Here is a 144179-nt window from a genome sequence, read left to right as displayed (position 1 = left end):
TGTAAGATTGTCCTTGCCAACTTCCTGGTGAGAGGAGCATGTTTGTTAGATCCAGAGCTAAGGGAAAGGGGAGTATTTGTAAAAAAAAGAGTATGAAATCCTGGGAAGAAAACATTTCATTCTAAATAGGAATGCCCTTCTCCCCATTCCTGCCGGAAAGTCCATTTCAGGTCTGGCCAAGTTTTATAGAAGTTTTGAGTCATTTTGACTATCTCTGTCTCACCTAAAATCTACCCTGCACCGAAAGAGATGGTTGGGAAGTGTTGATTTAAAAACTCTAACTTTTCACCCAAATTTGATTTTCTACCTAGTCTTCCCCATGTCAGGTAATGACACCCCATCCGCTCAGTTGCCCAAGCTCCCAAATCTAGGACTTTGCTTTATTTTTCCTCCTCCTTTAAACCAGTATCCATGCCATTAGCAAGTTTTGTTGTCTTCTACTTTTCAAGAGTGCCTCAAATCTGTTCACTCTTCTCCATCTCCAATGTGTCTTATTAGTCCCAAGAGACTCTTCTCACCTGGGAAAAAGCAGTGAAATTGAAAAAAATTTCAATCGTTTTTCTCCTCCACACAACAGTTGGGATGCTTTAAAAAAAAATGTAAATTTTATTGTTTATGCTAGTGTGAAGACCCAGGGCCCAGTCTCCCCCTCCAATATGGAGAGCAAAGTGCTGCATATAGCTGCCTACATGACTGGGACAGAAATTTAAATCAACAAACCTCCTCAGGAAGGAAAGAATATACAGATGTTATCATAAGCTACTTATCTTGTAAAGCATTAACACTCCTCTCCCCTTACGTATATGTTGATAGCACATCTCCAGACCCCTGTGTCATAAGACTCTGTTGAAACTCCATTCTCATACCCTATGGAATGTTTTTGTCATAAACCCTTATAAGCTGCCCCTTGCCCTCCCACCTTTGCAGGGTACTACTTCCAGATGGCTGTCACCAGAGACTCTCTCCTGTTTGTAAGTCCTAATAAAGCTCATATCTGACTCTGTGCCTGGCATGTTCTTTGGTCTTGCAGCTGCCTCAACTCGTGCCCTCCAAGAACTGGGCTTGGTTTGGAATAGCTGGTTTTATGGGTTATTGATACATATACAAATAGAGCACATATCATAGTGCACAGCTCAGAGATTTTTCACAAAGTGAATACATTTGTATGACCAACACCCAAATCAAAATATAGAACTTACAGTGTCAGAGAAGACCTCTCATGCCCCTTTCCACTGACCCTCCACTCCTGACTTCTAATACTGTAGACTAGCTTTGCTCTTTTTAAAAATTTTATATAAATAGAATCATATAGTATATACTCTTTTGTATATGGTTCCCTTCACTCAACATTTTGTTGATGAAATTCATCTATGTTGTTGTTTATGGCTGTAGATTGTTTATTCTCATTTCTGGGAAGTATTCCAGTGTATGAACTCACCACCATTTATTTATCCATTCTACTGTTGATGGATGCTTGAGTAGTTTCCAATTTTTATCTGTCATGAATAGTACTGCTATGAACATCCACATGCCTATCTTTTGGTGAACATAAGTATGCATTTCTGTTGAGAATATACCTAGGAATGGAGTTTCTGGGTCAAGGGATATGGATAACTTTAACAGAAATTGCCAAATTTCCAAGCTGTTGTACCAATTTATGCTTTCATCAGAAATGTATACGCAGTCCATTTGCTCTATATCTTTGTCAACATGTGGTATTTGTCTTTTTAATTTTAGCCATTCTTATGGGTAGAATGCTGGGCTAGTTTGAAACCATTATGCATCCCAGAAAAGCCACGCTCTTTGAATCCAATCTTGTGGGTACAGACTTATTGTGGTGGGATCTTTTGGTTAAGTTGCTTCCATGGAGATAAGACCCACCTAACTGTGGTGGCATATTTTGATTAGATTATGCCCACGGAGATGTGGCCCACCCATTCAAGGTGGGTCTTAATTAGTCTACTGGAGTCCTTAAAAGAGACAACACACAGAACAGACACCTAGACACAGACATTTGGAGATGATTGGAGAGATGATGTAGAAAGCCACTGAAATCAAGAGCTGATGCAACCTGGGTACCAAGGACCAGGAGAAGCCGGTCACATGCCTTCCCAGCTGACAGGGAAATCCAGACATGATCGGCTTTTCTTGAGTGAGGGTATCCTCTTGATGCCTTAATTTGGACATTTTCATGGCCTTATGCCTGTAAACTTGTAACTTAATAAAACCCCCCTTTAAAAGCCAATTCATTTCTAGTATATTGTACACTGGCAGTTTTTGCAAGCTGAAACAAATGCTCTTTCAAAAATCCGATGAATGTCACTTTCCTACTTAATGGCTTCCCATTGAATTTTTTTTTGCACAAGCAGTCTCCGGGAATCGAATCCGGGTCTCTGGCATGGCAGGCGAGAATTCTGCCCCTGAGACACTGTTGCACGGCCCTTACTATTGAATTTTAACAAAAGCCAGACTCTAACTTTGACCCAAGAGACTAAGGGTCCTATGAAACCTGCCTACCCCTTCTAGGTCCTCCCAAATTACTCTCATTCTGCAATGGTCTTTTCCTTCTTAAAATCTTATCAAACTCTCTCACTTCTGGAGCTACACAGTGCTGTTTCTTCTACCTGGAAACTTCTACTGCCTCTCATCTTTCCCCACCCACTTCACAACCCTTGTTTCTTTCTCTTCTCCTCTTAGACTCAAAGTCTGTATCTTTTTTTGTAGGCTGTGTGGTGGGGGTCACATTTCTTTCTTGCCCATGTGAATATTCCATTATCATAGCACCATTTGTCGTTTTGTTGTTGTTGTTGCTTTTGAATGCGTGGGCTGGGACTTGAATCCCCGGCTCCTGCATGACAAGAAAGGATTCTACTACTGAGCTGCCCATGCACCCCTTTCAAAGTCTGTCTTTTTTTTTCTCTAAGTATCTATATTTTTAATATGTTTCCAACTGATTCTAATATGTAGCCAAGTTTGACAGCCAATGAACTCAATACCCGTCTCTTGTTAATTCAAATCATTCTTGTTTTTTCAAATAGGGAAAAAATTCCTTAATCGTTAGAAAACATAACACTATTCCCAAGTATTTTTATGAGATAGATAATTTATTTACATTCTTGAGTTGTGCTAAAATCTTTTTTTTTAACTTTTTTATTGTAAGATATATACAAAGAAAAGAAAAAAGTAATGATTTTCAAAGAACACTTCAGTTAGTAGATACAGAACAGATTTCAGGGTTTGCTATGGGTTACCGTTCCACTATTTCAGATTTTTCCTTCTAGCTGCTCCAAAACACTGGAGACTAGAAGGAATTTTTTTTTTCTTTTTTGTGAAAAATAACATGTACACTAAAAAGCAATAAATTTCAAAGCACATCACTACAATTAGTTGTAGAACAGATTTCAGAGTTTGATATGGGTTACAATTCCAACTATTTAGATTTTCACTTCTAGCTGCTCTAAGGTACTGCAGACTAAAAGAACCATCAATATAATGATTCAGCAATCATACTCATTTGTTAAGCCCTACTTTTTCTGTATAACTCCACCATCACCTCTGATCTTTCTCCCACTCTTTAGAGGTATTTGGACTATGCCCATTCTAGCTTTTTCATGTTGGAATGGGCTATTGATAATATGGAATAGGGGATGGAACTAGTTGATATTCTGGAGAGGCTGGCCCCTTTAGGTTTCAGGACTAACCTGGTCCAGACACCTATCTGGAAGTTGTAGGTTTCTGAAAAGTTACCTTAGTGCCTGGAAACTTTGTAGAATCTTATATAATGCCCTAGGTATCCTTTAGGATTGGCAGGATTGGTTTTGGTAAGGATTTGGCAAGTTATGATAAGTAAAAGTGGAGCTTGCATAAAAGTAACCTCCAGAGTAGCCGTTCAACTCTATTTGCACTCTTTTAGCCACTGATACCTTTTTTGTTACACTTCTTTTCCCCCTTTTGGTCAGAATGGCATTGTTGATCCCACAGTGCCAGGGCCAGAATCATCCCTGGGATTCATCTCCTATGCTTCCAGGGTGACTTTCACCCCTGGCTGTATAGGGAAGAGGACAATGATTTCACTTGCAGAGTTGGGCTTAGAGAAAGAGAGGCCACATCTGAGCAACAGAAGAGGTCCTCTGAAAGTAACTCTTACGCATAGCTATAGGTAGGCTAAGCTTCTCTGCTACATACATAAGCTTCGTAAGAGCAAGCCTCAAGATCAAGGGCTTGGCCGATACCTTCTGATTATCTGGTAAGTATACTCTGGGATGTATTCAAGCATTATATTAAGCTATACAGGATTAAAGGCCCTCATTCTTATTCTGGGATTCCTGTGTTTCAATTGTTTAAACAAATGATCTATCCAGACAAGTTGTGTTTGATTACATGCTATAGAAAATTCAGATTCTGAGCAAAATAAATATTTCTTCCTTTGCTGTCAAAGAGTAGATGAAGTTCTAAAATATGGACAATGTCTTCTTACCCCTGTATTCTGAATTACCTTAATCCCAACCTGATCAGTTTCATTTTTAACTCTGAATACCAGGTTGTACATATATAAAACAGTCTCTCAAAATCCAGAAATAATAATTACCACTTCAGGCTAAATGCAATGGCTATAAGAGCTCACAATCAAAGTCTGTCTTTTTAATACACACTGAAGGAAGGAATCTTTGCCAGAATGCATGGAAAAAGCCAACATGACCCAAGGGGCTGGACAAGGGTTGAGACAAAATGTAGTCAAGCAACCCAAAGTGTGTAATAAGAACTGTGGGCCAAGAGGCCTCCAGGGAAAAAACAAACAGAATTGGAGCGAATCCAAAACTGTTTCCTAAATAGAGGGAACAAGATTTATTCCCCAGATTAATCTAATTAATTAGATTGGGTATTCCAGGAAATTTTTTTTTAACCAAATAGCCCTCATTATTCCCAGGAACCACATTCAGGTCTTCTGAGTGGGAACGTCCTTTGTTAGGGGCTTAAATTATTCTTTGGGTGTGGTTTTAGGAATCAGCTAATTTAAATCTTGAAGTTGGAATTTCAGCTTTGAGAGAGTACGCTACAGATATTCTAGCATTTAAATAATAATAATGGGGACAAAAATTGATAACATGAAAAATGATGTTCCCAGGAAGGAGGAAATTTTGAGACTTCATTAATGATTATAAACTGATAGTGTTGTGCATTTCTCAAATATGTGCAGTCCTTCTTGTGTTAAATTAATTTCCTTCTGTTGTCTATTCCGTCAAACAGCAGCCATCTGACAACCACTGCTATGTATTCCTACAAGCTAGAGAAGATAAGCATCCTCTGTGTGCGCCTAGAGTAGGAAAGTACAAGTATTCAGATGAGAACAAGAGCAGGATTTATTGTCATTTTCATTTAAAATGCCATGTTTACTTTTCAGAAAATTTGGAAGGCATTCCCCCTCCATGGTGTATGTATTTAAAAGGTTTATTTTGGCTCCAATAATCCTACTGATTTAGCCACAAAAGTATGTTTCAAATAATGAGCTGCATATTCAACATATCTCAGCACTATATAAATGTGGATTTCCACAGGGCATATGGCATCTTAGATTTACATGTAGTTATTTGACTATGTAAAATATCTCATTTCAGGAAAAAATAAACAGTAGAAGGTCATGGAATGACCCCTTGAGGCTCTCCTAGGTGCTCAGAATACATATCTAGAGCTTATAGGTGATAGGGAAAAGAGACCAATAAGAAGGTGATTGCAGTGAAGTGTTCCAAGTGCTGCAGCAGAAGTAACTATAGTTGACATAGGAGCGAAGAGGTGTTTGCCCCAGCGTTGGGGGGAACAGCGAACGGGGGTGAGAATCAAGGTCTCCAGGAAGTTGTTCTCTCTGGCTTGACCCTCCTTTCCCCAGCCCTTCTGAACTCAGCTCAAATGCTGTTCCTCAGAGAAGCCTTTCCAACCCCTTGACCGGAATGTTCCCACAGCATCTCTATTACAATAGCTCAGCAGAGTACCCACTATCCACGTACCGTTAGGAAGCAGTGCAATGTCATGGTCAGGAGTGCGGAGTCTGGGTCCAGACCACCTGGGTGGGAATCCCATCTGCTGCTTATTAGCTTTGACTACTTACTCCCATTGGTGATGCCTCAGTTTCCTCGGCTTCATGAAGATTAGGTGAGCTAGTGTGAGTAAAACACTTAGTACCTGGCACATAGTGAGAGCTCGGTGAGATTTCTATTATTTTTCCATGATTTTCTTGTCTTTTCACTTGATTGTAGATTCCTTTGGAGCAAGTATTACTTTATTCATCTTTGTGTCCTACCCATGTGCTTACAACCACTCCCCCCTTCCAATGTCTGCTAAAGTTTGCTGTTATTGATAAGAATCTACAAGATACCACGTGATCCAAACGTGAGTTCCTTGAGGAGGTGCACAAAGAAAATCCTTTGCATCACATGCTTATTAGGTATTGTCATGTGTCTCATTAAATTTACCAAAATTCTTTGAGATTGCTGCACAAATAAATGATGATACTTAATATTTATTGGGCACTTACTATGTACCTGACACTTGACTAAGCAAGGTACATGAATTCTGTTACTTAAATTTCACTTAAATCAATAAGGTACTTTCACACTCTTATAGGAATCCTTAAAAATTGCCATATACCCATTTTTTCCTGGCACCAAAAATAAAATATTGCCAATAAAATTAAAGCTTTTAATTCTCTAAATATAATACACTTAGATTATAGATTAATTCAAAAATATTTCTTTTGGCAAACGATATAATTAGGGCAGTATTGTATTTTTCCATGTTATAATTCTAAAATTACCATGTGCATAGAGGAGAGATTCCTTTGTACCTCCATAATTGGCAATTCCTCCACCACTCTCAAGAGTGCACACACACAAATGCACAGTCAGCTATGTTGTCAGAATATATTGTACAGGTCAAACCATAATTAAAATAATTATTATTTATCTAGCACCATAAATGTATCTGCCACTCGCGTCATAATCACAGTAGTTAGAGAAAGAAAACAGCAATTATATAATCTAGTCAACCCTAGCAAATGTATGTCAGCCAAGATCCCAGCAGAGAAGATCTGAGAATCAATTTCAAGTGAAAATAACTGGCATGTGGAATCATGCTCCATTCGCAGATTTCCACATTCATTGTACTCCAGTGAGGATTTCATCCATTCATTCATTCAACAGACATGGTTTCTGCATCATCCACCATGTGCCAGGCCCTTTGCTAGGAACTGGGACTGATGTCTAGAGGAATAAGAAATTGTTGGTACACTCAAGGAACTCTCAGGCCATAAAGAAAAACAAGGATGAGCATAGGCAGAGCCAGTTCTCAAGGGATTTATCATCCAGTGAGAGTGACTTGTAAATAGCACTAATACAAGTATCATGTGAAATAATAATAATAACCAACATTTATGGAACTCTTGCTCTGTGCTGGATACCATGCTAGGTAGTTTACACATCTCATTGCTTTTCCTTCCCCTCTCTAGCAGCTTATTAGGTAGAAATTATTATCATTCCATTTTACAGATAATGAAAACGAGGTCCTGCGACATTAACTAAACTGGTCTTAAATAGCCTCCATCTTCCCTCAGCCCCCTGCCCCTTAGCATTAAATGCCTTTAGGACTTAAAGGACCTGGGGAGCATCTGGGGTATCTAGAAGGAACTGACTAAAGGGTCAAAAATGGGTGGCACCCCAATCTGCATCTTTTCCTTCCCAGCAGCCCCACCTCCCATATCTCACTTTGAGTCCACATAGTCAAACAATAAAATTGCCTCCAACGAACTGTCTTCTAGGGACCCACACATTCAAAACACAGCAGGTTTTTTATCCCTCCCTTGGGTGAGGAATATCCTTCACATTTCATAGAGGAACACCCTCCCAAAAGCTGCAAAGTGATTTCCTGAAGACTTTTTCCTTAGACTGGGGTCACACACACACACACACACACAAGCTTAATTTCCATCTGGAATTCTGCTCTGAAATATTTCATGAGAATAAACATATTTCAATATTGGAATGGTTTCTGTTTAAGAGCCTACCTTCTCCCATGAGCTTTGGTACTATGTCTCCTTCCTGAGAGGGCAACAGGGAGAGTGATTACTCAAGGTGCCCTCAGAGCTGACAGTTCTGGACAATTTACTTGCTGATGGTATGTGAGGTGGCAAGGGACTCTTGCAATCTGTCCTTGCTTCAGACACAACCACACCTTCTAATTTAGCCTAGATCTAGCTCCCAAAGCCTTCGTTTGTACCAAGGATGCAGATTTCTGGTTCTAAAGGTAAGAGCAGTTAGGATGTTACCATGCTTGTGCCTTTAAAATTCTGTAAGATATGCTCTGAGCCTTCTTGGAAAAACTTTGTTCAGATTACCTGGCAATTACTTCTGCAAATTACCAAAAACTGCAAAGCACTCTGGTGGCTGTAACAAATAGGAAATGGAATGTGGATGACTCAGCAACACTTACTTGCTGTTGGTCTTTATTGGCCACTGACCCACTGGTAGGAGAGCTGCAGAATGAGGGTTCAGTTCTTCCTTAAACATTTTCCCCTGATGGGTGCCAGACTATTAAAATCACTGCCATCTGGAGCAAGCATGCACTTGGTTTTCACTACAGTGGCACAATTCCATGGCAGTAGTGATTGTGAATGCCTCAATCTCATGACAGGGAATTTTATTGAGAGAAAAGATGGCATTCACGTGAGGTCCTACAGCAACTTCACCAGGACCACGAAATTCTCTTCTTGATGTTCTTATGGATCCGAAAATAATAAACAAGTATATTTTTATACTGTCCTATTTCAAACAATAAGCCTTTTGATGCAAATGCGCAAAATATTACCTCCTATTCTTTTGCACTATCTTCTCTTTCAAGTTATGTGACATCCTGATCTTTCACCTACAAAAATTTCAGTTGTTACAAAAACCCCATGAGGTAGGTAGGGCAAGTAGAATTATCTTCACCTAATGGGCAGGACAGCTAAGGCTCAGAGAAGTTAAATGACCTTTGAAAAGCCACATGTTAGAGACAGAATCAGATTTTCAGTTCCCCATGAACTTTGGTTTCTAATGGTGAGTCCCTCTCTGCCTGTATATTAAAGGTTTATGCAAGTACTTTGCCTTCAAGTGAGCCATCAAAGATATAGCTTATGCCAAACACTACAATTATCAAGGTTAATAGAATGTAAATGGGGAGAAAATTTGCCTCCTGAAAACACACAACTTACAACTTTTGAGCTCTATTTTTATTGAAATTTGGACTTAAATTTGTCCTCTCATTGAGCATTCTTTCAGTAATGAATCAATTCAAAAATGTTAACTGCTTACTGTATGGCTAGAGGGTAGAAAGTATAAGAAGGTATGCTCGACCTCAAGGAGCTTTGGTCTAAGTGGGGGGAGATAATGCAAACGGAGAATTAGTATGTAATGTCCATGGCTCCTAAATGTTGACTGTGATTATGTCTAACAGGAAAACGGGACCCAGGACCTATATGAACACACCATCAGTCCACTTAGAGCTGGGATGGAATGAATCTCCAAAAGGGAAGTTCTGCCCTTTCTTCTTCTTTTTTTTTTTTTTCATTTCTAAACAGTTTAATTCACACGTCATGCAATCCAACCTAACTACAAAATAAATGGTTCCCAGTATAATCACATAGCCTTGCCTTCACCACCACAGTCCACATGAGGACATTTCCATTTCTTCGCAAAGAATCCCATATCCCTCCCCGACTACCCTGCTTATTGACTCTGCCCTTTATTCTTGTTTATAATCTTCATGACTAGCTGTCCTAATAGACTGAAATCTCCTTAAGGCAAGAGGCTATTTGCTAATCCATCTCTTCATTCCCATCGCTCCTTCTTCTGGCTTGGAATCCTGGTTCTACCACTTGCTGGATCTGTAACCTTGGGCAAGTAACTGAAGCTCTCTAAGATGGAGTTTCCTCTCCTGTAAAATAAGTACCTATTTCATAGGGCTCATACGAGGAGTAAATGAATTGCTAAGTGCCAGGGGTCTAGAACAATGACGTGCATTGAGTGTCCCACACGTTTATTATTACTGTGGTTTGCATTGATCAAGGTTTAATAAACGGCTAGAACTTAAAGACAGAAGAACAGGGATCTAATGGATAAACCTTTGTGAGCTTGTACATTCAGCATTCTTTGAGCACCTACCAGGTGCATTCACCTGGGAATGCAAAGGTGAACGAGCCAGACAAGGGCCTCCAAGCAGCCAACACAGAAATGAGAAGTAGTGGGAGACAGTTTTCCTTTATAATGGAAACTGACCATTTTGAGAAGTATTGTTTTGAATGCAAGAGTCCTTGATCCCCTGGAGTTTTTATTCCATTCTGCTGTTGCTTCAGTACTAGTGCTAACTCCTTGCATGAAATAGATGTGGAGGAAAGAAAGAGGTGAAAATTGGGAAGAAAAATCTTAAAAAACCTGGGACACCTTCAAAGTGCTCACTCACAGACTGCAAATGCACAAGGATAACCCCAAACATTTTTTTATTGTAATTAGAAATTAGAATAAATAGGCTCAAAGACATCAGAAAAACTAAATTCAGATTGGGCTTTCATCAGGAAAAATCTTGTCCTGAATAAATGTTTGGAAATAAAGGCTAAGAATAGATTACCACCCCACCTGCTCCTTAGTTTTACACTCACTAAATTTCTTTGCTTCAAAACAAGTCTCTGTACTTAATAAGATCCAATGAAAGCATGTCCGTAAAAGGTTATAAATGTTATTTTTAATCACACGTACAGAAGCCCAGCCAAGGCAACCCCCTTGCCCCAAGTCTGATGAACTTTACAGGGACAGCCATCCTCATCGATAACTTTATTACCTGTACCCAGCCAGTCAGCCTGGGTGAAATGTAGCAAACGGTCTGCATTGGAAATAACTCTACTCGACATCTTAGGAAGGGAGGAAACAGGGAAAACTCTTGGGAGGACCTAGGCACAGACATGGACCAGCTGAAAGTTTCCAGGAACATTTGAAACTCTTTTTCACACTTGTGAGAAGTGACAGGGGTTCTCTTACTGAGCGCAAGCAGCCAAAACCCCAGTTCATACATTGGAAGGAAAACAATCTCCGAGAGCAAGCAGCACGGCTCTGAGGAATGAGTTGAGATGTGATTCCAGACTCCAGAATGCTAAGGACTGGCTTCCAAACACCTTGTTCTCAGTCTACCTGGGAGGGAGAGTCCAGGCCTCCCCAGGCCTCGGAGAATTCTCAGGACCACCTGACATGGTAGCTTATCAGCCACAGAGAATAATGTCATTAATGTGAAAGAAAAATGTAATCTAAAGCTTTATGGCATAAGAACTGTAAAGAATATTTTCCCCATGGCTGCACTAAATAGCTCATTAAAAAAAAAAAACAGTTGCAACTACTATGGAGAATTCCAAGTTAAATGTATTTGAAAACTATAAAAGCCTGGTAAATATTTTGCTGGGAAATTGTCATTTAAAATAATAGCCTTTGAGGCTTTGGGGAAGAGGGTGTTGACCTGACACATTTTGAACATATATCTTTAAAATAAGCATGGAAGATAATCCATTCCCACTACACACTAATACAGCCCTATGCCAAGGAGAAGTCAAATTCCGTAGAAACTTAATTTGATCCCTCCAGTTTCGGCCAGTGGAGAAAGCTATGTAGCACCATGTTTTCTGTTTTGCTCTGTTTTCTTTTTCGGGTAGTGATGATCATATCAGTTCTTTATCTCTCTTCCTCCACTGCGATTTTGTTTACAAGGGTCACAGAAACAATAGAAGCTGTAGACTCTCCATTCAGATGGCAAAAGACAAGGCCCAGGTTTACAGGCACTGTGTCTGCAAAGCACGGGAGCCAAAGGCGGGGTCTTCAGAGTAGCTGCCGACACCTGTCCAAGTTAAACTCATGGCTAGGAATGAGACTGGAAAGGAGAAGCTTTATCTGGGGAAGATAGAGAAACATAAATGGGATTTTTCTAATGTAACTCCCCCACATCTACGAGTGCTTGTCCAACCCCTTCTGTCAGAAGTTCTTGCATTTTGTTTGGGGTGTTCTAATCAATACAATATGCCTCAGATTCTGTCCCTTTCATTCTCTCCGGCTCTCAACCATTTTTGTCTCTTGATTCTAAGAAGTCAGTGTTAGAGAGTCTTACCAGTACTCAAATACTGTTATTTGGGCAAGATGCTTTGAAAATGGAAAAAATGCCTGCAGAAAGCAACCTGGGAGCTTCACCCAGGCACCCTCAATTCAAGAACACATCACCACTTTTCAAGGAGAAGTTGGGCCCTCTGTTTTGTTATTTTTTTCCTGATCTTAATTTTATTTTTTAATGTCATATTTTTAATGTCATATTTCAAGTCTGCACACTTTCAGCGAGAGCTCCCCATCTTAGTTTTCTGGGATTGAAAACGCTTATGTAATATATATTATTCATATGTGTTGTCATATTTGGCTTTTGCTATCTCTTTAAACTTAATTGTTAAATTTTTTACTACTAAGGAGTATCTACGTGGTTTCTTTGGTGTATCTTGAAGCCTATTTTTGAAAAACAAAACTGATAGAGAGTTGGGCTTGATAATGTCAAGGGCAGCTTGTTTAAGTATGCAACTTATTTTTACACCAAAGGCTTGTCAGCAACTGCTTGCTTTTCTCTTTGAACTTGTTGGTTTTCCTAAAAGGTTTTTAAGAGCTTGAGTTAATGTTGAATTTAACCAACTTTTCTGATTAATTTTTTTTTTTAATTAGCAAAACGTCTGCACCCCAGTGCTACTCAAACCGTGAGACATCGCCTGCTTCTGGTCCACCAAACCATTGCTTTGGGTCAATGGTGAGACAAGTAAAGACACCCAAGTCTAGAAACTTTTGTAGTAATTTCACCTTGTAACTGTAGAACCTGATAATAAAAATTGCCATTTATATTACATGTCTTTGGGTTTGTTTGTTTGTTGTTTTTTATTTGGGGAAATAAACAGCCTTTATTGAGTTCAGATCAGAAGTTCGAGGGTCTTGAGGACTACTGTGTTTTCATCAATTTTCTTTTCCACGTTTCTGCTGCAATGGGAGCTACTCCTTCTTTCTGTAGTGGATCTCGGCTTTCTCCTTCCGTTTCCCCTCTAGAGTGGCTGTCATGGCCTGAAACTTTCAGTCAGACTTGTGAGCCTGGTACCCCAGGTAGACAAACTTACTTGTGGGCTTCAGACGTACAGCCTTGAGGGCAGCAGGAACCACCATCAGCTTTTACCTGTTGGGGGGAGGGTGTGTCCCATTAAACACCTTAGGTGGCCCAAGGTGGCCTGGCCATGCTCAGTCTTGTAGGGCAGCATGCCTCGTGTGGTCCACCAAAAGAGGCAGGTGACCACCTGCAGCCGCATTGGCCTCCAAGCTCTGGCATCTGCCCCACCACCATCTTCAGCAGCCACTTGTGAAAGCTGTCTTTGTTTTTTTATATCATCTTTCTAGTAATTCATTTTTTTTCAAACTTCTTTATTAATTAAAAAAATTAACAAACAAAACATTTAGATACCATTCCATTCTACATATACAATCAGTAATTCTTAATATCATCACATAATTGCATATTCATCATTTCTTAGTACATTTGCATCGATTTAGAAAAAGAAAAAAAAAGACAACAGAAAAAGAAATAAAATGATAATAGAGAAAAAAAAGACTGTACATACCATACCTCTTACCCCTCGCTTTCATTTACCACTATTTCAAACTGAATTTATTTTAACATTTGTTCCCCCTATTATTTATTTTTATTCCATATGTTCTACTCTTCTGTTGATATAGTAGCTAAAAGGAGCATCAGACACAAGGTTTTCACATTCACAGAGTCTCATTGTGAAAGCTATATTATTGTTCAATCATCATCAAGAAACATGGCTACTGGAATACAGCACTACATTTTCAGGCAGTTCCCTCCAGCCTCTCCACTACATCTTGAACAACAAGGTGATATCTACTTAATGCGTAAGAATAACCTCCAGGATAACCTCTCGACTCTGTTTGGAATCTCTCAGCCATTGACATTTTGTCTCATTTTACTCTTCCCCCTTTTGGTCGAGAAGTTTCTCTCAATCCCTTGATGTTAATTCTCAGCTCATTCTAGGATTTTTCTTAGTCCCTTGATGCTGAGTCTCAGCTCATTCCAGGATCTCTGTCCCACGTTGCCAGGAAGGTCCACACCCCTGGGAGTCATGTCCCACGCAGAGAGGGTCTAGTAATTCATTTTTATCATATTTGCAAAGGTCTGTGATGATCTAGAAATTAAAACAAAACAGAAAACACTGATCCCTCACCATATGTAGTTTGAGAAGCAAATTACAGAGGATACTATGAAAAACACCTACACTTTTACTCAAATTTCATCAAATCTTAACTTTTCACTATAGTTGCTGTTGACTTGAACTTGTTCTTCCTTTTTTTCTTCCCTTCCTTCTCCTTTCCTTCCCCCTCCTTTTTCTCTCCCTCCCTCTCCCTCTGTCTCTCCCTCTTCCCTGGTCTCTCCCTTTCCCCCCCCCCCCCCTCTCTCTCTGCTGAGCTAAGGCATGGTAGGAGAAGTGAAGGAGCCACAGGGGCCCAGCAGAAGGAATCATAATCTAAGCAAGATACACGAGGCTTCCATATGAAGGGGTAAGTAGTATCGGAGGGCAGGAGGGATGCAGAGGTTTCCACTCTTAGGGATCACAACCTAATATGGGATATTAGAGCTGAAGCAGGGCGAGGAAAGTGTCCACACAGAGGGGTAGCCTGGCACATAAAGTTAGAGAGTAAACAGGAAATGTAGGCTTCTACACAAAGGAAAACGTGATGGGAGAACTGGGAGATTAGCTATATTCAAGGGAATTATTGGATAAATATAAGGATAATGGGAGCCAGCTCTCTATGGAAAGGGAGAAAACTAGAATAAATCCTGTGGTGCTGCCCTGGAATTAGATGTGTTGGTGCAAACCTCTGATTTTCCATATATCTAGATCAACATAAAAGTCAGTATAGAGGTAAATGTATGTATGTATGTGTATATACATATATTCCCTAGCTCTGCCCTCTGAGAGGGTCTGGGAGCAGTGACACCCCAAAAACCATGAACATACCTAGTGCTCAGATCTTGATTTCTAAATACCACTCTTCCTTAAAAGGAACAAGGGCTGCTAGGCTGAATCTGGCTGATTCCAGAGCTAGGACCAAGACAGTATAAGACAAACTTGGAACAACTTGTGCCAGTAACAAGAAAGAGCTCAAACAAAGACAGACCATGTCAAAGTACATAGAAGTGAGTTTGAATAGGCTCCCACTGGCCAATTCTGGCATAATTTGTCCACTAAAATGAACAATAGAGTTAACAATTTAGAATCCATTTAATAAAATAGTAATCACAAGCCCATACAAAAGTAAATGAATAAATTGAGAATTTGAAGAGGATTGGGATAGTCACATAACTATCAATTACAAAGGAGAAACACATACCTTCTCAGTGGCACAGACTGTATAATTTGATCACAATTATTTAATCAAAATGAACATCATCAGTAATGCAACAATTGAAACCGTGTACCACCTTACAGCAAACAATGAGGACACAGCACCAATTCTGTCATATTGCTGCCAAAAATGTATAACCTGAATAGCATCATGAGGAAGCATCAGAAAAACCCAAATTGATGGACCTTCTGCAAAACAACTGACCTGTAATCCTCAAAAGTGTCAGGCTCATAAAAGTCAATAAAAGACTAAGGAGATACTGGAGCACAATAAAGACACGACAACTAAACGCAATGCTGGTTTCTGAATTGAGTCCTTTGTGAAATAAATGGTAAAACCTGAATGCACTCTGAGGATTAGATAGTAGCAATGTCAATTTTAATATCATCATTTTGATGATTATATTCTGATTGTATAGGAAAATGTTCTTGTTTATAGAAAATACACAACTGAAGTGTTTGACGGTGATAGGGTCTCAGGTCATCAACCAGTTACTCTTAAATGATTCAAGGAAAAAAGTGCTTGTATTATAACTCCTGCTTTTATATAACTTTGTGATTGTCTCAAAACAAAAATAATTAAATACTGATCCCTCCCCTATGGTTCCCCTACATCCCTCCCAGAGATACTATCTTAAATGAGGTATTTTTTATTCACACATATGTTTTTATCTTTGTTAGAGAAGACCAGTCTGTAGACTGGTCTACAGAACAGTCACGCATGCTACAGAATGTTATGGACTTCATAAAAAGCACAATTTTACTGACACTTTGATTTTGAACTTCTAGTCTCAAAACTAATGAGAAAATAAATTCCCGTTGTGTAAGCTAACCACTCTGTTATAATAGCGTGTAAGCTAACCACTCTGTGATATCAGCCCTGGCAAGCTAAGACATTTCCATTAGATTATGAATTCTCCAGGAGCATGGATTGTGTCTTTTTATCATCTCCTTATTCCAGTCTAGATCAGCACCTGACATATATTAGATATTTTATCGATATTTATTAAATGGATGAATAAAGTAATTAGTGAAGGAATAATTTGTCCTTTTTTGTGTCTTAACAAATCCTTCCCAATCCTAGAGTTTTGCCTTTACTTTAATTTACTTGGAACTGATATTTGAATATGGTGTGACATAGGAATCTATCTTTTCTCCCCATTTGGATAACCAATTATCCCAGCATTACTTATTGAAAAATTCTTTACCCTATTTTTTTCCAACACGTATGTTTTATGTATCAGATACAGAAAGGAGAAATAAGTTTTCTTCTATTTTGGATTCCATTGCTCTCCCTCTGCTCCCAATGCTGGAACTTCAAAGGAAATGGAACAAGTCTGATTACTCTGGTTACACAGCACAAAATGCCACATTTTCACAAAGTCAATGATGTATTATTGAGTCAAATGACCCTCTACTCCACTACCACGTCTTAAATACCAAAACAACAGTGGCTGCTATCGAGTAGACACACACTATATGATAATTGTTTCTCAATTCCTGATATTTGTAGAAGCTTGTAGGTTGAGAGGCTTTAAGGCTACTTACAAATATTGCAGTTCTTCTAAGTACAAAACAAGATTGCACTTTCTTGCATATTTGAAGTCAGGAGTGGCTTACTTTGGCCAATGAATTGTGAAAACAAGTGACATATTACATTTCAAACAGATGAACTGAGGAACCACAGCCCCTTCCCTGCCTCTGAGGTTTTGGAACCATGTGTCAAGATGCGGCCTCTATCAGTTGAGGGTCCTGAGAGTTTGTGATGAGCAGAGTCTTCAGCTGACCCACATCAGACATTCTGCTTCAGTGAGAACTGGATTGTACTCGATTATGTTAAGCATTGGGGCTGTTACCATAGCATAATCTAGCCTACTATGACTCATTCTAAAACAAACTACCTCGAATTTACCAAAATCAAGTAATGCCTTATTGTCAAAAAAAAGAACAGGATTTTGAGACTGAAAGCAAATGGTTAAATATAAATTTTTCTTCCATTTGAGAGGTTATTTTTTTTAACTTTTTATTGTATAGATAATATATATACAAAGCAAAGAAAGAAAAAAGCAATAGTTTTCAAAGCATTCTTCAACAAGTAGTTACAGGACAGATCCCAGTTTGTCATGGGTTACCATACAATCCTCAGATTTTTCCTTCTAGCTGCTTCAGAATATAGAAGGCTAGAAGGTTTAAATACTTTTTTATCATCACGATCGACTTTTTTCCCCCTTTTTTTGTGAAAAACAACATATATACAAAAAAGCAATAAATTTCAAAGCGCAGCACCACAATTAGTTGTAAACATATTTCTGAGTTTGATATGGGTTACACCATGATTTTAAGATTTTACTTCTAGCTACTCTAAGGTAATGGAGACTAAAAGAGATATCAATTTAAAGATTCATATTCATTTAGTAAATCCTATCTTCTCTGTATAACTCCACCATCACCTTTGATCTTTCCATCCCTCCTTCTCTTTAAGAGTACTTGAGTTATGGCCATTCTAACTTTTTCATGTTGGAAGGGTCTGCCAATAATATGGGGTAGGGAGAAGGAACTACTTGATGTTCTAGAGAGGCTGGGGCCTCTAGGTTTCAGGACTTATCTGGTCCAGGGACCCTTAGGAAGTTGTAGGTTTCCAAAAAGTTACTCTAGTGCATGGAGCCCTTGTGGAATCTCATATATTGCTCTAGGTGTCTTTTAGGATTGGCTGGAATGTCCTGGCTGCAGTTTCGTAGGTTATGACAGGTAGCAAGGTCTAACTGAAGCTTGCATAAGAGCAACCTCCAGAGTAGCCTCTCGACTCTATTTGAGCTTTCTCTGTCACTGATACTTTATTTGCTACACTTAATCATTATTAAGTAGCTTTCCCCCTTTTAGTCAAGATGGAATTGTTGATTCCTCGGTGCCAGGGCCATATTCATCCCTGGGAGTTATCTCCCACGTCCCCAGGGAGACTTTCACCCCTGGATGTAATGTCCCATGTATGGGGAAGGGCAGTGATGTCACTTGCAGAGTTGGGCTTAGAGAAACTGAGGCCACATCTGAGCAACAAAAGAGGTCATCCACAAGTAACTCTTAGGCATGGCTATAGGTAGTCTAAGCTTCTCCGCTACCTACATAAGCTTCACAAGAGTAAGCCTCATGATCAAGGGCATAACCTATTGATTTGGATGTCCCTAAAGTTTGACACAGTGTCAGGAGATTCCTTGATGGTAAGATTTAATAGTTCCATATCCTTTTTCCCATCCCTCAAGGGGATGCCAATACTCTTTGCCAATACTCTTTGATTATCTGCTTAATATGCTCAAGGATGTATCCAGATATTATATTAATCTGTATAGGATTAAAGGACCTCTTTCTCATTCTGGGCTCCCTGTGTTTCAATTGTTCAAGTGAGCTATACAGATAGGTTAAGTTAGATTATGTGCTACAGACCAAATAAACCTTTCTTCCATTGGTCTCAAAGAGTATGTGTGGTTCTAAAATACAGACACTGTCTTCCTTACCCCTGTCTTCTGAATTACTTTAACCCCAACCTGATCAGCTTCGTTTTTATCTCTAAATATCAGATATATATATTTCTTGAAATCCAGAAATAATAACTACCACTCTGGACTTAATGTGCCTGTTACAAAAGCTAAAAAACTAGGCCCCTGTTTTCTTATAAGCATTTTCTAAAGGAGACCATATCATTGATGTCGTTATGTTTCTGGTTTACTTTTCCTCACCAAATGTCCCACATGTTCATTCACGTCGTTGCATGTCTCATGAATTTGTTCTTCTTTGTATCAGCACAACTTTTGTTCATAAATACATACCATCATTCACCAATCTACTTCTCAGTCAGTGTATCCTTCAGCCACCTGCATTCATCAGGCATCATGTATAGTGCCCAAAGTCCACAGTTCATCAACATTCTCAATTTTAGATCATTTCATTGTTCCCAAGAGAAAGAAATCTGATAAACATACCCTCACCAAACAGGAAATCTAAACATATTATTAACTTTTGTCCCTCCCCCATTCACCTCTGCTGTTGCTGTGGTAGTGCTGATGTTTTCCTTTTGAACATAGTCCATAGCATGCAATAACAATTTTCCCAATTTGCCCTGGACTTAAACACTATTTGTACATGAATCATATCTTTGAAGTAATTCTTGTCAGAATTAATTCATATTTCCAGTGTTAATCAGTGGAACACTAAGTCTATACAATTGCTTTCAATTTTGTTCATCTTCAATATGGTAATATTACTTATAGACCCACTAGTAAACCACCTTCACTTCTATCTATTTCCTTACATTGAGATTCAACCTCATTAGTTAACCTTTCACCCATCTCCAGCTTCTTTGTATCTCTATGTCCCCTATATTCTGTTTTATAAGTCTCTGATTATACATTTATGATGGTCATAAAAGTGGAACATACATCATCTATCCTTTTGTGTCTGACTTACTTCACTCAGCATCATGCCAAGGCTCATCCATCTTGTTGTGTGCTTCAGGACATCATTTTGTCTTACTGCTGCATAATATTCCATCATATGTGTATACCACATTTTTTTTATCCTCTCATCTGTTGATTTGGCTTGTTTTCATCTTTTGGCAATTTTCAAAATAATGCTGCTATGAACAACAGCGTGCAAATGTCTGTTTGTGTTGTTGCTTTCAGCTCTTCTGGGCATATACCAGGTAGCGCTATTGCTGGGTCATAGAGCAACTCAATATTTAGTTTCCTAAGGAACCACCAGTCTTTCTTAGTGGCTGCACCACTATACGTTCCTACCAGCAGTGCATAAAAGTCCCAATTTCTCCACATTGTTTCCAATATTTATAATTTCCTCTTTGTTTAATAGCAGCCATTCTTATAGGTGTGAGGTGGTATCTCATTGTAGTCTTGATCTGCATTTCCCTTCTAGTCAATGAAAATGAACATCACTTCATGTGCTTTTAAGCCATCTGTATTTGCTCTTCAGAAAAAGCCTATTCATATCTTCAGCCCATTTTATAATTGGGTTATTTGTTCTTTTGTTGTTGAGTTGTATGATTTATTTGTGTATACAGGATATCAAACCTCTGTCCGATATGTGATTTCCAAATACGTTCTCTCATTTAGTTGGCTGCTTCTTCACCTTTTTGACAATCTTTTGAGGTAAAGAAGCATTTGATTTTGAGGAGTTCCCATTTATCTGTTTTTCTTTTGTTGCTTGTGCTTTGGGTGTAGAGTTTTGGAAGCTACCTTCTATTACTAAGTCTTGGAAATGTTTCTCTACACTTTTTTCCAGAAGCTTTATGGTACTAGTTTTCACATCTAGGTGTTTGATCCACTTTGAGATAATTTTCGTGGAGGGTGTGAGATAGGGGTCCTCTTTCATTCTTTTGGATATTGATATCCAGTTCTCCCATGCCCAATTATTGAAAAGACTTTTTTGTCCCAGTTCAGAAGTTTTGGGGGCTTCTTTAAAAATCATAGATTTGGTGGTCTATTTCTGCACTCTCGATTCAATTCCATTGGTCATGCTTCTATCTTTGTACCAGTACCATGCTGTTTTGACCACTGTGGCTTTATAATAGGTTTTAAAGGCAGGAAGTGTTAGTCCTCTCACTTTGTTCTTCTTTTTTTAGGGTGCTTTTAGCTATTCAGGGTCTCTTCCCCTTCCAGATGAATTTGCTAATTAGCTTTTCCAAGTTTTCAAAGTAGATTGATGGAATTTTGATTAGTACTGTGTTGAATCTGTAGATTAATCTGGGTGAAATTGACATCTTAACTATATTTAGCCTTCCTATCCATGAGCAGGGAATATCTTTCCATCTATTTAGGTCTCCTTTGATTTCTTTCAGCAATGTTATGTAATCTTCTGTGTACAAGTCCTTTACATCCCTAGTTAAGTTCATTTCTAAGTACTTGATTCTTTTAGTTGCTATTTTGAGTGGATTTTTTTCCTTAACTGACTTCTTAGGTCATTTCTTGTGTGTAGAAACGTTACTGATTTTTGCACATTAATTTTACATCCCACCACCTTGCTGAATTTGTTTATTAGCTCAAGTAACTTTGTGATAGATTTCTCAGGATATTCCAAGTATAATATCATGTCATCTGCAAATAATGAAAGTTTTACTTCTTCCTTTACAATTTGGATGCCTTTTACTCCTTTGCCCTGCCTGATAGCTCTAGCTAGAACTTTTAGCACAATGTTGAATAATAGTGGTGACAGTGGGCATCCTATCTTATTCCTGATCTTAGGGGGAAAGTTTTCAGTCCCTCTCCATTTAGGATAATGCTGGCTATCGGTTTTTCATTATTCCCTTAATAATATTGAGGTAATTACTTTTGATGCCTATATTTTGGAGTGTTTTTATCAGAAGAAGAAGTTGAATTTTGTCGAATGCTTTTTCAGTGTCAATTTAGAAGATCATGTGATTTTTCCTTTCGATTTGTTAATGTCCTGTATTACATTAATTGATTTTCTTGTTTTGAATCATACTTGCATTCCTGGTATAAATCCCCACTTGGTCATGGTGTATAATTCTTTTAATGTGTTGTTGGATTTGATTTGCTAATATTTTGTTGAGAGTTTTTGCATCTATATTCATTAGGGAGATTGGCCTGTAGTTTTCCTTTCTTATAGCATCTTTACCATGGTTTGGTATTACAATGATATTAGCTTCATAAACTGAGTTCAGTAGGGTTCCTTTTCCCTCAATTTTTTGAAAAGTTTGAACAGGATTGGTTTTAGTTCTATTTGGAATATTTGATAAAATTCCCTCTGAAGCCATATGCCCCTGGGCTTTTCTTTGTAGGAAGACTTTTGATGACTGACTGAATCTCTTTTCCTGTGTTTGGTTTGTTGAGATCTTCTATTTCTTCCTGAGTCAGTATGGCTTGTTTGTGTGTTTCCAGAAATTTGTCCATTTCATCTAAGTTATCCAGTTTGTTGGCATCTAGTTATTCATAGTATCCTCTTATGATTTCTTTCTTCAGGGTCTGTGATAATGTAGCCCTTCTCATTTCTGATTTTGTTTATTTGCATCCCCTCTTTCTCTCTTCTTCTTCTTTTTTTTTTCTTTCAGTCAGTCTTGTTACTGGCCCATCAATTTTATTTATTTTCTCAAAGAACCAACTTTTGGTTTTATTGATTCCTTCGATTGTTCTTTTGTTCTCCCATTCATTTATCTCTGCTTTAACCTTATTATTTCTCTTCTTCTTGATTTAGGGTTAGTTTGCTGTTCTTTCTCAAGTTCCTCCAGGTGAGCTGTTAAGTCCTCAATTTTTGCTCTTTCTTGTTTTTTAATATAGGCATTTAGGGCAATGAATTTTCCTCTCAGCTCAGCCTTTGACACATCCCATACGTTCTGATAAGTTGTATTCTCATTTTCATTCATCTCCAGATAGCTACTGATTGCTCTACAATTTCATCTTTGACCCACTGGTTGTTTAAGAGTGTGTTATTTAATCTACACATATTTGTGAATGTTCTCATTCTTTGGTGGTTATTGAGATCCAGCTGCATTCCATTGTGATTAGAGAAAGTGCTTTGAATAATGCCAATGTTTTTAAATTTATAAAGAGCTGTTTTGTGCCCCAGCATATGATATATCCTGGAGAATGTTCCATGAGCACTAGAGAAGACTATACCCTTGTGTTTTGGGTGCAATGACCTATATATGTCTGTTAGTTCTAATTCATTTATCAAGTTATTTAGCTTCTCTATTTCCTTGTTGATCTTTGTCTGGTTGTTCTATCTATAGAGGAGAGTGGTGTACTTAAGTCTCCTAGTATTATTGTTGAAACACCTATCGCTCCCTTCAGTTTTGTCAATGTCTGACTCATGTACTTTAGAGTTCCTTGACTGGGAGCATAAACATTTATGATCATTATATCTTCTTGGTGAATTGACCCTTTAATTAGTGTATAGTGTCCTTCTTTGTATCTTATGATGTCTTTACATTTAAAGTCTATTTTGTCCAATATTAGTAAAGTTCTAAGATGGGAGGCAGGAACCTAGCAGTTACAGTTAAAATCATGAGGAGAGGAGGGACATTTGGGAAATGTGCCTGAGATGGAATCAATCAAATTTGGAACTGATTGGATGTGGCCAAAGAAAGAGAAGAATGAGTCAAACACAGATGGAGTATTTAAATCTGGATGCCCGAAAATCTTGGTAATAGGGACAGATATTATATCGTAGAATTGGTTTGAGGGGAAAATGATGACTTTGGTCCTAAATATTTCGTGTTGGTAGAGTTGGAAAACAACCTGGTGAAGGGAGTATTTGGAAACGTGTCATGTAACTAGAAAAAGTACTACAGGATACAGCTTAGAGAGTTACTCTGAAACAAAAGTTGAAGCTATGAGAAATGAAGCAACAACATTAATTTCCTTTTTTGGGGAGCTCACTCTACATTATAAATACTTCTTTCCTAATCATTACAAGATACTGTAAGTGTATTACAGTATCTTGTAATATTAATACAACAATATTATAGACAAGAAGGCTATGATTCAGCGTGATTAAATAACCTGCCATGTTCACAGAGTTGACAAATAAAGGACCAGTACTTGAACCCATATCTGCCTGGCCTCATTTTGTCTGATGCCAAAATTTAGTTTAATATAAGGACTCAATGGAAGAAACAAAGAAGGAGCGTGAGAAAGAGAATCATAAAGTTGTAGGATACTGAAGGGAAAGAAAAAAGAAAAGGAATTTCAAGAAGGGGAAATCATCAACCAAAAATAACAGAACTAAAAAAAGATGACTGGGTTTGGTTGTTAGTAGCCATTTCAGGGTGTATAAAAGGCAGATTCCTAAGGTTAATCTGAACAGAAGCCTGAAGTGAAGAAAGCATAAGCGTGGTGCTGGGGTAACCAGCTATCCCAGTTTGTCCAGCACTGTCCCCAATTTAAACACTGAAAAGTCCCAACTCCTGGGAAAGTTGTGTCCTGAGCAAATTGAGACAGTTGGTCATCCTAGTGCTGGCAGCTGGTGCAGACTACATTTTGAGGGGGTGGGGGAAGTGCATGGCCCGAGAATTGAACCTCCCACATGAAAGGCAGGCATTCTAACCACTGAACCACCCATGCACCCTTTGGTGAGACCACTTTTAAAAGAGGTTGGGTAATGTAGAGCAACAAGAAAAGGAGATTGTTTGAAAGTGTAGCAAGGTCAAGGAAAGATTTTTTTTATTGTTTTTTCAAGATAAGGAAAACTTAAGCATATTAATAAACAAGCCAGAGAAGAATGGAAAAGTCTCAGAGGAAGTGAGCATTTTCTCTTGAAAGGCAGAGGGCAATGTCCTATGCTTGGCATGGCCCTCGCTGTGCTGGCTTTGTGTTCCCTCACCCTGGAACTTTCATAGGAAGTAGATTCCTGAATTCCAGCCTTGTGCATGCCTTCGCCTGACAATACCATATCAGAAAGAGTATCAGCATTACTATTGGACATGTTAGGGTTTAAATCTCAGTTCTGCACGACTTACATGACATTGGATGTCCTAATGTCTCTGAGTCTCAGTTTCCACTGTAAAATGTGATGATATTGTCTTGCCAGGGCTGCTTGTTTTAAAGATAGAGCACTTACAGGTTGTACCTGCACTACTTTGAATATTTTTCCTATCTGTTAATGAGGACTTTCTCCCTTTCCATTTTTAAATTCCTTTTCCCTCATTCCTACCATCCGCTTCTGCCCTGATGCCTAATCCTGTAACGGCAACATGGTGGGTGGGGACGTGGGTAGGGCAACCCTCTCAGACAAATCTCTTTGGCGACCCCCTACCAAGAGGTGGGCTTGGGGACTGTCCTGTCTGCTTCCCTATCTACTGCCTAAAACTGTGTCTTTTGGTGCAGGTGGGAGAAGAGTGAGATTTGCATGTGTTTCAGTAGAGCCAGCACAGGAGACGCAGGAGCAGGGGTGCGTCAACACAGAAACCCAGGTAAAAGTACCTAGTGGAGCAGTATCTAACACAAAGAAAGGCACTCAATAACTGCTGCAATGAGTTGGACTCTAGGTTTCCCAATTCTATGCTTGAACTGCTTTTTTTTTTTTTTTATTTCCCCATACTTGAAGGGTCTGTCTAGTTCATCTTCCCCAGAGCAGATTCCCACTGTGCTCTGCAGGGAAAGGGACCTGTGCACCCTCAGAATGATATTCTGCCTTTCAGATATCAGATTCTACGTTATGACTGACAGGGAGAGGTATAGGGCTTATCTATATAACTAGAGTTTAGATTATTTTAAAAGAGAAGTATTTAGAAATCAAACTGAGATAATACATGTAGGGCACTTAGCATAGTGGGATGAACAATATTGAGGCAGGCTGGAAAAGGGAACCGAGAAGAGAGAGAAAATAACATTAAGAAGCCCTTGAGCAAGGACCATTAATCAAGTTCAGGAGGGCCAGGCCTGCACAGATTATCTGCCTCGGGCTACCCACCTATGCAAAACACCTGACCAGCAGCCAATCCACCCAAACACTATCTACCATAAGGTGCCACTCTGGAGAGAGGAGAGGGTAGGAGAAAGTGCCCTCACTTTTTTGTGAGAGCTCCTGCAAGGTCCTCTTTGCATGCTGTATTAGTTAGGGTTCTCTAGAGAAACAGAATCAACAGGGAACATTTGCAAATATAAAATTTATAAAAGTGTCTCACGTGACCACGAGAACGCAGAGTCCAAAATCCGCAGGGCAGGCTGTGAAGTCGATGATTCCGATGGAGGGTCTGGACAAACTCCACAGAAGAGGCTCACCATCCGAGACAGGAGTAGCCTGTTTCTTCTGAATCCTCCTTAAAAGGCTTCCGGTGATCAGATTAAGCATTACTCACTGCAGAAGACACTCCCCCTTGGCTGATTACAAATGGAATCAGCTGTGGATGTAGCTGACATGATCATGATTTAATTCTATGAAATGTCCTCATCGCAACAGACAGGCCAGCACTTGCCCAACCACACAAACAGGTACCACCACTTGGCCAAGTTGACACATGAACCTAACCATGACACATGCCTATTTAATAAACTTTATATCTGCTTACTTGATCTGTGCTGCACCCTCGAATTCTTTCTCGTGGCAAGGCCAAGAACCTGTGAACCCAATCTGGCCACAGTATCAGTTATTAAGATCTCACAATACCTAAAATTACATTTAATGTATTTGAGGCCTTAAATATACCTAATATGTTTTCATTTTTCAAACTCTGATCATCTGTATTGACATCAACCCTAAATCCCAGATAACTGAGATTGTCTGTCCACATGATACCTATTCCTTGGTGTGGAAATGATCATTTACAGAGTGAAAAAAGGGCTTGAAATCAGTCAAGATAATATTCTGGGCCCTCCCTTCTTCTATATCAGCACAGCTTTGAAAATGTAGCTTATTGAACAACACTGGTGTGGCTACAAAGAGTTAATAAAGGTTTCTAAGAATGTGAGTTTGCCACCTTAGAGAAGCTTAGATGTTTATAAGCATAATTCAGCCCCAAAGACAAAGGCTAAATTAACAATCAGCCCACATTTTCTCTTGATAAATGGCACAAATTTTATTTTTAAGTGCATTAAACTAAAATTTAGGCTATATTTAAAAGGATTTTATCAAAGGAAACCACATGTAATGAAAATTTTCAATGTTTATGATTCAAATTTTTAACTTGTAACATTGTGTCAGCAATTGACTCTGTCTACATCACCTAACATTTTTGTCAGCAATTCTCTCCACTGTAACAAATAGGAATATGTTTAAGGGTTTTTACTTTTTTGCATTTCCAGATTTGCTGACTTGTAAGAGACCTATTTAAACATTGGGTTTTAAATATTCTTTTAAAAGGGGCATCTATATACACTTCTTTATTTCACCAAGCTAGGAATATATCTTAAGGAATTTATATTATGTAAAATATTTACTTTTCTTTTTTGTTTATTTGCAATTATTTACGTTTATATAAACATGAAATTTTGAAAAAGAGAAATGATTTGTGATTGTTTTCAGTTAAGCACCAAAAAGATATGTTTGGGTTTTCCTTTTCTTTCTCCAAGTTTTGTTTTTTTTTTCTCTGTTAATAGGAAAATAAATTTTAGAGGCAAGGGTTACAAGACAGACATAGTTCCTACCCTCATGGAGCTTAAGAGTAGACAGACAATGGGCAAGCCGTCACACTTGTGATGACTATTTCAGAAAAGGGAAGGTACAGTGTGACTTGGGGTCACACTGTAAGGGGAGGTTTGCTGACAGTACGGGGTATTGGGGAAAGGTCCTTGAGCTGGGGCCATTGAGTGTCACTGGCACAGGGAACAGCATGGCGCAGCCTAAGAATGAGGAAAGGCATGGTGTGCAGAGAGAGGGAAAATAGCCTCAAGATGAGCCTGACACCAGGCAGGGGCTAGATCATCCAGACACCGTGGACCACGGTAGTTTTGGACTTGAGTAGGATCTCCCTGAGAGCTTTTATGCAAAGGAGAGATAGGGTCAGTTCAGCATTTTTAAAAGATAATACTCAGGTGAAGAGAGGAAAGAAAGGAGGGCAAAGGGGAAACAAGGAGAACAGTTAGTACACTGTTGGGGTGTCCCAGGGACAGGTGGCTTGGGCTTGCACTAGAGGGTTGGCAGTAGGAGATAAAGGGAAGTGACAAAGGCCAGTGTTGTGCAGCAGAAGGAATCGACAAGATTTGGTGTTTGATTAGATTGAACGGATTAAGAAAATGGAAGAGCCGAGAATAAATTCCGAATGTCTGACTTGAGCACCTAGATAGACGGAGATGCTATTTACAGGGGTAAGGAATCTTGAAGGAAGGGAAGGTTTGAGAATAAAATGACAAGCCTAAGATGAAGATGTTCAGTGGGGAAGAGAATGTTGGGATCTGAAAGTCAGAAGAGAATTCTTAGTTGGAGGCTTAGATTTAGGAGTCCTTGGGCATTTTTAAGGAATTTTAAGTCATGGGAGTAGATGAGACAGCCAGCAAATGTGTGTGAACTGGCAAGAATAACAACTCTAGAATATAACCCTAAGAAAACACCAAAGATTGGCTAGCAGACAATCTGGCCAAAAAAAAAAAAGTGTGTTTCATTACAGAAACTAGAGAGGGGAGAATGTCCTAGGAGAGGGCAGTCAAACATCGTTAAACACTGAGCTGTCAAATAAGAAAAAGACTGAGAAGTATCTTCTGCACGTACTAACACAGAGGTCACTGGAAGGCTTAAGGAGAGCAGCTGGGACACACGAGGTGTGCTTCGAATGTCAAAATGAGCTGTTTGTTTTTAACCCTATAGACACTGAAGAACCACTAAAGGTTTAGTGATTATAGCCATGCTTAGGAGATATAAACAGTAACAAAGTATAGGTTCGAACAGAATGGACTGGGAATTAGAGAGTTTGGTCAAGAGGCTACTGTAATAGTCCAGGCAAGAGGAAGGAGAGCCTGACCTAGAGTGTTTAAAGTCAAGTCAGAATATAAGAGGTAGATGTTGCACTGGTGAGCGATTTTTCAAAAGCACATGAAGAAAACAACTTAACTTCATTTAAATAATAACAGAACAAGAGGAAGAAAAACCTGAACTAGAGTGCTTGATATAAAGTCAAAAACTAAGAGATACATCTTGCATTGGTTAGTGATCTTTCAAATGTGAGGGAAAAAAAAAAACAACTCAATTTCACTTAATAACAGGGATATACTGGTCACATAAGTGCAAATTTCAGAAGCAATGTTAACTTCAGACAAAGTTGGATCCATCAGCTCAAACAATGTTTCCAAGGGCCTGTTTTGTTTGTTTTTTTTTAATTTTTCTTTTCTGCTTTCTATATGATGTGGCTTCACCCTTAGACACCATGCTGAGTTCCAGGATCGCCTCTCCCTGTAGAAAATGATTGCCATAATTACAGACTTCACACCATGCAGGAAAACAGTGAAACTTCCTCATATCAGAAGCATCAAATCCAGCTCCCTGCATCTAATTGGCTCTGATTGTATTGTGCATCACTCCAGAACCAATACACGTGACCAAGGGAGCATTAATCAATGAGAGCCCACCCTGCAAATTGGAGTAGGGTTAATCCCACTCCAATCTCATGATTAGGAATAGGGGAAGGAAATTTTGGTGGAAAGAGAGGGAAAGATGGAAGATGGGTACTAGGGAGGTAATCAACAAAATGATCACTGCAAATATGAAAAATGTTCTTTATTATTTTACTTTTCTGAATCTATTTTCTATCGCTATCAGTTCTATCTGCCAATGGAGCTCATAAAACCCAATTAATTCAGTAAAACTATTCTAATTAAGATGAATAAGACTGCTGAGCCCCATTCGTCTGCCACCACCTACTCCAGACACAGAGCATACAGTCACAGTGTAAAAATGAGCTGGTGGAGAAGACCAAACTGGCCGAGCAGGCTGGACGATATCATGACGTGGCAGCCTGCATGAAGTCTGTAACTGAACAAGGAGTTGAATTATCCAATAAGGAGAGGAATCTTCTCTCAATTGCTTATAAAAATGTTATAGAAGTTCATAGCTTGTCTTGGAGAGTCTTCCTAAATATTGAGCAAAAGACGGAAGGTACTGAGGAAAAACAGCAGATGGCTGGAGAATACAGAGACAATTGAGGTCGAGCTAAGAGATGTCTGTAATGATGTACTGTCTCTTTTGGAAAAGTTCTTGATTCCCCAATTCCTCACAAGCTAAGAGCAGTCTTCTATTTGAATATGAAAGGACACTGCCATCCTTACTTGACTGAGATTGCTGCTGGTGATGACAAGAAGGGATAGTGGATCAGTCACAACAAGCATACCAAGAAGCATTTGAAATCAGCAAAAAGGAAAGGCTACCAATGCAGCCTATCAGGTTGGGTCTAGCCCTTCACTTGGCTATGTTCTAGTATGAGATTCTGAACTCCCTGGAGAAAGCCTGCTCCCTTGTAAAGACAGCTTTCGATGAAGCCATTGCTGAACTTGATACATGAAGTGAAGAGTCAGCACACTAATAATACAATTACTGAGAGACAACTTGCCTTTGTGGACATTGGATACCCCATGAGATGAAGCTGAAGCAGGAAAAGGAGGGGAAAATTAACCAGCCTTCCAACTTCTTTCTACCTCATTTTAAAATTTACACAGTAGATGATTTGTCATCCATGCTATCCCACAAATAGTTTTTTTTTTTTTTTTTGGTTTGTTTAGATTTATAACAAGTTTGTTATTCTAGTTGAAATTCTGCATTTCTCATGTTGTTTTATGTTTAATATTAGAAGAGTAGAGCCGGTTAACATTTAAAGACTTATCTGTTTTCATCTTTAGGTGGCCATTATGGGGATCTGGAATTTTTATACAAGTTACAAATGTTTGGCATAATATTTTTGGTACTTTGTGCCTTCCCAAGGGCCAGTGTTAAAACTGCTTCTATGTTGAAGCAAAGAAAGCTGCCTACTACATATTGGTTTTTCCTGGTGGAGGATAAAAGGGATAATTGGTTCCAGTCATAAGTATAATTATTGTAGATACCTTAAGGTCTGGAGCGCTTTCACGGCTGTGGTGGAAATAGTTATCCCATCAACATTACATTCTGAAATATGTAACTGTGGAATCCACAATCTCAATCACCTTTGACCACAGCTACAGAGAGTTTCTTTAGACAAAGCTGCAACTCAATGTACTCTGGAGGGGGGCAAAAACAGGTCACATTCCATTATTTGTAAAGTTACCTGCCATTTGCTTTCATTATTTTTGCTACACTCGTTTTATTTGTATTTAAATGTTTAGGCAACTGAAGAACAAATGTACAAGTAACGAAGCAGTAAAAAAGGGGTACTTGATTGTCATTATTCCATTACTTGATTTAACTGCAGTAAAACAAAAAAAAAGCATATATTTAACTTTTTTAGGCTTTTTGCTTTTGTGATTTTTTTTTTGATACTTGCCTAACACGCATGCGCTGTAAAAATAGTTAATAGGGAAATAACCTGATGATAGCTAGCTTTGTTTAATGTCTTACGAAATTTTCATGAACAATCCAAGCACAATTGTTAGGGACACATGTGTTAAGTTGATGTAAGTGGAATGAAAGTTTTATGAGTGGGGGAAAAAAGATTCATTAGCTATGAAATAAGTAGAATTAAGTTATGAATGAATTGAGTATTTTAAAGGAACATATGGCATGTGGAACCAACCACTGAAACAAGAAGAATGTACTTGTAGGAAGGATGTAGTTTCAACAAAAGATTAGACTCATTTATGATTATACTTAAAATATGTTGAAATTATTAAAAATAGATTATTCTCTTCGATAGGTTAGCCATATTTCCATACTCACGCAGTGTGGTTTTTGCATTATTTAAAACCCCCAATCTGCAGATCCAGATTTACCTGAAAATCCTCTATTTTCTTTAATTATATCTCTGCGATTGTGCCTACCTCCCTGTCATTCAGGAAGATAAAAGAAATTGACGAAATCCTTTAACAACTTGCATAATCCTCCTCAATCATAAGACATCAGGAAATCAAAAGTCTCCAATGGTAGGCAAAGAAGCAGAGAGCATATGATATAAAGCAGCTTTGCTGAGCTTGGCTGGCTCTTTACATGTTGGGGAGCTGGTTAACTGAGTTCTCTAGGATTGCTTTTGCAGGTATAACTAAGCTCACTTCCATACGGTCTCATCTTCTAGCTGGCTAGCTCAGGCTTGTTTAAATAGCAGTGGCAAGGTGCCATGAGAAAGAATGGAAATGTGCAAAGCGTTTTGAGATATAGGCTTGGAACGGCACACTGTTATTTCCCCTGCATTTACCTTTCACAGCCTGTCACAGGTTCAACCAAATTCGAAGGATGGGGGGAAACTCCACCTCTTTTTGGGAGTTGTTGCAATGCCATATTACAAAGGATATGGATAGAGGGAGACCATTAACTTGAGCCATTATGTAAACCATCCATGAAGACTGCAAGGAGTATGTCTGTTTAATGCATATTGTGGAGCATATAATATGTGGTGATCAGTAATTAGACATTGTTAGTGATGGCAGGGACAGTGTAATGTCTGTTAAAGTTTTGTGCATCTCTTGAAAAATGTAGAACATGCATCCATTTTGAAGAGTTTGTCTTTTAAAAATTACAAGCAAAGAAATCTGAAAACAGACTAAGTCTTTTAGATGCTCACTATTGTAAACCATCTACATTCTTATCGATATTTTTCTAAACAATTTGGCAAACTGAATATTGCACTTTTATGAAAATTGCCATACTTGTTTATAATTTGATACAGAGATGACATCTTTTTAAAGAAAGAAACAGGTGCATGCTTACCTTCTTCTCACTAGAAATGGTTCCAGATGGTAACTATTCATTTCAGAATCTTCCTAAGAAACATCTGCTCACAATATTTATATTTGACTTTATTATATTTTCCAAAAATTGCATTTTAAATACAGTTTCCTTTAAATTAAAAAAACATTCATTTTTCCTATTCATAAGAAAAATCTTCACGTTAGTTTTATCTCACTTTGCGCACAGTTGCTACATTATTATATCACAAACAAAGCTACATTTAAATGGTAACTGTGTGAAGGAAAAGGGAGAGGGATACTTTGAGCTTTTTTTAGTAGCATGCTAACATTGTCATGCACAAATTAATTATTCCTTGATTAAGAGAATCAATTTGGTTTCAATCGTCCTTTTCAATTGCTATACATTTGAGTTTTGCAACTTATTTGAAATATGCTCAGGAAAAAAATCAGGTTCCACTGGGATATTGATAGAGAAGCTTGCCACTCCTCGGGTTGTGTGAAGAGCTTTTATGACAAAACGCGTTTTCCCCAAACAAAGCCCATAATGATTATAAATGCAGCAAAATTGCACTCTATGAAAAGCTAAAATGCAATGAGGGAGAGAAAAAAAGAAACCCTTTTCAACATTTAAACGGTAATGTACTAAGATCCTGTTTACACATTGTAAGGAACAGCTTTCCTAAGAGACTCACAAGAATTCTAACTTGTGATATGATGAAGTTAGTGTAGAAGTGGACAGTAGATTTAATACTTGGCTTAATTAAACATTGAACAAGACTGAATGTCCAAATTACATCAGGTTGGTCTCCTGGTCCCACCTCTCTTATTATTCTGTGTGTAGAGATTCATGTTGTTGGATAAGGTGGATGCTGGTTCTTTTAGCCTGTCCAGTATTCACTCTCCTTTCTCTTGGGAGTATAGTCCTTTCCTATTACTCTCTATCCTGCACCTGAGATGGGTGGGGTTGACTATGTTCTCAGACCCTTGTGTTGACCTTTAAGATCTGGCCTATCAGAGAATCTGCCAACCACAGCAACTGATTCAATGATGGAATCTGACCTGAGCGCACCCACTCTGAAGAGACTAGGTAACTAGCACAGTGAGATTAGACTGGAAGCACTGGCCTTCATCTTGCCAACTACAGCCTGCAAATTCAAGGGACAAGTTCAGGTCAAGATAGGAACCTGGCTCCAGTGACATCATCTGAGATCCTAAGTCCAGCTGTGCCTCAATTGTTCAGTTCTATAAGCCAATGGAGTTCCCCATTTTGTTAAGGACAATTTTAGGAAGAGTTTTCTGGCCTTTGCAACTGAAAGGCCCCTAAAAAAGGGAGGGAAAGAAGAGGAGAAATGACATAACCTAAAGAGATAAAGCATCTCTCTCTGTGTCCACTCAAATTTCACTGCGGTAGGGTAAGTGCCTTTGATTTCACTATATTCCTCATACTACACACACCTTTCTTCTAGAAATTTGCTATGCATGTATTCATATGATCTAACAGCAAGCACAGTAGAAGACAGTCATTCATTGCTTATGTGGTATGTAGTAGAGGTCTAGGTAGTTGGTTAATATGGGCAAGGTGCAGGGATAAAATAGAAAGAATGTTCAAGCACTCTCTGCAGCTTCTTATTCTTATACTAACTGTCAGCCAACAATTCCACTCCTACTGAATACAAGTATTTTCCTCCACTGAGCATCAGAGTCCTCCTTTATGAATCAGATTGGTCAGCTGTTTTTTTTGTTTGTTTCTTTGTTTTTATGAGGAAAGAAAAGCAAATACTTTTTTAGAGCAAAAGGATCATTAGATGCTCATCCAAAATCAAAAGGAAAAAGACACATAATGACTGTGAGTTCACATTTTCTCTTGTGAGGTGTGACTTGATTACAGTCTGTTGTAAGGGAAAAATGAAAATGAAATTTAAAATAGAATCATGGTGTTGACCATTAAAACTATAAGAAAGCTCTGAGATAATTTTGTTCTACCCAGGAGTATGAGTGCAGACTTGGTCTTTGGTAAAGCCAGGATTGGAGAAAACTCAGATGATTGCTGTTTCTTCTACAATCTGTGAGGTAGGCTGCACAGTGACTCCCCAGAGATGTCCATGTCCTTAATCCCAGGAACCTGTGACTATGCACCTACATGGCAAAAGGGATTTGGCAGATGTGATTCAGTTAAGAACCTTGAGATGGGAAGATTATCTCAGATTGGGGGGCAGGGGGAGTTCAGTTTAATGACAAAGGTCCTTATAAGGAGAGCCAGGAGGATTGAAGTCAGAAAAAGGAGATGCAAAAACAGAACCAAAGGTTGGATCGATGTGCTATGAGCTAAGTAAGGCAAGCAGCCTCTAGAATATGAAAAAGGCCAGAAAACTGTTTCAATCCTGAAAGCTTCAGAGGAAACAAATCCTTGCCAATACCTTGATTTTAGACTTCTGACCTCCAGAACTGTAAGAGAATAAATTTGTGATGTTTTAAGTCATTACATTTGTGGTAATTTTCTTACAGCAGCAATAGGAGGTTAATACACTCTGCTTGCTTCATATTTTGACAGGCACAAAGTAACAGAAAAGCTATTCTAAATGTATGAACTAACCAATCTATGCCCTAATGGTTAAAAAAAAAAGAGTGGAAAATTGGCCAATATTATATACAGGTTCAAAAGTTAAATAACTGTTTCAATTTGATAAACCCATATTTCACCCTTTCTTTAATTCCTCAGGGCTAATGACCCGAGTTTCTTTCAGAATTCTTCATAGCTCTGTTCATTCCTCCAGGAAATGTCGAGTCACTTTGCCTCTTAGTTTCATTTCTTCACTTGCAAAATAGAAAATCTCTTTGCCTGAGCATATGCGTCTCTTCCTGCCTCATGGGGGTAGGGGTGAGCTTGTCTAGAGCCCCCAGAAGAACCACTTCCTACAAAAGAAAATGTCACTAAACATATTCATCCAATTACCAATTTGCTGGTAATTGGAGGATCTCAGACAACAAGCATTTCAGGAATTAAAATCATTTATTGTAAGAAACAGTCTCATTTCCAAGAGGTCTAGGTTAATGAGTTGTTGCCACATCAAACCCTGACAAGAATTTTCTAAGTTAATTTCCGCTGTAGCAGGTTACATAAGCCTAACAAGCAAAACAAATTTGAAACATGAAAATATTTCACTGGCAAACAGTTTCCAAAAGAAAGTATTTTTATCAACTATTGAGATAATTTAAAGACATTTGAAAAATTCAAGACATTTGAAAAAATATTACCCATTATCTTCTTTCCCTTGCAAACTATACTTCCTCTCTTTTTTCCTGTTTCTTTTTTTAAATGTCACTGCATTTGATAGTATTATACATGTATCTGATAATACTGTTTGCTGAAGCTGCTATATTCTTTTGGAAACAGCATTGTATCACTACATATTTGAAAATGAGAATGAAAAATTGGGGGGGGGAGGTGGGCAGCCTTTGGCTTCAAAATACAAAAACAAGGAAGGTGAAATATGTCTTGTCAGATAAGAGATTAAGAATTTGAGGAAGACAGTAAAGAAGAACTGGGAGAAAAGCAAAGAGACAAAAGTGAACAGGACAGAAACGGCAAATAGGAAAAAGTATCCAAATAGTATCCATTTATCAAAAATATGTATATACTGAGAACCGTCTAAAGCCTAGCACTTTGTTAGATTGTGGAATACAAAGCAAAACCACTTTTGGACATTGCCTACACTGAGTTTATGATATAGCAGAGAAAACAGACTTTAATCCAAATAATCACATGAGCATATACAAAAGAATTTTTATTCAGTTGCCAGGTGATCTGTTGGAGACCACGGCAGAAAAGGCAGGGAAACCCATGAAATGTGTCCTTTATAAATCCTGAGCTCCAGGGCAGGATAAAGGCTGGAATGACAGAGCTGTCTGAAGAGGTGCTGACTCGGTATGCATATGGCATCCAAGAAGCATTTGGTCCTAGTTTTGGAAATGTCATCCTCTGCAATTTCTTATCCATGTAGGCTAAGTGGAGAGCCAGCCAGTGGCAGACAAGACTCAGAAGGCAGGAGAGAAGGCCAGGTCATCTGGAACTGTTTCTTAAGAGTCAATGCTCTGAACTGAAGCAAAGAAGCAGACACACAACTTTGGGCAGATGTTTACAGCACAGTTTCAGCCCTAGAGGATTCTGGGATCCCAGGCAGAGACAGAGACTAGAGACAGGTTGGGAATACCCAAACTGAGAGTGTTGGGAGTGGGGGTACTTGGCCAACACCAACTCTCAGGTGACAGGGCTCAGGGTTTTGGGTCCTTAGGCTTTCAGAGGTCCATGGAAATAAGTTCAGACCTGAAAAATATAAAAATCAAAATCAATGAATGATTAACTAAATGCCTAAAAAATATTGCATTCTGCCACTGTCACTTACTATTAATTTAGTTTTACAAACATTTTACCACATTTTAAAATCAGTGGTAGGTTAGATATTTTCTTTGTAAGATTTTCCTTGTAAATACGGTGATTGTTAAAACTCATGACCCATCAAAAATTTCATCTCAGAGATAAATAATTTCAAAAGCAAAATGATAGCAATCCCTTCCATTTTTTTTATCAGCAGATAATATATGTTTTATATTTAATGCAGGATAAAGATGCATTCAGACGTATTTGGCATGTTATAGCAATAAAACGTAGTGACCAAGAATCACAGATTCTTGAGCCAGACTACCTGGATAAAAAACTGGCTCTTCCACATTCTAGAGGCGTGACCTTGGGCAAGTGATCTGCAAAATGGGATAATAATGGTACTTACCTCCAGAAGACAGTGAGAACTAATTGTAGAATGCTTAGGACAGTGGCTGACATAAAGCTAAATACTAAATAAGTATCCATTAAATGGAAAAAATGAATGAATTAACAAATAAATAGATAATGTGGGGAGGACCTTCTGAAATTAAATGGCTAGAGACCTAAGACAGTGTCTTAGTTTGCCAGGACTACTATGATAAATACCAAAACTGGTGAGTTTAAACAATAGGAATTTATTGTCTCCAGTTTTGGAAACCAGAAGTTCAAAATCAAAGTTTTATATTGGCAGGGCATGCATTCTCCAAAGTCTGTTGTGTTCCAACAGTGCTGCTGAACAACAATCTCTGCCAAATTTCCTTTGCTTATAAGGACCTCAGTTGCACCCTGATGCAGTTTGACCTCATCTAAATAGATCTTTTGAACACCCCATTTACAAATAAGTTCACACCTACATGACCAGAGATGAGGACTTGAAATTCTTTATGGACAACATGATTCCATCCACAAGGCAAGGTATCAAAATGCCACAGGGCAAATGGAAGTTTGAACGGGTGAGATGGAAAAGGAAGTCATTGATCGTATGAACTGAGTTTTTAATGTGTCTGGATTCCTTTCAGAAACTACACTGGAATCTTAAAAAGGTCTTGCTGCTTCTAATCCATAAGGTATTGCCCTCTCTAATCCATTTCCATATCTCTAAACATATATCATATCATGTTACTTCAATGAAGTCCCACAAAACTTGGGAAAAAAAAGTCCATATGATAGTGCATGGCATATGAGGCTATGAATCAAATGCTGCAAACTGGTGGTACCCAGTAAGTTTACTGATGGGCTTAACTTGCAGTGTTTTAACAATCTTTTTAAAATTAGTGGCCGAAATGCAAAATATTAAGAGATTTATTTTGCAAAAATCTGTATTTATGACTTCTGTTGAAATCCCATGAGATAGGCATTATGTTTTACCTCTGAGATACACATTATTTTTATATAAGGAAATTGGGGCATGGAACTTTCAAATTTTCTGAGACCAGACCTTTAGTAAGAGGTCTAATTGGAACTTGAACCCAAGCAACTTGCAATCTGGTGTCAGCATCTGTACTCTAATTTCAATATCATACTGTCCCCTTTGAAGGGGTTTCTGCTTTTCAGCTCCTCTCCCCACTCCTGGACCCTCACATATACTAATCTTTCTTCCAGGAAACTCTTCCCCCTACTCTAAGCATGCCTGGCTCCTTTTCATATTTCATATCTGAACTTAAATATCTTCTCTGTGGAAAGCCCTTCCCTGAGAAAACTCAAAGTGTCCCTCTTTGATTTCCTATACTACTGGTGTCCATGTTTCCTTCATAGAACCTATTAGTTTATAATTCATACTTGCTGATTTGTGAATTTGTTCTATCTGTCTTCCACTAAATCATTAGCTCAGGTCCATGAAGGTAAACATCATTTGTGTGATTTACTTCCATAGTGCCTAGCAGACAGTAGACTTTTAATAAGTGGTTGTGAATGAATGAGTGGGTGGATGAATGGATGATGGATGGATGGATAGATGGATGGATGGATGATGGATGGATGGATGGATGGCCCCAGGTTTAACTGAACTTGCAGGTGAGAAACATCAGCAGGCTCAGCACTGAAGAACTGGAATGGCATACCTGGAGGGGCAGATTTTCAGAATCTAGTTTTTTCCCTTTCCTAATGGTACTGAGAGACAGCAAAGGGTTTTTCCTTCTTTGATCCATAAGATCAGTTGTATTGAGTATGCTTTGGAGTGTGACCTCATGAAGAGGAAAATGAAGTGAAGTTGGCTTTTTGTCTCTTTCCCACTTCCATGAGAAATAACATAATCTGTCAAATTTTTGTCATCCCTTCTCTTGAGAACCAGTGACACCTGAGTGAGGCCACCTTTGTTACTCTCCAAACGATACCCTCCTTCGCCATCAGTTACCCAGACTTTTGGGTATCCTGACACTTCCCTGCCCCCTGGAACACTGTTTTTGGGATAAGGGTAGTTATATGTACATGTACATGTAACACACATGTATGTATATGTGCCCCAGAAAAAACAGGTTGTTAATTTCAATCAATTCCTGTGGGTGTGAACCCATCGTAAGTAGGGTTCTGCTTTCAAGGAGGTTACTTCAGTTAAGGTGTGGTCCACTTCAATCAGGTTTTGTCTTAATCTTATTACTGGAGTCCTTTATAAGAGGAATGAAATACAGGCAGAGAGAGAGAGGGGGAAAAAAGCCACTGGAAGCAAAAAGCTGAAATTTAACAGGAACGGAGAGGCTAGGGGAAGCTGCCAGGTGCATTGCCATGGGATAAAGAAGCCAAAGACCCAGGACCGCTGGCAGCCAGGTCCAGAATGCCAGTCTTCAGGAAGAAAACACTACCTTGATGACACCTGATCTGGACTTTCTCTTAGCTTCAAAATCACGAGCTAATAAATTCCTATGGTTTAAACCAAACTTTTGCATGGTATTTTCTTGAGCAGCCCAGGAAACTAAAACAGTACCCATAATAAATTGCAAAAGTGTGAAGGTCATCATTCCAAATCATTTAGGCTGAAATTTTCCTAATAACTAGTAGTTTTAAACATTTATACATGGGGGTACCGCCAGAAAATGCATGAAAAGGTTAATGAACTTTTCTAGGGAGACAGAAAAACTAATCGTGAAAAGCATTAACTATTACCTATAAAAATCATGAATTATTACCTACAATAAACTGTGATTTTCAATAGGTAATATGAAAATGTCAAGAAGTGTAAGCCCTTTTCAGTTCCCCCAGCAAAGTTAGCCATTCCTTTCCTGATCACGGTTCTTCTAAAGCCATTATCATATTGAATTGCAACGATTTGCTACTGTGTCTATGCCTATATCCCCACAAAAACATGAGCATCTTAAAATAAAAATAAATGTAACCCTGGTAACCTAGCACAGTAACCCTACCACAGGATCAAAAAATAGCAGATACTCAGTTACTGTGGAATAAATAAATAAATGGCACAGTCCCTACCTCCAAGAATGTACAATCTACTGGGGAACTAAGACATAAGAAAATGGACAAATAATTCTGACAGTTATTTGCTAAGGACTAAATGAGAGATCGTTGTAATAATTGCCAAAGAGATTAAGAGAAGGGAGAAGTTAGTGTGTGCTGGGGTGTTCAGGAAGGTATCTAGGAGATGGTGATAGTTGGAGAGGGAAAGAAGGGCATTCCAGATACAGAGAATGCCCTAGCTAAGATGTTGAGGTCTGAAAACACATGGTGTATTTAATGGATATGGATGGAGTGGAATGGAGGATTGACTCCACTGAGATGAGTTAACTGAAATGAATATTGAAAATCTTAGGGATGGACGAAGTAGTATTTACATATCTAGCCAAGAATTTTGGACACTATTTAATGAGCATAGGGTATATTTGAAAAGGGAAGGGACAAGAAATACTTTAGGAAATTTAATTTGGCAGCACAGATCAGGATGAATTGGAGTTAGAGGTAGAGATATTAAGAAGCTAAATTCAGATAGTGACACTAAAAATGGATGAAAAGTAAAAATGCCTCATGTCTGAAGCCTGGGTTGCTGGGGAAATGGAGGTTTCATACAGAAGGAGTGTTCAGTCATGGCAGAGCCAAGTGAAAATATCCACAACCATTGAAAATGTGGAGATGGGGGTCATTATGAGATGTTCAACCTGAGAATCAACCCATAAAGAGCATCATAGGTCATATGAGAAAGGCTGAGAGCTATGAGAGAGAGAGACAGTGATGAGCAAGAAAAGGACAGAATCTTCGAAAGTAATTAACATTTATGAGCAGGGGGAGGAAAAGAAGTTTACTCAAATCTTCTGAGTCTTTATATGCCTACCACTCAAACTTCTAGCCTACAAATTAAAAGAGAAAAATCTGAGTCCTGTTGATTATTCCTGAGATGTTTAGTGAAGTATTGAAATGTAAAGTTGCTGGGGAATGTAAAAGGATGGTGGTGATTTTAATCTACTTTCCAAGTTGTTTCAGTGGCAACTCTGAATATGTTTTGAACAAATAATTGTAGCTACTTGGCAAGAAATGAATTTTTAATGATCATTGGCTTCTGGCCAGTTTTTCTACTGGAGAGTGAAGAGAGAAAAAATGCAAAAAGTGTATTCATTGTCCGTTGTCAAATTATAGTTCTGTGCATGTGGGGACACAGGAAGGGATGAGGATATGTATGTTTATGAAAAGTAATATAAGAATGACTTTTAGACTTTAGTTACAAAATAAGTCACCGCAGTATCCACGAGCATGCTTATTTAGGGAAACTTAGTCTAAAGAAACAGGTTTATTAAAATGGCTTAATTCAGTTTGCAGAAAGAAATACTATCTTTTCTTTATCATTCCAACAAGGTAGGCAGCTGAAACAAACAGGTCTCTATAAATAGCAAATAAGACTTTCATATGAAGAGATTAAGAAAAACATCCAATTGAAATACAATAACTTCTTTCAAAACAATATGTACTCATAGCTGTATCCTCTGGCGATAAGATCCCATGCCTACAGAAGTCAAGTATAGGAGGTAAAGCGTTATATTTCTCAAAACTGGTTCAGGGTTATAGGATATAAACATTAGAAACTAGTATGTTTGAGCAGTAGCTTGAGTTTCTTATTTGCCATTTTTTTTTCAACTATCTGGCTTAACTGTTATGATACATGTTATCATAGTGGCAAATGTGTACTTAAACGTACTTCCCTCCAAAAATAATCCATTGTGCCATATCTGATTGGATGGATGGTTTCTGTATTTTCTAACTTTACACAATTTCTGATATAAAGTCCTTACTAATAAACTGGCCACCAAATTTAAAATTTTTTAATGTTTAAGAACTGTTGTTTTAACTTCAGAAAATCCTCTTTGTCAAACTAAGCTAGGTTAAGTACTTTGGGTCTTTAACTTTCTTATCTAAAGTGATGAAGCTAGTATACACTGGAAACTGAAACCTGGTGGTTCATAGGCTAAATTAAGCTAATGATATATATTTTAGGTCTGTACTGTGCTTTAAAGACTTTGAATTATTTGCCAGGATGAAATATTGGGAGATGTCTTATAAAGATCTGAATTGTAAGATTCTTTTGAGAAAAAGATGAAAAGAAGAAGGTCTGGCAAACTGGACCAAAATCCCTGTAAACCATCGATAAGCTAGAGCTGAGCTGTGGCTCCCCCTGCCTTCCAGATTATAATAGCCCTGAGCTGGACAGTTCCTTTTATTTAAATTGCCAGCCTGACTCCTGTGGCATAAGAAACCAATGACTGGACAGGGCTACATGGAGAGATCTCATAATTTCATGGTTCTTATATCTCAAAGTCCTGCTGAAGGGAAAACTCTGATCATACTCAGGACATTAGATACCAGAGGTGAAGTGAACTGAAATTAAATAACATGGCAATCCCAAACGCTGATTAGACTGAAGAGATCAGCCCCCAACCTAGCTTCCTGATGGAGGAAAATTAATTGCTTATTTGTATGTGTGTGGAGGGGTGAGAGGGGGAGCTAAATATTATTTATAAACACGTTGTTTTAGTTTCCCAGCTGTTAAAACAAACACCATACATGGGTTGGCTTAAACAATAGGAATTTATTGACTCTTGGTTTTGAGGCTTAGCAGTAGTCCAAAATCAAGGTGTCAACAAGGCAACACTTTCTTGCCAAGGACCATGCTATTCGGCTGGTTGCTGGTTATCCTTGGTTCTTGGCTTTTCTGTTACATGACAATGTACATGGTAGCATATGCTCCTTTTTTCTCTGGGTCCCATTGGCTACAGCATCTGGCTGCTCTCTATGGCTTCTCTTTTTGTGTCCAATATCCTTTTGCTTATAAGGACTTCAGCCATATCGGATTTCGGCCAAACCTCATTCAGTTCAAACATGTCTTAATGAATGACACCGTTAAAGTTCCTATTTATGGTAGGATTCGCATCCACAGGACCAGAACTTGGGACCTGAACATGCCTTTCATGGAAACATAATTCAATTCCCCCCCCAACGATATCTAGTATAAAATAAAAAATAACATACATGAAAAAGTAGGAAAGTACAATCCATAATCAAGAGAAAAAGTAATCAATAAAAGTAGACTGTTGGAATTAGCAGACAATTGTGCCTATAATCCTCACTAAAATTGGGAGCATGAAACATCCCATCTTGTGACACTATCAAAAGGCCAAAAACAGCAGATATTCAGTCACTGTGGAATGAATAAATAAATAATACAGTAACTGGCTTATAAGAATATACAATTTATTTGGAAATTAAGACATAGGAAGTAACTATCACAATATTAAGTATATTATATTGGTTATATTAATTAATCTTATATATAATAAATATATAATAATAAAATGCAATTAATATAATAAACATACTTATATATAATTATATTAAAGCAACTATTACAAATGTGTTAAAGAAATTAGAGAAAGATGGACAAAATGAGCCAAAACATGGACAATTTCAGCAGAGAAATGAAAATTCTAAAAAAAATTCTAGATATTACAATATTTGAAATCAACTATCATTGGATGGGCTTATACAATATACCAGAAATGGAATAACTTTTTAAAAGGGAATGTATTAAGTTGCAAATTTACTATTTTAAGGCCATAAAAATGTCTCAACAAAGAGAAAGATAACTTGACTCAAGGAAGGCCGATGGGTCTAGAACACCTCTGTCAGCTGGGAAGGCATGTGGTTGGTCCTTTTTCAGTTTCATTGTTTCCACCATCTGATGCCAGTGGGTTCCTCTCTAAGTATCTGTAGGTCTTCACTTAGTTTCTCCGGAACACAACTCTGGCTTCTAGTTTGCTTAGCATCTCATGGAAAGGCACATGGTGATATCTGCTGGGCTCTTCACTTTCAAATGTCCGTGATTAGGCATCTGTGTCCATTCCAAAGCAACTATATTTTTTCCAAATGTTTCCCCTTTTAATTGACTCCAGCAAACTAATCAAGACCCACCTTTAATAGGTAAAGTCACATCTCCATGGCAACAATCCAATCAAAGGTTTCCTACCTACAATATTGAATAAGGATTAAAAGAAACATGGCTGACCCTACATGATTGGATCAGGAAAAAGGACATGGCTTTTCTGGGGCACATAAGCTGTGCCAGTTTGAAGAAAACAGCCATGTTTCTTTTAATCCTGATTAAAAGGAAACCTTTGATTGGATTGTTGCCATGGAGATGTGACTTCACCTATTAAAAGTGGGTCTTGATTAGTTTGCTGGAGTCAATTAAAAGGGGAAACATTTGGAAAAAGCATAGTTGCTTTGGAACTGACACAGATGCCTAATCACGGACATTTGGGAACTTCAAACTGGCACAGCTTAATGGCTAGGAAGAATAGTTGAGGATATAATGGGGGGAAACTTCCCAACCCTCAATAAGGACATAAATATATAAGTCAAAGAAACCCAAAGAACTCCAAACAGAATAAATCCAAATAGGCCTTCCCCAAGGCTCATACTAATAATCAGTCTGTCAAATGTTGAAGAGAAGCAGAAAATCCTGAAAGTGGCAAGAGAAAAACAATCTACTACGTATAAGGGAAATCAAATAAGATGGAGTTCAGACTACTCAACTAGCACCCTGGAGGCGAGAAGGCAGTAGTATGATATATTCAAGATCCTGAAAGAGAAAGACTTCCAGCCAAGAATTCTGTACCCAGACAAATTGTCCTTTAAAATTGAGGGAGAGAGTAAAGGTTTCACAGACAAAGAAGTCCTGAAAGAATGAGACTGGCCCTATAAAAAATATTAAAAGAGGTTCTGCCAGCTGAAAAAAAAAAAAAAAAGACAGGAGAGGGAAGGCTGGAGGAGGACACAGAATTGAAGAGTACCACTAAAGGTAATTAAAGAATACAATGAGAAAGAGGGGAAAAAATATATAGCTCTGACAAATAAAATTAAAAATATAAGATGATGGAATCAAGAAATGCCTTTTCAGTAACAAGTTTGAATGTTAACAGACTAAACTCACCAATTAAAAGATACAGATTGGCAGAATGGATTATGAAACATAATCCAGCTATATGCTGCTTACAAGAGACTCATCTTAGACACAAGGATACAAATAGATTAAAAGTGAAAGGATGGAAAAAGATCTTCCATGCAAGTTGTAACCAAAAGAAAGCAGGAGTAGCTATACCAATTTTGGGCAAAATAGACTTTAAATGTAAAGACATCAGAAGAGACAAAGAAGGACACTATATACTAACTAAAGGATCAATTCACCAAGAAGATGTAACAATCATAAATGTTTATGCTCCCAATCAAGGAGCTCCAAAGTACATGAGACAGACATGGCAAAACTGAAGGGAACAATAGATGTTTCAACAATAATAGTAGGAGACTTCAATACACCACTCTCCTCTATAGATAGAATAACCACACAGCCTATTTGGTGAGGGTATGTTTATTGGTTTTCTGTCTCTTGGGAACAATGAAATTATCTAAAATTGAGAATGTTGATGGACTGTGGACTTTGGGCCCTCTACATGATGCTCGATGAAAGCAGGTGGTTGAAGGATGCACTGAAGGAGAAGTAGAATGGTGAATGATAGTGTATACTTATGAATGAAGGCTGTGCTGCTACAAGAAGGAACAATGTCGTGAGGCATGCAACGATGATTGAATGTGTGGGGCATTTGGTGAAGCAAAATAAGGCAGAAATAAAAAAACAACAATGGCATGGTCACCTTTCGAAAATGCTTTTAAGGAAACAAGGGCCTATATTGTAAGCTTTTAGAGCAGACACATTAAGTCTGGAGTGGTGATTATTATTTCTGGATTTTGAGAAGCTGTTTTATATATATAACCTGATATTTAGAGATAAGAACAAAGTCAAACAGGTTGGGGTTAAAGTAATTCAGAGCATAGGAGTAAGGAAGACAGTGTCTATATCTGAGAACCACACATACTCTCTGAGACCAGTGGAAGAAAGTTTTACTTGATCTGGAATTGAAATTTTCTGTAGTGCAGAATCTGATTCGACCTATTTGTATAGCTCAATTGAACAACAGAAATACAGAGAGCACAGAATGAGAAAGAGATCCTTTAGTCTTGTATAGATTTTTGTAATGCCTGGAAACATCCTAGAGTATATTAACCAGATAATCAAAAAGTATTGGAAAAGTCCCCTGAGGGAGGGGAGAAAGTCTATGGAACCATTAAACCTTATCATCAGGGAATTCCCTGATACTGTGTCAAACTTTAGGGACACCCAAATCAATAGGCCATGCCCTCGATCATGATGCTTACTCTTATGAAGCTTATGTAGGTGGCATAGAAGCTTAGGCTACCTATAGGCATGCCTAAGAGTTACTTCTGGAGGACCTCTGTTGTTGCTCAGATGTGGCCTCAGTCTCTCTAAGCCCAACTCTGCAAGCGAAATCATTGCCCTCCTCCCCTACGTGGGACATTGACGTCTAGGGGTGAAAGACTCCCTGGTGACATAGGAGAGGACTCCCAGGGATGAATCTAGACCTGGCATCGTGGGATCAACAATTCCATTTGACCAAATGGGGGAAAAGAAGTGTAACTAATAAAGTATCAGTGGCAGAGAGAGTTCAAATAGAGTCGAGAGGCTACTCTGGAGTTTGCTCTTACACAAGCTTCAGTTAGACCTTGCTACCTATCATAACCTCCCAACCAGGAACATTCCAGCCAATCCTAAAGAACACCTAGGGCAATTTGTAAGATTCCACAAGGGTTCCAGGCACTAGAGTGACTTTCCAGAAACCTGCAACCTCCAGATGGGTCCCACTTTAAGAATCACACTTTAAGTAGAACACAGATACGCTGAAAGAAAAAAGAAAAAAGAACCAAAAAAAAAAAAAGATATCCTTTGAAAACACTAATAACTAGTCATAATTAAGCACAAAAGTTGTAGTAAACGCGAAGTAATGAGGAACTGTGAGCAGTTAAGTGTAATATAAAGAAACCTAGGGCCAATTATAGAAACCTTCTTAGAAATGAGATTTGTGTATAGTTTTAAAAGACATGATAAATATTTGTATCTGTTGGGATAAGTTTTGGCATAGTAGCAGAAAATCTAATTCAAACTGGTTTAAATGATCAAGTGAATATATTAGCTTATGTTACTGAAAAGACCCAGGAATATTTCAGGCATGTTTTGATCAGGAGATCTCACTCTGCACTTCCATGATTTTCATAGCTCTGCTGTCCTCTCATGTCAGCTTTATTCTCAGGCTGACTTAATGGAAGCAAAGAGGCCTTCTTTCCAGAGGGTCTTTCTAGCATCAAACACCTGTGCATCATTCTGATTGGGACCATCTGGACTGAGCTCTGAGACTAGGGAATTACTGTGGTCTGATTGACTTAGGTCTGAATTACTTTCCACTGCTGAACCAATCACTGTAGCAAGAAGGATGAGATGGCACTTGCTATGGAGACTGCCTCTCTCCCACTCCTGTTATTTTCTCAATTAGTGCAACTCCAGCCTCTTTCTGCCCTGATCAACCCATTTGATAGTTGAAACTGATACTACTCAAATCAGCTCTGCCCTTCCTTTTTGGGAGTAGGCCTCCCCTCAAAGAACAGTTCTCTTTTTTCACTCCATGTCACAGGACCCATCACAGCCTGTAATTGCATGCCTAAATTTGCATAATTTTGGATTCAGTGTTAGTAAGTCCACTTGGTTAACAGACTTGAGCCATATCCTCTAGCCTAGGCAATATAGCAATAAAAGTGCTGTTTGGGATCTCATATTTACTCCTTGCTTTGTCTCTCAACTTGCTCAGAATCTAGGCAGGCAAGAGGTGACATTTACTGGGAACCCCCTTGAGGTCTCCAAAAACGTCGATTGACTGATAACAACCAAAGCCTACACTTAAAGCTTGGTCCATGCTATCCAAAACTCTTGGCTCCTACAAATAGTGGAAGAGTGGCTTCCCCAAAGGAAAACCTAGGTGCTATCAAGATGAATGAAGAGCCCTAATGGATGCTGAAAAGGCAGCAAAATAATTTTCACTAATATGAAGTGATTGATAATCTCTTGGTTTGCTTACATCAGTTACGTCCAGCCCAACTTTCATCCCACGTCCAAGATACCAGTTTCTGACCTACTATGTCCCAACATCACCTCAAATTCATGTCCCAAATCAAAGTTCTCATCTGCTCAATCAAGCCAATTTATTCTCCAACCTTGGTTATTGATATTTCCATCCATTCCCCCAGTCAACAAGCCAGAAATGAGGCATTGACAGAACCTGCCTTGTCTGCCTAAGAAGCAGGAATTAGGCACTAAATGAAGGAGTGAACATTGAGTGGGTTATGTACTGTGCCTGGTGTTTTCTGAAAATTGTCTTATTTTACCTTAACAGCATCCCACAGGGTAAGAATCATCGTCACCATCTTCATTGACCAAGGTCATTTAGCTCCTAACGGGGAGATGGATGGGTGCTTTTTTCAGCACTCTGTTCCATCTTGACAAGGCACCCACAGCACCAATATGAGAACTCACTGATTTTTTTTTTTAACATTGGCTTCTCCCTTTTGAACTCACTGATTTTGAAGCCAGCTTTTTTCCTTATGGTGTGCCCCTCACACCTTCCTGGTAGGTCAGAAAAATCAATCCGGACAGAAAGGTAATAATGCCATTTACATAAAGGAATAATACTGGTATTTCAGGACAATTGCTAAAGATACTCAGTTACGGTTTGTCCTCTCTGCTCTGAGAGGTGTGGTTGGCCAAATCATAGCCATCCCAAAGACATCTGCCTCCTAATCCCTGGAGCCTGTGAATGTTATCTCACATAGCAAAAATGAGTTTACTGATGGGATTAAGTCGGAGATTTTGGTATGGGGATGTCATCCTGAATTATCCAGATGAACCCAATGAAATCACAAGGGTCTTTATAAGAGGGAGGCAGGAAGGTCAGAGTCAGCATAGGAGATGTGATGATGGAACCAGAGGTTGAAGCCAGGCAAGGTCATGAGCTTGGATTATAAAGGAAAAGGCAAGCAAATGGATTCTCCCTTACAACCCCCCAAAGGAACATAATCCTTCTGCTAACTTAATTTTAGCCCGGTGAAACCGATTTGAATTTCTAAACTCCTGAACTAAAAAATGATAAATTCATGTTGTTTTAAACCCCTAAGCTTGGAGCTTAATACAGGAGGGTTGATATAGTAAGCCACATTTCTGCTTCCCATAACAACAAAGTAGTCAAGATTTCCTGCTGGAGTCTGGGTTTTACCTTGCCTGAGTGTGTGGGGTTGGGGAAGGCCAGGATTGGGGGATTGGGCTTGGTGCTAACAATTTTTGTTGTCAAGTCCGCAGAAAACAAGACTCTTCAAGTTTTGGGAATGGGATAGAGGTCCATAAAAGGGGGAGTGGGGGAGGAAAGGCTGATGCTGAGACTTAGGGAAAAGAATTGTTTCCCTTAGACTAAGGAGGGGGCAGGAGCTTGGGGAGGGGTGGGGTGTTCTGAGTTTGGGAGAGGCCCATGGTTTGCCTGCATGCAGAGACCAGTGAGAGATGGCTGCAGGAAGCCTGGGGAGCCAGGCCAAGGAGCACAGAAGTCCTAGGAACAGCAGTGAAGTATGGTCATAGAGAGGCCCAAGGGTGTCTCTGAGCTTGCCCAAAACATTATGTCTGATAGACTGTGATGATTGGTCTGAGTATCAGGGTCTTATAGCAGGAAGAGCTGCAGCAGTGATGTCCATTGCCTCTAGCTAAAGACTGGTCCCCACTCCATTTACTGGACAGGATAACCTGGCTTTTTAGAAGATCCTAACAAGAGGGGGAAATTCACCAAAATATAAGTGAGATTGAATTTATTATCACTTTAGCTACTGAGAACTAGGAACCAGAATTAACTTTATTTAGAACATACAAGATTAGGTAACAGTTACACATGTAGGCATTAGAGAGCAATTCACATCTACCCCTTTGGATTTGGAGGAAAGCCTTCCCCTAGTATATCTGTGAGTACAAATAGATGAAAGAAACAGTGCTCAGGACAGCCACCTTCTAACTATATAAAGTAAATATTATACTTTCTATTTAGTGAAGCCACATCCATGGTAGCAGTGATGACATTATAATTACACACATATCTCTTGATTAACACAAAATTTGAAATAATGAGCCTCTCAATAACTTTGCTTCACTCTTTATTACACCAAAAGAATACAACTCAAATGCAATCTTCAGATTGTTAATATATTTTAACTCTTTTTCTTAAGGATGCCATTTTGACCCAAAAAAACCTTTTTTAAACACTGTATTCATAAATAGTTTGATACCAGCAATCACTTGTTTTCATTATAAATAGATAGGAAGCTGAAAATTTTTGACAACCTTAATTTCAGCTTGACAGCTATGAAGGCAAGCCAACAGGCTGTCCTGGCGAATCCACAAAGCTAACTCATGTACATAGTATGAGCTGCTTGATCTTTCAGTAATAACAAAAGACAAATCAGCAAAGAGAGGAATTCATAAGAAGAGAATAAAGCTTTGCAGAAAAGATCTGTCTTTGGATTTTCAAAAGTGCTTAAAACATTTTAATAGGGCTTTTTTATTGCCTCTTTTTGCATGCCTATGAAATATTGACAGGTCTTCCCAACTGGGAAAAATCAAAACTCATTAAATTCACTGTATCTTACTTGATTGAATAAAAAGAGGTGGAAAGACAAACACTTTATTATGAAGAGAGACATAGAGTGTAGGGAAATTGGAGTGCCAAACATCAATCTTAATTTGCACATTCCTATGCAATTTTCTAACTAGGCATCAGCTCCCACTCCTTCTGTCATGAGCCATCCTCTTCTGAGAATTCCCAGGGTGTCCTGACCTGTCACTCAACACCTTCCAACATATATGTGCTTCAAAGTTTAAGTGTTTATCTTTGTTGTTCTCCTGTTCCATCTCTGTATCCTTCAGATTTTCCCAAGAGAGGCATGTTGACCTTCATTTGAAGTCCCCAAGTCTGTTGGGGTTTGAATCATTTTCCCCACAAAAGACATGTTCAGGTCTCAACTCTCAGTCCTGTGGGTGTGGCCTATTGTAAATGAGATCTCTTTAATATGTTACTTCCATTAAAGTGTGGCTAACCGAATTAGAATGGCTTTAATCTGGATTACTGGAGTCCTTTATAGGCAGAATGAAAGTTAGAGGGACACAGAAGCCATGGGGAGCATCCAGAAGCTGAAAGTCAATAGAATCAAAAGAGAAAGTAGAAGAGCCTGCCATGTGCATTGCCATGTGATGGAAAAGCCAAGAACCTCAAGGACTGTCAGCCAGTCAGAAAATACCAAGCCGGGGAAGAAGCAAGTCTTCTAGCCTTTCAAACAGAGAGCCAATAAATTTCTGTTGTTATGCCAATCTATTGTATGGTATTTGTTTTAACAGCCAAGAAACAAACAAACAAACAAAAACACCCAACTGGCTCCCATCCCTCTTCCTAGTTTGTAAGGAGTTTATGAGCACAGAGAGGCCAACTAAGTGCCCTCTACATGTAAAAACGGATGCCTTCACCCTTTCTCGCGTTTAGTTTAAGGGAATATTAAGACAAGAGGAAAATGGGTGAGAGGGGGGTGAAAACTCATGTCTGGTTGAAAAAATACATATATTTTTAAAAATCTGGTACTATTGAAGGTCAAATACTACAGCAGGACCCCCCACGAGGCAGGCTTCAGATCCTGAATGTTTCCTGCCAGCACCCCCACTCCCAGTGTTCTGCTCTTTGGGAGAATTAACAGCCTTAGTTCATTTGACCAGACCTCTGATGGCAAGATCTTCACACCCTATGCCAACCATCTTCTCATTAATTGCATAAAATTGATAATATAAAATTTTATCTTTTTCTTTTCAGTTCTCCCACAGCTGTTAAGATTTGGGGAAACCTTCCTCATAATTCTAATATTTGCAGTATGTTTTATAGCTTGCCAAGTACTATACATATATCATCTCATCTAATCTTCATGACTCTTAACTTTACAGAAGAAAACTGAAGTCCAAAGAGGTAAAACAATTGCCCAATGACACACAGCTCATAAGAAAAGGAATCAAAGCTAAAACTCAGTAGGGTCCTTTATATACTAGTTCAGTATTCTTTTCATGGCATCAACTTTATGTCAAGGAAAAAGAAAAATGATGGCTTATGAATGTTTATAGCTTGTGAAGGTTTATGTTTTAATTTGTATTGCTATAAATAGAAAGAAAATAAGAAGTAATAAAATAAAAAGTTCTTTGTTTTAAATTCAAAGTCTATTAGAGGACAAGATATTGTATAAACTCAAAATCCACATAGGCCTACATTTATTGCTTTCCTTAAAAAAAATACATTCTGAATTTCAGCTCTATAAATAATGTTCTATTTAAATGTTCTCTGGTCAAAAAGTTCTAGGAATTATAAAAGCTACCAAAAGAAAAAAATTTCTTCATATACTCCCTTCCTCAGAAGTTGACAAACTAAACAAAGATCCACTCATTGATAGCAAACTATTTCCCAACAAACCAAAAGGACCAAAAATTATGGTCCTTTTTGGTATAAATTTTACACATTGTGATCATATACCTCTTGTGATTTGCTTTCCCTTTGCCCAAGTTCTTACAGGTTTGGGAGTTTCTCAATAGGCTGAAAGAAAAGCACATGCTCTTGACCAATTGAACAAGTTCTGTTGAGAAATGCTGTGCTGAAACTACTGCCCCACCTGTGGCCTCACCTCTCTGCTGGTGATGCTCCTCTGAGGCTGGATGAAAACCCTGCCCCACTGCTTCCCTGGGCTGCATTCTGGTTCTCCCCAGCTGCCAAGGCTCCATCTCTCTCCTCCATCCCTTATAGCCAGTTCTGGGCACAGCACTGCCACCCTGGGGGCTCCTGGCCCCTCCAACTCCTGAACAACCCATACTCCACTCTGCAAGAGTCAACCACCTTCCCCAGAATGCAGATTAGAAAACTTCAGATGGCTTTAGATTCTGCCTCTTGCATTCCCCAATTATCTAATTACCCTAATTACCCTCCTTCAAATCTGCAGTAATTTGAATCAAACAGACATATGTTTGGTTTATAGGTTCACATCTCAGCTCTGGCTGTGCAACCTTTAGCAAGTTCCTTAAATTCTCTGAACATCCATTTCTCATGTGCAAACTGGGCAAATCTACCTCACATGATTGGGGGAGGGTTTAATAGAATAACATTTAAATAGTGCATAATGAATGGTGGCTAATATTACTAATACTTGCCAAATATTGTTCCTTGTCTATCTGAAGTTCTTTCCATCTTCAGTAGCTGTCTTACACCAGGACTTACGAGCTCACACCTCTGAACTGTTTTGATAGGTACTTCCCGACAAGTTACCACCACCTACCCATTGGGATGACGTTTCTAAGCAACATGTACACCCTTGTTTCTTCTCTGCTTTTTGAAACCCTCTACTGACTCCCTACTGCCTTCAGGAGTTCCTCAGCTCAGCCTTCAGGGCCTCCACAAGTAGATTCCAATTTTGCCACCACATCGCTTCCCTCAGTCCAGTCTCTGTTCCAACCACATGAAGCTGTTCCCATTTCATCAACCATCTGACTGTTTCACATCCATACTTGTGTGTGTGTGTGTAACCTGCTGACATACTCTGGAGAATAACTTCCAGGAGATAATTGGAAGTAAGAACTATGAGGATGTATGCTCAAAAAGCCTCAATAAGTGAACGGTAACCATTAATAACATGTGCTGCCTGCATTCGTGCGATTCTTCCAAAAAATAGTGCTGCCCTGCCCATACTATTTATCAGTGATGATAAACCAAGAATTTGTAACTATATCTATTAGAGAAATTTCACCAGCAACAAGTTTATGTTTTTCAGTATATTTTGAGATATCTTTAAAAGGTAAAAGTGAACGATCTTTTATTTATTTGTTTATTTATTGCATGGGCAGGCACTGGGAATCAAACCTCAGATCTCTGGCACGGCAGGTGAGAACTCTACCTGCTGAGCCACCATGTCCTGCTCCACCTTTTATTTTAATACAAATTTTTCCTAGAGTAATATGACATGAGAGTAGCCAGCAAAGCATGACATATAATTTCTTTGAGCCTCAGTGTATTGTCATAGCTCTTGTTTCCACTAAGAAAATGTTATTTCAAGTTACACAATTCAGCTGTCTCTGAGCTCAAGGTAAGTAGCTGTCAAAGACACTAATTTGAGAGGGGAAGTAAATGAGAGAGAGCATCTGTTATCATCTACCACACTTCCACACCTGCTAGATCCTTACACCTGGAGAATGGGGTTGGAGGGAACTGCAGGGTACTGCAGGAAATAAGCAGGGTCCATCAGCAGAACTTGAAGCATTTAATAGAAATTCTGCCTATGAAGTGGTTATTCATTCACAAGAAATTATGATGCTCTACTCCATGTAGGCATTTTGTAAGTACCAAATGATGACTTAAGTTTAAGTACTTTGTTTGGGGAAGGGGGAAGATGACTATTGGCTTTCAGCATTTACACTAGCCTTTTCATATGTTCTATACTTTAGCATCAAAAACTTAGCTTAAAACTACAGCTCCCAGGCTCTCTTGCAGCTAGGCATCTGGATATAGGTTCTGTCCCTGTGACACTCACCTTGAGTTTGCCAATCTAAGTAAGGTAAAGGCCATTGTTTTCCTAGGAAAGTTCAGGAGACATGTGGGTTTCAATAAAAGTGGATGTAGGTAGCAGCTGGGCAACATTTTCCACTGTCTATTCAGCAGCCACAATTACTTTGCACCTCTGGATCACAGATAGAGTGGTGCAGAACCATGGAGCCAAAAGCCTACTCACCACTATTGACTTTTGCTCCTCTAGTCCTTTCAATGATTTTGTAAGTGTACCTATTTCCTAGGGCTGCTTTAACCAAGTACCACAAATTGGATGGCTTAAAACAACAGAAATTTGTCTCACAGTTCTAGAGGCTAGAAGTCCAAAATGAAGGTGTCAGCACAGCCATGCTCCCTCTGGAATCTGTAAGGGAAAATCCTTCCTTGCCTGTTCTAGCATCTGCATTTGCCAGCATCCTTGATGTTCCTTGCCTTGTTGATGCATCATCCAGCCTCTACCTCCACCTTCAAATGGTCTTCTTCCCTGTGTCTGTCCATCCCTGTGTCTAAATTCCCTTCTTCTTTTAAGGATGCCAGTCATATTAGATTAGGGTCCACCCTAATCCAATGTGGCCCCATCTTAACTAATTATACCTTCAAAGACCCTCTTTCCAAATATGGTCACTTTCTCTGCACAGGGGGTTAGGACGTGTACATATCATTTTGGAGGACACCATTCAACCCATAATATAAACATCACATTTTCAATATTAAATCTCTTTTCTGCTTGAAGTCATCCCTGAAGAATGCAAAAAGCTTTAGCAAGTGGGCACTCCAGCTTTGGGTGGGGAAATGCTGTCCAGGGATCAGTCAGGCTTCAGAAGTGCCCCAACATTGTGTGGTGCTAAAAGGCCCCCTTGCTTGGCCCAATCTTGCCAGGGAGGGGCTGAAAGATCCTCCTACAGCTCTCTGGGAACCTCCTCAGCCTTGTCTTCTGGGTGTTGAGGAAGCAAAAGACTGGGACCCATTTCTGCCCTGGAAGTTTTTAAAGGTTTTAGCTTTTCATGATAGCTTTGGAAGACTCCCCTTCCCACTCCCACCAGTCAGCTCAAGGCCAGAGCATCTGGGAGTGAGGATGAGGAGACCTCCCCTATGTTCCTCAGACTCAACTCGCTCTGGAAGGTCAGAGCTTGAGGGCAGAGACCAGAGACCAGTCCTGGTCCCATATCATTTCCACCAGGAGCAGGGCCAGCTTGCGGTGAGGGCAGGGGGGGCCCATGGTCCTACTCAGCTCTCCCACTGCTCCCCTCCCCCATACTTTTCATGTGGACTCTCTGGACCCGGGCTGAGAGGTGGGGCAAGGGGGGCGGGGGAGAGGGGGGTGGCACAGACAGCAACTGTCTGAACTTATCTCTCAGGACCCTCCAGCCCAGCTCCCTGAAGCTCTGCTCCATTTTCCCCTTCCCTCCCTTTATAACCACTTACTCCCAACCTATTCACTAGAGGTAAATAAAGGCCCCCACCCTCTCCATCCTTCCATATCACACAGGTAGGATCCTTAAGAGAAGGGAGTGCCAAGTCCCCGTCCTTGCCCAGACTATAGGGTTTGACACTGTGCTTTGTATTGACAGGGAAAAGGGGTGGGGAGCTCATCTTGAAGTTTCTTAGTGGGAGAAGGGCTTTAATACCATTAGGAATCTTAGAGTTGACACCCATCCCCTCTCTAATGGCCACTGAGGGTGGGGAATGGAAACTGTGAATATAGGAATTATACCCCTTTCTCCTGCACTCCTCACCTGTTTAGCACCCTTCAGTGGGTGAGGGTAGGTGTATCTTATTTATCTTGCATAGCTTGGGGATTTGGGGCTAAGGAGAGAGAAGTTGTTTAAGCCAAATGCAAGGGAGGAAAAGGGAACACAGGGCAAATGGAGCCCCCTGGCCACTGCCTACCATCTGAGTCTGTTGTGTGTTTTAAAATAAACTACACAATCCCCAACTTGATTAAAAAAGAATCCTTTCTGTTTGAAATATCTCTTTCCTACGTTAATCCCTGACTGGCACTGATTGGTATAAGGGTTGTTTGTGCTTTTTCCTCTTTTTCTGCGTACTGTAAAAGGTCAGGCAACCGGTGGATCAGACCTACCACAACCAAATTCAATTAACTCTAAATTTACTGATAAGCACAAAGAGGTAATATCACATCTTCTCCCAAGCCTATCTCATTGACAGATTGTGACAGCTCAGTTTTCTCTAGTATTAACAACAGTCTTACTTCCATAAACAAAAATATTACTGACACAAGCACAAGTACATATAAAAATGTATCGCCAGGTGTATTAGTTAGGGTTCTCTAGAGAAACAGAATCAACAGGAAATATTCATAAATATAAAATTTATTAAAGTGTCTCACATAACCATGGGAACCTAGAGTACAAAATTGTAAGGCAGGCTGTGAAGCTGAAGATTCCTATGGAGGGTCTGGACAAACGCCACAGGAGAGGCTCGACGATCGAATTTAGGAAGAGAGCCTGTCTCTTCTGAATCCTCCTTACAAGGTTTCCAGGGATTAGATTAAGGTCACTCATTAAAGAAGACACTCCCCTTCACTGATTACAAATGGAATCAGCTGTGGATGTAGCCAATGTGATCATGATTTAATTCTATGAAATGTCCTCATAGCAAAGACAGGCCAGCACTTGCCCAACCAGACAAACAGGTACCACCACCTGGCCAAGTTGACACATGAACCTGACCATGACACCAGGAAATTCACAAAAATGGAAATAGTAAGCATAAGCAAGGACATACAACCAATATTAAATGTTAAAAATTACAAAATCACAAATTAACTCAAAAGTGAGAAAACAATTTTTACATATCATATTGACAAAAATTCAAGTTTAATAATATCAAGTGTTGGCCAGACAGTGAGAAACATAAGTATTTTCATGTTCTACTGGTGGGAGCATAAACGGGTACAAACTTTAAGGAAAATTTGATAGTTTCTATCGAAATATTTTAATGCATACTCTGTGATCCTGCAAGTCCACCCCCATACACACAAGGAGAAATGTAAAGCATATCTGTTTCAGCATTATTTAAAAGAGGAAAATATCTTCTTTAAATGCAAATTTATTGAGATACATTCACAAACCATGCAATCCATCCAAAGTACACAATCATGTTATCACATAGCTATGCATTCATTGCCGCAATCAAGGAAAATATCTTTTAAATACCCAACACTATATATGTGGCTAAACAACTATTGTACAGTCCTGCTATGAGCAACTAGACAACTGTTAATAAGGATGAGATGGTTCCACACGTACTAACCTGGAAGATCTCCAAAATACATTACTGAAGGTAAAAAGCAAGTTGCAGAAAGATTTGTAGAGTACACCATTTTCTTAAAATCATATTCTCTGATATATATTTTCCACAAGCATATGTGTAACTATTTAAATGCATAGGAAATGGAACCGAAAGAATACATATTAAATAGCAGTTACTGCTAGAAAGAACAGGACGGGATGCACAACTGGGGTGATATTCAAAGGGAGCTTTAACTGTGGTAGTTGAATTGCGTACCACAACAAACACGTGTTCTCAACATTAATCTGTGTTCCTTTGTGTGAACCCATTGTAGATAGGAATCTTTATAATTAAGGTGTGCCAAATTGAAAAAGGATGGGACTTAATCCATATTACTAGAGGCTTTTTAAAGAGAACTTGGAAGTCACAGAAGCAGAAAGGACACCACCGTGTGATGGGAGGCAGAGATACAAACCAAGATTGTTGGTAGCCAGCCCCAGAAAGCTAGATTCTAAGAGAAAATGAGCCAGGTGATAGCTTTAGGAGCTTGAAAAATTGTGAGACAATAGATGCTTATTGCTTAAACAAACCCATTCTGTGCATTTTTTTCATCATTGTGCGATATTAGTCTTAGCACCCTGGCAAACAAAGACTGTAACATGTAACTTTCACAATGAAAATTATTGTTTGTGTACCTAAAAATTAATGTTTAAAATAAATTGGCAGATTTGTGTTACTACAGTCATCAGGTAATTAAATGAAATTACAGGAGAAGTCCTCTTACCCAACTTGATCCACACTAGCGGCTGGACATTAAAAGGAAAGGTGAGAGTGGACCATCATAGAAAAAAAGATTCGCTTAGTGTTACTTTAAATACCAACTCAACTGATTCTGCCTTTATTTAAAATGTTATCTTGTTCATCATTGACTTTTGAAATTAATTTTTAAAATATTATCTTATATACTGAGTTTTTGGTACCTACTTAAATTTCACACCTAAGATGAACATCAAACTTCTCTCATCTTAGTGTCATCTCTGACAAGTGTGTAATTGTTTGCCAATCTCTTGTTATAGATCCAAAGTCCATTCTTTGATTACATGTCTGCTGTTTGGAGTTCTTTCAAAGTTCATAACTATCGAATACATTATAGTATGTCCATTCAATGAAATACTGTGCAACCGTACAAAAAAATGAAAAAGATCTTTATGTTCTGTTTAGAAGATCTGTATGTTCTGATTTAGAACAGCCAGAAAGAAGGTACAGAAGAGTGTGTATAGTATGCTATCATTTGTGTAATAAAAGGGAAGACAGACTCCCTTTGTCTCTGTGTTTGTCTCACACACACACACTCACACACACACACAATTATCTCTGGATAATTTGGAAAGACAAAATATTGGTGTTTCAAGCTTGCTCTTTTAGAGTTTAGGTTGGTGCAGCCCTAAGTCCAAAGAACACACTAGGCATGGAGTTAGACATGAATTTTTATTAGAACTTATGAGCAGGAGAAGATTCTTCCCAATGGCAGCGTTTTGGGAAATGGAGATAAGTGCTCTGCAAAAGGGCGGGGAGTGTAAGGACAGCTGATACAGGTTTAGGCCAAAGTCATTCCATAGGGTGTGAGAACAGAGTTTCCGCACAGATGTTTGGATGATCGTTATCAACAAGAATCAATGTTTTGTTTACAGTACCATCTGTACATTCTTTCCCCTCCTGAGGAGATCTGATGAACTTTAACTTCTGTCCTGGTCATTGCAGGTGGCTACATGCAGTAACTTAGTCTCACTATGGGGCTGGGGATGGGGGGGTAGCAGGACCTGGGTCTCCACAATTGGCAACGTTGATTGCCTCTAGGAAGAAAAATTAGGTGAAATTTTACTATGTAGCTCTTGCACTTTATGGATTTTATATCATGTAACCAATTAAAAATACAGTTAAATAAATAAGTAAAAACATATCCACAGTGTACAACCCATTAATTCCAGTTCAGTTTCTTTAAAGTGAAGTGAAAATTTTAAAGATGCCCATTAAATAAGCTGTGATGGTTAATTTTATGTGTCAATTTGACAAGGTTAGGGTGTCCAGTATTTCTGTCAAACACTGGCTAGCTATTGCTGGGGAGATATACTGCAGATCGAATTAGCATCTTCAGTCCAATAACTTCAAATAAAGGAGATTACCCTCAATAATATGGGTGGGAACCTTCCAATCAATTGAAGGCCTTAAAGTCAAAAACTGAGAATTCCAGGAATCAGGTAGAATTCTGCCTCCAGACTGTACTCTACTTTCTGAGTTTCCAGCCTAAGGACTTCAGATTCAAGATTACAACATGACTTTCACTGGAATTACTCAGTGGACTTCCCCAGTACGTATGTGTGCAAACAAATACGTACACATACACACCCTGTTGGTTCTGTTTCTGTGAAGAGCCCTGACTGATAACAAGCTGAAGGCAAATTCCTTCCTATTTTTTTCAACAGTTTTTGACAAGGCCTTATGCACATCTAATTCAATAGCAACATTTTTCTAGTTGCTTGTCTGTACTGAACCTTTCCAAACCAATTCAAATTGGTTTTCTTCTAGCAAAGAACTCTTTTTTTTCTTGTACTCATATTTCATTGCTTTTGAAACAGTAAATTAGACAATAATTATAAGTAAACCTAGTATAAACAGGTTTGGAAGCAAATATAACTTTCTCCTGGTAAACACACCACTAAACTTGTGGAAGCAGAAGTACACTGGCATACAGTTGCTAGTACTGGTGAATGCAACATGTTCTGATCCTCAATTCTTACATTTTACAAATCAGAGAAAGCTGATTCTGTGAAGGTTGGATAAGAGAGCTTCTAATGTATCCCGGATTACAAACTGCTAAACAATTTTCCATTGTGATTAGTAAAACTGCAGATTCCACCTCCAGAGATTTTGTCTCACATATGCATGGAGCAGAGTCCAGAGGAAAAATGTGTAAAAAGCTGCTCTAGTAAGTATGAAGTGTTTGGAACCACATTTAGAGATCACTGTCCCTAACAACGCGTAGGATAAGAGGATCAGGTAAAACACATCGACTATATGTGGGTCCTTTGCACCAGGGCAGAAATACTCAGTGCTATTGTCAGGAAGCACAGAGACTTGCAGATTACTAATTAGCATCTAAGAAATTAGCCACCAGAAATATCTTTGTCTTCTCTATAGGCTTTAACCCCTAGCATTTAAGTGATAAGCCAGGACAACCAGGAGGCCTTTTGGAACTGAGGGAACAAGTCTAATAGAGCAACCAGGTTCCTGATTGCTCTGAGGATAAAACTAAAATAAAAACAAAATAAAGAGGATTGACCGAGGAAGGGCGAAGCCATTCTCTGAGGTGTGTGGCCCCAAGGTGTATTAACAAGTGTCTACCGGTCACCAGGAGTGTGGACTGAAGATCCACGTCCCTCCTGGCCCTTCCTTCCAGGAAATATAAGGTAGGAAGTCTGGAATGCGGCCAGGAGTCTGCATTTTTAACCTTCCTGGAAGCTGAACAGGTGGTCCAAACATCACACCTTGAGAAACAGTACATTCAGTGACTTTTCCCAGTTTCTGCCTGTTCTATCTCTAGCCTTGTTTCTTTTCTTTTTCCTCATAAAAAATCTGAACTCTCATTTTTATTCTTATGGAAAATGACTTATCTGACTTGTCAGTCTCTGCTGTGTCTTGAGTATATCCCTACTGTCACATTATCCATCCCAGGCATTCATAGGCTTGTAATAAGAATGCTTTGAACTCTAGAGCCAGTATAATATTATTTTGCAATATCTAGCTTCTCTAAGGGTATTTGGTTTTCTTGTCTCGCTCAAGCAAATGTCATGCAATGGGTTGGCTTAAACAGTGGGAATTTATTCTCTCACAATTTGAGGCTGGGGAAAAGTCCAAATCAAGGTGTCATCAAGGTAATGTTTTTTCCCTGCAGACAGTGGCCAATGATCCTTGGTCCTTGTCTTGTCTTGTGGCATTGCTCATGGCAGCATCTCCTGGTTCCTTCCCTCTCTTCCAGTTTTCATTGATGCAAAGCTTCTGGCTGCTCCTTCTATGGCTTTCTCCCTCTCTGCTGAATTTCATTCTGCTTATGAGAGGCTCCAGTAATAAGATTAAGACCCATCCTGACAGAGGTAGGCCACACCGTAACTGAAGTAACTTCATCAAAATGCCCTATTTTGATGGGTTTACACCCACAGGACTGGATTAGGTTTAAGAACATGTTTTTTGAGGATGCTGACAGCTTCAAACCACCAGAAATAAATATTCTCAAACTGTGAAATAATTATCTTAATACTTTTGATAGGAATGAGTTGGAACTTTAAAAAAAATCTTTATTGTGTTTTAAATTTAAATGATCATTATAAAAAATGCTTTACAATACAATGCCATTTAAGGTAAAAATAAAAGTAAAAAATAAAACTAAAAAAAAAAAAATAAAACCCAATTTTCCAAGTCTTACAAGGCAGAGGTCACCACTTACTGACACTGATATTTTTATGTAAACTCCTTAGGGTTTTTCTGTTTTCCTTGTCTCTGTATCTCTAATTCTTAGCTGTGTCTAGCACATAGTCAGCATTCAATAAATATTTGTTGATTGAATAAATAAAGGAATGTTCTGTATTTACATTTTTTTACTTTAGTATCACATCATATCATATATACACACATATAATTTAAGATTCTATTGTATCCTATAAATTAATATATCATATATTAGTCAACCAATGCTTGGACATTTAGGCTGCTTAGAATTTTTTCTATAAAAAACATGTTGCTGGGCTGGCCATGGTAGCTCAACAGGCAGACTTCTTGCCTGCTGTGCCGGAGACCTGGATTCGATTCCCGGTGCCTGCCCATGAAAAAAAAAAAGAAATATATATATATATATATATATATATATATCCTCAGAACTAAAATAACAGGATCAGTGTGCATACACACTGAATATTTTTTAGTGATGATTTCCTGTACTTCTCTGTTTTGGGGACTTTTTTGTCTAATTACAAAAGTAGTACACATTAGCTGAAACAAGTCTAGCATAATAATAATAATGCTAAAAGTTATTGAACCTTTAGTATGTGCCAGACACTGTTCTGTGATTTTCCTGTGCTATCTTATGTGCTGGCTATGTAAGCCAAGGTCAGACTAGTCCATGGAAAGCCCCAAGATGGACAAAATGGGAAAAAACTAGGTCCTGCAAGTACAGACAAGGAAAGATTGTTCTAATTAGGGATCTGCAAGAATTGCATTCTCTAGGACCTGGCCATTAGCTTGAGCATGATGTGTCTTTCCAAAAAGTAGAATTATCACTTGTGTGGTAGTTGATGTAATTTTTAGAGTTGGCCTAATTAAGGGTACCAAAGACACTAATCATACACATTGTGATTCTTTCACCACATAGATGTCTCCATAGTGACTATTAGCATCCATGAACTTTGGGGACTCTTCCATGAGAAGAAAAAAGAACTAATGGAGCAGTGGGACAACCAATCAATAGGCTGAGCCCTTGATCTTGCAGTTCACTCCTATAAAACTTATTCCTTCTTACAATTCTGCCTAACAGTCACCCCAGAGAACCTCTTTTGTTGCTCAGATGTGGCCTTTCTCTCTAAGCCAGCTGGGTAGGTGAACTCACTTCCCTCCCCACTACATGGGACATGACTCCCAGGTGTGTAAATCTCCCTGGTAATGTGGAACAGAACTCTTGGGATGAACCAGGACCTGGCATCATGGGATTGAGAAAGCCTTCTTGACCAAAAGGGGGGAAGAGAGAAATGAGATAAAATAAAATTTCAGTGGCTGATAGAGATTCCAAACAGAGTTGAGAGGTTATCCTGGAGGTTATTCTTCCACATTATATAGATATATTCCTTTTTAGTTTACAGTGTATTGGGGTGGCTAGAGGGAAGTACCTGAAGCTGTTCAGCTGTGTTCCAGTGGCCTTGATTCTTAAAGATGACTGTATTACAATATAGCTTTTACAATGTGATTGTGTGATTGTGAAAACCTTGTCTCTGATGCTCCTTTTATTCATGGTGTGGACAGATGAGTTAAAAAAATGGATAAAGAAATAATAGTGGTGATAAGGGGTAAAATAGATTTGGTAGATTGAAATACTAGTGGTCAATGAGAGGGAGAGGTAAGGGGTATGGGATGTTTGAGGTTTTTCTTTTTATTTATTTTTCTAGAATAATGCAAATGTTCTAAAAATGATCATAGTGATGAATACACAACCATGTGATGATATTGTGAGCCATTGATTTTATATCATGTATGGACTCCGTGTGTATGAAGATTTATCAATAAAAATATTTTTTTAAAAAGGAGCTAATGGGAAGCCAAATCCACCTACCTGCGCTTTTTTTCTTATGTAGACTTTTCAGGTGTTTATTAGTTTAAGCACATTTAAACAGAATCCAATTGTAATCCTCACCCACCATTACAGCTAGACTGTTTAGTCTGGCTTAACTGACTTTTTCCCATAGGATAAATTCCTAAATGTGGGAAAGCATTTGTTGGGGATTGACTTGTGTACCCCACCAAAAATATGACCAAGTCTTAATCCATATTTTTGTGGGTATTTGTAAATGATATCTTTGACTATGTTAAGGTGAGTCCAGATGTAGGTGAGTCTGGATGTAGATTCCTGTGTGAACAGGGTATCAGAAGATCCTATTTAGGTGTGACCAAATTGAACCAGGATGAACCTGACTCTGTACTACTGGAGACCTTATAAAGAGAGGGAATTTGATAGTAGTCAATAGTAGAAGGCAGAAGTCAGTCAGAAAAATTAAAAACCAGGAGAAGCCAGAGACAGACTACCATGTGAAGAGGATTGCCATTCACCATAACTACAGACTCTGGGAGAAAGCCGGACCTCACTGACATTTTGATTTTGAACCTCTAGCCTCCATACTGTGAGACAATAAATTCTCGTTGAAGTCAATCCATTGTGTGGCAATTGTCATAGCAGCTGGGGCAAACTAAGATGATAGTCAATTCTATAATATTTTTTATTTGCTGTTTCTGAATTTCCTACATTGCTTAAGGTCAATACACCCTGAGTTTATAAAAATATTTTTCTAATTTTTTCAGGTATTTTTATATCTTAGTTTTCATGTTTAGGTTTATTTTCAAATAAATTTATCTTTGGATCTTTGTATGTGGTGTCACTAGGGACCTATTACTTCCAGATATATAACCAGTTATCAACATTTATCACATAAATCATCTTTTACCAATGATTGAAGTATCATCTTTTTAATATAGTATGTCCCACCCAACATCTGGATCTGTTTTTATGATTTCTATTCTATTTATGAAACTATTTGTCAGTTATTGAGTCAATACTAGGCCACTTTTATTACTATACCTTTAAAATAAGTTTTTCTATTTAACAGAAATTTAAATATTTTAAAAATTTAAAATAAGTCAAATAAGTATTTCTATTTACTAATAAACAAAGAAGTAGTGGATAGATAAACTATCAAAGACAAAAGAAGGACATTCATGGGATAGAAGAAAGAGATAGAGATAGAGGTGAGAGAGAGGAAAATGAAGAAAAAAGAAAAAGAATTTACAATGAACAGATACACAATTATGGTAAAGGGAAGATGATCACAAAAAGGTGACCTGGAATACAAGAAGGATTATTGAGCAAAGAAAATGCTAACCATGCATGTCCAAACAACCGTATTATAAAATAATAGCAACAATGTCTGGTTTGCATAGCTTTAAAAAAGGACAGAACTCTAACACAGGACAATAATAAATATGGAGATGTGATTAAAGTGAGAATATTCTAAAGTCACTGAACCATTCAGGTAAAGATTAAGAAGTAAACATTAAGTATGCATATTAAATTTTAAAGTAATCATTGAAGGAATAGAAACTGAGTATATAACTTCCATGCCAGTAGAAAGAAGCAAGAAAAAAGGAATGAGAAAAAAAAAAAAAGAAAATGAAAAAAAACAATTTTAAATGAGAAATAAGAGAAAACATAAAGTAAAATGTTAGAAAGAAGTCCAAATGGTTAATAATTCACTACATATAAGGGACTCTATATACTTCAAGTAAAAGACTAAGATTGCCAGATTAGATTATTTTTGTTTTTAGTTCAGCTATATGCTATACACAAGAGATAAGAGATACTCTTAAAAACATAAGGACATAGAAAACCAGAGGATAAAGAAAATGGAAAAAGATTTGCCAGGAATATACCAGTCAAAAGTAAAAGACAACAGGCTTTAAAACAAAAAGGATTTTTATAGATAGAAAAGGTTGCATATGATAAAAAGGTTTAATTCACCAGGAAGATGCAACAGATCTATTTATATGGCATTAAAATATATAAAACAGAAACTGATGGAATTAAAAGAAGAATTTGATAAGTCTACCACCATATAAGGAAATTTTAGCAAACTTTTATCAATTATTAATGTCAGACAAAAAGTAGCAAAAACTTCAAAGATTTAAACACTTTTTATTTTTTATAGCTCAGATGCAGCTTCATTCAGTGTTTTAACATGATTACTTTACAATTAGGTATTATTGTGCTGTCCATTTTTGAGTTTTTGTATCTAGTCCTGTTGCACAGTCTGTATCCCTTCCGCTCCAATTACCCATTATCTTACCCTGTTTCTAACTCCTGCTGGACTCTGTTACCAATGACATATTTCAAGTTCATTCTCGAATGTCGGTTCACATCAGTGGGACCATACAGTACTTGTCCTTTAGTTTTTGGCTGGACTCACTCAGCATAATATTCTCTAGGTCCATCCATGTTATTACATGCTTCATAAGTTTATCTTGTCTTAAAGCTGCATAATATTCCATCGTATGTATATACCACAGTTTGTTTAGCCATTCTTCTGTGGATGGACATTTTGGCTGTTTCCATCTCTTTGCAATTGTAAATAACGCTGCTATAAACATTGGTGTGCAAATGTCCGTTTGTGTCTTTGCCCTTAAGTCCTTTGAGTAGATACCTAGCAATGGTATTGCTGGGTCGTATGGCAATTCTATATTCAGCTTTTTGAGGAACCGCCAAACTGCCTTCCACAGTGGTTGCACCATTTGACATTCCCACCAACAGTGGATAAGTGTGCCTCTTTCTCCGCATCCTCTCCAGCACTTGTCATTTTCTGTTTTGTTGATAATGGCCATTCTGGTGGGTGTGAGATGATATCTCATTGTGGTTTTGATTTGCATTTCTCTAATGGCCAGGGACATTGAGCATTTCTTCATGTGCCTCTTGGCCATCCGTATTTCCTCTTCTGGTAGGTGTCTGTTCAAGTCTTTTTCCCATTTTGTAATTGGGTTGGCTGTCTTTTTGTTGTTGAGTTGAACAATCTCTTTATATATTCTGGACTAGACCTTTATCTGATATGTCATTTCCAAATATTATCTCCCATTGTGTAGGCTGTCTTTCTACTTTCTTGATGAAGTTCTTTGATGCACAAAAGTGTTTAATTTTGAGGAGCTCCCATTTATTTATTTATTTCTTCAGTGCTCTTGCTTTAGGTTTAAGGTCCATAAAACCACCTCCAGTTGTAAGATTCATAAGATATCTCCCTACATTTTCCTCTAACTGTTTTATGGTCTTAGACCTAATGTTTAGATCTTTGATCCATTTTGAGTTAACTTTTGTATAAGGTGTGAGATGCAGGTCTTCTTTCATTCTTTTACATATGGATATCCAGTTCTCTAGGCACCATTTATTGAAGAGACTGTTCTGTCCCAGGTGAGTTGGCTTGACTGCCTTATCAAAGATGAAATGTCCATAGATGAGAGGGTCTATATCTGAGCACTCTATTCGATTCCATTGGTCGATATATCTATCTTCATGCCAATACCATGCTGTTTTGACCACTGTGGCTTCATAATATGCCTTAAAGTCCGGCATCGTGAGACCTCCAGCTTCGTTTTTTTCCCTCAAGATGTTTTTACCAATTCGGGGTACCCTGCCCTTCCAGATAAATTTGCTTATTGGTTTTTCTAATTCTGAGAAATAAGTTGTTGGGATTTTGATTGGTATTGCATTGATTCTGTAGATCAGTTTAGGTAGGATTGACATCTTAATTATATTTAGTCTTCCAATCCATGAACACGGTATGCCCTTCCATCTATTTAGGTCTTCTGTGATTTCTTTTAGCAGTTTTTTGTAGTTTTCTTTATATAGGTTTTTTGTCTCTTTGGTTAAATTTATTCCTAGGTATTTTATTCTTTTAGTTGCGATTGTAAATGGGATTCGTTTCTTGATTTCTCCCTCAGCTTGTTCATTACTAGTGTATAGAAAAGCTACAGATTTTTGAATGTTGATCTTGTAGCCTTCTACTTTGCTGTACTCATTTATTAGCTCTAGTAGTTTTGTTGTGAATTTTTCCGGATTTTCGACGTATAGTATCATATCGTCTGCAAACAGTGATAGTTTTACTTCTTCCTTTCCAATTTTGATGCCTTGTATTTCTTTTTCTTGTCTAATTGCTCTGGCTAGAACCTCCAACACAATGTTGAATAATAGTGGTGATAGTGGACATCCTTGTCTTGTTCCTGATCTTAGGGGGAAAGTTTTCAATTTTTCCCCATTGAGGATGATATTAGCTGTGGGTTTTTCATATATTCCCTCTATCATTTTAAGGAAGTCCCTTGTATTCCTATCTTTTGAAGTGTTTTCAACAGGAAAGGATGTTGAATCTTGTCAAATGCCTTCTCTGCATCAATTGAGATGATCATGTGATTTTTCTGCTTTGATTTGTTGATGTGGTGTATTACATTAATTGATTTTCTTATGTTGAACCATCCTTGCATACCTGGAATGAATCCTACTTGGTCATGATGTATAATTCTTTTAATGTGTTGTTGGATACGATTTGCTAGAATTTTATTGAGGATTTTTGCATCTATATTCATTAGAGAGATTGGTCTGTAGGTTTCTTTTTTTGTAATATCTTTGCCTGGTTTTGGTATGAGGGTGATGTTGGCTTCATAGAATGAATTAGGTAGTTTTCCCTCCACTTCGATTATTTTGAAGAGTTTGAGGAGAGTTGGTACTAATTCTTTCTGTAATGTTTGATAGAATTCACATGTGAAGCCGTCTGGTCCTGGACTTTTCTTTTTAGGGAGCTTTTGAATGACTAATTCAATCTCTTTACTTGTGATTGGTTTGTTGAGGTCATCTATTTCTTCTTGAGTCAAAGTTGGTTGTTCATGTCTTTCCAGGAACCCGTCCATTTCATCTAAATTGTTGTATTTATTAGCGTAAAGTTGTTCATAGTATCCTGTTATTACCTCCTTTATTTCTGTGAGGTCAGTAGTTATGTCTCCTCTTCCATTTCTGATCTTATTTATTTGCATCCTCTCTCTTCTTCTTTTTGTCAATCTTGCTGAGGGCCCATCAATCTTATTGATTTTCTCATAGAACCAACTTCTGGTCTTATTGATTTTCTCTATTGTTTTCATGTTTTCAATTTCATTTATTTCTGCTCTAATCTTTGTTATTTCTTTCCTTTTGCTTGCTTTGGGATTAGTTTGCTGTTCTTTCTCCAGTTCTTCCAAGTGGACAGTTAATTCCTGCATTTTTGCCTTTTCTTCTTTTCTGATAAAGGCATTTAGGGCAATAAATTTCCCTCTTAGCACTGCCTTTGCTGCGTCCCATAAGTTTTGATATGTTGTGTTTTCATTTTCATTCACCTCTAGGTATTTACTAATTTCTCTTGCAATTTCTTCTTTGACCCACTTGTTGTTTAAGAGTGTGTTGTTGAGCCTCCATGTATTTGTGAATTTTCTGGCACTCCGCCTATTATTGATTTCCAACTTCATTCCTTTATGATCCGAGAAAGTGTTGTGTATGATTTCAATCTTTTTAAATTTGTTAAGACTTGCTTTGTGACCCAGCATATGGTCTATCTTTGAGAATGATCCATGAGCACTTGAAAAAAAGGTGTATCCTGCTGTTGTGGGATGTAATGTCCTATAGATGTCTGTTAAGTCTAGCTCATTTATAGTAATATTCAGATTCTCTATTTCTTTATTGATTCTCTGTCTAGATGTTCTGTCCATTGATGAGAGTGGTGAATTGAATTCTCCAACTATTATGGTATATGTGTCTATTTCCCTTTTCAGTGTTTGCAGTGTATTCCTCACGTATTTTGGGGCATTCTAGTTCGGTGCATAAATATTTATGATTGTTATGTCTTCTTGTTTAATTGTTCCTTTTATTAGTATATAGTGTCCTTCTTTGTCTCTTTTAACTGTTTTACATTTGAAGTCTAATTTGTTGGATATTAGTATAGCCACTCCTGCTCTTTTCTGGTTGTTATTTGCATGAAATATCTTTTCCCAACCTCTCACTTTCAACCTATATTTATCTTTGGGTCTAAGATGCGTTTCCTGTAGACAGCATATAGAAGGATCCTGTTTTTTAATCCATTCTGCCAGTCTATGTCTTTTGATTGGGGAATTCAGTCCATTAATATTTAGAGTTATTACTGTTTGAATAATATTTTCCTCTATCATTTTGTCTTTTGTATTATATATATGATATCTGACTTTCCTTCTTTCTACACTCTTCTCCATACCTCTCTCTTCTGTCTTTTTGTATCTGACTCTAGTGCTCCCTTTAGTATTTCTTGCAGAGCTGGTCTCTTGGTCACAAATTCTCTCAGTGACTTTTTGTCTGAGAATGTTTTAATTTCTCCCTCATTTTTGAAGGACAATTTTGCTGGATATAGGAGTCTTGGTTGGCAGTTTTTCTCTTTTAATAACTTAAATATATCATCCCACTGTCTTCTAGCTTCCATGGTTTCTGCTGAGAAATCTACACATAGTCTTATTGGGTTTCCCTTGTATGTGATGGATTGCTTCTCTCTCGCTGCTTTCAAGATCCTCTCTTTCCCTTTGACCTCTGACATTCTAACTAATAAGTGTCTTGGGGAACGCCTATTTGGGTCTAATCTCTTTGGGGTGCGCTGCACTTCTTGGATCTGTAATTTTAGGTCTTTCATAAGAGTTGGGAAATTTTCAGTGATAATTTCTTCTATTAGTTTTTCTCCTCCTTTTCCTTTCTCTTCTCCTTCTGGGACACCCACAACACGTATATTTGTGCGGTTCATATTGTCCTTGAGTTCCCTGATACCCTGTTCGAATTTTTCCATTCTTTTCCGGATAGTTTCTGTTTCTTTTTGGAATTCAGATGTTGTATCCTCCAAATCACTAATTATATCTTCTGTCTCTTTAAATCTATCATTGTAGGTATCCATTGTTTTTTCCATCTTTTCTACTTTATCCTTCACTTCCATAAGCTCTGTGATTTGTTTTTTCAGTTTTTCTATTTCTTCTTTATGTTCAGCCCATGTCTTCTTCATGTCCTCCCTCAATTTATTGATTTCGTTTTTGAAGAGGTTTTCCATTTCTGTTCGTATATTCAGCATTAGTTGTTTCAGCTCTTGTATCTCATTTGTACTATTGGTTTGTTCCTTTGACTGGACCATATTTTCAATTTTCTGAGCATGATCTGTTATCTTCTGCTGGCGTCTGGGCATTTAGTCAGATTTCCCTGAGTGTTGGACCCCACAGGTTGTAAGATTTTTCTGTGCAATCTCTGGGTTCTGTTTTTCTTATCCTGCCCAGTAGGTGGCACTCGTGGCACACGTTTGTCTATGGGATCCACCAGTAAAAGTTGCTGTGGGTCCTTTAACTCTGGAAAACTCTCGCCGTAGGGGAGGTTTGGCAGCTGAAGCATCTTGGAAGAGTGCCAGCTGGCCCGGGGGTCCGAACGCGGGGAGGGTCGCCGGCCACCGCAGCACGTGAGAGCGCCCGACCAAATTTCCTAGTCGGCCCGGGGCACCAAGCATGGCGGAAGGGTGCCAGCTGTCGCAGCCCGGGAGAGTGCACTGTTCCCAGGTGGACCGAGTCACGTGTTTGGAAGGGACCCCCTGGTCACCGTTCTCCGCAGTCTGGGGATTTCTGACCCAACTCTTTCAGTTGGTCCGGGGGGCCTCGCGTGGTGGGGACGCCAGCCACCACAGCCTGAGGGGACCGCCTGCCCAATTCTCGCAGCTGGCCTGGGAAGGAGGAAGGGAGGGACTCCAGCCGCTTGCCGTCCCGCCCAGGAAAGCCCGCGTCCCTCGGTGTTCTCACCGGAGCTGGTTCTCCCAGACAGTCAGCCATTCCAGGATGGGGTACGCTGTCCCTTTGATCTCCATCGTGGCTCCGGGAGCTGCTCTGTATTGTCTCCACTCCCCCAGTAGCTGTTCTGCGATCACGTTCGCGCTCCTCCTCCACCTGGAGGCTCTCTCCCGGGGCAAGATTTAAACACTTTTAATAAGCATTACTTACTAGGTAGATGTAAAATCATGCAATCAATAATTAGAGAATTTACATTCTTCTCTAGCATTCATGAAATATTTACAAAACTTGCCCATATACTAGGACATAAAAGAAATCCTAAAACTCAAAGAAATAGTATCACACTGGCCACATCCTATGAACACACTGTAATTAACATTTGAAATTAATAACAAAGATTAAAACATTAAAAAGTCCCTTTTATCATTTGATAGTAGGAATCCTCTTCCAGCTCCATAATTTTTTTCTTGGGAACATTGTTTTCTGGCTAGAAACTATTTTTCCCACATTTAGCACATCAAGAAAATAAGAGACCATGATCAAATGGGATTTATTCTGATAATGCAAGATTGGTTCAGTATAAGGAAATTTCAATAATATCATCTACCATTTTAATAGACTTAAAGAGAATAAAATCATGTTACCATCTCCGGGGATGCTGAAAACTCCTTTGACAAAATTTAACACATAGGAAAATAAGAATTGATGCTTTTTTTAGCATGTTAAAGTTTAAGGTTTGTAAACTAATGTTGCTTTAATGGGTAAATATTACATCTGCCAAGATCAGGAATAAAGCAAGAATTTCCACACCTCCCCGATTGAATCAATTAGAGTCTCAAGAATTGAAAATAAAACTATTTGTATTTGCAGATGATATAGAAGCATACCTGAAGCCTAAACCATCAATCATAAGACTAACACAAACAATAGAAGAATTTAGTAAAGTAGCAGGATAACAATAGCTTTCACCTACATTAACAATTTCCAGTTAGAGGATATAATGACAGAGAAAACCCCATTTACTAGAGCAAAAAGAAGATAATCTTAGGAACAAACATAGGAAGTGTGTAAAACTTCTATGAGGAAAAATTTTAAACCCTTGAAAGAAATTAAAGTAGACTTGAACAAATGGAAAGATATTCATTGCTTTTGGATATGATGATGCAAAACTATAAAAAGTGTCAGTGCTAAACTAACTTATAAATTAACATAATTTCAATGAAAATACTAACAAGCTTCTTTATGGAACTAGGAAATTTGATACTGAATATTCAGTAGCAGCCAGGAAAACACTGAAAATAAAAAGCTTTAAAAGCATACCTAAAAAAGGAAAAAGGGGGGGCAGGGACTAAACTTGTGTGATGGCTTGGAACTGTATGTACCCCAGAAAAACATTCTTGAAAGTAATCCATTCCTGAGGGTATGGGTCCATTGTAAGTAGGACCTTTAGATGAGGCTACCTCAGTTAAAGTGTAACCCAATTCATTCAGGATGGCTCTTAATCCTATTACTGGAGACCTTTATTAGTGGAGTGAATACAGAGAGAGAGAAAATGCCATGGAAATGAAAAGTTGAAATCAATGAAACCCAGAAGAAAAGGGAGTGGCGAGGAGAGGCTGCTTTCTGTCTTGCCATGTGACAGAGAAGCCAAGGATCAGAAGCCACCAGTCTTCAGGAAGAAAGCATCACCTAAATGGTGCCTTGATTTGGACAATTTCATGGCCTCAAAACTGTAAGCTAATAAATTCCCACTGCTTAAGCCAACCTATTTCATGGTATTTGCTGGAACAGCCTAGAAAACAAAAATACTCTATTAGATATTAAAATATATTATAAAGCTGTATGATCAAAACAGGGTACTGGAAGCTGAATAGACAAGTGGACCATAGAATAGAGTCAAAAGCCAAGAAATAGATCTACATGCATATAAAAAGTTAGTAAATGTAATGCTGGCATCTCAAGTTACTGGGGCAGAAAGAGGGTTCTTAATAAATAAATGGCGTGGGAGAACTGGTCAGCCATTTGTATAAATATTAAACTAGGTATATATCTCACACCATATGTAAGAATAAATTCCAAACTGATCTGGGAACTAAGTGTAAAAAAATTAAACCATACCTGTAATAGAAGAAATCATGGATGAATTTCTTTATTATCTGAATGGAGGAAAAATTTTGTTATTATGACTCAAAATCCATAGTGAAGGATTGATAGTAAATATTTAAAAAGTTAAATATTAAAAAAAAGAAAAACCTACTGCCCCAACATATTAAAAAAAAAAAACTCTTCTAAATTGAGAAGGAAAATGCCCAAAACATAGAAGAATTGGCAGAAGATATGAAGATCTTTTGAATAGAATCAAAAGATTCTATTATTTCAATAGAAATAATAATATGAATTGAAATTCATTAAATTCAAATAATCCATGAATATAAAAAGATATTCTATCACAACCATAACTAGAGATAGAAATTCAATTTCTTATCCATAAGACTGGCAAAAATTAGGAAGTAAAACATTTTCTTTTGGTGAGCTTCTCATACATTGCTGGTGGCAATGCAAATTTACACAACTCTCTTGGAGGTGAATTTGTCAATATTTAATTTAAAAATGCAATATCTACATCTATCTTTTGACCTGCAATCCTTTTAATAGGAATTTATTCTGAAGATACAATCGAACAGTATGGAAATACATAGGAATGTGTGTTATTCATTTCAGCAGTGTATGTCATTGTGCAATATTGGAAACAACCTAATGTCCATAGCTAAAGTAGTGGTTGATTTCAATAGTGGTATAACCACATGATGGTGTACTCTGTAGATGTAAAAAAAAAAATGAGGTAATACTTTTTGGTCTTATGACTCATAAAGTTTTATTTTGGTTGGGTGCTGAGAGTCAATGAGGATGAAGAAAGAAATATTCCATTTAAATGCATTTGGGTAAAATTTTAGAATGTAAAGGAAAAGAGAAAATTATGTAAGTTTAAAGAAAGAGATGAGATTGACGAAGAAATGAGATTCAGCCTGACATCAGATTTCAAATCAGCTAGATACTGCAAGACAAGGAGTAATATTTTCCAAATTTTTAAATAAAGTAATTTGAATCCTGAATTCTGTAAGCAATCAAATTACTACCCACAGTGAGGACAAGTAAAGACATTTTCTGAAATTCAGTGAGTCAGAAAATTTACCACTCGTGCACCCTATATGAAGAAATGATGCAAGATGTCCTACAAAAACAATGTAATTCAAGAAAGAATAAGTGAGATTTCTTAATGGAAGTTGTTCTAGTTTGCTAGATTCTGGAATGCAATATACTAGAAACAGAGTGGCTTTCAAAAAAGGGAATTTAATAAGTTGCTAGTTTACAGTTCTAAGGCCAAGAAAAGGTACCAATTAAAACAAGCCTATAGAAATGTCCAATCTAAGGCATCCAGGGAAAGATACCTTGGTTCAAGCCCGATGAAATTCACGATTTCTCTCTCAAGTGGAAGGGCACATGGCAAACACAGTCAGAGTTTCTCTCTCATCTGGAAAGTCACCTGGTGAACACGGTCAGGATTCCTCTCTCATCTGGAAGGGCACGTGGTGAACATGCCATCATCTGCTAGCTTCTTTTCCTGGTTTCCTGTTTTGTGAAGCTCCCCAGAAGGCATTTTCTTCATCTCTAAAGGTCGCTGGCTAATGGTTTCTGCTTCTCATGGCTATGCATTCTGCTCTGCTCTCGGAAAGAGGTGGGCCACTGCATAGACCCTTGGAAAGCGTGGGACTGCCACTTTCTAAAGCTGAAGGATAAATAACTTTCAGACTTTGAAATCCAATGGCGTTTGCCCTGCAGGCTTTACATCTGTGTTCCTTCCAATTTATCCCTATGGAAATGAAAGCCTGTATCCTGTGAATATCCTCCTTTGTATATTGGCACCAGATAACTTGTTTTGAGATTTATAGATTCACAGCTAGAATAAAATTTTTTGCACTTTAATATTGTTCAATTGCCAAGTTGACAAGGGGTGCTTCATTCATAGGCTGGTGCTTAAATGAGAGACTCAATGTAGCACAGCCCAAGTAGCTCAGCACACCTCATCTCAGCACTCACAGCTCAGCCCAGACCTTTGGAGATGCAGAAAGAAATCACCCCAGGGAAAGTTGTTGGAACCCAGAGGCCTGGAAAGAAGGCCAGCAGAGATCACCCTGTGCCTTTTCATGTAAAAATTAACCTAGGTTGAAAATTAGCTGCCCTTCTTCAGAAAAACTAATGAAATACATCTCCTTTTATTAAAAGCCAATCCATCTCTGGTGTGTTGCATTCCAGTAGCTAGCAAACTAGAACAAAAGTTGAATATGAGAATAAACATAAAAATGGGAAAAAATTATACTACTTTGGACTTTGAAAAAAAGAATGAGGAAGATCACAATAAACTAATATGTTTCTCAGGATAATTGTTAAATGAAAAAAGAAAAGTGCAAAAGATATCTACTGTATGTTATCTTTTATACAAGACAGGAGGGGAGATGAGAAAATAAGCATGGACCTACTCATTTGTGCACAAGAATCAGAGAAAGCATAAACCAGAAACTTAATGAGACTGATTCCTTACACGGAGTGGATTGAAATAGAGTGAGAAGTATGGAGGAATGAAAGCAAAGTACAGAGATGGATGGGAAGGGACACTTCTCTAAGTATTATTTTTAATTTAGTTTTGTGAGCCAGCTTATGTCTCACATACTCAAAAGGACTAATTGATATCAATAAGAATGGAGGAAAACTCCAAAATGTAATACGACAAAAGCAATAAACCTAATTTCAAGTGGATAACATACTTATGATGAAGGGGAAAAAGTGAAAAAGAAGGAGGAGGAGGAGGAGGAGAAGAGGAAAAAGAAGAAGAATGAGGAAGAGGAGGGGGAGGATGCAGATGAGGAGGAGAATTTATTCGAGTATTCTAGAACATAGACTTTTAAAATACATATTTTAATTGAGAAATCTTCACATGCATACTTTCCATACATGGTGTAAAATCAATGGGTCACAATATCCTCACATAGTTGTGTATTCATCACCATGATCATTTTTTCAAACATTTGCATCACTCCAGAAAAAGAAATAGAAAGAAAAAAGAAAAACTTATATATACCATACACCTTACCCCTCCCTCTCATTGACCACTAGTATTTCTATCTATCCATTTATTTTATTCTGTCTCCCCTATTATTTATTTATTTATTTTTACTCATCTGTCCATACCCTGGATTAAAGAAACATCAGACACAGATTTTCCCAATCACACAATCACATTGTAAAAGTTATATCTTTATACAATCATCTTCAAGAATCAAGGCTACTGGGGTGTGTGGCCAAGATGGTGGCTTAGCAATGTGCGCGTTTTAGTTCATCCTCCAGAACAACTACTAAATAACCAGAAACAGCACAGAAAAACTCCTGGAGCCATGTCAGTGACTGGACACACAGTGTACCCCAGTCTGGACCAGCTGGACCGGCTGTGAGCCTCCCTAGAACTGTGAGTTCCCCAACCTGTAGCAGCCGGTACCCCTATCCCACAGGCTGCTTCCCAGAGGGGAAAGGAAAGAGACTTTAACAGAAGCAGGGGCTGAGCCCAACCAAATGCCAATTGTGGCATTAATTAACAAACTCTGACTACTAAAAATAGGCCCCCAGCTCAGGTAACCTGGTCAAAGCAGAGGTCACTCATTGGCCTAATGGAAAAAGAAAAGAAACAGAGGTTTTTGTGGCTGTATTTCTACAAAGACTTGACTGCCTCTGGATTCAGCCACAGGACTTCTCAGGCTGCAACTGCCCCAGGCATAAGCAGAAATAAGCTCCTTTCAGGCAGGGCTTGTCTCAAGCCTGTGCCTTCCCTAGGGGAGGGGTAAAGCCCAACTGAGGTGGAATTCCTCCCTCAAGGAATTCAGACCCCAGGGCTTGGTAATTTGAAGCCATTAAAACCAGCCTACAACTTCTCCTCTGTCTCCACCATGCCCAAAGCAGGGAGAGCCTTCCGAAGTTAAAGGTGCTGCATCATCTTATGCTGGTGGGACCTGCAGGCAGACAAGCATCACATACTGGGCAGGATAAGAAAAACAGAGCCCAGAGACTTCACAGGAAAGTCTTTCAACCTGCTGGGTCTCACCCTCAGGGAAAACTGATGCAAGTGACTCCTTCCCCTGATAGGAAGCCAGTTTAGTCTGGGAAAACCTGGCTGGAGTCTATAATACCTACGTAGACCCTCCTAAGGGTGGGGAGAAAAGGCACCATATGAGCAGGGCAAGAAACAAGAAAACAAGCAACAAAAAATTCTCCTCTGTTAAACAAAACCCTAGCTAGAGGTCCAGAAAAAGTTGAACTGAATGTCAAAGAACAGATAGACAACAAATTCAACCAGCAAGAAAACCCTAGGTAAGAGAAGTGAAAGCAATATCCAGAATAAACTAATTAAGGTAATTAAATGTCTAGATGCCAGCAAAAAATAACAAATCACACCAGGAAAATTGAAGATATGGCCCAGTCAAAGGAACAAACCAACAGTTCAAATGAGATACAAGAGCTAAAACAATTAATTCAGAATATATGAACAGACATGGAAAACCTCATCAAAAACCAAATCAATGAGGATATGAAAAAGGCAAGGAATTAACAAAAAGAAGAAATTAAAAGTCGGAAAAAACAAATCACAGAACTTACGGGAATGAAAGCCACAGTAGAAGAGATGGAAAAAACAATAGAAACTTACAATGGTAGATTTCAAGAGACAGAGGATAGGAATAGTGAACTGGAGGATGGAACATTTGAAATCCGACAAGAAACAGAAACTATAGGGAAAAAAATGGAAAAATATGAGCAGGGACTCAGGGAATTGAATGATAATATGAAGCACAGAAATATAATATGTTCTGGGTGTCTCAGAAGGAGAAGAGAAGGGAAAAGGAGGAGAAAAACTAATGGAAGAAATTATCACTGAAAAATTCCCAACTCTTATGAAAGACTTAAAATTACAGATCCAAGAAGTGCAGCATACCCCAAAGAGAATAGATCCAAACAGACATTCTCCAGGACACTTACTAGTCAAAATGTCAGAGGTCAAAGAGAAAGAGAGGATCTTGAAAGCAGCAAGAGAAAAGCAATCCATCACGTACAAGGGAAACCCAATAAGACTATGCATATATTTCTCAGCAGAAACTGTGGAGGCAAGAAGAAAATGGGATTATATATTTAAATTACTAAAAGAGAAAAACTGCCAACCAAGATTTCTATACCAGCAAATTGTCCTTCAAAAATGAGGGAGAAATGAAAACATTTTCAGACAAAAAAATCACTGAGAGAATTTGTGACCAGAAGACCAGCTCTGCAAGAAATATAAAGGGAGCACTAGAGACAGATATGAAAACATAAAAGAAAGAGGTGTGGAGAAGAGTGTAGAAAGAAGGAAAATTAGACATGACATATAAAATCCAAAAGGCAAAAATGGTAGAAGAAAGTATTACCTGTACAGTAATAACACTAAATGTTAATGGATTGAACTTCCCAATCAAAAGACATAGACTGGCAGAATGGATTAGAAAACAGGATCCTTCTATGTGCTGTCTACAGGAAACACATTTTAGACCCAAAGATAAACATAGGTTGAAAGTGAAAGGTTGGGAAAAGATATTTTATGCAAATAACAACCAGAAAAGAGCACGAGTAGCTATACTAATATCCAACAAATTAGACTTCAAATGTAAAACAGTTAAAAGAGACAAAGAAGGATACTATGTACTAATAAAAGGAACAATTCAGCATGAAGACATAACAATCATAAATACTTAGGCACTGAACCAGAATGCTCCAAAATACATGTGGCAAACACTGAAAAGAGAAATAGACACATCTACCATAATAGTTGGAGACTTCAATTCCCCACTCTCATCAATGGACAGAACATCTAGACCGAAGATCAATAAAGAAACAGAGACTTTGAACAATACAATAAATGAGCTAGACTTACCAGACATTTACAGGACATTACACCCCACAACAGCAGGATATACCTTTTCCTCAAGTGCTCATGGATCATTCTCAAGGATAGACCATATGCTGGGTTACAAAGCAAGTCTCAATAAATTTTAAAAGATTGATATCATACAAAACACTTTCTCACATCATAAAGGAATGAAGTTGGAAACCAATAATAGGCAGAGCACCAGAAAATTCACAAATATGTGAAATGTTGACAAAATTCAACATCCTCTTTCTCATCTCTTTGCATCCGAACAGGTGTTGAATATTTTTTTTCTTTTTTTTAAATTAATTTTTTTATCATCTTAAGGAAGTTCCCTTCTATTCCTGTCCTTTGAAGTGTTTTCAACAGGAAAGGATTTTGAATTTTGTCAGATGCCTTTTCTGCATCAATTGTGATGATCATGTGGTTTTTCTGCTTTGATTTGTTAATATGGTGTACTACATTATTTTATTTTCTTATGTTGAACCATCCTTGCATACCTGGGATGAATCCTACTTTGTCATGGTGTACAATTTTTTTAATGTGCTGCATGGAATATCTTTTCCCAACCTTTCACTTTCAACCTGTGTTTATCCTTGGGTCTAAGATGCATTTCCTGTAGACAGCATATAGGTGGGTTCTGTCTTTTAATCCATTCTGCCAGTCTATGTTTTTTGATTGGGGAGTTTAATCCATTAACATTAGTGTTATTACTGTATGGGCAGTACTTTCTTCTACCATTTTCCCTTTTGGATTTTATATGTCATATCTCATTTTTCTTCTTTTTACTTTTGCTGATAGTCTTTATATCTACACTCTTCTCCACACCACTCTCTCCTGTCTTTTCTTATCTGTTTCTAATGCTCCCTTTAGTATTTCATGCAGAGCCAGTCCCTTGTGACAGATTCTCTCAGTGAATTTCTGTCTGCAAATGTTTTAAATTCTCCCTCATTTTTGAAGGACAGTTTTGCTGGATATAGAATTCTTGGTTGGCAGTTTTCCTCATTTAGTATCTTAAATATATCATCCAACTGTCTTCTCGACTCCATAGTTTCTGCTGAGAAATCTACACATACTCTTATTGGGATTCTCTTGTATGTGATGGATTGTTTTTCTCTTGCTGCTTTCAAGATTCTCTGTTTCTTTTTGACCTCTGACATTCTGATTAGTAAGTGTCTTGGAGTACATCTATTTGGATCTATTCTCTTTGTGGTATCCTGCACTTCTGGGATCTGTAATTCTAAGTCTTTCATAAGAGTTGGGAAATTTTCAGTGATAATTTCCTCCATTAGTTTTTCTCTTCCTTTTCCCTTCTCTCTCCTTCTTGGACACCCACAACACATATATTTGTGTGCTTCATGTTGTCATTCAATTCCCTGAGTCCCTGCTCATATTTTTCCATTCTTCTCCCTATGTTTTCTTTTGCTTGTTGGATTTCAGATATCCCATTCTCCTTTTCACTAATCCTATCTTCTGCCTCTTGAAATCTGACATTGTAGGTTTCCATTGTTTTTTTCATCTCTTCTACTGTGCCTTTCATTCCCATAAGTTCTGTGATTTATTTTTTCTGACTTTCAATTTCTTCTTTTTGTTTATTTCTTGCCTTTTTTATATTCTCTGTCAATTTTTTTATTTGATTTTTGATGAGGTTTTCCATGTGTGCTAGAATATTCTGAATTAATTGTTTCAACTCCTATATCTCATTTGAATTGTTGTTTTGTTCCTTTGAATGGGCCATTTCTTCAATTTTCCTAGTAAGATTCATTATTTTTTATGGCATCTAGGCATTTAATTACCTTAATTGCTTTATTCTGGAGACTATTTTCACTTTTTTCCCCTAGGTTTTGCTTGATGACTTTGTTGTCTATCTGTTCTTTCACATTCAGTTCAGCTTATTTTACTCCTCCAGCTTAGGTTTTGTTTAATGGATCAGAATTTTTCAGTTCTTGTTTTTTTTTATTCTTGCCCTCCTGTATTGTGCCTTTCCCCCACACCTTAGGAGGATCTACTTAGGTTATAGACCCCAGTCAGACTTTCCCAGAAAAAACTGTTCTTCTCTCAGGAGGAAAGAGTTACCTGTATCAGTTTTCTCTGACAGTGAGACCAGCTTATTAAAAGGTTTTCCTATGAAGTCTCTGGAATTTGTGTTTTTCTTATCCCTCCCAGTATATGGTCCTTTTTGCAGGTCCCACCAGCAAAAGGTGATGCACTACCTTTAACTTCAGCAGACTCTCCCTGCTGGGGACATGGTGGAGACAGAGAAGAGGTTGTAGGCTGGCTTTATTAGCTTCACTTTTTCAGACCCTGGGGTCTGAATTCTTTGTGGGAGGAATTCCACCTAAACTGGGCCCCACCCCTCTCCTGGGAAAGGCACAGGCTGCAGATAAGCTCTCAAACAGGCTTAATTTTGCCTATGCATGGGGCAGTGGAGCCTAAGAAGCCCTGCAGGTGTCTCTGTAGAGTAATCAATCATAGAAACACAGCCACAAAAGAGAAAAAGAAAAATCCTTTTCAGAGAAGGACCCTGTTCCTCAGGCTTCCCAATCAAGAGCTTAAGTTGGTACGTTCCTCTATGTATCTCCAGGGCCAATGTGCCCCCTCCTTTCCTGCAGGCCCAGACCTTTTCAGATCCCAAAAAACCCTGTTTTTTTCTTTTTTCTTTTTTTGTCAGCCCTGCCCCTCTGCACCAGGGCAAAAACCAGTGACCTCTGCTTTTACTCGAGGTTCAGCTGAGCTGGGGGCCTATTTTAGTAGTCGGAATTTGTTAATTAATTCCACAATTGAAGCTTTGTTGCACTCAGCCCCTGCTGCTGGCAAAGTCCCTTTCCCTTCCCCTCTGGGAAGCAGCCTGTGGGGGAGGGGCGCCGGCTGCCAAAGCTTGGGGAACTCATGATTCTGGGGTCTCGCAGCCAATCCAGCTGGTCCAGACTGGGTTACGCGGTGTCTCCGGTCATTGAGGTGGCCCCAGCAGTTGTTCTGGACTGGACTGTACCTGGCTATTTACTATCTGCTCTGGAGGATGAACTAAATCCCATACCTGGCTAAGCTGCCATATTGGCTCCTCAGTGCATCGATTTTTAATTTCTTTGCTTGTGCTTTGGGCATAAGGTTTAAGAAACCATTTCCTACTGCAAGATCTTGAAGATGATTCCTACACTTTCTTCTGGGAGTTTCATGGGTCTCGATTTTATTTTTAGTTCTTTGATTCATTTTGAGACAATTTTTATATAAGGTATGAGATAGGGGTTGTGTTCGTTCATGTGTCAACTTGGCCAGGTGGTGAAACCTGGTTATCTGCTCAGGCAAGTGCTGGCCTGCCTGTTGCTGTGAGGACATTTCATGTACTTAAATCATGACCATGTGGGCTGCTAATGGGAGTGTCTCCTGCAATGAATGATGCTTAATCTAATCACCGGGAGGCTTTTAAGGAAGATTCAGAAGAGGCAATCACTCTTTCTGCTTCAGCCAGCCAGCCTCTCCTGAGAGTTCATTGAAGACCCTCATTGAAGTTGCCAGCTTGTAGCCTGCTCTACGATCTTGATATCTTACATCCCCACAGTTACGTGAGACACGTTTATAAATATTACATTTACGGATATCTCCTGCTGATATCTCAAGCGCTGGCCTATCTATTGCTATGAGGACATTTCATGGACTTAAGTCATAATTACATCAACTGTACTCATAGCTGATCACATTTGTTAATCAGCTAAGGGGCGAGTTTTCTGTAAACAGTGACACAATCTAATCTCTGGGAGGCTTTTAAGGAGGATTCAGAAGAGACAGTCGTTCTTTCTGCTTCAGCCAGTGAACCTCTCCTGTGGCGTTCATCTAGACCCTTCATTGGAGTCGCCAGCTTCACAGCTTACCCTAGGGATTTGGACTCTTCCATCCCCACAGTGGTCCAGCCAGCCTCTCCTGAGAGTTTGTTGCAGAACTTCATTGGAGTTACCAGCTTGTGGCCTGCCCTACAGACCTTGGACCCTTACATTCCCACGGTCGCCCAGCCAGCCTCTTCTGAGAGTTCATAGCGGACCTTCATTGGAGTTACCAGCTTGCGGCCTGCTCTACAGACCTTGGACTCTACATTCCCACTGAGGCACCTTGCAGTCTTCTAGGATCTCCAGAGCAGAGCTCACTGTGGAAGAGATTCTAACTTGGAGGGATCATGGAGCAGTATACAGCAAACAGCAATAGTTCAACAGAGCAGATTTTTGTGCAGGCTGGACAGATTCAGCAGCAGGTCCAAAGGCAGCCATTAATGGTGCAAGTCAGTGAAGGCCAGTTAATGACATCAGTTGGCCAACCCATCATGGTCCAGGCTGTCGCTGGTGGGCAAGGTCAAACCATCATGCAAGTACCTGTACCTGGGACACAGGGTTTATAGCAGACACACTTGGTCCCACCCGGACAGGTCCAGATCCAAGGTGGACAGGCTGTGCAGGTGCAGGGTCAGCAGTGCCAGAACCAACAGAGCATCATCCAGCAACCCCAGATAGCTGTCACTGCTGGCCAGAACCAGACACGGCAGCAGAATTCTGTCCAGGGGTAACAAGTGTCACAGACTGCTGAAGGGCAGACCTTTGTCTATCAGCCTGTTAATGCAGATGGCACCATTCTCCAGCAAGGAATGATCACCATCTCAGCCACCAGCTTGGCAGGAGTGCAGATTGTTCAGACAGGAGCCAACACCAACACGACCAGCACTGGACAAGGGGCTGTCACTGTGATGCTACCAGTGGCAGACAATGTGGTCAGTTCAGGAGGAATGGTCACGATGGTGACCATGGCCAGTTCTGTGCCTGCTCTACAAAAAATCCCTCTACCTGGGGTTGGGATGCTCACAGAAGAGCCTCTCTATGTGAATGCCAAACAGTATCACCATATTCTTAAAAGAAGGCAAGCCTGGGCTAAACTAGAGGCAGAAGGGAAAATTACGAAGAAAAGAAGGAAATACCTCCATGAATCTCGGCACCGTCATGCCATGGCACGGAAGCGTAGTGAAGATGGACGATTTTTCTCTCCAAAGGAAAAGGATAGTCCCCATATGTAGGATCCATACCAAGCAGGTGAAGAAGCAATGACACAGGTCATCTGAGTGTTCTGACCCCAGGTCACATACTGGAGCTGATCAAGGGCCTGTTCTTTGCCATTATTTCCCACTGTTCTAGGAAATCGATCATCTCTTCCAATCGGACACTCACGATCACATTCTGCCCTTTTCTTCAGGACAGAAACCACTTAGTTTTAATATGGTTCAGTATTATAATTGCAGCAGTGTCTGGTAAATTGAAGTTGCAAGCCTTTGTCGAACCTTTTCAATCAGGACCTATTTCAGACTGCTGATGACACTGACATTTCATGGATTAGGATGATGCAAGGGACCCATACCAGCCAAGCAGAACCATACAACACTATGTTGACTGATGAAGCCAGCCGGCCATTTCAGCAGGGGACAGCAACCTTCTCATCCTAATTTGCAATCGGAGAGGCCCCTCCTTCCCACAGGAATTTGGTTAGGCAGCACTTATCCCTCTGGTGGGGGATCTCAATCTGATTCACTGAATGGACACTTTGTATTTAGAGATGGCTTCCAGGCAAGGAGGTTCCATCTTGTGATATGGAAACAATAAATTCACTGAGATACATTGGTCTAATCTGTGGTAATTGTAAGAATCTTCTTCTGCCCAGTGATTAGGTTGGCATTTTTGAACTAAGGTAAAGAAAAAGCTAACTCGGGAAATAGAATGATAAAAGACTCATACACTAAAAATAGATGATGCAGAATCTCAGCTTTGGCAATTTTTGGTCTACCTGTCCTTCTGTTGAGAGGTCATCTGGACCTTAGTTTTTGCTGTGGCTACTTTTAAGACAATTTAAATGATATTGGACATTGAAGCTGCCGTTTGTAAGTCGAGAGCAAAACTGAGGACATTGAAGCTGAGGATGTTTGTAGCAACTCATACAGAAAACAAAACTAGAGATTTTCAATCATACACTTTCTGATAGCATATGGGGAATAGGGGTTTTGCATGTGTTTTAGCCTAGGAGAAGGAGAGAGAAAGAGTTGTATATACACCCATGTGTTGTCATATAAGATGATTCTCCAGTGGATGCCTGAGATGGATCATTGAGATGAAGAGAGTAATGTACATTTACACTAAGGCATTTTAATAAGTATGGAAAGGGAAAAATCTGAGATTTGGTCCTTGACAGTTTCCAGAGATCACTGTTCAGTCAAGCTGTCCTGGACATACCTCATAGCCAGCTTTGTGCTGGCCTCAGAGAACAAACATTCTCATTCTTTCAGTGGCAACTGATTCTTTGGTGCCAGTTTTCATTTGTTTTCCCTTTTTCTCCATAGCCTTGTGCAGAAAGATTTTCACACTGGCTTCTGCAATGGTGGGGTAAACTGCCATTGGAAATAGAAATGGCTGCAGGGTCAGCTGAGCCACGGTCCCAAGAATGGCTGTGCCTCAGAAATCTATTTCTGTTGTAATTGTTGAACCCTGGAAGAACTAAGATATTCCAGAAGAGTTGCTGCCTTCCCTGGGCTAAAGAAGGAAAGTATACCCAATTCTGAAGAAATTTGGGGTTAATTTAAAATATGAAGAGTAAAGACTGGCTTTTTCTTTTCTGACTTCATTCTAAGTGTGTTAAGAGGGAAAAGAAATTAAACACTCTTAAGAAAATGTAATGGGGGCCACGGTGGCTCAGCAGGCAAGAATGCTTGCCTGCCACGCCAGAGGACCCGGGTTTGATTTCCGGTGCCTGCCCATGTAAAAAAAAAAAAAGAAAATATAATGGTAGAAACAGAGAGGCTCTTCATGAGCATCCCAGCCCCAGGTAGAGGGAGTTTTGTATAGCAGGCACAGAACTGGCCATGGGCACCATCGTGACCATTCCTCCTGAACTGACCACATTGTCTGCCACTGGTAGCATCACAATGACAGCCCCTTGTCCAGTGCTGGTCGTGTTGGTGTTGGCTCCTGTCTGAACAATCTGCACTCCTGCCAAGCTGGTGGCTGAGATGGTGATCATTCCTTGCTGGAGAATGGTGCCATCTGCATTAACAGGCTGATAGACAAAGGTCTGCCCTTCAGCAGTCTGTGACACTTGTTGCCCCTGGACAGAATTCTGCTGCCGTGTCTGGTTCTGGCCAGCAGTGACAGCTATCTGGGGTTGCTGGATGATGCTCTGTTGGTTCTGGCACTGCTGACCCTGCACCTGCACAGCCTGTCCACCTTGGATCTGGACCTGTCCGGGTGGGACCAAGTGTGTCTGCTATAAACCCTGTGTCCCAGGTACAGGTACTTGCATGATGGTTTGACCTTGCCCACCAGCGACAGCCTGGACCATGATGGGTTGGCCAACTGATGTCATTAACTGGCCTTCACTGACTTGCACCATTAATGGCTGCCTTTGGACCTGCTGCTGAATCTGTCCAGCCTGCACAAAAATCTGCTCTGTTGAACTATTGCTGTTTGCTGTATACTGCTCCATGATCCCTCCAAGTTAGAATCTCTTCCACAGTGAGCTCTGCTCTGGAGATCCTAGAAGACTGCAAGGTGCCTCAGTGGGAATGTAGAGTCCAAGGTCTGTAGAGCAGGCCGCAAGCTGGTAACTCCAATGAAGGTCCGCTATGAACTCTCAGAAGAGGCTGGCTGGACCACTGTGGGGATGGAAGAGTCCAAATCCCTAGGGTAAGCTGTGAAGCTGGTGACTCCAATGAAGGGTCTAGATGAACGCCACAGGAGAGGTTCACCGGCTGAAGCAGAAAGAACACTGTCTCTTCTGAATCCTCCTTAAAAGCCTCCCAGAGATTAGATTAAGTGTCACTCTTTGCCGAAGACTCGCCCCTTAGCTGATTAACAAATGTGATCAGCTATGGGTACAGCTGATGTAATTATGACTTAAGTCCATGAAATGTCCTCATAGCAATAGATAGGCCAGCGCTTGAGATATCAGCAGGAGATATCCGTAAATGTAATATTTATAAATGTGTCTTACGTAACTGTGGGGATGTAAGATATCAAGATCGTAGAGCAGGCTACAAGCTGGCAACTTCAATGAGGGTCTTCAATGAACTCTCAGGAGAGGCTGGCTGGCTGAAGCAGAAAGAGTGATTGCCTCTTCTGAATCTTCCTTAAAAGCCTCCCGGTGATTAGATTAAGCATCATTCATTGCAGGAGACACTCCCATTAGCAGCCCACATGGTCATGATTTAAGTACATGAAATGTCCTCACAGCAACAGGCAGGCCAGCACTTGCCTGAGCAGATAACCAGGTTTCACCACCTGGCCAAGTTGACACATGAACGAACACAACCCCTATCTCATACCTTATATAAAAATTGTCTCAAAATGAATCAAAGAACTAAAAATAAAATCGAGACCCATGAAACTCCCAGAAGAAAGTGTAGGAATCATCTTCAAGATCTTGCAGTAGGAAATGGTTTCTTAAACCTTATGCCCAAAGCACAAGCAAAGAAATTAAAAATCGATGCACTGAGGAGCCAATATGGCAGCTTAGCCAGGTATGGGATTTAGTTCATCCTCCAGAGCAGATAGTAAATAGCCAGGTACAGTCCAGTCCAGAACAACTGCTGGGGCCACCTCAATGACCGGAGACACCGCGTAACCCAGTCTGGACCAGCTGGATTGGCTGCGAAACCCCAGAATCATGAGTTCCCCAAGCTTTGGCAGCCGGCGCCCCTCCCCCACAGGCTGCTTCCCAGAGGGGAAGGGAAAGGGACTTTGCCAGCAGCAGGGGCTGAGTGCAACAAAGCTTCAATTGTGGAATTAATTAACAAATTCCGACTACTAAAATAGGCCCCCAGCTCAGCTGAACCTCGAGTAAAAGCAGAGGTCACTGGTTTTTGCCCTGGTGCAGAGGGGCAGGGCTGACAAAAAAAGAAAAAAGAAAAAAACAGGGTTTTTTGGGATCTGAAAAGGTCTGGGCCTGCAGGAAAGGAGGGGGCACATTGGCCCTGGAGATACATAGAGGAACGTACCAACTTAAGCTCTTGATTGGGAAGCCTGAGGAACAGGGTCCTTCTCTGAAAAGGATTTTTCTTTTTCTCTTTTGTGGCTGTGTTTCTATGATTGATTACTCTACAGAGACACCTGCAGCGCTTCTTAGGCTCCACTGTCCCAGGCATAGGCAGAATTAAGCCTGTTTGAGAGCTTATCTGCAGCCTGTGCCTTCCCCAGGAGTGGGGTGGGGCCCAGCTCAGGTGGAATTCCTCCCTCAAGGAATTCAGACCCCAGGGTCTTGAAAAGTGAAGCGATTAAAGCCAGCCTACAACCTCTTCTCTGTCTCCACCATGTCCCCAGCAGGGAGAGTCTGCTGAAGTTAAAGGTAGTGCATCACCTTTTGCTGGTGGGACCTGCAAAAAGAACCACATACTGGAAGGGATAGGAAAAACACAAAGTCCAGAGACTTCATAGGAAAGCCTTTTAACAAGCTGGTCTCACCATCAGAGAAAACTGATACAGGTGACTCTTTCCTCCTGCGAGGAGAACAGTTTGGTCTGGGAAAATCTGACTGGGGTCTATAACCTAAGTAGACCCTCCTAAGGTGTGGGGGAAAGGCACCATACAGGAGGGCAAGAATAAAAAAACAAGAACTGAAAAATTCTGATCTATTAAACAAAACTTAAGCTGGAGGACTAGAATAAGCTGAACTGAATGTGAAAGAACAGCTAGACAACAAAGTCATCCAGCAAAACCTAGGGAAAAAACAGTGAAAACAGTCTCCAGAATAAACTAATTAAGGTAATTAAATGCCTAGATGCCATAAAAAATAACGAATCATACTAGGAAAATTGAAAAAATGGCCCATTCAAAGGAATAAAACAACAATTCAAATGAGATATAGGAGTTGAAACAATTAATTCAGAATGTTCAATCACACATGGAAAATCTCATCAAAAATAAAATCAAAAAATTGATGGAGGGTATAAATAAAGGCAAGAAATAAACAAAAAGAAGAAATTGAAAATCAGAACAAACAAATCACAGAACTTATGGGAATGAAAGGCACAGTAGAAGAGATGAAAAAAACAATGTAAACCTACAATGTCAGATTTCAAGAGGCAGAAGATAGGATTAGTGAAAAGGAGAATGGGACATCTGAAATCCAACAAGCAAAAGAAAACATAGGGAAAAGAATGGAAAAATATGAGCAGGGACTCAGGGAATTGAATGACAACATGAAGCACACAAATATATGTGTTGTGGGTATCCAGGAAGGAGAGAGAAGGGAAAAGGAGGAGAAAAACTAACGGAGGAAATTATCACTGAAAATTTCCCAACTCTTATGAAAGACTTAGAATTACAGATCCCAGAAGTGCAGGATACCCCAAAGAGAATAGATCCAAATAGATGTACTCCAAGACACTTACTAATCAGAATGTCAGAGGTCAAAAAGAAACAAAGAATCTTGAAAGCAGCAAGAGAAAAACAATCCATCACATACAAGGGAGGCCCAATAAGACTATGTGTAGATTTCTCAGAAGAAACCATGGAGTCAAGAAGACAGTTGGATGATATATTTAAGATACTAAATGAGGAAAACTGCCAACCAAGAATTCTATATCCAGCAAAACCATCCTTCAAAAATGAGGGAGAATTTAAAACATTTGCAGACAAAAATTCACTGAGAGAATCTGTCACAAGGGACCGGCTCTGCAAGAAATACTAAAGGGAGCATTCGAAACAGATAAGAAAAGACAGGAGAGAGAGGTGTGGAGAAGAGTGTAGATATAAAGACTATCAGTAAAGGTAAAAAGAAGAAAAATAAGATATGACATATAAAATCCAAAAGGCAAAATGGTAGAAGAAAGTACTACCCATACAGTAGTAACATTAATGTTAATGGATTAAACTCCCCAATCAAAAGACATAGACTGGCAGAATGGATTAAAAGACAGGACCCTTCTATATGCTGTCTACAGGAAACACATCTTAGACCCAAGGATAAACATAGGTTGAAAGTGAAAGGTTGGGAAAAGATATTCCATGCAAATAACAATCAGAAAAGAGCAGGAGTAGCTATACTAATATCCACCAAATTAGACTTCAAATGTAAAACAGTTAAAAGAGACAAAGAAGGACACTATGTATTAATAAAAGGAACAGTTCAACAAGAAGACATAGCAATCATAAATATTTATACACTGAGCCAGAATGCTCCAAAATACCTGAGGCAAACACTGAAAAGAGAAATAGACACATCTACCATAGTAGTTGGAGACTTCATTTCTCCACTCTCATCAATGGACAGAACATCTAGATAGAGGATCAATAAAGAAACAGAGAATTTGAATAATATAATAAATGAGCTAGACTTAACAGACATTTACAGGACATTACACCCCACAACAGCAGGATACACCTTTTTCTCAAGTGCTCATGGATCAATTCTCAAGGATAGACCATATACTGGGTCACAAAGCAAGTCTCAATAAATTTGAAAAGATTGAAATCTTACAAAACACTTTCTCAGATCATAAAGGAATGAAGCTGGAAATCAATAATAGGCAGAGTGCCAGAAAATTCACAAATGTATGGAGGCTCAACAATACACTCTTAAACAACCAGTGGGTGTAGGAAGAAATTACAAGAGAAATCAGTTAATATCTCGCGGCAAATGAAAATGAAAACATGTCAAAATTTATGGGATGCAGCAAAAGCAGTGCTGAGGGAAATTTATTGCCCTGAATGCCTATATAAAAAAAGAAGAAAGGGCAAAAATTGAAGAATTAACTGTCCACTTGGAAGAACTAGAGGAAGAACAGCAAATTAACCCCAAACAAGCAAAAGGACAGAAATAAATGAAATTGAGAACATGAAAACAATCGAGAAAATCAACAAAACCAGAAGTTGGTTCTACGAGAAAATCAATAAGATTGATGGACCCTGTGTTGGTTTGAAAGGATGTGTTTTCCCTAGAAAAGCCATGTTTTGACACTAATCCCATGTTGTAAAGGCAGCCGTTTCTTCTAATCCCTATTCAGCATTGTATGTTTGAAATTTAGATCATGAATGTTTGAAAATTAGATCATGTCCCTGGAGATGTGATGTAATAGAGAGTGATTGTTAAACTGAATTAGGCGATGACATGTCTCCACCCATTTGAGTGGGTCTTGATTAGTTTCTGAAGTCCTATAAAAGAGGAAACATTTTGGAGATTGGAGATTCAGGGAGAGCAGAGAATGCTGCAGCACCCCGAAGCAGAGAGTCCACGAGCCAGCGACCTTTGGAGATGAAGAAGGAAAATGCCTCCCAGGGAGCTTCACGAAACAGGAAGCCAGGAGAAGAAGCTAGCAGATGACGCCAGGTTCACCATGTGCCCTTCCAGATGAGAGAGGAACCCTGACCATGTTCACCATGTGCCTTTCCAGATGGGAGAGAAACTGACTGTGTTTGCCATGTGCCCTTCCACTTGAAAGAGAAACCCTGAACTTTATCAGCCTTCTTGAACCAAGGTATCTTTCCCTGGATGCCTCTGACTGGGCATTTCTATAGACTTGTTTTAATTGGGACATTTTCTCAGCTTTAGAACTGTAAACTAGCAACTCATTGATTTCCCCTTTTTAAAAGCCATTTCACTTCTGGTATATTGCATTCTGGCAGTTAGCAAACTAGAACAGACCCTTAGCGAGGCTGACAAAAAGAAGAAGAGAGAGGATGCAAATAAATAAAATCAGAAATGGAAGAGGAGACATAACCACTGACCCCACAGAAATAAAGAAAGTAATGACAGAAGACTATGAACAACTTTATGCTAATAAACTAGACAATGTAGATTAAATGGACAACTTCCTACAAAGGCATGAACAACCAACATTGACTTGAGAAGAAATAGACAACCTCAACAAACCAATCTCATGTAAAGAAATTGAATCAGTCATTAAGAAGCTCCCCAAAAAGAAAAGTCCAGGACCAGATGGCTTCCCAGGTGATTCTACCAATTATTCCAGAAAGAATTAGTACCAATCCTGCTTAAATTCTTCAAAAAATTGAAGAGGAGGGCAAGCTACCTAACTCATTCTATGAAGCCAATATCACCCTCATACCAAAGCCAGACAAAGATATTGCAAGAAAAGAAAACTACAGGCCAATCTCTCTAATGAATATAGATGCAAAAATCCTCAACAAAATTCTTGCAAATCTAATTCAGCAGCACATTAAAAAAAATTGTACACCATGACCAAGTAGGATTCATCCCACATATGCAAGGATGGTTCAACATAAGAATATCGATTAATGTAATGCACCATATTAACAAATCAAAGCAGGAAAACCACATGATCATCTTGATTGATGCAGAAAAGACATTTGACAAAATTTAACATCCTTTCTTGTTGAAAACACTTCAAAGGATAGGAATAGAAGGGAACTTGCTCAACATAATAAAGGGAATATATGAAAACCCGCAGCTAACATCATCCTCAATGGGGAAAAACTGAAAACTTTCCCCCTAAGATCAGGAACAAGACAAGGATGTTCATTAACACCATTGTTATTCAACATTGTGTTAGAAGTTCTTGCCAGAGTAATTAGACAAAAAAAAAGAAATACAAGGCACCAAAATTGTGAAAGAAGAAGTAAAATCTCACCATTTGCAGATGATATGATACTATATGTCAAAAACCCTGAAAAATCCACAGTAAAACTACTAGAGCTAATAAATGAGTACAGCAAAGTGACAGGTTACAAGATCAACGCTCAAAAATCTGTAGCATTTCTATACACTAGTAATGAACAATCTGAGGGGGAAATCAAGACAAAAATTCCATTTACAATTTCAACCAAAAGGATAAAATATTTAGGAATAAATTTAACTAAAGATACAAAACACCTAATCAAAGAAAACCACAAGAAATTGTCAAAAGAAATCACAGAAGACCTAAATAAATGGAAGGGTATACTGTGTTCATGGATTGGAAGACTAAATATAGTTAAGATGTCAATTCTACCTAAGTTGATTTACAGATTCAATGCAATACCAATTAAAATCCCAAAAACTTTCTTTTCAGAAATGGAAAAACCAACAACCAAATTTATCTGGAGAGGCAGGGTGTCCCGAATAGCTAAAAATATCCTGAGAAAGAAAAATGAAGTTGAAGGCCTCATGCTACCTGACTTGAAGGCGTATTAAGAAGCTACAGTGGTCAAAACAGTATGGTACTGGCAGAAAGATAGATTGACTGACCAATGAAATTAAATAGAATGCTCAGATATAGACCCTCTCATCTATGGATAATTGATCTTTGATAAGGCAGTCAAGCCAACTCACACGGGACAGAATAGTCTCTTCAATGAAAGAGACAAACGAGTGGCTAAACAAGCTGTGGTATATACATACAATGGAATGTTATGCAGCTGTAAGACAGAATAAAGTCATGAAGCATGTAAAAACATGAATGGACTTTAAGGACATTATGCTGAGTGAGATTAGCCAGAAACAAAAGGACAAATACTGTATAGTCTCACTGATATGAACTGACATTAGGAAATGAACTTGGAGAATTTCAGTTGGTAACAGAGACCATCAGGAGATAGAAATGGGGTAGATATTGGGTAATTGGAGCTGAAGGGATACAGATTGTGCAACAAGACTGATTGTAAAAATTCACAAATGAATAGCACAAATGACCTACCTGTAGTACAATAATGTTAGAACACTGAATGAAGCTGAATGTGAGAATGACAGAGGGAGGAGGCCTGGGGGCACAAATGAAATCAGAAGGAAAGATAGACAATAAAGACTGAGATTGTATAATCTAGGAATGCCTGAAGTGTATAATGATAGTGACTAAATGTGCAAATTTAAAAATATTTCTGCATGAGGAAGAACAAAGGAATATCAATAACGCAGGGTGTTGAAAATAGATAGTAATTAATATTTTAAAACTTTAACATGTGTGAGACTAAAGCAAAAATGTTTATTTGGTACAAAATTTATATTTTGACTAGTGCATTTCTAATATAACTTATGTGGACAGCTAAATCAAACATCATAGTACTTGGAACCTTGCGTAGGGCATGAGATTTTGTAGGTTTGTCCAGAGTGATGCCCTGATAAATCCCAGAGTGATTTGAACAGTGAATAGGGAAGTATTTGCAGAGTCCCCCAGGGGGAATGGTGAGAAAGGGGGAAAATTCAACTTCCCCAAGTGGAGAATTCTTGATATTCTCATAGGCAGTGGGGACAGCCAAAGCAATAGGCCAAGCCTCCAATCTTGGGGTTTGTTCATATGAAACTTAATCCCACAAAGGATAGGCTAAGCCTATTTAAGATAAGGCCTAAGAGTCACCCCAAGAGAACCTCTTCTGTTGCTCAGATGTAGCCTCTCTCTCTCAGCCAACACAACAAACAAACTCACTGCCCTCCCCCTCCCTACGTGGGACATGACTCCTAGGGCTGTGGACCTTCCTGGCAACGCTGGACAGAAATCCTAGAATGAGTTGTAACTCAGCATCAAGGGATTGAGAAAATCTTCTCGACCAAAAGGGGGAAGTGCTAAATGAGACAAAATAAGGCTTCAGTGGCTGAGAGATTCCAAACAGAGTCGAGAGGTTATCCTGGAGGTCATTCTTATACAATGAATAGATATCACCTGTTTAGTTGAGGTTTAATGGAGAGGCTGGAGGGAAATGCCTGAGGATGTGGAGCTGTGCTCCAGTGACTACTTTCTTGAAGATAATTGTATGATAATATGGCTGTCGCAGTGTGACTGTGTGGTTGTGACAGCCTACCTGTAGTCTGATGCTCCTTTTGTCTACCTTACTGATGGACAAGTAAAACATATGGATTAAAAATCAATAAATAATAGGGGGAACAAATGTTTAAATAAATTTAGTAGATTCAAATACCGGGGATCAGTGAAGGGGAGGGGTAAGAGGTATGGTATGTATGAATTCTTCTCTGTTTTCTTTTTATTGCTTTTTCTGAATCGGTGCAGATGTTCTAAGAAATGATCATGATGATGAATATACAACTATGTTGATTGTGTGAGTTACTGATTATTTAACAAGAACAGAATGATCATATGATAAGAATGTTTGTGTTTGTATGTGGTAACATCATAAATAAAAAATAAATAAATTTTTTTAAAGTGGAAAAAAATAGATGTGCCAATTTGAAAGGATTTATATACCCTAGAAAAGCCATGTTTTAATCCTAATCCCATTCTGAAAAGGCAGCTGATTCTTCTAAACCCTATTCAGTAGTATAGGTTGAAAACTTGATTAGGTTATCGCCACAGAGATATGACTCACCCAATTGTGGGTATTAAAAACTTGATTAGATGGAGGAGTGACTCCACCCATTCCAGGTGAGTCTTGATGACTTTACTGGAATCCTTCAAAAGAGGAAGCATTTTGAGAAAGACTTGAGATCTGAGAGAGCTGCCAGAATGACAAGGGAACCACAGAGTCCACCAGGCAGTAACCTTTGGAAATGAAGAAGGAATACGTCCCTAGGGAAGCTTCATGAAACAAGAGCCAGAAGAGAAAGCTAGCAGACATTGCCCTGTTTACCATGTGCCATGCTCACTCCCCCGGTTTGCTGCCCATGTTGACTGGCTCCAGTTCTGACCCAGAAACCCAATCAGAGGCTCCAGCCACTGCTGTTGATGCCATTGTGGCTACCTCTAAAAATGACACCCTCGAACAAAGGGGAATCCTATCATTACTTTTCGCATATTTGCATTTTAGATCCTGTAAGAAGTAAAAAGTGTTTACAAACTAAAAACATGACAGTACAGTCATTTACATTTGCCCATGTTATTACCCTCACCAGAGATCTTTTTGTCTTCATGTGGCTTTGATCCATTGTCTATGTCCTTTCCTCTCAACCTACAGAACTCTTTAGCACAACTTGATGAGAGGCTCTCCCACAGCATTCTGTAGGAGAGTCGTATGAGCTGCCTTTACACACAGGGTAGATTCTGTGACAGTGATTCCCTCAGGCCACCAACAGGCAGATTGGGCCAGACATGCATGCTCTTCATATGTACATGAGGTTGAGTGTGCTCCTTCCTGAACCAGGACCAGGGATCTACACTGGGAGCACAGGCTGGCTTCACCAAGCCTGTGATGGGGAGCGGAGGGGCCAGCCAGGGCACTACAAAATTCTACCATTTTTAAGTAGGCTTTTCCTTGATTCAACACTCACCCTGTTACTGTTTTCCAGAGCTTTGAGAAAGATATTTTTGCCAGTTCTTGCTAGTTGTCCTTAGCTTCTGAGGGGGGATGAGGAGCCCTGAAGTGTCTCATACCATCATGATCCCAGTTTGTTCCTTGCAAGGCTTGCTTTTAAGCTTTCTTATGTAGGTCTGAACAGCCTTTAGTTAATTTTGTTTCACTACTTAGGAAATGCTGCTCTGAGTACTCTATCTGAATGAAAAGGGCCCTGTGCGTTCGGAGATCTGTTTTTCCTCCCTGGTGGGAATACAAACTGTTTCCAGACCTGTGTGAACTCTGGATTGTTTGTTCAGGCCACTTGTTTCCAGTGTTCTTTCTTTTGTCTCAGGTAGGTTTTCTGTATATGCAAATGCAGATCAGTACTTAGCCGAAAATGTAACAGAAATCCCCTCAACAGATTTCTAGGGCTTTCTTTCTGTGCAGTTCTCTACCCTCCATTACTTACCCTATGAACCCTATATGCCTTGGTCTCCCTAATTCTAAACCAAGTCCTCAACTCAGGAACATTGCTAGGTTCTGCTTGGGTTCTCCTTCACACACCTGCACTGTGGTCTGAAAATGTTCTCTAGGCAGTAAGCTCCAGCAATCATAGGGCTTACCTCATGATTTCCTTTCTCACTGCTGCTGCTTCTTCCCCATCTCCATGACTTTTTTCATGACTTTTAAATGTTAGAGCTCTCCAGTGTTCAATCCTTGGACTTCTCTTTTTACTCTATCTTCTCTTCCTGCTTACTCACCTAGGCACATGGCTTTAATACCATCATTATATTCATGTTTCTTTAGTCTGGGTCTCATTTCAGAACTCCAGACTTATTTTTCCAATTGACTATATGATTTCCCACTTCAATGTCTAATTGTCATCTCAAACTTACCAAAATTTGTCCCACCTATATTTTAATGACATCTTTTTTCTTCCAAATGCTAGGAATAAAGACATTGGAATTATCTTGTCCCCTTTGATTTTTCTCATAACTCACATTCAGTTTGCTAAAAAGTCTTCTTCACTCGATGGAAACAGATCCAAGAATTCAGCACTTCTCACCATTCTCATAGCTACTACCCCAGTACAAGCCACCATCATCTCTTACCTGACTTAATTCAACAGGATCTTAACTTCCCTGCTTCTGCCCTTGCCTATTGAAAGTCTACTTTCAACATAGCACCCAATTTATCCTACTACGCCCCAAGTTACATTATGTCATTCCTCTGGTCAAAAGCCTCCAAATGCTTCCCAGTTAACTCAGAATAAAAGCCAAATCCTTATAATAGCCTAAGGGCCAAACCCTTTACTACTCTGATTCCCTGACATTCTCCTCTAGCTACTCTGGCCTCCTCATTGTTTCTCAACTATTTCAGGCCTGTTCCTTCTGAGGCCTTTTTGCACTTAATGTTCCCTCTGTCTGGAATGTTTTGCCTTAGAGAGCCACATGGTATGGGAGCCCTGGAGCCAAGCCATTCCCTGAATCTTTGTGAAGCTCTAAAGCATGCAGCCACTTGCATTACCTGGGTCAGTTAATGTTTAAGCTAACCTCGTAACGAGGGAAGAATGCACAGATGATCAATGTACACAAGAAACCGGACCCCTCTCTGCATAAGACGTTAATCTATATCCTACTCTACCTTCCAGGAATCATATTTACTGTTAACCTATAATCTTTTTCACAAGACCCCTCTGCTGTCTTTGTCTCAGGCCCCTATAAGCGGCCCTGTTGATTCCTGCCTAGTTGTAGAACATTTTCACACTGAGCTCTGTATCTGCCACCTTCAGAGCAGCTTGATTCCCTGATTGACTGCCTTCTTTCACTCCTGTGAGTAAATCACTATAATAAAGACTCATATCTCAGTCTATGCCTACTGCTTTCTTTGGTCTCTCAGCTAGAAATATCCCTGCAGGTATGACAATTGGTGAGCCAGCCGGGAGGCCAAAGAGGCCCTTGTTTCTGATGGCATGAACACAGGAAAGGGAGATTCCCTGGGTGGGATACTGAGGTGGCATGTGATGTATCTGGGGATGGTAGCTACTCTCCTAATGAATGGGGTCTGCCAAGACAGTATGGAGATGCTTATATCTCCCCTACTAGACTAATGGCCCTCCTGCAACAGGCTGCAGGACTGTTAGGATCTGCAGGGGGAACCCCAGTTTGATTTGCAATGATTTCTCCTGTATGTAAGTTTCTTAATACAGGGAAGGGAGACTATAGGTGTAATCCTGGGTAGGCCTGGCGCTGCCCATTTGTTTAACTAGGTTGCAGTGGTCATTTTGTATGATTCAGCTCGCTATAGCTGACTATCCCGGAAAGACAAAGGAATCGACAGGTTGAAAGAAGTTACGGTTAGAAAGATATATACAGACTTCCACCTGCTTAGTAATAGGCCTTTCAGAGCAATTAGATAAAAGAAATGATGATATGGAATTGCTGGTGTCAAACCAATACAAAGTCCTTTCAATAGTCCTGTTAGGCCAATAAAGAAAACTGATGGAATTTGGCAAATGACAATCGACTATAGAGAGCTGAACAAAGTAACTCCTCCCTTGTTCGAAGCTATGCCAAACATTGTTATTTTATTACAAGACATAATACTCACTTAGGCCAATTTCATTTTGTTTTAGAACCTGATAATGCTGTCTTCAGTATTTCTTTTGATACCTCTAACCAGCCTGCATTCACATTCACATGGGGAAGACAACAGGTGAACATGGACTCATCAAATATGACTCTGTTTCATTACACTGATGATGCCATGCTAACCAATAATTATTTTCCAGAACTAGAAACTGCCGCTGGCACGTGGTGACCCACCTTGAAAGCCAGGGGCAGGTAGTAAATCAAGACAAATGACAAGAACCTGAATGTCCTGTCAAATTTTTAGGTATTGTCTGGTCAGGTAAGACTAAAACTATTCCTTCTGCTGTTGGTGAGAAAGTACAACATTATCTCATTCCCTAGACTTCCAAACAATTAATGGCATTCCTCGGTTTGTCAAAATGTTAGAGACCATTCATACTGCACTTAGCACAAATCCTAAAGTCTTTGTACACATTAGTTCAAAAGCAGGAGACTTAGGAATGGGATGTCCTCCAGCAGGTTACCTTTGAAAAGTGCAAATGGGCTATAGCACAGGCACAAGCTCTAAAGTGGTGAGGGGGTGGTGGGTGGGAGGGATCCAGAAATGCCTTGTGAACTATATGTGGCCAGTACTGATTATTAATTTTTGGTGGGGCTTGTGGCAATGGCACAGACAAAACACATACCTATTAGATTCTGTTCCAAATTGTGGAAAGGAGCAGAGTTAAGATATAGTCCTTTGGAAAAACAATTGTGTGCAGTTCATTATGCCTTGCTTCAAGTAGAAGGATTAACTCAAAAGTGTCCAGTGTCTCTGCAAACTGCCATCCCCATACAGGGGTAGGTGTGACACCACCAATAACACCCATTTCAGGAGTGTTCAGCTTACACATTGACAAAGAGGAAACTTTCTTTTACAGCGTAATGTTTTCAACAACAGCCCATTAAGTATAGAGATGCATGGCATCTTGGGACATGTATTTTATGTGGAAAAACAGTCCTGCCCTCTTCTGGATGACCATCCCAAAGTGGCTGTTCCCATGCCCATGGTTGATGAGAGTGAGAGCATACCTGACTCCTCCTGGCACACTGATGGGCTGGCACATGGCACTCTGCCACTTGGACAGCTATGATGTCCAGTCTAGAACTGACACCATCTGGTGGGAAACTGGGACTATGCAGAGCATCCAGTAGTCTGAACTAAGAGCAATGTGGATAGTCATTGCTCATGAACCCAGGGATGCACTGACCATTTGTGCTGACAACTGGGCCATATACTGAGGCCTGACTGTGTGGATTGCTACATGAAAACAAGAGCAATGACAGTGGTTGGTTTCCCCCTATGGGAAAAAGAGATATGGGAAGATATATGGACTGCTTGCTATAAATGTAAAGTAAATGTTTTCCATGTTTCTGCCCTTAATATTGATTCATTACCAGGCATCATCAAGGAGGATGCTTTTACAAAGATTCTCAGCCTAATGCCTACAGCACACGAGGCTGCCAAAGGGCTGCACCTGAAAACAGGCCATCAAGGATATGGCAACAAGCACAGCAATTTCAGCTGCCTTTAACATGACAGCAGCTAAAGGAAGTGGTAATCACCTGACCTTCATGCTCACTATGACAACCTAGGATGCTTTCACATCACCTTGGCCATGTTGGCTATGAGCAGCTCCTGGTCAACTGGTGTCAGGTAGACTATATAGGACCTCTTCCTTGGTGTGTCTGAAGGCTCAAAATATACCTTCATGGCTGTAGATACAATGACAAGACTGTTGTTGGCCTTCCTAGTAGGAAAGGCTAGCCAAAGAGCTATAATACAAAGCCTGGAAAAAATCAGTGCCTTTTTCAGGTTCCCCATGCAAGTGGTTAGTGATAGAGCAACCCCATACACTAGACAATTGACTCAAGCCTGGGAAACAGAGCATGATGTTTTGTGGACTTTTCACTTATTCTACAATCCAACTGCCCCAGGATTGGTCAAGAGGATGAACAGCCTCTTCAAAGAACAAGTAAAGAATGAAAGAAGATTCCTGCAGCAGTGGACTAGATGATTGTACCCTACCTTGACCAATATCAACTCTAGACCCAGAGTGGCTGCTCCTGCACCCATCGAGATGGTGACAGCTGGACCCATGCAGGCCCTGAAGATACAGGTAAAGGGGCCAGAGGCATTACAGCCACAGAGAGGTAATGATAAAAACTTGTTTTTGCCTGTGCCGCAAGCATTAGAAAGTAGGGGAAATAAATCTATTGGCCCTGGTCCGGGCCTGTACAGCCACGCTGGTTGGGGATCCTAAGTTCATGGTAGATTGGGATCACTCAGAATTTAAGTATTAAGCCAGAATTCCTTCACAAAATGCCAAAAACTGTTTATATTGTTAATCCTGAGCCCCATCACCACCACCACCACCACATGGTACTGTACATCAGGGACTCTTATTATACCTAAGCTAACTGGGGACCATGCACCACCCCAGGGGAAAAAAATATGGTATTTGAGGCCCCCTTATAACACACCTTCTCCAGGGACCCTTTCATTTAACAGTGGAAATTTAGCATGCATACTGTTTAGATGACCAAGATCTGCCCCTTATTGTTCCCCATAAACATCTTTCTTTTCCCTATAGTACTGTGGGAAACACATTTCTGCAGTAGGCTTCTGCCATAACTTACATGCACAGTAGGTCTCCGTGCTGGGTATGCACTGGGTTGCCATGGTCCAGTGCCACCAGCCTCCTATAGACCATGGCTCCTGCTAACCAAACGATGTGGGATGTAACACTGACATGGCAGAACACCCACCAGCAGCAAGTTGGGAAAAATATTCTTCTCTTTTTCCCCATCACCAGAGACTTTGCCCCTTAAGCTTGACTCCTATTCCTATATACTCTCTGGTACAAGTCAACAAATCCCGGCCTATACTTGGGTATTCAGTATTTGATGGCTTAGGGTGGTTCACTGCTGAGACTGTCACTATCGACAAAGTGGCCTGAGTGCATGGAGCAAATTGAAGGGTACAAGGACATGGGGTGGCTGCCTAATGAACTTTGTAATTTGACCATCCACTTGGAAAATGGCAGCTTCTTTCGATGGCAAGGTATAGATATTAAGCATAGGGCCTATCCTTCCTCCAAGGTATAGATATTAAGCATAGGGCCTATCCCTTCCTCCAAGGGGTGGGTCTGGACCTGTGGGCAAAATGGCTAGCCCTACTTGCCCTATAACTGAATTAGATGATATACATGGGAACAGCCCTATATGACCATATACGCTTTATGACACCTTACCATATAATTCCAGTAATTAGGAAATGGTGAAAACTAGATATAGAATAAAGTGAACTGCCTAATAGCTCTACCCTTTAGTTATATTCATGCCAGGTGGAGCTGGCATAGTAACTGAAAAACATGTAGCCACTTTAGCTAATCACACTGCAAATGCATTTAATAAATAAAAATTAACCATATCTTTACTCAATGAAAAACAATGCAACCTAGAAAATAGTTTTGCAAAATAAGATGGCACTAGACAGTCTTACCACTGCCCAAGGTGGCCCCTGTGCTTTAATAAAGATCCAATGTTGTGTAAATATACCTGATAAATTACAAAATGTTACACAGGTTTTTAATCACATGCAAGGTTACATACATAACATTGAGCATCTATCAGATGACCCCCGTCACAATTCCTTAACCTGGTCATGGCGCCACTTGCTAGGTGGATTACTTTCTCATGCGCCAACTTGTTTGTACTGTGTTGCCTATTGTACTGTTGCTGTGGACTGTGGATGCAACGTCTGTCCTATGATCAACTCAAACTGCTGCATGGGGGTGGATTGTGAGAGCCCAGGGACCGAGTCGTTCCCTGAGTCTTTATGAAACTCGAAAGCACGCAGCCACTTGCATGACCTGGGTCAGTTAATGTTTAAGCTGACCTCTTTACAAGGGAAGAATGTGCAGATGACCAATGTACATGAAAAAACAGACCCTTCTCTGCGTAAGATGTTAATCTATACCCTACTTCCCCTTCCCAGAATCACGTTTACTGTGAACCAATAATCTTTTTCATGAGACCCCTCTGCTGTCTTTGTTGCAGGCCCCCATAACTGGCCCTGTTGATTCCCGCCTAATTGTGGAACACTTTCACACTGAGCTCTGTACCTGCTGCCAGCAGGGCAGCTTGATTCCATGATCAAGCTTCTTTCACTCCTGTAAGTAAACTCCTATAATGAAGGTTCATGTTTCATTCCGTGCCTAGTGCTTTCTTTGGTCTCTCAGCTGGAAAGGCCCCTGCAGGCCAGGACACATGGTCAGTTCCCTAACTTCTTCAGGCCTTTATTCAAATGTCACTTTTTCAATTAGAACTTCTCTGACTACCTTATCTAAAATTGTATTGCCAAGCACACTTCTAATCCCCCTTTTCTGCCCAGTTTTCTTTCTGAGCACTTATCGCTAAATAAGTATTTATCTTACTTAGTTTATCTTAGTTATTGTCTCTCTCCTCCAAGGAATGTAAGCTACAGGAGGACAGGGACTTAAACTATACTGATTGCTGCTCTATCCCCAGAAAATAGAACAGTGCCTGCCCTACACTATCATTCAGTAAAACTTTGTTGAACAGATAAATGAATGAGGTTGTTGTAAGAATTAAATAAGTTATATATGAAGCACTCAGAGCAATATCTAACACATTATAAGTACATATGTTAGTTGATGCCGTTGTATGACCAAAGAATTAAAGCCAGGCTTACTGACCCCTAAATGCTCTTTTCACAAACACCAGCTCACTGATATTGAAAATGAATATATATCTGGCAAATGTGCCAAACGCTTCACATACATATCCTTATTTAATGCTTAGTTTATCCTTATGAGGAAGAGACTAACAATTATTCCCATTTTACAAATGAGGAAAATGGAAATTAGAGAGATTAAATGAATTGCCCAAGTTCACACTGCTACTAGATGGTAGCTCATGCAGACTGATTCCAGAGCCTTCCCCATATCCTATCTGCCACTGCTATTTTATCACAGCAGTTTCTATGATTGAGGCAACTGGCTGATATTCTGAAGCAGACAGATGCATTGATCCAGCAAGCATTTACTGGACATCTACTGTGTTCTAGGCACTGTGCTGAATGCTGAGGATGGAGACATGAATGATGCAGTTGCTGCCCTCCAGGACCTGGGAGGTTGTTGAACTGTAATCCAGTAGCCCTGATCTTTGTAAGGATTGTATATCTAAACTGAAAAAAAAAAAAAAGTTGCTCATGTTTGTGTAGATCTACTTCTGGATGTTTTGTTTTCTTCCACTGATATAGATTTAGATAAATATGGATATATAAATAGATATAGCTAGATTTAGATGTAAGTATATCTGTCAATACTACACTGTCTTAATTAACCTACCTCTATTGTAAGTCCTAAAATTGGGTAGAATGTAATACTCGTGGTCAATAAGAGGAAGGGGTATGGGATGGACAGGATTTTTCTTTTTTCTTTTTATTTCTTTTTCTGTAGTAACGAAAATATTCTCAATATGATCATGGTGATGGATACTCAAATCTGTGATGATGTTGTGAACCATTGTTTGTATGCTTTGGATGGATTGTATGATATATGAAGGTATCTCAGTAAAAATATATTTAAGCAAAAGGGGGGTGCCCTCATAGTCAGGAATAGTGAAGAAAATAGATACCTGGGAGCACCATGGGGAAAGACTAGTGATTTAGTTGGTAAGCTGCCAGAATGTGATATACCAGAATTGGAATGACTTTTTAAAAGGGGAATTTAATAAGTTACAAGTTTATAGTTCTAAGCCTATGGAACTGTTCAAACTAAGGTATTCAGGGAAAGATACCTTAATTCAAGAATGGCCAATGCGGGTCTCATGCTGGTCCCCTGCTCCTGGTTTTTGTTGCTTTCAGCCTCTGTTCCTGTGGGGGTTCCTCACTTTGCTTCTCTGGGGCTGGCTTTCATCTCTTGGTTTCCCTTGGCTCTCTCCAGGTTTTGGCTTCCTTAACATCTCATGGCATTGTCTGCTGGGCTCCAAGCATCTCCAAACATCCATGTCTGTTCTCCAGGTGTTGGCATCTGTGTCAGCTCTGTTCTGAAGTTTCTGTTGGCGCTGTGGTTTCTGTCATTTCTGGCTCTCTCCTAAATGTTTCCTCTTTTAAAGGATTCCAGTAAATTAATGAAGACCCACCTGGAATGGGTGGAGTCACATCTCTAATCAAAGGGTCACACCTACAATTGGGTGTGTTACATCTCCGTGGAGACAATCCAATCAAAAGTTTCTGCCCTACCATATTGAATGAGGATTAAATGAGAAGATTGTTTCTACAAGATTGGATCAGGATTAAAACATGGCTTTTCTTGTGTACATTATACTTTTAAAGCAGCACAGCTAGGTAGGGCCCATGCATAGAAATAACCAGGGAATTCAATTCAACACAAGGAAGAGCCTTTCTAATGGTCAAAACTGTTTGAAAATAGAATCAGCTGGAGGCGGGGAGTTCCTCTCATAGCAGTTGTTCCAGCAAAAGTGGGGTAACCATCGACATGGCAGTATAGAAGTGTAATATAGCTGGTCAGGGCCAGGCAGCTAGCCATTCTGAGCTGGGATTTCTGAGGAAACTTTTAAATGAGTGAATACTTGCAGACATGTGTATAGTAAGGGAACTAACAGGAATTTTGATGCACCCAAAGACTAGTAGACTCCAGAAGGCATTTCCTAGTTTATGCTTGAAAGCATATTAAAAACTGGGGCCTTGGAAAAGAGGTTCTCAGAAAGACACAGAATTTCTAGAAAGAGCCTCGGCCAGAATTAGAATAAAGCAGTGTCCCCAGAAACAATGTGTCTCCCCACATGTCTCTTCTCAGGTGGGACAATCTTTTGCAGTGTCACTGGGTTCTCCAAATCCAAATGGAAGCCAGATGGCAAATAACTGCAGGTGATGCAGTTTGTTGAGGAAATGATACAAGTCATAAAGGTCAGAAGGAAGAGGAGGGACTGGGGTAGAAAGAGGAGGGGAGCAGTAAGCACAACAGAGAAGGGTGGAAATGGATCTGGAGGGACAAATGGGGAATAACCAGCACAGTTGGCCTGGTTATTCCTTAAAGCCCCTCCTCTATTAAAAAAAGAAAGAAAGAAAAAAAAAAGCATTACTCCCCGGGGTACTGTAAAAATGAAAGGTTAGGAACTGAATTTCAATTGATTGGTATTGGGAGAAGGTGGAGCTGAATGAAAAATCTGGCTCTGCCCTTCTTATTTATCTTTTCTTGCAACACCACCCACCTCCTGCGCCCTGTGCGCCCCTCCCCTTTCCCTACCCTGGCGCCCGGGTGAAGCACCCGGACTGAGGAACCTCCGCCTTGCGCGGGTGATCAAGGGAAGCCGGGCACTGGATCTCCGGGAAGAAGCGAGGCCTGGGCACGCGTCCCACCACACCAGAACACTGGTGCCCGCCGGGTCGCGCTGGGTTCGCGTGAACACTCAGAACGCCCCGGCGGCGGAACAAGCCGGGCTTTCCCTGAGGGCAGAGGCGAAGTTGTTCAGGTGGCGAGGATCCAAGGCCGAGACTTCTTCTTCCCCTCCGGGTCCACCCGCCGCCCCTTCCCACCCCCTACCCAGAAAAGGGTACGCACACAAAAACTTTTGCCACACTATTAATATATTCGCGTTTCCTCCCCTTTCCCAATGGGCTACCAGCTGCAGAACTCCTGAATAGAAAGCTTAATTGTGCTTTGTCATGCAGAGTACCTCGATTCTCTATAGAAGGTTACAAAGGGCCATTTGAAGTATTTCTTTCTCGCCTAATAGTGAACCATTTGCATAGGGCACCTCTGAGCCTGCCAGACCCAGGTAGCTGCGCCGAATGAAGCTCCGGGGGCGACGGGATCACAAAACTCAGTCGGCATCCCGAGTTTTTCCTCCGTTCCCTCCAGTCATGGCCAGCGGGGACAGATAATTCAGAGAACCCGTGGCCAGATACTGGCAGGCTGAGGAGGCCCAGCAGGTCCCGCTAAACTCTGCGGTCTCTGGCCTGGACCCCGGCCGGTGTAGCCTAGGCTGGGGTCTGCTGTAGCCCAGGCCTCCCCGGTCCCAGTGGATGTTTTCCAGCTACTACCTGCCGGTTACCCACGCGGAGCCCTCCACCCACTTGCCTCCTGCACAAGGCTCGAGGGAGGTGCTTAAAGAATTGGAAGCTGATTACGATTTGGATGCGTCGCTGTTCACTTTCCCCTGGTTGATTGGCAGGACTGCCTTCAGAATATCTTTTCTTGTTGCTTGTTTTGACAGTTCAAATCCAGGTCTATGTGACATGTAAAGCTAATAAAATTCTAATTTCATTGTTAATCTTATTTCATTGCAGTATAGGTTTATACCCTCACACCTGCGTAGCAGGGTGTAATTCCATTAATAATAATAAAAAAAATCAACATATTCATTGCATGTCTTTTCCTTGAAGATATATTGTCAGCAGTGTGAGTTGAAAAACAGCCATTTATTCCCACCGTGAATGAGCCTGCATGGGGCGGGAGCTTCACCTGCCCCTCAGTCAATTAGGAATGTATCGAAAAGTCTAGCAGAAAACGAGTTAAATTAACCGTTCGCTAATTTCCTTGTGTCCCTCCTACATAATCCCCCCTTTTCAGTTTGCCCCAGAAATTACCACATGTTGCAAGGTTCAAATCGTGCCTAATGAAACAGTGGCTAAACGCTTCTCCCTCCAGCTCAAATGTCGGTGGAGCCCTTTTGCTGGGCTTCAAAGCCGGCGCCCACCACCCCCAGCCCGTCCGCAGTTCCATATCCTTAAAAAAAAGTTTCTTTGCTAGGAAAAAAAATAACAAGCTGTCAATAATTCACAATCCAGCGGCTGAAACAATTCGCTGTCCACCCACTTCCTGCCACCGACTTCTTAGGGGAACTCAGAAGCCTCCGACCTGGGTGGGGCGGACGCTTCCCCACCACTACTGGAGAGGTGGGGTCCTGGGGCTGAGTCAGAGCGGGGGAGGGCGGGGGTGGCGCGGATGGAGGGGAACCGAGAGATCTGCCTGGAAAACAAGGAGAGAGAGAGAGAGAGATTGAAAATCAGGCTGAGAGAGACCGAGAGGGAAGCAGAGACAGACAGAAAGGAGAGACAGACAAAACCCAAAAACACACTTAAGTCTCATTTCGCTCTCACAAGTTAAAACCACGTGCCCGGCTCAGGCAACTCATCAGCCCCTCGGCAAAGGCGTTTTGAAGTCTTGAGATGCAAGCTCCTAATAATTAATCGTGGTCATTAATTAATTAAGGAGGAAAGGGGGGAGGTGGCTCACTACTGCTTGACCCCAAACAATTTAAATTAGGCTTTGTGAAAGTGGACTCCAAAAGCATGCCCTCCCCCTCCTTCCATTCCTTCTCTTTTATGCTCTCAAAAATTTCCATTATAATCCTCTTGGGTCTGAGGCCGGCACAGCTACACGTCCCTCTACAGCTCTTCCCAGCAAACTGAGGCCAAGGTGGCCTCAGCAACTTGGGGCCCGGCTGCAGCCCACAGGCAGGAAGAGCTTTTCCCACAGCTAGCAGCTCCCACCTGCCTTTTTTCTCTGCACCTGCTGTGGGCTGGTTTTCTCTCCTTGAACTTCAGAAATCAAGCAGTTGTCTAAGAAATAGTGGTACTGTAGGTCTCATGGGCTAAATATTGCTACATTCTCTCTGCCTCCTTTGCCCAATCTCTCTCCCTTTCTCTCTCTTTCCTTTTTCCTCTCTCTTGCTAGAGACTTGAGTCCCTTATTTGAAATGTGCAGCTAATACAAAGTCATCAAAGCACTATGGTTCTTGTCTTAAAGTGACAGCCTGCTTTATGGGGCTGTTTGAAATACGCCCCCTGCTTTTCAATGTCTCTCTATCCATCTTTGTCTGTGCTTCAGAAAAGCGGACAATATAAAGCCCAGCCTGGCGAGCTCCCCACGCTCAGGCCTGGGCAGTGCCAACCTCCGCCTTTAAGCAGATTGAAATTGTCACTGCTTCATTAATCTGAAACTAGTTACTTTCCTAAGCACACAGCACACACTTCCGATCTGTCGGGATTCACTCAGAGGAGCCCCTGGGGCCTTCCTGGTTTTGAGATTTGGAAGGCTTAACAAAGGTACAACAAGGTTCAGGAAAACATAGGGCTCAGCTTGAAGAAAAGCAATGCCAAGTGCAAAATACAGGCATTGACATCAGCATATTAAGGGAGCACAAACCACTATTTTGGAGACAATTGGATGCCCAGAATTTTAGAGGGTGTGCTTGAAAACCCAGAGTCTAGCTATTATGAACAGACGAGCATATGTACCTTTCCACAGAGTATCTTTAGGGACTGTGGGGGTCTCACAGGCTTTGGATTTTTTTTCCCCAAACAGAAGAAATTTGCTTCCAAATGCAAGACAGGATTTGTTTTTCCATCTGGTTCAACTCTGTTCCTAAGAAATCTCTTTAAGTTCCTGTTCTGTTTTTGACACTCCCCTCCCCAGTCTTATACTAGGTTATTCACTCCAAGTACTAGGGCCCTGGGTGTTTGGGTCCTTATGGAACTCATCTTCTCTAAGACAAGCTGCCTCTTTTTCTTCATCATTACATCTTTTGTAAATGATGCTATCATCATTAACAAAAGACGATACAAAAGATTCCTCTACTTTTAATATTTCCAGCTGGTTTAAAATAGCAAGTTTTTGGATTCCATTCCATCTAATTTAGGGAAGAGCTGTGAGCTTTTTTTTTTTCAGAGAAACTCAATTTTAAGTAATGTGAGCCTAAAGATTTATAAAATAGATTTATATTAAATTATGTTAATAGAAGCCTAGTAAATGCACCATTTAATTGTGTGGGGGAAAAAAGTTCCCTTTTAAAAGGTCTGTCACCTTAACAGGTACATTCAAAGATTCCCTATGAATAATGAAAATAGGAACAATTGCTTTGATGCACTGAGCTGTATTCATCGTCTAGGACAGCTTTCGGCTGTGTTTGGAGAGGATGGGAGGAGCTCCTTTTAAAGGAGTGATTGCTCCTTTAAACCCAATTTCCTCTAGCAAATAGGTTCTATTGGAAGTGTCATTCTCCTCCCCTCCCTCACACCCCGAAGGCTGGGCCTGGGATCTAGCCCTAGAGCTTTCTGCAGTTCATCTGGTTACCACTCCTCCCCAACCCAACTCCCCACCCCCCATCAAGGCAATCTTCCAAGGAATGCCAAGGAAAGTGAGTGGAACCTGCAGTAAAGGTAGAAGCAAAAAGCTGTTGTCCTTCTCCTTCTCCCTCCACATATATGACCTCCAACAATATTGCTCTCTCTCTCTCCCTGTCTCACACACGCACACACACACAGTCATACACATGCAATCATGTACACACTCAGACCCATTTGCCCCTGTGACCACCTTCTGGCACAGATATAACTGAGCAGGATTGATGGGGAATGGAGAGGGAGGAGAGAGAGGAGGGGGCCAGAAATCAGACTTCACATTTCCAAGTTTTTGTTGCTACTAAAATACTTCGATGTCCTTAGTGGGGAGAGGAGAAGCAAACACTGAGTATGATAACCACTTCAGAACAAGGACCCCCAGGGTGGCAGGGCCTGTTCTGCCATGTACCAATGCCTCTATCATCTGGGCCCATTGACACCCTAGAGATGTACTGCTGGCTCTCTTCTGTCCTTTGCATGGTTTGCAATTGAGAAACATTGTCTGGTGCCGCCATCCATGTCAGGCCCTTGGCCTTGAGCATGTGCTGGTCACTGAGTAGGAGGGCGAAGGGGAGAGGTCTTTGCTCCTCCTCTTCACACTGAATGTCTGAGCTGGGCCAGGTCACAGGGCCAGGTTGCCATCCTTCCTGCACTCCCTTGCCCCAGCTCTTTTCCTGTTGAAAGCAGCTTCAGGACTTGTTCCAGAAGAAGTGGGCTCAAACACACTAATGGCTCCTGTGTTCACTTCTCTTCTCTAAATGGAACAAGACCCTTATTCCTAATTATCACTCTTATTGCCTTTTTGTCTTTCCACTAGGTGTTTGTAGACAGCTGCCCCCTAAGAAGCTATATTTTGGGGAACTGAGTTTTGTTTCTATTTTTCAAAGGAAAGCATGTCAAAAAGCTGGCATCCATGGCTTCCCATGTAGAGAAATGGCCAAGGGTGACCGCACTTGTCTTTAGACATTCCTCTGCAATAAAACCAAGGAAACTTCTCTTAAAGCACTTGATCTCAAAATTGTTTAGCAGAGAATTTGTGTGTCTGAGTTTGTGTGTCTGTGTGTTGATTGACTTAGGTGTTCTTAACCTAAGGAGAAACTGCAGTTCTTTGAAATCAGATTTACAAAACCGTATTCTTATTTTTAACCTTCAAAATATCAACTGATTGGGGAGAGGGGGCAAGGAGAGAAGATCTAACCTAGTAGAATAGGAGACATTGTGCTCTACTTCGAAAGTGGTGAAAAGGCCCATTGGTGTCTAATGTCCTAGAACCAGACAGGAAGACATCCCTGGGAACCCTGTAGAAGAACCTTTCTTTCCATGGAAAATGCCCAGCTTCTAGAATAGGAATCCTTGTTCGATGCGACCTGAATCTTTTTGCCTCTGCGGGTGTGGGATTAGGGATCCATTGTTTATCCCCTCTTCCCGGGGAGAGTCTCCCCAAGACACGAGGAAAAGGGTCTGAGATCAGACAAGCAACCTAAGAAAGTCTGGTACCGCCCCTCTCCTTGGCCTGGCACTGGAATCGGACGCGGCGCGCAGCCTAGGGAGTGGCAAGTGCGTGGCTCCGCGCTCGGCGCGCGGGAGCTGAGAAAAAAAAGCCCCGCAAGGAAGAAAAGCTGGGGGCCCGGCCGGGTGTGGATGTGGGAGAGGGCAAGGTCCGAGAGATGGACGTATCTCTCCATCTCCCATCCGCCGAGTGTGGATGGGAGGTGGACGGAGGCCCACAGCGCAGACAAGGCTTCGCTTCGGCTGGAGCACAGAGAGCTGCAGCAGGGGCTCTTTGTCCTTCTTGTTATTTTCTCCGAAGGAATTATTTTCCTTAGACGCCTGTTCTTTCTGCATGGAAACTCCCTTCCTCCCACCCCTGTTCTTGAGCGCCGAGCGGCCTGATTGTTAGGCTGGAAGGAGACTTTGGGAAAGGCAGCGGGTGAGCGCCTCCTCCCCTCGCGTCGGGCAAGGCGAGGGGCCCGGGTCTCTGCACAAGAGAGATGAGGGGCAAGAGACGAAGAGGCTTGCATCCTCCCAGGCCCGGGCAGAAGCGAGTGGGATACCCTGGACCACTGAGCAGGACCAGGTGCCACCGCTACACAAAACGATCGCAGCTCCCAATTCAGCACAACGCCGTTCTGTCCCTCCACCCTTCTGCCTGCTGGAATGGGAGTTGGCAGGCAGGAGTCTGAACGGAGGGTTTTGCTTCCCCCTCCGAGTCTCTGGAGTGTGTGTGTGTGTGTGTGTGCGCGCGCGTACGGGGATGAGTGTGTGAATGTATACCAGAGAGAAACACAGACATGAGAGATGGGCATACAGACTCAGGGCAGGGAACACCATGGTCACATTCTACCCTCACCCCCTTCTCCTCGCCAAATTAGCTAATTGACCTGTTTTAGAGTCCCAGCTGTATTTGTTAAGATTTGGGAATCCTTAGCTCCCAGACTACCTTTCTCAGTTTGGACAAACTGGGTAAATGAATGAGAGCTAAAGAAGATACATATGTATGTTGTAAATAGTTCCTGTGGCTTGAAAGTACTTGTGGCATCCTTCAGTAAAGTAATCAGAAATAACACCAATGGGTGCTAATGGGACTCAGCTTGCAAGAAGTAAGATCTCCTAATTTCCATGTTTCCTGGGTCTTTACCTTCTCCCTTAAATGACAGACTCAGGCTGCACTAGGGAGGGAGTCAGAAGTTTTCTCCAGAACTAGACCAGCTGAAATTAACTCTGCTAAGTGATTGGAAAAGAGGGACTAGGAGGGAATAAATGTAAATTGAAGTTTGAGAGGCCAGAAGACTACCTCAACTCTCCAAAGTGCTATTTTAGAAAAGTCACAATATAAATCTTTATGCAGAATAATTCCTTGTCCCTAACTTTTTGCTTTCTCAGCATTGAGGGAAAACAGCTAATTCCTCACTTATACAAACAACCAGAAATATCAGTATATAAAGTCATTTGCAGCATCACTTGTAACTTCCTGTGTGTTTGCTGCTCCCAACCTACTTGATGGATGGTAGCTTTTCCTAAAACTATTCTTACTATGCCAATGCCTTCATATAATACAGGTCTTACAACTGAGAAATGGGGAAGAAGAAAGAAAGGGTAAACTTCCAGAGAAAATAGATCCTAAGTAAGGGATTTTCACCCTACCTTGCTAACACGAGTTAAAAGATTTGCCTGTCATTTATCGTCAGTGTCACTCTAAATGGAATGGTTTACCCTAGCAACTGGAGGAGTTTACCTATTTCGAGGGTAGAGGAGGTAAAACCTGATAAGCGGCATCATAACTGATGTGTCTTCGTTGCAGGACTTTCCGTAGAAAGCCTCTAGGGCTACAAACTCCCTCATGCAAGAGACCAACATTACCAAGTTTTATCAACACTTTACTCGAGGTCCTCAGACAGTTTTTTCTCCCCTGTCTATACCTTTCTGTAGACATGGGGTGGGAGAGAAAGATGGGTAGAGCAAATACCACAAATTTAAATTCTTGATTTTGTTTCATTTATTTAAATAAATATAAATATAAATTTTATATAAAACTATTCACATACAAAGAAACTTCCAGCGACTTGGATTTGAAACTCTCCCCAGGCAAATTTTCAGAAAGCAAGATCTATAGGGTTTAAGTTTCTAAATTATTTGCAACTTCAAAACTTTCACTTAAAGAAACAACAACAGAAAATAACTAAGACACCCCGTATTCTTATGGAATTCTGCAAAAGAATAGGGAGGGGGGAAACAACACGCGCTTTCAGGACCCCCCCCCCCATTCGGTGTTAACTCAAACCAACCCTGGTTGTTGTTGTTTCTTTCTGTTATACGATGAGACTGAATTGAATTCTGGATTATTTACATTAAAAAAAGATCTATAACTGCGAGTCAGAGTTGCGGAGCACCAAAACAACGGAGCAATAAGGGGTCCCATAGGGTCAGGCCAAGCACGTTTGGTCCGGGATTGCTCCGCTGTCTTTCCCTATATGGGACAGCAGCGGTGGGCAAGGGTTTGGGACCTTGGAGTGTCCGCCGCGGTGGCTCTGCGTGTGCTGCCAGGAGCGGGCGGTGCAAAGCGGCCCGCTGTCCCTCATAAGGGGGAAATCTCCTTGTCTTCGATGGCCGAAGCCGGCGACAAGGAGTCCTCATCCTCCGAGCGCGCATAGTGCGCTTGGCTTCCGACGCACTTGCAGCCCACGTGACTGTTTCTCTGCGTGCCCTTGCCTTCCTTCTTGTGCTTCACCCGGCGGTTCTGAAACCAGATTTTCACCTGCTTCTCCGACAGGTTCAGATAAGTGGCGATTTCGATCCTCCGGAGTCGAGAAAGGTACATGTTAGAAGAGAATTCCCGCTCCAGTTCTAGGAGCTGCGTGCTGGTGAACGCCGTCCTCATCCTTTTGCCATTGGGCACCTGGCTAGCGTCCGAGCCACCTGTGGACGGGTCGAAAGAGAGCAGAGCGTTAAAGATGGAGCGAGGCGTCCCCACCCCACGTGCCGTACCTTGGAAAGGCTGTCCCTCAAGGACCCACCGGCGGAAGCCCAACCAAACCTCTGCATCCAGCCCTTACCCTTTCCCATTTCCCAGTCGTCGCTTAGCGGGAGTGGAAAGCGACGCTCAAAGCAAGTGAAGGCCTTTAATGCCCAGCAGTTAAAGTAAGAGGTTTGGGGTTGGGGATGGCGGTCCTTAAATACAGTCCAGTCATCTCTCTTCAAGCCCCGCAGAGAGGCGGGCTGGTTTAGCCCAAAGCATAGAAACACTTAACTAAGTTGTAATGCAAGGATGTTGCACTTAGCATCAAACACACCCACCCTGAACCTCAGCGGGTTAACCTCGCGTTTCTTCTCTCTAAAGTCTGAGGTCCCCAAAACACCGAGATAAGTAAGACTTGGGCACCAAATACTGGTAGTGAAGCGCACAAGGTTGAGACGTTAGTAAGCTAACTTCCACCTTTCATGGAACTTCTGGGAAAGCCTCCACAGTTAAACTAAAAGCTCCTCCTCCCTCCCCACTTCGCCTTCTCCCGGAGCTCCCACTTCCTCCTCTGGAGGCTGAAAGTTTGCACCAGGAGCCCTGGAAGGCGCACAGCGCAGGTACCCTGAGACCCCGCCCTACCCATGGTGAGGCAGTGAAATCTCCGCGGGTCTGCCACGTTGTAGGTGGTGGCTGTGCACACAGGCGCGTGGTGCTGTGGGTGCCCCAAGGCCGCTGCAGCCGCCGCTGCTGCAGCCGCCGCCGCCGCCGCTGCGGTCGCCGAGCCCGGCTGCTGGGACTGATGGTGGTGATGGTGATGCTGCGGCGTGTGATGGTGATGATGCGCGTGGCTCACCCGCGGGCAAAATTGCGCGTCCCCAGGACCCGAAGAGAATTGGCTCTTCAGCAGGGGTAGAGCTCCTGCACCCCCAGCGACTCCGCCGCCCGCAGCCCCGGCGCCCCCGGCTCCTACGCCCCCACTGCCCGCGCCCGCCGGCCCGCGAGATGTGTGCAGGTGCGAAGTGACGCAGAGAGGGCACACACAGAACGCGCCACTCTTGCGGGATGGGCAGCCGGGCCCCGACATGGACATCACCAATGGGGATGGCATGCCCAGAGGGATGAGGAAATCCGGCCCGGGGTGCGGCTCCGGCAGCGAGGGCGCGGGCCGCGAGGAGTCCTTGATGATGAGCGAGTCGACATAGAAGGAGCGTGACATCTCGGGAGGGGTGGGTGACTGCAGAGCTTGGCCGGCCGCGGAGCCCCCTCCCCTCTCCTGGTTTAAGCTCTGCCCGGGACGCGGCGCAGACCTTGCAGTCAAGCCCTTGGGGATGCGGAGGTGCCGGCTTCTGGGTCGCGAACAAAGGGGTCCCCGGAGAGGGCTGGTCCTCACGTCCCCCGCCCCGCGCCCCGGCTCCGGAATTTTATAGCCCCCACCCCAGCACGTGATGCTGCGGAGTACCGCTCGGTTCGGGCTCCTCCGCAGCTCCCCACCCTCGGGATAGGCTGCCCGAGCCACAACAGAAGCGGCGAGGAGGGGCGGGCGCGCGGCAGGGAAGAACGCGGGGGAGGGGGATGGGGGGACTTTGCAAAGTACAGGTTTTGTTAATTTCGCCGAGAGGCGGGCCTCCTCTTGCTCTTTCTCCACGCTTTCCCTAGAAATCACAGCACTGAGTCCTCCATTCCACCCTCTCCCTAGCCTAAGCCCCAGCCCAACTCTTTCCCCCTCCCGGACGCAGAGCTCACCTGGTGGGGATATTGAGGCCTTTTTAATGGGGATACCCTGTGCTCCCGATTTCTTGATGACAGCCGTAGCTATCTTGCGGTGAAGAGCGAGGCCCGCAGCTGGAAACAGGATTGTGCGGGTCACAGACTAGCTGCTGCCCAGTCCTGGAGCAGAATGAGCAGCACGATCATACACTTGCCCCCTCCCCGTCTGCAGCTTTTGGACTTGGCTAAGGTCATTCAGGTGGTTAGTTCGTGACGGATCAGTGAGGTCTCTTAGCTAAGAAGCCGCCGGGGTTTTCATTCTGATGCTTACAATTGTCTAAAATACCTTTGCACTCGGGACCTCCTGAGTCACTCACAGCAACGAATTTTCTTGTGTCCCTTGTCAATCGACAGCTCTCTCTTTGGCAGAGAGAGTCGTTGAAGGGTCACACTTTCCTTCTCAGAGTGACTCCATCCCACTATTTCCAGGCCAACCCTACAAATTCCACCCCAAGGAATTTGGAGAGAGGAGCCTATCCCCAGAACTCCTAGAGACGGGCGAGGGTTGGGGAAGGCCATTGCGCTGTATCTGGCGATCTCCTGACCCGGCGCCAGTTTACAGGTCCTGGGAAGTTGGCGAGGCTAACGCGAAAGCACTCTCCCGGCATGTACGGTAAAAGCCCAAAGAGAATGAATGAGATTGGGAAACTCGCAGAATCCTGGAACGGAACGCGAGAAGTGGCTTGGTAAAGGAAATCTCTCAGGGTGGTGCGAGGTCTGCAGAGAGCCCTGGATTTAAGCAGAGACACCGCTTGGGGTGGAAGACTCGTGCTGCCCATAGCCACACAGCTGAGGGTGCATGCCAAGGTCGGGGTAATTGCTCTTTCTGAAAGGCAAGGAGACAGAGGTGGCCGTGTTCTCTCCGCCTCTCCTCCTGTAGAAATTGGGCTGCAGTAAGGAGGCTGAGCGACAGCTACAGGTTGGGTCCTTTCTCAGAACAGCTAACTTCAGACTTGAGTTCATGATGGAGCTAAGTAACTTGGACACAGGATTCCTTCCGCTTGAGAGTAACCGGTGCCCAAAGCCAGGAGAGCACCAGCTTCTGGACTGGAGATGGCTCTGTCTCTCTGTCCTCTCTCTGTCCTCTTTCTGTCTCTGTATCCGTTTCTTTCGCCTGCTAGAGAAGTGTAATTGGGTTGTAGGGACGCCCAGCTCTGGGGAGCCCAGGATTTATGGATGGCAATTAAAGTTTTATGAATTGCAGCTGAGGCTGGTTATTGAGCTATTTGAATGTGATTAGAATTCAATTAGAAAGCGGTTAGAGGACGGTGGGTCTCCGGAGTGTAAACAGACAGCTATTCCAGAAATGTGCTAATCCAACATCTTGTGACAACAATTAAGGAGTCTCAGGGCTTAACGCGGAGCAGCTCAGCTGTAACTACTTTTGTACCACAAGGTTTGCGGACGCAGCAATCAGACGCTCACCCTCACCCCAACTCGTCGCTCACTACGGAGAATCCAGGCAGCCCCGGGAATCATTTCAGCCCCGAGAAGACGAGGAACAAAACGACTGAGCGTGCTTAATGGCAAGGCTATTTACAGGCCTAAATTGTTCAAATAGGAGACGTAATTTACCCATTCACTTTGCAAATGAACTTTTATTGTTTTTAATCTCTCTCCCTCCCTGGGTTAGGTAGAGGGCATTCCAAGGTCTATTTAGGGCTCACCATTTGAGTCACAATGCTCCCAGGGGTTTGGGGTGTGCTCATAAGAAGAACGCCTTTCCTAATGTGCTGGGAACCGCCCTAATTCGCGGTCAGGAATCCTCAAGGAGTTACAGTCGCCCTTTGCATTTTAGTTTAGAGAATTCTAATTATGCGGGATTGTTGAGGATCTAATTCAATTCGTGTCTGACTCTGGGTGCATTCTGTTCGATTACCGAAAGGAATTCTGAGAAAGGTGAGAGGTCCAAGAAGCAGTTTAGGGCTGCAGGGCAGGGAAAGGGATTGGACGGCGAAGGGGGAGCAGCAGTTTCGGGCCCGCCGAAGCCCCAAACAACACAGTGTCTGAGAAGCTTGTCTTTTAGGGTATTTGCTGGCACTAAAAGCCGGTATTTGGGGGGTCGAGTCCGGCTGTGGACACTTTCTCTGACTCTTCTGCTCTCTAATTGTCTTCGGATCTCTCAGTGTCTCCCCGTCTGTTTTCTCTCCTTTCTCGAATTCCGTTTCCACTTTCAGCAGCCGGCCCCACTTGCTGAGCGGGCCCCCAGCCCGCGAGAAGGAAGCTGTCCCCTCTAAGGCCCTGGCAGCATTGCGGTGCGACCTTTTCCCAGGGTAGGTGCCGCGGATGTGTTGGGAACCCCCTTACCCTGAGAACAAGCAGAGCAGTGGCGTGCGCCCACCGTCCGCGCGCCGCCGCACAATTTTATTTCTCAGTGATTCTGTCTGATAAAATTTCATCGTCCATTAAGTAATCCCCGAAATGAGAGCTCTTATGAGCCTATAATGAGCTCTAATTGCCACGACTCGGGGAGCCACGTGGAAGGTTTTATTCGGTATTAAGCAGTCGGGTACAGAGTACAGGCTGTTACCTAAGCCATTACTTTCATAATTCAAGGAGAAAATTAGTTCTTTTAAGGGGTGGGGGTGGGGGTGGAATCCTTTGATTCCCACCGTCTTGCTAGGAATGACAGAGGATGGCTTTGTCTGCCTTGAGTGCAAGACAGTGTCACAAATGCCAAGGTAAATTTGTACCGCCTACCCTTCCCGCTGGCCAGGGCACCCCAGTCTTACCTTCAACTCAGGGGAAAAAAAAAAAACCGCAGCAGTTCTAAAAAGAACAGCACAGGCATGCCTTTTTGCCTCTAGACTTCCAACTTGAGCTTGGGTTAGCAGTTCCCTTCCATCTCAACCTGGAGATTTGAGTTCTTGGTTCTAGCTTGTCAAAAAGTCTTCCTGGACTTTCTGTCCTCTCCCTCCCGGACCGCACCTGACCTGAACCCCACATTCCAGTCTCACTTCTATTTCTTTCAGTTTCCTTTTCAACCTCAAAGTCAGCAAAAGTAAAGGGCGGGGACTTAACTTGGTTTATTCAACAGGCCGCAGAGGTCTGACCCATTACTGAGCTTAGCGGTTTTTTTCCGACACCTAACTCCCACTTTGTCTCCCATTTGCACCCCCCCAAAGCGCCCCACCCTTCCACCCCTGGCCCTCTTTTCTCTCAGTTTCAGCGTTTGCCCACAATGTTCTCCCCCTGAAACGGAGGCCGCGAGCAGGGCGGGACAACCCGGGAGTTGGCGGGGCCGCCTCGGATTTATTTGCTCCTCTTACATTGATTTCATATTAGTTTCCAAAGCGATGAATGATCTCAAAGCTGGGTTTTGTTAGCCGAACACAAACAGGAGACAGGACTTACTTGCCCCCAGCTCCCTTTAATGAGGTCATTATCAAAGCGTGAACAAGTCTATGAATGTTTTATTGAAAGCGCATCGTTAACTTGTATCCATCCTTTTCTCCGAGTGGCATTGTGATATTGCTGTCTGTGGCACATCTTACCCGATATAGCCCGAGATTTCCCCATTCTCTGTAACCAGGCAACCCTTTCTGAATACCCAAAAATTGAAAAGAACCGCTTAGTCTTCAAGAAAGTCCTCAATAATAGTGGAAAAGAACAAAGATCCAGGAGACAACAAAATGCCACAGGGGTGACTTTTCATGAGCAATTATCTCTCATTAATCAGAAGAACAGCTGCAATATTAATTTTCTCTCTTTCTTCCTCTCTTTTCACAGTCCCCAACATTTGAATAATCATAAATTTTGATTTTTATGAAGGAGTCACATTTCCAGAGGCTGGTGGAAAGCAGCTACATAGGTGAAGACAAGGAGAAACCATTCTCATTTTAATTTTTTGTTTGGTTAAAGCTGCCAACAAAGCAAACGGAAAAAAATAAAATAAAGCAAGAGGGAAATGGCAGGGAAAAATGTTCTCTCTCTGCTCCCCCCCCCCCCCCAACCCTTCTTCTTGTAGATGGCGGCTGGGAATCAGGACTTTCTTTTCCCTTTCCCCTCCTCACAATTCCCCCCCCCCCCCCCCCCCCCCCCCCCCCCCCGCCCAGACCCATTCCCCTGTTCTGTTCTGAGCTGGGCGGAGGGAAATGTCCCCGGCGTCTGGCGTGGGAGTTTCAGCCGGGTTTCTGCCAGTTTAACTTGCAAACGTGAAGCCAAGCGTTGTCGATCTGACCAAAGAGACACTCTTTGGGCGTAACTTTCATTGTGGCCATCAAAAGCCCGCCGGCCTTGGATGAACTGAGACGGGCATTCAGCAGAAATGGGGCGCTCGCTCTCTTTTCAGGCTCCGGCGAGGCGATTGTTCACAGGATGTGTAGCCAGGGTGGAAAACGAGGGTCCCCAGATCAAGCTGTAACTGAAAACGAGCTTGGGGGAGTTAAAAGAATCTCATTAAAGCCGAGGCTGCAATTAGCAAATAACGCACTCACAGAGACCCGAAGCCCCTCTTGAAAAGCGGTGGATCGGGTCAGCTCCCACATTCCTGCTCTGCCTGAATGCTGGGGGGCTCCAGCACCCGGCAATCACTTCGGCTGCTGCAATATTGTTACTTTTAATGCAAGGCCCGGCGAGGCATTGAGGAGAGGGGGCAGGCTGTAGTTCCTATGCTCACCCAACATCCAAATATGATCTTGCTTCTCCCTCGTGTTTATTAAAAAGCGAATGGGCCTTTGAGAAACTTGAATTCGCCTTTCTGCTCTTTGCAGGAGCAACCATCAGAGAAGAATGAGGGACAGGCTGCTGCGGAGAGGACTGAGGATTGTGGTTCTGAATTTCAGAAAAGGTCCAGTCTCTGGAACCTTAAGCAGAGTTTTGATGGCACCAAATCCCGCTCCCACAGCCCCTCTGCTCCCCACTTCTCTTTGGTTAATACTCGCCCACCCCTAAATCCTCAATCTTAGCAAGGCATCCCTCCCCCATCCTCAAAGCACTCCTCTGTCATCAGATTAAAATTTATTGAGTGCCTATTCTGTGCCCAGCGTGTGCTGGGCGCCGCAGGGGGCACGCCTGAAAAGGCAGAAACTGTATCGAATAGAATATTGTTTCATTTCAGGAACAATGGCTTGAGGTGGGGAACAATTATCCAGATAATTGAAGCAAATGCTCCACCTCCCTTCCTCTCCAGTTCCGCTAGTGCTTACCAATGCTTTTTACTACCTTTCTCGGAGAGCGTGGTTTTCCTATGAGGAGGGGGTGGGGGGAAGGACTGAATTGTTCACACTAATCTAATTCCCCATTTCCCTTGGCCTACATTTGCTAAAGGCTTTGGGTCAAAATAGCTGTTTAGTTTGGGGGGACAGAGGATATATAACTTGTTTAAAACAGTGTTACCAAAAAGACAATGAACTTTTTACACTTTTTAATAATCTGACCTTTCTAACTTTCAACTTTGATGGTAAACAAAAATCATCACCTCAAGATCTTAACAAAATATGATGACCAGTCCCTACCCCTAGAGATTCCAACTTAATCAATTTGGTGTGCCAGAGCATCTGAATATGATTACAAATTCACTATGGGGCTGTGACCTGCTTGAAGGCTGAGAAATAACTGATAAATCCTACCCCCAGCCCTGCCCATCCTGGAGCCTGAAGCAAGTAATTTAACCTCTCTCAGCCTCATTCAGTCATTTGCTAAAAGTATGTATTGAAAGGCTACTTTGTGCCAGACCCCACGTCAGGGAATTCTGATGCACAAGACCTGCCCTCTGGGAGTTTCTTGTACTTTTAAACGAATCAATGAGTCAACTCAGGGTTGCTGAATTACGAAAGGATGTGTGAATATGACAGTAAAGTGCAAGTGGCTCTGGAGGTAGGCAAAATTGAAACCTGAAGGGACACTTAAGCAGAGACCTACAGGATGATGGGGTGTAGGCCTGGGAAAGGGGGAGGGATGGTCTCCCTGGGGATACCAGAGCCCATAGTTTCTATTGGCCCATTGCAAGAACCAAAAGGAGGGAGAATGGTAGAAGAGTTGCAGTTTCTGCCTCTGTGAAAGGAGGAGAATCCCCAGTTCCAGCCAGGTCCTTGTGAGAAATTAAGGATTGCCTAGCATGGATGCTGTCCGATGTAGAGGCTGGAAACTTAGTCGTAGGAAATCTATCTCCTAATAACACCTACTATGCATCAGGCATGGGTTAAACCTTCAGTTGATCTTTTTTTTTTTTCTTCACAATACCCCTGCCTGGTGGATATTCTTATTTTTACCTATTTGTTATTTGTCTACTCTTGATTAGTGTGGTTTTCCTATATATTTAAGATTACAAAGGCAAGTCTAGTGTGGCCATATGGCAGAAAGGGTATGGACTAGAATTGGGATGAGGATAGTAAGCAATGGAAAACATTTGGCATGGATGAGAGCAATACTCTATCCCTTTCCTTCAAAAGCTCTCATCATCATCAAAATAGAGCTCTGCTGGCTGGGTACCTACCTCACTTGACGGTAAACTGCACAGCCGCAGAAACCAGGTCTCTTTTGTTTATTCATCAGCGAAGGCCAAACGTCTTATTCAGAGCTGGCATATACCAGGAGCACAATAAATATGTGTTGAATGACCGGGTCCTCCTTTTACAGATAGATAAACTGAGACTCGGGGAGGCTATGCGATTTTTTCAAGTTCTCGCAAACCTTGGAAGTGGCAGAGGGAGGATCCAAACGCAGGTCTTTCTGATACTAAGACCCCGATCCCCTTTTATCCTTGCCCCCAGCTTCCTGCTTTATGTCCCACTGGGGTCCGCCCCCCAACTCACCCCACCCAGCGTCAAGGCTAGTACGAGGAAAACACAAACTGAAGGGCGCTAGCTAGATCCCAAATGGAAGTAAATAGGCTGTGCAGAGAGCTCTTAGCGTGTCTGCTGCTTCCCAGAGCTCTCTACCCTACACGGCTGGAACTGCAACCCTTACTCGTGTCTCCGTGTCTCGGTTTCCCCTGTACCTGGCTCACATGTCTGTCGCTGGAAAACGAGGCGAATCTAAACGATTGCACTGAGTACATAGCCTGAAAACACCCCCATGAGCGCCCCCAAATACCAAACACAACCGTGTCTTCGCTGGGCAAAGCGTTCTCCCGCGAAAGCTGCGCATGCGTAGGCGTGAGTGTAAAAGAAACTTGGATTGTGTGTGTGCGTGCAAGCGCTTGTGTGAGAATGTGTGTATGTGAGCGTGTGTGACCAGGTGTATGTGTCCGCAAGTGTGTGGAAAGGGGAAGTGTGACTATGAGTGGGAACGTGTGCATGTATGTATGTGAGTGTGTGGGTGAAACTGCAGGTGTGTTAGTTTAGGGGGTGTGATTGTGTGTGCGAATATATGAATGTGTGGATATATGAATACGTGAATAGGAGAGACTGTATTAGGATGTATGCGTGGTCGAGCGTGTGTGTGGACGTGCGAATGTATGTGAGAAAGGGAAGAGCGTGTGCTTCCCTATGTATGAGGCTGTCCATGGATGTGTAAGAACACGTGTGCGCGCGAGAATATGTGTGAAGAGAGTATGAGAGGGTGTCAGAGAAAATGCAGGAGTGAAGGTGTTTGTGTCACGTTTCTCTGCAAGAGAGGCCGCGTGAGTGGGGCGCGGTACCGCGCTCCCCGCCTCTTTCCTGAGCACTCCGGCCACTGGCAGGCGGGCTGGGAGACCTACCCCGGTAGCTGAGCTCGCTCAGGTAGGGTCCAGCCCTGAAAACTGCGGGGGTAGGGGTGGGGGGTTTCTCCTGTCCAAACCCATGTGCTGAGCAGAGGCTCTGGGAGCATCGCCTCGAGGTCCACCCTTTCACCTACCCCCATTTTTCCTCACCCATGTGTATATCATCTTTCAGTCCATTAATTCAGCTCCATCTATGGCAAGCTTACCGTGTGCTAGGCTCTGCTTTAGGAACCAGGAAAAGAAAGTAGTCTAGGTCTCGATCATCGCAGAGCTTCCACCCATTCTTCTGTTCATGAGTCACCTCTTTGCAAAATGCTGGTGATAAAAACAAATTTTACCTTCTGCTCTCAAGCAGAGGAGCATGCAGGAGTTTACAAAACAATAATGGAACTGAGATACTACGTTGAGATAAGGGCAAATCCATTCTACCTGCACCCCAGCCTCAACACTTTCACTCTTCTGGGTGTGAAACCCCCCTCTCATTGACAATGGGGTTGTTGTGAGCATTAAATTAAATGAGTTATGCCATGGCAACTCTTGGCACAATGGCTGGTGCATAGTTAGCACTCACTACATATAAGCTATTCATGTTATCATTATCATCATCATCTTTACCCACCGCTGATGGAATTTAATGGGGAAGGGGATTGTGTTTGTGGATTCCAATGTTTGAGATTATCTATGGATTTAAATTAAATTATTTGTACATAATTTATTTTTGCATTCCTCTCTGACATCAGGCTGGTATACCAGGTGCTCTGTCTTCATCCTTTGCTAGTGACTTCTTTTCCGCCTGAACCAGTGCTGTCAATAAAGCTGTTATCAAGGGGAAGGCAGCAAGAACTCACAGGAGCCAAATATTCTTTTTTTTTTTAGTCTTAGAAGTATTTCTAGTTAACTCATAATTAACTCATTTAACTCATTAAAATGAAAGGTAACATTTTCTTAGTGGTTCAAAAGGGTGCTGTAATTTAACCTCGTGAGCAAAACTTCCAGTTAAAAAAAACATAGGAAATATGTTTCCTGATCAGCTCTGTACCTCCCTGCAGGAGGGCACTGTGTCAACAATTGCAGGACATACCTCAAAAAAAGAAGCCTGTCTTACAAAGATTTTTTTTTCACATTTAAACTAAATTTACAAAAATAATTTTTAATTGAAAATAATTAAAATTTAATTTAAAGACTGAATTTCCTTCTTAAGAATTTATTTTCAAGAAAAATGTATCAAAAAGAAACCTTGAGTGCTTGCTTCAGTTGTACACGTGCTAAAATTTGAACGACACAGAGAAGATTAGTATGGTCCCTATGCAAGCATGATATGCAAGTTCGTGAAGCGTTATTTCATTTAAAAAATTAAGAAATTTTGAGAAGTATGAGAATTGGTTGCAGCATATAGGCTCTTGAATTTAAGCACTGGAAAGGGATTTCACCATTACTTACTGACCCATCTAATTTACAGCCAGAGAGACTGAGATCCAGAAAAATAAGTGGCATGTCACTTCCTCCTAGTAGTCACCAAGTAGGATCATCTCAGTTTTTCCCCTCTACTGTCCGTTTCACACTTGAAGGAAGATGCAGTGGCAACTAGGAGTTGCCATACCAGCATATCTCTGTTGCTGGCAACTCTGTCTTCTGGTGACTCAGGCCCAAACCCTTGGAATCTTCTTCAACTCCCCTCTTTCTTTTTCTCTCACTCTGTACATTTAATCTATCAGGAATCCCTGATGGCTCTGCCTTCAGACATATGCAGGAATTGACCACTTCTCTAAAGCCCACCACCATCATCCTGGTCCAAGCGATCACCAGGCTAGCCTCTTGCACAGCCTTCCGACTGGACTGCTTTCCAAACTTGCCTCTACAGTCCATTCTCAACTCAGCAATCAGAAGGATCCTCCAAAGATGTAAGTCAGATCAGGTCAAAGTATGAGCCCCAAAGGCCTTACAATGGCCAAAAGGCCTTGGGTGATTCAGTCCGTAGCTGCGTCTCTGACCTCTTTCATTAACTGCTCACTGTGCTTCCTTGCTGGTTTGGTTCTTTTCTGCACTGACTTTCCCCTCTTCTGAGACCTCTTTCAGGAGAAGAAGTCTCTCTTCCTCACCTTCAGGTTTTGGCTCAAATGTTACTTTCTCACTCTTTTAAAAATATCAGACCCCCACCCCAACCCCAGGGTTCTCTGCACTCCCAACCTCCTTCCCCTGCTATATATATTTTTCCCCACAGCACTTAACATTTTCTAGTTTACTATCTAATGAATTAACTTGAATGTTTATTTTCTGAATCTCCCTGTTGGAATGAAACCTTTTGGAGGACAAAGACTTTTTATTTTGGGGTCACTGAGAACAGTGTGCCTGATACAGGAGGCCCTTAATCAATAATTGGTGAGGGAAGAAGAAAGTCTCTAGGTAGATATCTAATCACACTGTACCTTACCTCTATACAGTACTTTGGAGTTTACAAAGACTCTTAAATATGTAATGTCTTTGGATCTGCACAATTAAATAAGCAAGATAGGACTTCAAAAATAAACAAACATTATTGCCACAATTAAATATTGAAAGATTAAAGGACCAACACAAATCAGATCCAGAAGTAGAATCTCAATCAGAGTTCATTTTTTTGGTGGGAGAGGAGACCTCTATTTCTAGAACTCTTGGCAAAATGAGGAAAACTAACAGGTTACTGGGCTAACTGTGGGTTTTCCTGTTTCTTGGCCTTGGGAAACGGGCTTAGAACTGGCTTTTGGTTACGTAGCTGCTCAAAATCCAGCTAAATGAGTGGTACTTGGGGAACATACCGCAATAGTCACATCCTCTTGTTTTTATCATTTACACTGGGTTGAAAAAAAGAGATGTCTTGCTAGCTAGAGCTCATTTGGAGTCTGGCCTGAATGTCTGGACTTGGCTCGATGCCCTCCCTTGACTGACTGCTCTGAATAAACCAATAAACTGTCTTAGTCAGTATATTACTGTTCCTTCCTCATGTTTGGGTTCTCTGTCAGTCTGTCAGATTTAGCTGATGAGCTCACTTGACTGCAAACTGATTGAGCAAGACAATTTTACTATTCTCTGCACACACACAGCACTATTGTCTTCTGGGATAGTTAGCAAAGTTGACATCCCCTTATAAGATCATTGGTGTCGCAATAATCATTAATCATTAACTGTTATTAGAGCAAGAATTTATCATATTGAACTACAAAAATAGTTTTAAAAGTAATATAATTCAGAAGGTACCTGCAAGTATAAAATTGCTGATTCTGAGTAAGTTTTTAAAGACAATATTTTTTTCCTTGAGGATGTTCACATGTAGTAAAAGAAAATGACAAGTTTTACTTCTTTGTTATCATTCGAATGGCATAAATTACTTTTTTATGTGAGTGGGGAAAATATAGCATTTAAACATTTTTTTGAGACAAGAAAGGAAAAGAACAGTTTAATTTTTATTGAAATATTATTGTAATGTTTGGTTTTCCACACTTTATACCCCATGCCATCTCTGTTTAAAATTTAATTCATATGTTGGTTCTAGGATATTTTTCTGTTCCAGGTGGTCTAAAGCAACAGAGCCAACAATGAATTCATTATGAATGCAACAAGGATAGTTGGGAAAGGAACACTAGTATCCAAGGTTAACTGCATCTTTGAGGCTCTGGAGAGAAGTGTTTACCTGTCCTTTTTTGAGATCAGACAAGTTAATGGAATTTTAAACAATATGCCTAATAATTGTTACAATATCTTTTTGTATTAATTAGAGAATGATCACCTACCAGGACAGGACTCTTGGTGTATTTAGTTGTCAACTAAGGATAAAACATATCAGAATTATGACTACTTTAAGATATAAGGCCTGGATGATATTGTTAGAGGAACTTCTAGAAATTGAAATACAGCTGCTATTGAAATTTAATTCCATTTAATTCACCATTATTTACTGACTGTTATGATGTGTTAGGTGCTAGGTTTACCAAGGTGACTAGAACTTAGTCACAGCCAATAAGTGTGTAATAAGTGGAATGCGATGATAGATGAAACCTCAGTGGGGAGAGCTGTTCTTTTCTCCAGGCCTCGGGGACTTTGTAACTATGCCTTGCATGATTTACAGGATATGCTTGGATTAAAAAACAACAAAACAAACAAACAAAAAGCAGGGGAAGAGACTTTAAGGCCAAAGGACTATTACTGAGCACAAGCCCAGAGGCATGAGTGTGCAGCATGTTGGTGGAAGTAAATGCATGCAGGAGAGAGAAGCAGAGAGGGCTGCTTAGCAGCAGAAAGCAAAGGGTTGCAGTGTCAGATAAGAGATTATGAAAAAAATCTACCATATTAGATGGATAGCTTTTGAAAGACACAGAAAAGTGAAATGATTATCTTGTAATCGTTATAAAGGATGGATAGGAAGAGAGAGAAACCAGAAGCAGGTAGAGTCTAATGCAAAAGTCCTGACTTGCGATGATGAGAGCTTTATTAATCAGTGGTGGGAATGGAGAGGAGAGGATAAGTTCAAGACTATTTGGAAAGTAGCACCAACAGGCTTTGATTACTTATTAGATGGGATGGAATGGGGGTACAGAAAGAGAAATGAGTCAGCGGTGAGCTTGATTTCTAGTTCAGGTGTCTGCGTTAATGTTGCTAATAAATACAGTGGTTACAGATGTAGTGTAAGGAGTTTTTCATTGTTTCAGATAGGCCTGTGGATAAAGTTATTGGGAGAGAAAGAAGAAAAATGTTTGATTTTAAGCATTTTGAGTTTTAAGTGCTGTTAGAATAGTCAGTGGGACATTTCTTAGTGTATGGTAGGAGTTGGAAATAAGGATCTGAACTTGAGAGAAATTGATACTGGAAATAAAAATGGTATCAGCCTATAGTACTTAAACTATATATGATAATTGAAGCAATACAATAAAATAAAATTGCCCAGGGTTGGGTGATAGTTAGACTGGTGGTCAAAAGAAGCCTCAGGGGCGGGCAATGGTAGCTCAGCCAGAATTCTCACCTGCTGTGCTAGAGACCTGGGTTCGATTCCTGGAGACTGCCCATACAAAAGAAAAAAGAAAAAAGGATAATAGTAGTTAGCTATAGGATTTAATACACTTGCTGAATGTGCCTTTGTTCCAGTCTAACTTCCCTGCTCTCAGGAACTATTTAATCTCTTTGTCAGTCATGTAGGAGTAATCAAGTATTTACCGCTTGGCATTGGTACTGGAGTAACCTTGGGAAACCAAGTCTAGGTTGAAACGCTGTTTGTTGTAAAAATGGGATTAGGGTTACAAAGAATTGGCATGAATATGGATTAGAGTTTAAAAAGATCTCTTTTAGGGTGGTGGGATGGTGGCTCAGTGACACAATTCTCACTGTCATGCTGGAGACCTGGTTTTGATTCCTGGTGCCTAGCCCATGCAGAAAAACTAAGAATAAAAAATAAATTTAAGAAAAAATGGGCTCTTTTAGCCAATCCGACCCTTAGAAAGCTGGCTTTCCTCATCCCATCCCAGCTAATAAAAGTAGAGTGATGTAGGGAAATTTTGATACAGAGTTCAGGTACTCTGCCTTATTTTCTTTTTGAAAAGACTTCCTTTTCATGTAGACATTTGACTTTCTGATTGACTCAACTTTACATCCACAGGGCCGTATTGCCAACTTCACATACAAAAAAAATCATCAAGTAAGCCAGCCAGATGTTTACTGTCTGATCCTGGTATATTACCACAAGCATTGCTCAAATTCCCAGTCTGAGTCAAAATCCTAAGTGCCTGCTTCAGGTCACTAGATGTTTGCTTATGTTTCCTGAAGGCCTTAAAACAGTCTGTCATGACCCTCCAGAGAGAAGATTATTCATCTTTGAGCTCCTGTGTAGATGAAAAAAGGAAGGAAAAATAGTAAATTAATGTACAAGATCATATACAGTATCATTATTTATTGTCAACTGTAACTTTTTTGTTGGTCCTATTAATTGTCCATCAGTTACTTCATAACCTAACTGCCCCCATCCCATTACATTGCACATCAGTCTCTCTGCTCCAACAAGGAAGGCCTGTTTATAATGTGTAGTACACAACTATCTGACCATATCTGAGATGTCTCACTGACAAGTACTTCTACCTGTTTCTAAGTAATTCATTTTTTAACCCTTAAAATGTTCTTCAAAACTAAGAAAAATATGAGAGGACCATATGGTAGCCCGTGACAAATTCTGGTATCTGTCCTGTAACTACTTGTTGAAGAGCACTTTAAAAACTATTGCTTTTTTATTTTTTTTGTTTTGTATATTTGTTATACTATACAATAAAAAAAGTCTTAAAAAAGTGTTCTTCAAAACTATAGCTTCTCCAAAAAACTTTTCTTACTAATGTGAAAACAAAAACTTATCCTATATTATCTAGGGTTTTCACATATGGGAGCTGTACATTTATCTCTCCATTGACTATCCTGGCATATAACTTTTCAGGAGTTATTTATGATTCCTAGGCTATATTCCTAATTTTTCCAGAGTACTATCTTACAGACTAGCCCTCAGCATCACTTAGAGAGATGGTTAAGTTGAATGGACCATGTAACAGAATCAAACTGAAGTTCTTAGATGATGAGAATAATAGTAATGATAATGACTTTCATTCATTGAGTGTCTGCTATAACTGACACTGTACTAAACATTTGGCTGCCATTTCAATTGTTACAATAAAAGTGTGGAGGACATCATCTCATTTTACAGATGAGGAAACTCAAGTTCAAAGAGGGTAAGTAATTTACTCAAGGTTATATGATTAGCACACAACAGAACTTGAATTCTAACCCATGTTTTAGAAACTCTGCATCTCATCATCTTACTAGTGCACCATGTTGTTTTCTAAAGACAGAAACATTTTAGAGTATTTTCTTTATTTCTTTCCCTTTCTCTTTATACAAGTCTGTGTTCTGAGTGCCATAATTACGTGAGCTCTTTTAGATTGTAAGAACATGGGTATGGTCAGTTTCCTTCAGAAGATAGCGTATTTTGGGTATGGCTATACCAAAAATCTTTCCTCCTCATGCCCATTTCCTCAGAAAGTATCTGTGGGCATTGTGCATACTTAGAGCTTAATGATTCCTCCCTCCTCTTTGAGAACAAACCTTGCCAAAGTTCAGATAAAAGGACCTTATTAGAAAGTAGTTCTTTTATTAATTCAACAAATATTTTATTGAGTGCTTATTATTTGTCAAGCAGTCTTCAAACACTAAGGAAAAGTGGTGAACAAAACAGATCAAGTTTTCTCCTAATGGGGCTTATCTTCTAACAGTTTCTTAAATTAAGTTTGGGGATAATATATCTCATTGGGTTGGTCTCTTCTTAAGGCTTAATCTCCACGTTTGAAGTCTACTCCAATTTCAAGATTGTGTTTAAATTAAGAGGCAGATAGGCAAATTTATTTGTAATGGAAACCTGTTTCTTCTACAGCATTCGTAGTTTGTTTGTTTGTTTTAAAGTTCAGCCATGTAATTATTGGGAAGCCCACATTATTTGTGACTCTGAAGTGGAGCATCTGACCTAAGGTAAGCCAATCAGTATATGTTATTCCTTCCTTAATGATTGGCTCAATAATGGGCACATGACCTGAGAAGGGCCTTGTCTTGGTTTCCCAGCTGCCTATGATAAATACCACACAATGGGTTGTCTTAACATCAGGAATTTATTGGCTTAGGTTTCACAAGTTAGAAGGCTAGTGTTCTGGCTGGCTGGCAATCCTTGAGTTTTTTGGCTTTCCCATCACATGGCAGTGTCCTCTCCTTTCTCTTATGGGTTCTGCTGACTTCTGGCTTTTTCTTCTCCACATAACCCTGCAGTAATCAGATTAAAGCCTAACTTTATTCAGTTGGGCCCCACATAATTGAAAATAGCATCTTCAAAAGTTCCTATTTAAAATAGATTAACACCCACAGGAGTGGCTTAAGATTAAGAACATGTTTTCTTCTGGGGAACATAATTCAACCTATCACAATCCCAAGAGCAACTCTCAGAGTATTTGTTGGGCTGTGGGAGTGAGTCGGAGGGAGAATTCAAGGAGACCGATCTGCTCTCTCTATCTCTGAAGAGTGTAATGTGTAAATGTGAGGCCTGGATCTGCTGCAGCCATTTTGCAAAGATGAGGGATATAAACAGAGCCCAGGCAATGACTAAGAAATGGACCTGGAGGCCTGATCAAATTATACCTAATCTGCTCCACTTCTAGACTTTAACTGTCAGTGAAGACAATAAATGCCTTTATTTATTGAGCCAATTTGAACTGAATTTTTTTAATTGCAACTAAAAGCATAGAAATCGACACCAAAAAATGCTGATTTTAACAATTGGTAGCTATTAACTGATGTCCCAGAGAGGATAAAATATGCATCACTTTACCCAAGTTCTTTCCCATTTGTAAGAAATATTTTTACCTACTGCTATAAGGTCTAAGTACAAAGAAATTTCCTTAAATGCTAGTCTTCAAAAATGGTGTGTGATTTAAGTTTTTAACACAGTTTTTCAAGTGAGTGATTAAAATACCTTTAAAATAATAGGAAAGGAAAAGAAAAGAAAGAAAAAAGTACACTATGAGTATAGTCAAAGGAAAAAAGAATACATGCCAGGAGATAGAAATAAAGAAAAGATGGAAGAATACAAAAGGTAGGGATAAATGGTCAATTTTCTGGAAGTTTTAACACTAATCTGGAAGAAAAAGTATACAGTAAGATTTTTGGGGGGCTATATAATTTAATGTCATGTAAGAAAATGTGAAGATAGTTGTAAATCACAAGACGATCCCTTAAGGTTGAGTGGACAGATAAATGAAAGGCAGGCTTAATACAGCAAATATAATTCAGCTTTATTTTTAAAGTTGTTCCTATATTATTTAAATTGTGGTCCAGAAACAAAAGAGGGATTAAAAAGGATTGAAGGACCACTCCCTGATGGCCTGAGCCTAATCTGATTCAATTAATCTGCCTGAACTGCTGCTCGGCTCAATATGACCACCAAAATGTTATTTTGATCATCCTTGGAAAGAGAACATAAAGTACTATCTGACCGTTTGGCAATGGTATTTATCAAAATGGCATGTGAATTGTGTGTGATGGCAGGTTCCTGAGCTACCTAGAGTTTGTAAACTCTTTTCAGTAATCTGAAAAAACCTCTATGAGTGGGCACTAATTGCAGAATAGACACGTGAAAAGCATTACATTCATGAGTTGACTGGCATCACCCATAATTGATTTGAGATTAACATCTAAAATGGTTTTGATTTAGGATCATTTGCCAAGTTATATCATTCCTAAACCATCTCAAATCAGGCAGGTCAGGATAGAACCACATGTTGATGCCAAAGGGTGTAGGTTGGTCTGAATGGTACCTGATTTAGTCACGGATGACCTGCTGCTGTGTGATGCTAACAAGAATGAACACCTGCTCAGGTGACCTGCCCTTAAACAATAGATCCTTATGGTTGGCAATGGGGTAGTAGGAGGGCTGTTATGGGAATGAAGTTACAAGGAGTGAACAGAACTGCTAGCAGAGCAGGATTTCTGGGCCAAAGTAGGGTCACATCCAAGGTGAGAGCAGCTGCAATGGCTTCGCTAATCCTTATGCTAATCCACAGCAAAATAAACCGTCCATTCCTTAAATGATACATGCATTGCCACCTCAATGAACCTCTTGTAGATAATGTGAGCTGTTCATTTGAATCTTGGAAAACAAAAAAAGTCAAGTTGGCTGTTCTTTCCAGTTCAGCCATTGAATTCTCACAGTTGCTAGGCAACTGTGTAGGTCTGAATGGATGATTACTCAGATACTCTTTCCACTGCCCCACATTATGGCTTTGCTCAGAATGGCAAGGAGAGCGGAAGACTAGAAGAGAGAAATGTTTGTGGCATGTTCTTGTATTTCTACAGAGCTTTGTAGGCATTCAGAACATGATGTGGCATGGTGAATTGTTTCTGTGAAGGAGGCAACGAGAAGAAAATATCGTCTTCATTCTCTAGATAAGAGAATTGAAGGAACATAATTGAGTTGGCTGATCATAATGCAGACTGAAACTCATATTTAATACTCTTTATTCTGTTCTACCTGATTGAAATGACATCAACAATAACAACTAAGACTTACTGCATACTTATCATGCTTTATATGTATTGTATCATTAAATCCTCCCAACTGTATGCAATGAGTACTATAATTAGCTCCACTGATGAGGACAACAAGTGTTGGGTCACCCTAGTTTCACCATTTACTTAAATAGTGCTGTGGAGTAAGTGTTTGGGGAAGTATATGAACTTTTTTTTTTATAACTACCAAGCGATTCCTTATTATACTGAGTTAAACTATTAGCCCATTTTCTCATTAAGTTTACATTTTCTCTTTCTGATCTTTTCTTTCTAATAGTGGAAACATTTACCCACAGAAGCACTAGGAGTCTGAGGTCTTAGTTGTTTTCCAGCCTTTTAGGAACCGTTTGAACTTGAGTAAGTAATTCAATTTGAGTTTCCTCTGAACTTGATCGACTGGGAGTAACATCCCTCAGTTTACTTCACTGGGGTGCTGCTAAGGCCAGATGAGACTTGGAGGTGAAAATGTTTTGTAAAGTATTCAGCACTGTGTAAACATTGATATGAATATTATTTCTACTTTTTAATAGCTGTTTTTTTTCCTTTGTCTCATTTTTTCTTTAATTTTTCTGAATGAAGACATTGCATTCCTACACATGTTCATATCCAAATGTCTTCCAAATGGTACAATCAACTACAACAGAAAAAGATAATAGAAAGAGTTCTGAAGAACTTCACTTTGAACTATTTTATTTCTTCAGGTTTAGTTATTCTCATGGTAAGTAAGGTGCATTTAATTTTCTGTACCTCCAGATTACCTCATAGTCCTGAAAAGCTTCAAAGGACATATTGGTTTCTTTAAATACATTGAGTGCAGAGTTACTTAGATTATCCCCCAAAGCCTAAAATTATTCATGCATCTACTTAAGTGCTTAATATCACTCGGAGCAACATAATACCTTGAATATTGGAGTCCTAAAGTTAACTTACTTCAGAGATTTGCTCTTTAAAATTTTAGTTCTACTTAAAAGTAATTCAGATTTTAATCAGTTGAAACACACTACCTATTGAGAGTAGAAAAGAAAGAAATTTGAAAAGAATATGAAAAAAGATAGATTGAGAAAAAAATGATGTGAGAAAAAAACGATAAGGAGAGAAAAGATATGAGGAAAGAAATACCATAGCAAGGACAGTGTGTGCTGGTGGGGGAGGGATGAGTACGGGAGAGTGGGATAGTACAAGTTCTCTTCTGAGTTCCCAAATGAAGCTGGGTCCTCTGCCTAAACTCAATCGAGTGAGAACACCAGCATGACTGTAACAATTAAATCCAACTCTTTCCTGTACCATGTGCAAAGACATATAGAAACATCTTAACACCACTGGGTAAAAAGGCCATTGACTCCCAGGGAGAGTTCCAAAAGGGCAGAGAGTAGATTTTCAGCAAACTCATGCAGAAGCAAAAATTGCCTTTGTTTCTCAGGCTTTAAAGGTAAAATTCAATATATTAAAAGTTATGTACTGAGCATCTACATAAATTAAGTATGGAACTGTAGCAATCTTATAGAGGCATAAAACAAAGCAACAACTAAAAAGATATAATAAGGAACGTTTGCACTCAGGCATAGCAACACAAGGCAAAACACGCTAGAAATCAGTAACTTCAGTCTAGTTTTCTTGTGTTTTTTTTTTCCTACTGTTTCTTATAATGACTGGACTAGGAAGAAAGTGTCAGTCCCTTTTTTTTCTGCCCTGTTTGTAATAGTAATCTATTGCTACATAAAAAGTTACCCCAAAACTTAGTGGCTTAAATAATAAGCTTTGTTATCTACCACAGTTTCTGTTGGTTAAGGATTAGCTGCAGGGTGGTCTGGCTCAGGGTGTCTCAAGAGGTTGAGGTCAAGAGCTCAGCTGGGGCTGTAGTTATCTGGAGGCTTGACTGGGGATGGAAGGGCCACTTCCAAGATGGCACACACCTGTGGGTGGAAGCAGGCTTCAGTTTCTCTTCATGTAGACTTCCCTATCAAGCTTTTTGAGTGTCCTCCAACATGGCTGCTGACTACCCCTAGAGGGAGTGATTAAAGAGGATAAGGAGGACTCTATAATAACTTTTATAACCTAGCCTCAAAAGTCACATACTGTTACTTTCTCAAATCCTATCACACAGATCAACTGTATTCTATGTGAGGGGACTACATGAGGCCATGAGTACCAGACAATGAGGCTCATTAGGGGCTGTCTTGGAGGCTGGTTATCTCATTAATCACATCACAACTATGTATGGTTCTGGGCCTTAAATGTTAAGAAGGTCTACTGATCAAACAAAGGCTGATCAGAGTCCAAGAAAGCCTCCACAGAAAGGAGGGAACTTGAAACTAACTTCATGGAGGAAAAAAGTTGAAGTAAATGATTATCTTTAGCTCAATGAGAAAAGCTTTTGGGTGGGGTCATCTCATATTTCAAGGACTGTCACACAGAAGAAGAAGTGGATTTATTTTGTGGCTCCCCAGAGATAGGCACTAGAACTAACAGTTGAAGATTTATCGAATGTCTCTTGAATACCAACTGGTATCCAAGGACATAGAATGCAAAAATAGCCAAACATAGTCCCAGACCTTTAAGTACCCAGTCTTCTAGGACCATGGAAGAATATAATATTTTTATATTCTCAATCTGCTATACATATTTAAATATAGTCATCAGAGGTGTTCAGTTAGAGAAGAAAGCACCACATGATTTAGGCTGCAGCATGGTTTTGAGGGTCACAGTGGATCAGATAGGTGATTTTTGTAGTTCCGTTCTGGTTTTGTGAACCTATTATTCTAGGACAGATTTCTCCAGGCCCAGTTACCTAACTTTGTGGATTTAAAAGATGGTACTAAGGAGAATCCAGCACACCTTGTATTGTTTGAAATCAGAAGAGTTGCAATGTTGATATTATTCTAGGGTAACCTAAGAGAGTGCACATAGATTTTATACACTTATTATAAAAATATTTGGAGGCAGACTTTGAACTAAATATGTATACATGGTGTGAAATGATGTAGAAAAAATGAAAACAGGATGATTTCATTCATGTATCCATTTATTTCTGTTTGTTGTGTACTGACTATATGTGAATCACTGTTATAAGTACTGGAGTTTTAGATCACTCAGTTGTAAGATTTTGGGCTCAGGAAGCATACTGCTTAGGCTCAAGTCCTGGCTCTGTCCCTTCCTGGTTGTGTGACCTTGGGCCAAGTTACCTAACTGCTTTGTGTCTCAATTTGTGCATGTATGAAACAGAGATGAAAATGGTACTTATATTGTGGGGTTATTTGTGAGGGCAAATGTGTTAATATGTGCAAAGTGCTTAGAACAGTGCTTGGTACACTAAGTGCATTTGCAATTTTTTCCTCAAACAAAATGGGTTCTTCCCTCAGGAAGCTCCCACTCAAATTTAGATAATCTCCCTCAGTTACCACAGCCATAGAGATGACTATGGATGCAGAAAAGGATCTCTGTTGTGCCACAAAGGCCTTTCCCAAAGTTGAATTGTGCACAACATTTTCCTTAGGCCCAGGCACTGGAGCAGCAAAGCTATTTTCCATTACTTCTACTCTGGGCACCACAAGTTCCAAGGTTGGGAAAACCCTGAAAATTTTAGGTCAAAAAGATTTTTTTAGTGATCAATGTAGGCTGAGAGGTAGCCCATGAGCCTATCTCTCAAGCTTTAACCTTCATTTTTGTTACTAGAACTAAGGAATTTCTCCTCTTTTTTGAACTTATGTATTATATTACCGTTTTTTAATAGGCTGTATTTTTTTCAAGCAGATTTAGATTTATATAACAGTCAAGAAGATAGCACATAGAGTTCCTATATAACCATGCACACAGTTTTCCTTATTATTATCATCTTATGGTGCATTTGCTACAATTAATAAACCAATATTGATGCATTATTATTAACTAAAATTCGCAGTTTATTTAGATTCTCTTGGTTTATACCTTATGCTCTTTTTTTTCTTCTCCATGATCCTCAACCAGGATACCACATTGCATTTAGCGTCTCTGTAGGCTCCTCTTGGCTGTGACAGTTTTTCAGGATTCTCTTGTTTTTGATGACCTTGATGGTCTTGAGAAATCTTAGTCAAGCATTTTGTTGTATGCATCTCTACTGGAATTTGTCTGATGTTTTTTTCACAGTTAGACTGAGGTTATGGGTTTTGGGGAAAGAGATCAGAGAGGTAAAGTGAGATTTTCATGAGAGCTTATCAAGCATATATATTAGCAATAGGATTTATGACTGTGGACGTTGACCTTGATTACCTGGCTGAAGTAGTGCTTGTAAAGTTTCCTCCCCTTTTCCATAATGAACTCTTTGGAAGGAAGACACTATATATACCTCACACTTAAAGAATAGGGAATTATGCTTTCCATATGACTATTTTTAAATGATTATATTTATTCTAGGGTTTTCTATGAATTTATAGAATCAAGGGGTTCTGTGTTTGGCTCTGTCAAGTTGCTGTTGTAGAAATTGATTAGTGTTTGCTAATCTCCTAAATGCAATGGGCACCATTTGTTTTCCACCTTGGCCATCTCTGCAGCATCCCAGTGGAAGATTATTAGAACCTTCTTTTACTTTTCTCTGCTTTTGGCTTCTGTACTGCCACACTCTCTCATCTGTGCCACTTCGGCTACTCCCTCTCAGTCTCCTTTGTCAATTGTTCCTATTCTAGCCACCCCTAGTTATTGACATTTCTTCATCCAAGGTCTTCTTATGTGCCTTTTTTTTTGCATGGGCAGGCCTCATGCAAACCCGGGTCTCTGGCATGGCAGGTGAGAACTCAGCCTACTGAGCCACTGTAGCCCCTTATGTGGCTTTTGAGACGTCTTGGTCATTCTTATAACTAAGTGGATGGATCCCAAATGTATTTATTTCCTGTGAAGACTACTCTTTTGAGTCCTGGATAGATCTTTGTCTCTCTCTCTCTCTCTCTCTCTCTCTCTCTCTCTCTCTCTCTCTCTCTCTCTCTCTTCCTGTCTTTTGTGTTCATTCATGTATCTGCCCACCTGTCTGTCTGTCTGTCTGTCTATCTATCTATCTATCTATCTATCTATCTATCTATCTATCTATCTATCTATCTACTGCTTATCTATCTATGTTCTCCTGGACATCTCTACTTGAGTGTCTCTCATTCCCTAAACTCAATTCATCAGACTCACCTACAAATCTGGGAGATCTTTAGATGTGGCTGAACTCTGGGACTTACATGTTGCCATCTGGGTCAAGTCGTGTTTGCTTATCTCTTTGTGCTGCTTTTCTTGGGGTTGGCATCATGCTTGGACAGTTTCTACCATTTCAGGGAAAAGAGAGTTGCTAGTAGAGCCACAGAAAAATTGAATTTTTTCTTCCCATGTGCTGGCTTGAATCTGTTATGTACCCCCGAAAAGCTAATGTTCTTTTAATCCAATCTTGTGGGGACAGACCTATTGTTGGGTAGGACCTTTTGATTAAGTTATTTCCATGGAGATGTGACCCTGCCCTTTAAAGGTGGGTCTTAATCCACTTGCTGGAGTCCTTTAAGAAAGCCGGGAGAGTTTAGAGAAGCTAAGAAAGAAAACACACCGGGCAGAAGTAAAAAGATCCCTTAGGAGCTGAAGGAGCCATTTGGAAATCAGAAGCTGGGAGAGAAGAATGAGCAGATGTCTTCATGTACATTCCCATGACAGAGGAACCCCGGATGCCAGCCACCTTTCCTCCAAGAAGGTATATTCTCTTGATCCCTTAATTTGGACATTTTCATGGCCTTATAACTGTAAATTTATAATCAAATAAATCCCTTTTGTAAAAGTCAATCCATTTCTGGCATATTGCATTCCGGTAGCTTTAGCAAACTGAAACATCCTAATAGTTCTATTAGGAAAATCCTGGAATTTGAATATCATTAGTTCTGTCAAAATCATGTATGCAATCACTGTGCTTTAGGGCATCCTGTGCTCTCTGATTGGTCAGCTCTAGGTCACATGCCCACCCATGAAACTGGGGATATTGCCAGCTTAACCCAACCATGTGTACTGAGGGTGGGGGAGATATGATTTACCTAGAAGAAAATTGGAGTGTGTGGTGTGCTGTTTTCAGAAAGGGAGATGCATGCTGGATACGATGAACCACTGTTCTCCCATTTGGAGATTTTGAAATGCCTATCTGATAGGTATTTCAAATCTTTGCCTCCAATACTCAGTGTATCTCCTTTATTTTTAAGATGAACTTCAGACTTTTTACTAAAGCCTTCAAGGTTCTGCCAAACCCTCCAACCCCATCTCAAGCCTGGTTTTGCCTTCCTCACTATGATCCTGCCATACTGACCTTGGTTTGTACTTCATTGGGCCCTGCTCTTTTCTGCCTCAGGTCTTTGGAATACTGTTCCCACTGCCTGGGACACTCTCCTCTCTTCTCTTTACTTCTCCACTGTGTGCCTTTGCTTAGCTAACCTCAGCTCATCAGCTGAAATGTCATTTCTCCAGAGAAGAACTCCTGATTTATCAGGGTGGGTTAGGTCTATTAACTACTCTTATGGACTCCTGCACTTCTTCCCAGGACTGATCACAATTCTAATTAGTTATTTTTGTAATGACCTGTCAATCCTTCTCAATGGACTTTCTGCTCCATGAAGACAGGGATTGTCTTACTGCTAAATCTCTGGTGCCTGGCGCTGTGTGTGGCACATGGAAATCATTCAGTGCATACTTGTTTAATGAATAAATGAATGAAGAATCACCTACATGATCTCACTTGATCTTCATAACTAACCCATGACATAGGTTCCATTTTAGGGTGAGGAAAAGAAGGCTTAGTGTGTTGAAATTGTCCAAGGTTACTCAGCTAGACAGTGGCAGAACTTGGATGTTTTCAAACTGAGGAATAATTGCCTTAAAAGCAATTAATGGGGCTCTTGAGGAATTATCCTGTTTAGTTTTGAGTCATTTGGTAAGAAGGTAGATGTGACAATGTGTGAGGCAGGGGTATAAAGGGGAAGTCAAATGGGAAGTAGTTTATGCTAGACATAGAGGGAGGAAGCAGGAGAGCACCCGAAAGAGGGAAAAGATACTGAAAATGGTGGTTCATCCCAAATTTGTGATTGGGGGAAGGAGTTTGGCAGGAAACTGGACCCTGGAGGGCCTGGGGAGGAGTTTGGGATTATGATATCAACTATCATCTGGGAAATAGTTGACTCATCTTCTCTCACTTTCTTGGCTTTGTTCCTAGGTCCACACCTTCTTGCTGGATCTGACAGGTTTTTCATAGCAGGAAAAAGAAGAACAAAATAGAAAGAGCAAAAATAAGGTAGTCCCCACCTTATATCCAGGTAGTGGGAGTTAACAAAGTTTTCTCTGTTGAATAGATTTTAGAGTAAGAACATTTCTCCCACATAGAAGCAGTGTTAAGGCAAGGGTGAGGTTCTTACAATCCTCTGAGGATTCATTAACTTATGATATTCTGGAAATAGTACTAATAATGATATATCTCAATTGGGATGACATTTATTGAGTTCCTTCTCTGAAGTCAGAACTGGAAGTTGTGTGATATGTAAGGAACTGTGCATGACTTCCTCTACCCTTCCTCTCCCTCTATGTCAGCTATGTGATAACTTTGATACTTTGAGGCATCAACCTATTATGGTGACCACTGTTTCTACAGAAAGGTGAATTCACAGCCACAGCACAGGGGATGTGGGCTACAGCTGGGAACATGCTGATCTTCCTGCCTCTTGTTTCCTTTTGCAGCTGCTGGTGTAGTCACTGGTTTCCTGGCTCCTACCAAGAAGGAAATTCAGAAGCATGGCCTACCCAATGTGTTGGAGTTGAAGCCCTGAGTTTGACCATTAAATAGCCATGTGGCCATGGGAAAGTTACAGAGCATCTCTGAAACTAAGTGATAAATTACATCCTCCTTGCTTACTTCACAGGTTCTCGGTGAATATTAAATGATATATTACATATGTGCTTTATAAGCAGAGAAGGTAAAAATTGTGATCCTCCTCAAAGAGTCAAGGAGCCAGAAAGGGCCTTAGTGATCACCTAATGTCAACTTGCATTTACTGTGTTTCAGCACTGTTCTAAGCAATTTACAAGTATTAAGTCATTTAATCTTCACAGCAGCCCTGTGGGGGGTAGGTACTGTTATTATCCTCATTTTACAAATGTGGAATAGAGACATTAAGTGACTTGCTCAGGGTCATATCATAAGTGGTTTGGTTGAGATGCAAGGCCAGGCAGTCAGCCTCCAAAACCCTTTGTTAACCACCAAACCAAGCTGCCTCCATGAGCACAGTGTATGCGGGTCTGACAGCCTTTGACAGATGATTATAATTACTTGCCTTAGGATAAGGAAAATTCTGGAAGGCAGGGACTATACCTCCTTCATATACACATTCACCTGTTTGCATGGTGCCTGCCACATAGTTGGAACTCAGTAAATATGTGTTCAAAGAGTAACTGAGAACATATCCTCTGGGGAGGTATACACAAAATTAAACACAACTACTGTGTTTTTCCTTCTTTCCTTGGTATTTATGCTTATTCCCTTTAATCATTCCCAGTAAAGTCTGTTTGGCATTTTTCATCGTCCTCATTTGCTCTCCTTTGCACATTCTCAACTCCAACAATGGTCCATCTGAAGTGAACTACCCAGGC

General features: G+C 40.5%; 1 protein-coding gene, 1 non-coding gene and 2 pseudogenes across 2 annotated transcripts; 2 read left to right on the top strand and 2 right to left on the bottom strand.

Annotated features, from left to right (window-relative positions):
* Window positions 1-84752: 84752 nt before the first annotated feature.
* Window positions 84753-85682, top strand: LOC143663623 (nuclear transcription factor Y subunit alpha pseudogene; annotated as a pseudogene).
* A 941-nt stretch (window positions 85683-86623) lies between these two features.
* LOC143663395 (nuclear transcription factor Y subunit alpha pseudogene) lies at window positions 86624-88087 on the bottom strand (annotated as a pseudogene).
* A 27570-nt stretch (window positions 88088-115657) lies between these two features.
* On the bottom strand, window positions 115658-117257 carry GSX2 (GS homeobox 2). The gene is made up of 2 exons (XM_077137140.1): window positions 116681-117257; window positions 115658-115998 (listed from the first exon to the last, which is right to left on the bottom strand). The coding sequence occupies exons 1-2, from the start codon at window positions 117255-117257 to the stop codon at window positions 115658-115660; spliced, it is 918 nt and encodes a 305-aa protein (XP_076993255.1).
* A 9437-nt stretch (window positions 117258-126694) lies between these two features.
* Window positions 126695-126801, top strand: LOC143663764 (U6 spliceosomal RNA). The gene has a single exon (XR_013166149.1). It is a non-coding gene; the product is annotated as a U6 spliceosomal RNA (small nuclear RNA).
* Window positions 126802-144179: the final 17378 nt, after the last annotated feature.

Source organism: Tamandua tetradactyla, chromosome 19 (genome assembly GCF_023851605.1).
Source record: "Tamandua tetradactyla isolate mTamTet1 chromosome 19, mTamTet1.pri, whole genome shotgun sequence".
NCBI classification, from domain to species: domain Eukaryota; kingdom Metazoa; phylum Chordata; class Mammalia; order Pilosa; family Myrmecophagidae; genus Tamandua; species Tamandua tetradactyla.
This window is presented reverse-complemented; position numbering and strand designations above follow the sequence as displayed.

Coding starts and splice junctions, on each gene's coding strand:
- GSX2 (XM_077137140.1), bottom strand. CDS start 117,257: ATGTCACGCTCCTTCTATGTCGACTCGCTCATCATCAAGGACTCCTCG. Junction 115,999..116,680: donor ATTTCACTGCCTCACCATGG/GTAGGGCGGGGT, acceptor ACCCGTCCACAG/GTGGCTCGGACGCTAGCCAG.